Source organism: Chenopodium album, chromosome 3, assembly GCF_948465745.1.
Source record: "Chenopodium album chromosome 3, dcCheAlbu1.1, whole genome shotgun sequence".
NCBI classification, from domain to species: Eukaryota; Viridiplantae; Streptophyta; class Magnoliopsida; order Caryophyllales; family Amaranthaceae; genus Chenopodium; species Chenopodium album.
In genome coordinates, this window is record NC_137836.1 from 2,133,261 (window position 1) to 2,255,156 (window position 121,896).

Sequence of the window (121,896 nt, forward strand, 5' to 3'; positions counted from 1 at the left end):
TGGGCAAGGACAAAGGAAGCCCCTTCGAGCCACCCTTGTTCCCCGTACTCCCCAAATTCTAGACACCGACCCATCCCTGCTCTGTTAGTATGTTTATTACATGAACCATCAACCAGAATAACCGTTGGAACTAATGAATCCCCAGACCGTGGAACTCGTATCACATCCCGCAAAAATCGCGGTGGGATATCACTAACCATCTCAGGTGGGTGCAGTGCGCGAAGATCATCTCTCTTCTTGGCTACAAAAAGACCTGCTATTGGGAACCTTCCGAGATAATTACCACTGTTGACAAACCGACGGCAGCTAACGTGTTGAAAATCCGATATTACGTGCCACCCACACCCCTAGAGAGTTGCGATAAACAAGGTCGTCCTATGACCATCATAACCATCCTAACTTAGGAACAACTGGATCGGATATAGTACAGAATCCAATCACCGAAGGATTGGTCTGCATTAGCTTGTGAGTGGTTATGTAAGCACCACCCCTCCATTCATCCTGCACAGGCATGCAAAATCTCAATAAGTGTTGTAAATCTTCCACTTGTGTCCTGCATAGGTCACAATATATACTCACATCAAGCCCTCTTCTTCCCAAATTAGCCTTTGTAGTGATACCATTCTGCATGAGTTTCCACAAAAACAGTTCCAATTTGGGCATAATGTTAAGGGACCATAATATCTTATATATCCCCGAGATGTCTTCTGCGATGGTCCAGTTATTAGATTGTATGAGGAAGGCATGTATACCCCATCTTGACTGTATAATTACTAGTACATGTAGTCATCCGTGTCACCTCCTGGTTACTCCATGCTCGTAATTGATGATGCATTGGTATGTACAAAAGTAGAGTGAAGTCTGTCGAGGTTCCATTCACTTCCCAACGGGCAGATGAAGTGACTCGCTTTCCAAGTCTTAGCCTGCCGCAAAGTAACTAAGGAATTATATTTAGGTATTCTGCCAACCATCCATTTATCCCTCCTTACCACTATGGACCTCCCATTCCTTACCTTCCAACCACAACCCTTGATCAAGTTATTACCCGCCTTTATTAGGCCTCTCATCCCCCAAGAGTAATTCTTATTTTAAAGTCGAACCTCCATACCTGTGGCAACCGGGATCCAAAATCGTGCTACACAAACCTTCGCAAGTAATAGCTGAGGGTTATAGAATAAACGCCAAGCATGTTTCATAAGCAATGTCGAGTTAAAAGCACCAAACTTCTGACTCCTAAGCCACCCATACCTCTAGGTAGACACACACTTTGTCCTTACCTACCTAGTGCATTCCTTTATTATCTCTATTTGGCCAAAGGAAAGCCGCAAGAAGGGAGTCGACCTTATTTGAATTACTTGCTGGCCTCTCAAAACAACTGATTACATGAGAAGCAATTGCAATGAGTACTAAATTGATTAAAATCAATTTCTGTGGTTGAGAAAGATTAATCGCATTCCAGCCTGTAATTTTTTTCCTAATATTAACGACTATGTACTAAAAGGAGGAACCTTGTTACCTAGCAAATCAACAGGAACACCGAGGTGAGTCCCTAATTTGTCAACTTTGACCATGCCCAAGATACCTTTGAAGGTGTTTTGTAAAGCAACCGGAGTATTGGGGCTGACTTTGAAGTGCGATTTGGCGAGGTTCATTTGTTGTCCTGAAATATTACAGAATATGTGAACAACATCAGTAATGGCCTGGCTGCTGTGAACATTAGCTTTGTAGAACAACAGGGCATCATCTGCAAAAAAAAGAGATGAGAAATAGAAGGGCCTCTGAGTCCCAAATTTATACCGTTGAAAAGCCTCATATCACAGCCTTGCTGTAGCATCCTCGAAAGAACATCCATACAAAAGAGGAAGAGGTAAGGGGATAGAAGATCCCCCTGTCGTAACCCACAATTAGGTTTAAACCGGTCACTTGTCTCCCCATCCAGTAAGACTTTATACTAGACTGTCGAAATGAACTGTCCTATCATTTGCAACCAGGTTGGAGGGAAACCGTAACACTGCAGTACTCGATTCAAAAAGACCCAACTGACCCTTTCATATGCCTTACTCATGTCGATCATCACTGTTGCCAAATAGTCTTCCTCTGTAGTCCTTTTATTAATCTTATCCAACACCTCATGGCTCAGAAGAATATTATTTGTCATCTGTCTACCTGTAATAAAAGCATGCTGAGACATAGAAATGAGGTCTGGCAACGCTTTTTTCATATGATTGACCATACATTTGGATATGCACTTGTAAACCGTGTTACAGAGACTAATAGGCCGAAGGTGGGCAGTAGTCTCCGGAACTTCAATCTTCTGGATCATCACAAGGATATAGTGGTTCCACTCTTTTAGAAGGTAACCAGTAGCAAAGAAGCTCTGAATTGCTAAAACAACCTCACACCCCACCTTATCCCAATACTTAGTGAAGAAGGTCGATGTAAAACCATCAGGGCCAGGGCTTTTCTCACCATTGAGGCTAAACATAGTCCTTCTAACCTTTTCTGATGAAACCGATTTTGTTAATAAATCCACCTGTCGACCATCCTAAGTGGCTATATTCAGTTCCTTAACAGCTTTATAATATTATGGAGTATCAATTATTTCATTCATTATTTTGTAAATGAAAATGATCATATAAGAAGATTAATGAAATAACGGTACGTTTTGTGTGCGGCTGACCACACTATACGGGCGCTTGCAAAAGAATAAAATAACCTTAATAACACTAAGGTCACTAAAGTAACCCCACTAATACGTACTGACCATAAAACCCCTGTAACACTTATTAAGTATCCCTGATAACATTGGCGAATTAACCTCTTTTACATTGACCGAGTAATTCCTATAATGCTCACGAACGAAGTAACCCCAACAATGATTGATCACATGGTGTGTATAATAAAAATTAACGATTATTAGGTGTAGGTGTAGGGAATATTTCAAGCGTTAATCCCCTAGCTTGAACCCCACTGTGATCATACACTAAAGTACGGTGGCGTCCAAAGGGAAAGAAGATAGAGCAAAAGAGTCGCCAACAAGTTTGAGGAACTTGTAAACCGTTCACGAGGTGAAGGTTACACCCCTTAACGATCCAAGAGATCGTCAACTCCATAAGGTCTTGAACCAAATAAGGTTCGGGGATGAAGGTACAAATCCAACCTAAAAGAGATTGAACCTGCCCTAATAATAGGCCTCTACTTTATTCTGATCGTATTCATGTGCGCTTTTTGACTAACATGCAATCAATAGGTTTAACCCTAAACCTGTTTATCTATGTTGGTTGAATATTAATGCACAAATAAATCTATTATTGGCGATCACTTGAATTATAATCAAATTAACCCTAAACAAGATTATTAATATCTTATTAAGCGCGATTACAAGTACAAAATTCCCTTTAAACATGCATAAAAGGTGTGATCAAGAAATAACAATAAATATCAAGCAACATAATAATAATCATCATAAAATTATAACAATCGTCATAATCATAATAATAATAATTAAAATAATCATCATAAATTATAACAATTATAATCATACCTAAAATAATCATATCAACGTTAAAACATATTAATAGCAAGATCCTAGGCATGATACTAACAAGATTAATAACAAACCCTTGCATGTTACTAAGCATATAAAAATCATATATTTATCCCTAACATGATACTAACAAGATTAAATATTAGGAAGAATACAAAAGGCATCATAACAATCATACTTAATATTAAAGTTACCCTAGACATGATACTAGGAATATCATAATAACAACCTAAGCATGAACTCTATATCATAACATCAATAAAAACCATTAAAGTACTTACTTTGATGCCTCGTATCTCTTTCTAATAACAAAATAAACACGTTAGTAACTTCAAGGAAAATAATAAACAACAATTAAATTAAATAATTGAAAGAGAGATTTGGGACCAAACCCTCAGAAATTAAACCTTTCACATCTAGGACGAAGGCAACTTCGAATATGGCTAGGTGTTTCTAAATCTAATGAGTGCGGAATTTTGTATTTGAGAAAAGGATAATTTAGAAAAGAAAGAGAGAGAGTAATCAAGAAAATCTTGATGAGAGTTGGTGAATGAAAACGGAGTTTTTAGCACGTTATTTATAGAGAAAATCAGCCAAAAAGATAAAACATCAAAACAGAGTTCTGACGCAAAAAGCCAGATTAGCGCCAAACGCTGACCTTAGCGCCAGACGCTAAGACTAGCGCCAGGCGCCAAGCGTAGCGTCAGGCGCTACAACTAGCGTTTGGCGCTGACTCAGAAATTCACGCGTTTTCTTAAAATCAGATAAAAATTGCCGTATAGGAGGATAAAATCGCATTTTCCTCAAAAACGTTCTTTGATTCTGATTAAAAACTCTAAAAAGTCAACAAAAAGTCAATTTATCAATGCTAATTGAATTAGAAATGAAAAGAACCTTCTAGAAGAATCTAGAAGACTAAAACCATTCCTAATTGCATTAGGAATGATAAATCCATATTAGGCCATCCTCTAGATCATTGGGATGCATATAAGGCTCAAACCAGGCCCAGTTCAGTAATTTGGCCATAACTTCCTCAATATTCATCAGAATTGGGCTTATAATATATCGTTGGAAAGCTCTTTTCAAGCCCTATCCAACTACACTATTATTGGACCCATATCATGGACCAACTAAACTGGATTGACTGTTTTTTTAAAATAGGTTTTCAAAAACAGAGAGAAGAGAAAAGAAATTAAAACTATCCGCAACACTAAACTTTCCACACTTTCACTTCATTCGATTATGATTCGATGTGAAAGGTACTCATCACTGAGTTTGGTTTTGGGGAGACATAAATGGGTGTCTACAGTAGGGAAAAAATCCTTACACACACCTAATAACACGATGTGACCATCCACATATGAAACTTTGTGAAACAAAATATTATAATTTTATATTACGAATTTTATCTAAATATGAAAAATAAAATTAATAACTCATTTTATAATAAAAAAAATTGAAGTAGTAAGCAAGCGAATATTACAAAGTTTGTTAGGTAAATATATTATATTTAGTAAAATATTTCAATTGAAAAAATGCAAACAAACCGTCATCGCACGGGCTTTATCTAGTTTATTTTCTTATATTATCAAGTTGTTTCACGGGATAAGCTAACTTATAGTTTGGATTGAAGATTATTCCACTAATTTTTTTAATCTTTGAAATGATTATACGAAGTGATAAAACAACAACAACAACAATATACGTTGTAATATTATATTATTTTTGGAGAAATTGTCGGGAATTACTCGCTTAACAGGTGAATTATTTGTGAAAAAACTACTTGCTAAAATTTTTTATAACAGAAGCTACCCTAAATTTTTAAAGTTTGGGTAACACTACTCTTTTTCATTTTTAAGCAACTGATTCTGGCGAGTGGATCCCATTAGTTATTTTCTCTCCATAATAACGTCCTTAACCTTGTATATATTAACCAACCCTCCTCTAAACTTTTTAAATTTAAGTTATTTTTTTTTTAATAAATTTTTTAAGTGAGTAGTTGTTAACAAATTAACTTGTTAAGCAGTGATTCCTGATAATTTTTCCTTTATTTGTTGTTGGTATATAATTGATTTAAGTTGACATTTTATTTGAGTGTTTTTTTTTCTTTTCCTTTTTTGGTGTTATGATTAAAATAGCAACGACATTAGGTAAGCATTTGAGTTTAATACTCCTATTTTAGTTCGTGGAGCCGACTTAAATATTGTTTGGTTGATAGCCAGGATAGATAGGTAGTCTACTAGTATCCACGATTCTAGTAGTTGACCATATTCTTATTGGTTCAAATTGTTGGGAAATTCTTAGTGTGTAACTAAAATAAAGAGAGAAGAGTTTTGTTTAACAACCTAACTACATGAAAATAGTTTAGACTTAAATGAATTATTGATTTAAGTAAGTCACTTCTCATTTGATATGAATTAAACTTTGGACGTTACCTGTATGAATATTACATTCACATAAAGAGAATTAGTATCAACTTTTAGAATAGTTATATAACAATAAGACGTAATTTGTAAATGAATATCATTTGTATTTCATACTTGGTAATATTCAATTCTTTATTTTCATTTTTTTTTTTTGTTTCAAGATCGAGATGCTTATTATATTCTGTTGTAATGACAATAAATTGAAAGAGCAAACAAATGAAACTACGTACTCTTAAAAATGAGCAATACCCAGTCAATTTCCCAAATAAACAAAATTTGTTTATCTGGGGGTATAATTGTCTTTTCAAGTACTAGTAAAGGGGTATATGCGTCTTTTCATGTACTAGTTGAGGGGTACATGTGTAATTTCCTCACCAAATAGTAAAAGCAAAAAGCAAACAGTAACTGAACAACTCACCAAAAGTACTAAATAAATTACCCTGTTTTTTCAATATATTTACAAAAATGCCATCAGATTAACAAAAATTCGTTAATCTTTATCTGACAGATTAACTTGTATTTTCCCCTTAAAAATTATTTGTTGGCTCTTTCATTGTCATTACAGCAGAAAATAATTCGCATCAAACAAACGAGCCCTTTAATTTTAATCCCACTAGCTAATACACTGCTGTATAACCATGAGTGGTAAGCACCACCATGAATCAAGGAAGCTCCAATTGTAAAAACATATTCTTCTTCCAAATAAATCAGACAATAATTAATAATTAATTAAATTCAAAATTTGCTAGCTGTTTCATCACGTACACTCAATAATAAACTAAACACAATTTAATTATATAATTGGCGTACGTGTGGGTTAATCTTTACTACCTTGACCATCTAGGAAACTTCATTTAAAATAGTCAATAAATTTACAGAGACAAAAATTTCCATTTTCTAGGAAACTAAGTCAATGACATTTAAGATTCTAATGCAATATTTCAGATCACCCATCTTAGCACAGATCTTGAAACCTTCAATTATTATAATATAAAAACTTAACTCTAAAAAATAATCATAATGTATGCTCAAATATCATGATTCATGGTATGATATTCCTTCGGTTACTTATCATTTTGATTGACACATGTGACATTAGATAATTTTAACCTTTAGGATCCCTTTCATTTCATCTTATTTTTGCTTTACTGAAATTATTTTTATTGAATTGAAATTATTTTTGTTGAACTTAAATTATATTTATTAAACTGAAATTTTATTTTACTAGTATAGATTGAAATTATTTTGCTAAACTGAATTTATTTTTATTAATTTTCTTTTATATTTTTGTTTAAAGTTACTAAATTTTATTTTACTGAACTTAAATTACTTTTACATAATATTATTTTTTTAAAGTGAAGTGAACAGGGTCTTAATATACACAATTACATGTAATAAAAATAAAAAAAAAAAATTACGTTTTAGAAATATACATTGAAAATAATCCAATATTATATTAAACAGTAATATTTAATTTGTAACAGAATATGAAATCAAAGTTAATACATATGGAGTAAAAATGTAAAAGTCAAACTATTACAGGTATTCATTAGTGTGTATACTTTTTCACATATATGCATAGTCATATACTAGTATAGTAGTATATTATATATTTATATGGTCCTACCTCATATAAATTTGCTCCCTCCCACTCCTCTCTCTTTATATACCTCACTCCTATTCCAACAAGAAGCCTAACCAAATTCACAACAACAAAAATCAAATATTATTCACCCAAAAAATTAACAAAAATGCTCCCAATCAAAGAAGATGAAAAATTCTCAAAATTAGTAACAAAGGAAAGTTCGATCTCTAATCCATCATTTAGAGTGTATTACGGTGGTAATTCAGTAGCCGTGCCTTTTGTTTGGGAGGCTAAACCAGGTACACCTAAACATACTAAGCATGTTGATTATTCCAAAGAAGAAAATATTCCACCTCTTACTCCACCACCTTCTTATTACCTTAAGCAACCTAAAAAGTTGCCTTCTAACAATGGTAGTAAAAGGTTTTCTAGTAAGATTTTTCTAGGGTCATTGTTTCCTAAGAGTTTGCATAAGAGACAAGTCTCATCGGCATCATCTTCATCATCATCTACATTGTCTTGCCCCTCATCGTCGATGTTAGTATCAGACTCCTCGACGATGAGGAGCACTGAAGAGAGTCGGAGTCTGAGTCTGAGTCTGAGCCTGAGTCGAGGGAAGAGAAGAACATTGTCTAGCCCTGGATCTTTGTTTGATTTCCTTGTGAATGGTCAAGAAGAAGATGAACATGAAGATATGAGGAGTCCTAGATCAATTTTGTGTTTTGGGCTTGTTGGTAGTAGGAGGATCCGTAGTTGTTAGCAATAAAGGTGTGATTTATGTTATTACATGCAAATTTACACCCAAAAAAAAATATAGCCATGAAAAAAATAAATAAACATGGGATCTTTTTCTTTATTTTCTTACCTTTTTTTTTTTTTTTAAATTTTAAGAAAATGGTAAGATGGAACAAGTTGTAATGTACGTGATAAATGGTATGGTAGTGATCTCATCTACCTTTGTTAACTCTTAATAAATGTGTAGATGCAAAAGAAGATGAGTATATTAGTTTTCTTAATTCTTAATTTTTTGTTAGTTTGCATGGTACTTTTGTCTAAGCTACTTGCTTACTTATGTGGTTATACATGTGACATGAAAGAGCAATCTCAGTAATGTACATTGTAGTTTTTAACTTTATTAATTAGGTTCTTATAATATGTGTATAATCTTATACAAGTTCTGCCTTATTATAAGTAGATCTGAATCTTCTTGTCTGAATAATCTATAAATGTTTATAATAATTTATTTCAAGCCAGTTATATTAGCATACATTACAGTAAAGTATTATCTTGTATAGGAGCATATTATAATATTAAATAGTACTCTACGAATACAAAAGCTCCCCTAATTTGTAGACATTTTTTCTTAGTGTAAAAACCAAGTCATAAGATAGAGTTCAATTTGGGTCATATTTTAGTCATACTTGGTTATATTGTCAATTAGTTTATTTATTATAAAAAAATTATTAAGTAGTTACATAATATAAGGCAAATTAGTTTTAAAGGTTTGATTGGATGATTACATTTCCGTCGAGTTCATGTGATTTCAGATTCGGTTTGGGTTTGTAACTAATACGAAGTCATTCATTCATGCTACTTTTTTATATGAATGAATTAATGAGTTTTATTTGTCACATCAATATTTTTATTTCCAACCTTAAAAAAACATGTAATGTAAAAAGAAGGAAGTATAATTAATTTGTGAGGGAATGTTGGTAGGCCTTAATTTAGAATTAATGAAGATGTATCTTTAATTAATTAGACCTTGTTAATTTTTCTTGGAAAAAGATATATGCAGCCCTTAGGGCTGCATATAAGAAACTAAAAATGGAAAGGAAAGACAATAAATAACCATTTATTATACCGATTTACTCGTGAATTGTCGATAAATTCCCAACTTAATACTAAAAAAGGAAGTATATTAAATGCTTATATGCAGCCCTTAGGGCTGCATATAACATTACCCATTTTTCTTTTAGTAGGCTGGATGGTTGTTACAATGTCACTAACAATGCCAAGATAAACCTTTTATTTCTGACTTTATTAGTTATATTAATCTAAAAATTAGTTGCATTAATTATAAATTAATTAATTAGCTAATCTTGTTGCTTAGAGAAGGGCCATTGTGCCGTTTAACAAGCCAATCTCAACCGACAATAATTTGTTGAACATTAGCAACCAATAGTAATACAGTGAACCTGTTTATTGGTAGTGAGTAGGCCTTAGCTTCTAATGTTTGATGGCAACCTCATCTCAATCAATCAAGATTGTGTAATAGCAATAATTGTGAGAATAGAAAGTAAGCAACAATAGTACCAAATTTCAATTTCACGTGTAAAAAAATGGAAATCTTCTATGTACATACAATATTGATTAGTCCGCAAAGTTTAGTACTCCCTCATTTGCTTAGATCTATAGCAAAGTAATGTTGTGTTTGATAAAATTGTCACGGTTTTTAATATGATATAGAGTAATGGTCTGTGAGCGAAATTTAATTTCAGCGTCTTTATTCAATTTGTGGGGGACATGATGGATAATTACAACATTAGATGATATTTTTTTGAAATTTATTTTCTGATTGTGAGGGTTGGATAACACGATACCTTTTAATGAAGTGATTGTGAATGAGGGATCAACTTTCATTATTCATTAAGCACAAGAATAAGAATTGGGTTACATGCAATTCATGTACGTTGTATGCATACGTGTCACGTGTGTACCTAAAGTTATATAGTAAAATGTTAGATGTCTCATTTATTTACTAGTTATTCAAATGTACCCGAGTATATAAAAGACTTGTCAAGTATAACATAGGATCATTCCAAAGACTAGTAAAACAAGAGAAAGGAGGGAGCATTTCTTTTATCACCGGCCACTCTATTCAATGAGTAAACTAAGGTACACGTAGTACTCCGTAGTAACTATGAGGAGAGAGGTGTTTCTTTCGCCAAACTTGCTATAATATCTCATACAAAAGAATAAATGAAGGGACCATTAATTAGTTATGGTGATCATTAGTCACTATCTAATTGGTTAATCATAAATTTATCACTGCCATAAGTTATCAATGTCATAAATTCAATCTTAATTATTAGTGTACTATTTTTACTTTTTCATTTTTTTTTTATAATTTTTTTTTTATTATTATTTTTTTTTAAAGTTAACCTTATTGAGTTTGAATCTTACACAACTCAATCTAATTGAAAATAGCAGATAAGGCATATTCAGAAAATTAAAGGGAGAATGGTAAGGGTAAGGCCGTAAGGGTAAGAGATTTTAATCTCCCTCTCCTAAAAAGTCCCGTAATGAAATTTAATTCCACAAACGCATGATTGTGAATATCTTGTGACAAGCAAACCATACCGTTGTAGATGACCATATATACTTTGCTTGGTTATTAATCACTATCATTTGTTAATCATTATTATCTACAAAATACCCTCTATTTTTACTTCATCCGTTATAGTTGAAGCATATTGGAGCAATGTTATTGGAGTAGTTAGTTGTTTGCTTAGCTAATTGTGTTGCTTACACAAATCGTTTTTTTGTCACTTAAACAAGCTTCTCTCAACCGACAAGACACCAAAAAGTCATGGTACTTTCTGACTTTAGGACAATAATGGGATCAAACTAAAGTACAAAAATTTCTTTAGCTTAGTACTGTAACTTGAATGTATGAGATCATAATTTTCACAATTAAAGTAGTGTCATGCATGCATGTTTGAGCGCAAGATCAAGTTACTAATCTCAAATCATTGTTATTAATTAATCACTTTTATAATAAGTTCTTTATTTTTAGTTAACACATTTTAACTTTATCACTATTCGCATACACCCATTTAATCGTGTTTTATGCTTTATATGTAATAAAAAATATAGTCATGTTCCTGCTGAACCGACACCTCCTACAGGTTAAGTCAGCTCATCTATGCAGGTCAATGTTTAAGAGTAAAGGGGGGAAATAAGGGAATCCTCCTACTCCCAAGCAAATGTAATCGGTAAGGCTCGATCTTGTGAAATCAAAGTCACAAGGTGAGTTGTCCACTAACTCCACCAAGTTTTGCTTGGTATATTAAAAATCAATATGTACACTAGTAATTTATGAACTAAGCATAATACGAGTATAAGATTATTTACATAATCTATCAAGTATGTGACAAGAAACTGCATTCTCATTATGTTATAATCTTAAACAACCATTCCTTTCCGATCCACTATTAATTTGCCTATTTTGAAAATTATTCCAGATCCACAAATAAGACACAAATATAAACAAAATCAAACATTAATTTTTTGTATGAATAAGAAAAACATAAATGATATTATATTGTTGAAATTAATATTGCATTGTGGGTCGTCATGCACCAACTAATATGATGCAATATAAATAAGTACATAGTATTTACAAAATATATAGGAATTGCAATTTTAAGTTAAACAACAAAATATGTGGGGTATATAAATATATGATGTAGGTGTAAATGAAGGTAATGTCATGGTATATATATTGGTTTTGCCATACATGCTAGTACTAGTTTCTAGTCAGATTCATGGGTTCATTAATTGAAGAAGTAGGTGATTGTTGGAAGATAGGACCTTTATTTGCTCTATTGTATAATTATTTTATTTACAACAAAATAAAAATAATTTTCTATAAAATCTTTTCGATCAACATCAATGTCATGGGATGATGGGAAGCAATACCGCTCCTTCGCTCCTTAATGCACTATCACAAATTATTATACAAAAATTATATAGGTAGATTAAGGCTATTATAAACGAAATATATTAGAGCTATCATAATATCTATGGTATTGTCTACTTAAAAGGTGACAAACTAAAAGAAAATTATTTTTTTTTAATAAAAAATTACATAATACTTGGTATTAATTAATTATTAGACGTTATTTTCTGAATGAGCAAATCATCTTTTTCTCATTATAATATAGAACATAATTATTATAATATTACAAAGAATTAGCAAATTTAGATGTATACATAGCATTTGTGTTCAAAATTAAGATGCATTGACTTAGAGAGGATATTAAATTAAATATAAATAGTCAATGATTAAATAGCTATAAACTTAGCACAAATTTTTATATGCGGCTTGTTATTCCGTACGGCAGGGGTTACTTGAGTTTCTCGTTTAGGGGTTACTCGAGTTTATTGGTCAGGGGTTACTCGAGTCACAATTTTTTGTATGCGGCCTGACCGAGAAACTCAATTAACCCTTGATTGAGAAACTCGAGTAACCCCTAACTTAATAACCCTTAACTGGGTGAACCCCTTGAGTAACCCCTGTCCAAACCCCTCATGTAACTTCTGACCGTGTAATTCAAGTAATCCCCAATTGAAAAACTCAAGTAATCCCTAACAAAAAAACTCAGGTAATCTCTGCTGTATGGTGTGGCCTGCTGCACCAAAAAGTTACCTTAAACTTAGTTAGGTTGTAAAACAAAAAAAAAAAAATGTTATAAATGACTTAGAAGCGAATCAAATAACATCTCGCTCTATGTAAGTACATAACAAACGAATGATCAAATCGATTTAGATGATATTTTGTTAGCCAACCATGGCATTGCAAACATGTATGAAATCCAAAAGGGACCTTCCATTCAACGTGTGTCATTAATATAAATGCCCCTTGCATTATGCAAAATGGTAGCGAAGCAAAGCTAGCAAAGTTAGTTGTATTGTGAAAAGATCCAAATAAAAAGGCCCTACTTTATCTTATTAGTAAGTGCAAACTCTCATTGTGTCGGCTACAAACAGCCTGGCAGGTTCATAAAATCATAATACAAAGTATATATCAACAAATCTAAAATATATAAGTGCTTCAAAAACTCAAATAATGTCGTACCACTATTTTGTTACTTGTTTGATCACAATTTTTTTTGTCCCTAGATAATTTAGTCAACTCTAGGTTGAGGCCCAATGGTTTTAGCTTATGTCCTTATGTGATTGTCTCAACCCCCCGTTAGTTCCCATGCCGAAGCTTCTCTTTTATCCTTTGTTCGCTACATAAATATAATCTCGAAATAAAACAGATTTAAATCTTGTTAGATTCATCACAATTTATATATATAGTATATCAGAATGTAGATGATCGATAAGATGGCTAATTTTACATAAACAAACATGTCTAATTAAAGGGTATCGCATTCGTAGAGGGCATACATATTGATCAAGTCATATACAAGTATATGCTAACAAGAGCATATGGAAATACGCACTAGTAGTAACGCATGGGAAAAACTATAATTATAAAAATGTGAACAAAATAAGAGATCATGTAAAATAGTGGGTGGGTACAAGAAAAGGGTCGATAATAATAAAGTAGAAAAGGTGTAAGAAATAACGTGTAAGTAGTGTGGATCAAAGGGGTAGATAGTAATAAGGATTTTTTGAAGGAATCACTTGCAAAGTAACTCGAATTGTTTAAAATTGCTCTGAATGAAAAATGAGTTAAACTTTCGAAAATGAGGGAATAAACTAATAAAACAACTAAACAAGACTACATATAAAATGTCCCTTAAAGTAGCAATATAATTTGTTTGAATTAGTACAAATTAGGGTAGGAATTGTAAAGGATAATCAGATCATTATTAGTTATTGTGTATTTGTGATCCCTTGATTTTACTCTTTTGGTTGATAGTCAAAGATATCCTTAACTCTTATCTAATGTATCTAGACAAATATAGCTATTCATTTTTTATTATTTTCTCATGCACTATATATATATATATATATATATACTCTTGTATATTTAGTAATCTGATTCAATCTTTCCAACATTCTCTTTTTCATAACTCTATCTGGAACACACAAAATGAAAAATCCACTCATTTGAGCCCTTTAAGGCACTAGGATGTTGGATCGTGGTTCCATGGGCAGATTCAAGAGGGCTGGGGTAGGCCATGCCCCAACCACCCCCCCACCCCCCTCCCTGATTTAGTTAACAATTATAGCTTAGTATTAAAATTTTTATAAGTTGTGCATTGTATTTGTTAAATATACATTTTAGCTTAGTTGGTTTATCCCTAGGAAATTGAAGGGAATTTCTTCCATGAAACAAGAGTTCGACACTTGATGTACTATTTTTTACTTTAGGCTTTATATATGCTAGTGGGCTAAGTAGGCTTGCTCCATATTGGAATCTCTTAATATAACATGACCATAGTATTTTACAGTTTTTTTTTTTTTTTTTTTTTTCCCTAAGTTTTTCGTTTAAAAAATTATTATTTATTAAAATTGTAGGAATTATATGTGTTAGGATAAATTTATTCCATAAGGTTAATTATAGCTCAGTATTAAAACTTTTACAAGTTGTGCAATGAGATTTAAAAATTATTTCTAGTAGATTATAAATAAATACTTTGTATATTTGATCTTGGCTAGGGGCGCCTGTTCAGTTTTCGGTTTAAATTTAGTCCAAATTCGATCCAATCCGAAATGTAATTCGATTTTTAAGTTTTCAATCCGATCATAATTTCTCACCCAATCCAATCCAAATTAAAATTCGGTTATTTGGATCCGATCCGAAAAATCCGAATTATAATATCCCCTCCATGTTTTGATGTGTTAGTTGAGACGAACACTACAAGAAGGGGGGTAAATTGTAGGTGAGTTCCTATTACTACTTTTTTCGGAAATTAATTAAACTGTACAGGAACTTGCAAACACAAACAAATTTTACGAGGAAACCTTCCAGGGCCCAACTGGAAGTAAAACCTCGATCCTTCCTAAGGGATTTTCAAAACTAAGTTACTCCGATCCACTATAATAGGGCAATACCAAATTACAACCTATTACATACAAACAGACCTTTACTCACAAGTTCCACAATGAACTTGCTACACAGTAGGACCCTATCCTACGCAATCTAAGTCCCAAACTTAGATTCACTCGTACTCCCAAAGTACACTTACAGCCTCACACTATAAGCTAGCTCTCTGTATGCGAAGTATAAATTACACACTCACCCAAAAACCCAACCAATACAAAATATAAAACACCTAGAATATGTTAGGCAAGCAATGCACGAAACCCGAAACTAATATGACAAGATTATAAGCTTGGCAAACTTACACAAATTAAGCTATGAGATTTCTTCATGCATAAACTCACAAAAACTTATGAAATGAGATCTCTACTATTTATACAAGATTTACTTGTATAGCAAGTAGGGTTTTTCAAAAGATAAAGGAAAAATTGCTGGCAATAATCTGAACTTTGCCTCGTCCGCCCATATTAATCCCAACTTTCGTTTATTATGTATCACTCCTAACTTTAGGGGGTATTAATTTTCATTGCACCCATTTTACCTGAAACCGGTTTAGGAGGTTACCTTTAGGGAGTTGAGAAGTTTCCCTCCCTTATTACTGCCACGCTAGGTGTCCCTCCCAACTACTCTCTTTACTCTCTCTACAACTCCCTCCATTTCAATTACTTCTTCATTTACTACAACAGAGCATAAAAAAAAAATCCCTCAAATTGACGCCATTATTGAAGCTTCAACCAGAATTGTACTACACCATAACGTCACGATCTTCGATTTCTGACAAGAAGAATTACCACGCGTTCTTGGGAAAGTGACGAACTTCCATTGGTGGTAAGTTTTTTAACACTAAGTTTCGATTCAATTCCACTGAAATTGCGCATAAATTATGCAACTTTATCTCAAACTCTAATGAATTAAATTGGGAATTGATGAATTTGAGTATGAATATGATATGTATTTGTTAATTATGGGTTCAAATTGTTGTGGGTTGTAATTACTTTGTGTTTTGCTGTTGTTGTTTTGATTGTTTAACTTCGAACTGTACATGCTTTGATTTAGTGTAGTCTTGATTGTAATGTAGTTGTTGTTAATTTATGTATGGCTCCAACTAAATTTACCTTGAAAATGTGGCATGGAGGAGTGTTTCAGAATCTTGACAATGGTGAATTGGTTTATATAAATGGTAAAGGTAGAACCTTTAATGAAGACCCTGATCATTTGTGTGGTTTTTATCTGTTAGAGTTGGTTATGAAGTGTGGAAAGTATAAGGATAGAGTACAGGGGTTTATGTACTTAGTTCCAGGACTGAGTTTGAAAGGTGGGTTGAGGAGAGTTGATGATGATGACAGTATGAGGGAGTTGATAGATGTTTCAATTAATAATAGGGCTGTTGAGGTGTATGTTGTGCATGGTGATAATGACCCAGTATTGTCCTCTTCCCAAAAGAAAAGCAGCCAACCTCATCAAAAAAACCCAAAACTGTGACACCCAAAAACATTTCTGTAAAGAGGGGACCACCAGTGAGAACAAGTCCAAGGAACAAAAGTCAGCCTCCCTTGACTATTTCTGAACCTTCCCAAAATACCCTTGACAACTCATTAAATGCCAAAGTAGATGCTCCCACCCCTTTTGTTTCCATTCCACCCACCAGTAATTTAGCCACCCATAGTAGTATCAAAATTAAATATGTCATTAACCCTAAATCAACAGCCTCTCCCCTTCTTTCAGCTTCACAAACTAACTCTGAGCTTGTGAACACTTATGAGTGGGAAGATTCAAGACCTGATAGCCCTATTACTATAAATAAGCTAATCCCAACTGATAGTTCTGAGAGTGACAGAGATGATCCACCATACCAACCACCAGAACCAGAATTAGATTTAGACAAAGGGAAAGGGTCAGGTTCAAGCAAAGGGAAAGGGACAGCTTTAGAGAAAGGAAAAGAGGTAGCCACTTTTTTTTGGTGAAGTGTATTCAGATGTTGACAGTGATGCTGGTGAGGGTCTTGATGCTTGTGAGGGTAGAGCAGGGGAGGAACTAGATGATGGTGAGGGTCTTGAACAAGAACTTGAAAGAGGTGAAGAGGTACAAGGGTTGGATGATTTAGAGGTTGAAGAGAGGGAGGAAATATTGGATGAAGAGCTGCAGTTTGAATTAGAGACTGAGGATGAGGAGTACACTTTAGCTAGACAAAGGGTTGAAGATACCACATCTAAGTTACTTGACAATGCTAGGAAAAGCCAAAATGAGGCAGTTCAGTGTTTGACTTTAAACAAGGAGGGAGAAGAAAGGGTAGAAGTTGGTGAGGAGACAGGAACTGAGGTAGGTGAGGGTTCTGGTCCACAGAGTGACTATGAGCATAGTGATGAGGAGGTGCATACTCCACCTGATAGTGGTGAAGAGGAGCTGGAACCAAGGAGGAAAAGACAGTCCAGCAAATTAGTGTCATTTGCACACACTAATTTTGGGACTTTTCATTGGGAAGTAGGGAAGAGATTTGCAAACAGAGCTGAGTTTAGGAGTGCAGTAGCTAAGTATGGGATCTTGCAGGGCAGGGATGTGTATTTCAAAGTCAGTGACAGTGGAAGGTAACAAAGATTAGGTGTGTGCTGTTGTTGAAGGTTACCCATTTTATGTATATGCTTCATGGGACAGTAGGAGAGCTTGTATAGTGGTGAAGACTGTGAAAGGTGAACATTGGTGCCAAAGGAATATGAAAAGGAATAGGCAGATTAAGTCAAATTGGGTAGCTGGATAGTTCCTTGAGGTATTCAAGACAAGGCCTCATTGGTCTGCAAAGGAAATTCAAGAGTGTGTTAGAAAAGCTTTCAAGATGTTAGTGACTAGGGACTTTGCATACAAGATTAAGTATCAGGCTCATAGGATGTTACATGGTTCTATGCATGACCATTACAACAAGCTAGGTGGTTACATGGCTGCATTGGAGAGAAGCAGCCCTGGTACTAGGTTGGAGTTGGTAACTGATTGTGAGAAGGAGCCTCCTGCTTTTAAGAGGATGTTCATATGCTTTGAAGGGTTAAAAGTGGGGTGGCAGGAGGGTTGTAGGAAGGTGCTTGCAGTAGATGCTTGCTTCCTTAAGAATTTTTTGGGGGGTCAGCTTATGTCAGTTGTGGGAAGGGACAGCAATGATCAGATGTTCCCAGTATGTTGGGCCATTGTTGAAGGTGAGAACAATGACTCCTGGGAGTGTTTCTTCAAGAAAATGCAATCCACACTAGATCTGAAGGAAGGGGAAGGCATGGCAATCATTTCAGATGAACATCAGGTTTGAACCCACTCACTCTCATGCTGTTTTGCTTAGTTGCATTTGTTTGAAAATGAAGTTTACATGTTTAACTTGGCCTCATGGATAGAGTATCTTGCACGGAGTGTCAACTGTATTGCCAAATGTAGAGCACAGGCACTGTGCAAGACACATCTTTGCAAAATGGCACAAGACATACAGGGGAGATGAATTGAAGTTGCTTTTTTGGAGGATTGCTAAAGCTTACAGCATGACTGATTATGAGGAGAACCTTGAGAAGCTAGGAAAGGTGAATGTGGATGATATGAATGCTTTCAAAGCCCACAACCCCAAGCTATTTTGCAGGGCTTTCCTCAAACCTGACATCAAGACATATGCCATTACAAGTAACATTGTTGAGACATTCAATGGCTACATCATACAAGCTAGAACAAAGCATTTGCTGTACTGTCTAGAGGATATCAGAACAGCTTTGATGCTAAGGGTTGTGCTGAAGAGACAGACAATGATGAAAGCCACAACCATGCTTTGTCCAAGGATTCAAGCAAATTTGGAAATTGAGAAGCAAAAGGCAGCTGAATGTGAGGTTATGCCATCATTTGAAACCCTATTCAATGTCACTTATTACTTGGACCAGCTAGTGGTGAATTTAAACAAGGAGCTGCACTTGCAAGAAATGGGACATGCTTGGTATTCCATGTTGCCATGAAGTGGCTTCTATTTATTACATAAGACAAGAAGCTGAGCAGTATGTTGATCAATGCTACCATAAGGCAACCTACCTCAAAGCATATGCAGGTATAAAACTAACTACCTGAAAACTATTTACTTTATAACTTAGTCTTTTATTTTGTATTTATTGGATGTGTGTATGGTTTAGGATCTATTCCACCATGTGAAGGGGAAAGGCATTGGCCTAAGGTCTCCTTGCCAGTTGACCCACCTCCAATTAAAATTGGACCTGGGAGACCTAGGAAGAACAGGATCAAGGATCCTTTTGAAAATCCCAAAAAGGCAGGAACCATTACCAGGAATGGGGTTGAGATGACATGCTCTTTATGCCACACAAAGGGACATAATAAAAGAAAGTGTCCTGAGAAAGATACTAGGCAAGCCCCTCCTCCAGCCGCTAAGAAACCTAGAGGGAGGCCAAGGAAGGAGACTGTAGTTGCAGAAGCTACAACAACTTCTCAGGCTGCACCATCTACTGCCCACCACTCAATGACAGTACAACCTACTCATCTAGGTAGAGGTGGTAGGATGATTCACATGGGAAGGGGTTCAAGAGGTGGCAGGCAAGGCTCTAGCTTTGGTAGAGGAAGTGGTGATGCAAGTGGATCTAGTTCTGCAAGGGGTTCTGGTGCAGCTGGGGTTGTTGGTGCAACAAGGGGTGCTGGTGCAGCAAAGGGGTGCTACTGCAGCTGGGGTTGTTGGTGCAGCAAGGGGTGCTGGTGCTGCAAGGGGAGCTGGTGCAGCAAGGGGAGCTGGTGCTGCAAGGGGAAGGGGCAGAGGTAGAGGTAGGAACCAGGTTCTTGTTGGTGTAGGTGTCCTGGTTGCACCTGATGGGTCAGCAATAACTTCAGTAAGTTTATGACATTGTAACTTTTCTTCCTTTTTTTTTCTCAAAACCTAACACTAAAGCCCATGTTCTTATGTTTTTATGGTTTGTTCTATTAGCAGACATCGAGGCAGCTGAGATCAACAACAACAAGGTCAGGGCAAACTGGTGAAGCTGCAAGGCCAGGGCACAGATCAGCTATGGCTTGGTTCCAGATGATTCAGTCAAGCCAGAACTCAACCCTGCATCAGCCTACTAAGTAGTGGATGGATGTCTCACTTAGGCATAGTTATAAAACTCTGATTTAATCAATATTTTGGGTGACATTGTTGTGTTGTCTCATAATTTGCAAACAATGTTTATGTGTATTGTATTTTGCATGCAAACAATGATTATAACTTTGTAATATTTCGCACTAGCTAACTACTTATCAATTAAGAAATGCGAATGATATTCACAACAATGTTTATTTATTCATCACTTGAACATCATACATTAGATTGGTTAGGTGGCTAATAAACATTAACTGTCATAATCCCTAAATTAAGCCACCTAAACTACCTTCACCAGTACAAAATCAATTTTAAGTTTTCAAATAAACTAGAAACATTGCAAACAAAATCCAAGACACAAACAGTGCAAGTGACAAATTTTTTTCATTCCTAGTAGCCTTCATTAGTTCAATTCTAGTGTGGGATAGCTCCATTTTTGTATCATTCAAATCCTCTGTCTTCATGTCCAATTTCTTCTCCACAAACTTCAATTTCTCTTTCATGAACTCAACTTCCATCTCCTTCTCAACAATTGAAGTGTCTTTCTCAAATAGCTTAAATCGCAATTCGGCATCACCTCCATTAGACACATTAACCCACTGGAAAAACCCACAATCACCAACCTGCAACATTAAAACCCCCAATTTAATTGAAATTTAAAACCCTAGTTCATATAATTCCACACAATAATTGAATTTCATTGACAAATTGAACTCACATGCCAATTAGGGCACCCAAAGAACTTCAGCCCTGCGTTATCACCATTTTTTGCCTTTTGCACCACCGCAACAGCCCCACATTTGCACTTCAATCGTGACGAAATCAACCCAGCACCCCTTGAAGAAGAAGATCCACTTGACATTGAGCGAAATTGTATTTTTAATTGATTAAATACAAAAGGGTAGATGTAGAAAGGGGTTTGTTTGTTAAGGAGAGACAGAGGACAGAGATCAACCCTTCTAACATGAATTAAAAAAAAAAGATTCGTTGGAGATGCCACGTCAGCTATGAACATGCTACAACAGGTTGCTTAACTTGTAGGGTGCAATGAAAATTAATACCCCCTAAAGTTGGGAGTGAAACATAATAAACGAAAGTTGGGATTAATATGGGCGGACGAGGCAAAGTTCAGATTATTGCCAGCAATTTTTTCAAAGATAAATAAGTTAATTTAACTAAATCCCAAAACACGGTTTAATGTAAATCATTTAGAATAAAATCTTTTCGGAAAAATAAGATAAGGAAAGATTTAACAAAAAGAATAATATCTTTTTGTTAAACGGATTTTAAGAAATAAAATCAATTAGAAAATCTTTACTTAAAATCTATCTTTTATCTTTTTCGTTTTAATTAGATTTACCAAGCAACTTGTCACGCTTCTAATAGGTTTCGTGCAAACCCAACTTAACATATTTAACAACCAATCTAGAAGATAAAATCTTAACTAAATAAGTTGTTGTGCCGATTTATTCTGTACTCGAGGATTGCTTGGGCTTCACGCAGACCAGGACCAAGTTACTACTCTCTTCAAGTTCCTGTTAAGGAACTGGAATAGTTCTTGTTAGAGAAGTAAGTTCCCGTTAGGTATCTCTTCTTTTATCTTGATTAACCTTCTTAATGACTTCTTCTTCTTCTTCTTCTTCACGTTCTTCTTATTTAGATAAGGCTACTCTTCCACCACCAAGGTCTACTTTACCTGTTCTTAGTAAAACACTAAAAGAAACCTTTAGATCGAGATAAGTTTGCTTGAGTTTAAGTCTATCATCATCAAAACTTTAAACTTCAACATGATGAGTGTTACATTTTTCACAATTCACATAATAGTTTTGACTTGATTAATTCACTAATACTAGTATATAAAAAAATGATATTATATAATACATTGTTGGATTCGTTATAATGTATACTTTCATAAGATGAATTTTTCAATAATTTTATTAACATATGATTAGATAAATTAATGGTCAAAGTTGTGTCTCGACATGCGTGTTTGGTCAAACTATAATAACACTTATTAAAACACGAAGGGGATACATTATTTTAAAAATCTCAATCCAATCTGATATGTCATCCAATTTAAAATTCGGATCCGATCCGATTTGATAATTCGGTGTGGATTGGATTGGATTTCGGTTTTAATCCAAATTATGGACACCCCTAATCTTGGCCCCTTAATGTAAAATTTCTGGTTATGCCACTATATGATTCGTTGTGCTAAAAAAACTATAAATAGTGTAAAACTGAATATTATTGAAAAATATATGATGTTTGGACCGTTCGGGTTTGGTTAGTCTAGTTTAGATTTTTTTTCAGTAACTTCAAATTGGGTTTGGATCTAATTTTTGGGTCGGGTCAGGACTACCAGCCCTAAGAACAATGCTCACAAAAGATCCCATCAAACAGCAAGATGTAAGCATTGAACCCTTTAGGTGGATAAAGTTGGATTATTTAGGTAGAGTTTTATGTACTACTGTCTGTACAAGTAAGCCCACATACAACAGCACATATTTGTTATCTAGCTTGTGTTCTAATAAATTGCAATAGGTGATGGGCTGACGGCCCAAAGATTGTTAGGTTTGTTTAAAAAAATTCTTTTTTTTTTTTTTTTTTTTTTTTTTTGATGCTCAAATTCTTAATTTTTTTTTTTTTTTTTTTTAATTTAATGAAATTGAGATTTGAAGCGTGGTGTTTACACATTCGATAAGGTATTAATTGTGTTACTATATACATTAATGAAATTATTTAGCTTGTTTTTTTTTGGTAGCATAAATCCCTATATATAAGACATCTACATCAATTACGTTTGCCATTAGATATTGCATTTTAGGTTTAGTTGCTCACTAACTAGGTAGTTTCAAAGCAAAGATGGAAACATGGAGTGATGGAGACATATTTTGGTGTTTAGAGAGCCATAAAAGTGAGTAATGAGAATCAATCCCATGATCTCTCGGTATCAGGTAAGAAGATTTAACCACTAGAGCTATTCCCCACTTTCGTGATAGAGACATATTAACATGTCAAGATTATCTTTGGAAATGATTTTGGTATGTTTTCACATTCTCATTTCTATTATGAGTGCACGGTTTTATGTGGTTTACACATAAGAAAACTAATTATAAAGTCAATCATGAGAGTAACAAATCCGCTCATTCATACCATTTAGTCTTCGCTTAATGAATAAATATCTCATTTTCCCATTCCATTACTAGTATCAGTGTATTACTACTTATGATTCTATTTTAGGTCATTACTTCATAAATAACTACACTATTTTTTTCTAAAAATGTTACAAAATCATGACTATTTCCCTAAATGCCTCTATTATCATGATCATTCTTTAAATATGTATCTTATATTAATTTAGTAGTAGTAACTTTCATTTGTAGACCAAAAAAAAAAAAAAAATGGCATTCTTCTACTCTAATCACAAATTAATTATATTAATTCTACTAGTTTTTCTTCCCCCATTATTTTGCAACATTGATCATGAAATTGACCCGGATACACAAAATTTTATCCAAAACATATGTAACATAACCCAAAATCCAGACACTTGCAAGTCCATTTTCATACATAACATACCCAAACCCGAAACCGACCCCGAACAATTGACATGGGTAGCCATAGATCAATTGTTAGAAGCATTGTACGAAAATGTGGACTACATACAAAATGTGAAGAAGAAGATCATGCCGATAAAAATTATAAAAGAAGAGAGCATTAATTGGGGAATTGTTACAATTTGTGAGAGGAATTATTTTGAAATTAAGATGGGAGTTGAAGATGCAAGGAATAAGGTAATTAATCTTAGGAATATTTATAGTTTAGCCGATGTTAGTAAGATTTTTACTAATATTAAAAAATTAGCACTTTATGAGATTAAAAAATGTGAAATTAGTATGAAAAAAGGTGTTTGTAATGAGTTCTTGGATACAAATTTATTTCAAGAAATTAGTAAAAGAAATCAAAATGTTGGTTTTTTGGTTGAAATGGTTTTTAGTGTGGGTGAAAATCTTTTGAAGGTTATGGATATTGGAGCCGAAGAGAAGGAATTTAGTGGTGATTTTATGGAATTTTTATTCAATATTTTAGCTTGGTTAGTTGGTTTATTTGATCTTGATTTATTTTAATATTTGAACATTGTAAACATTTAGCGTTTGTGTGGTTGCTTATAGATAATAAGGGTGTAACGGAAGTATAAAACCACGCATGATGTGTATCGGTGAATATTTGCACACATTTGTAATAATTGACGAAGAAATAAGAATGTTATATTTTGTAATTGTATTGAAGTTTATTGAATTAGTTGGTCGTGTATGTATTGTATGATTTGTATCATATAATTTGCTTTTTGTTAGGTGCAATGTTACTATGATTTAATGTTTGTTTAATGTGTGACAACACTTCTACTCTCATATAGACTTGTTTACGGTGGTTAACACTGCAGTCAAGAAGTCACATGCGAACTGTCTATAATATACGAAGTAAGCAATTAAGTACAAATCACAACTCAACTCAACTTGGACTCTAATACCATGTAAAAAAGTATATACACGTTATGTACTCTATTGCCTTCTATTTCACTGGGTCAAACCTAATTACAAGAATGGGCTTAGAGTATTAGACATAAAAGGCTAACTACATTAATAGCAGCCCACATACAATAAGTAAGGCTAAATTAAAAACATACTTCCTCCGTTCTTTATTACTTGACCCGCTTTGACTTTTACACTATTCACCACCCCTCCTTTGACTGTCTTTTGTGAATAATATGTAAGGGAAAATATATTCATGTATGATCTTTTTGGATTCGTCTCAATAAGTACTATCATAATATATAACTTTTATGATTTTTACTTATGGAGAATTTAAGTTATTAATTGTTAAATTTTTGCATTGGCAAGCGTGATAAAAGAAATAGGTCAAGTAAAAAAGAACAGAGGAAGTAGTACATTTCTTATATACCTGGTTTGGGATTTACCAAAAAACCTTGAGTTCATGTAGGAGACTTGGAGATTGACATAATATGAAGCCAAATGTACAATTTTAGCAAGTTCCGTCTTTTGCCACAAATTATTGTTTTCATCAATTCCTATATTTTACGGAGTAATTAATAAAATAAAGTTTTAAACTGTCTAAAAATACCGTAGACTAAATTTGACTTTTTTGATAAAATGAGACATGAAATATAAATATAACTTAAAAATCATGCTTCAAATATAAGAATATCTCAAAGTAGATTAGGCTAACGAAGTGGAATGTTTAGTCATCTACAATCACGAGCTATTAATTTTTTTAGATGTTTAGAGAGCCACAAAGACAAGTGGTGAAAATCTATTGCAGCATTTCGGAAAAATTCTAACCACTTAAGCTATTCCTCGCTTTCAATCACGAGCTAAATTATTGTCAACGAAAATCTACAATCACGAGAATAGAAATGAGACAGCTTGCAGAATCAATTTGTCATTGGTACTTGCTTATTTTAAATAATTTTTTCTTTCAAATTTGCTGAAATTACTCGACATTTTCTAGCTTACTATGTTTTGCTGAATATTTTTATTTGCTTACTTCTTATTAACAACGTCTAAATTGATCCCTTACCTAATGACGTCTAATCAGCAATTTGGTGCAGAGTTTAGGGATGGCTAGCTAACTTCTTTTCATTTTTTTTTTTAAAATCTATATAATAAATGTTAAGAGTATATCAAAGGACAAATTTTCAGCCCATACTTCTTTTTTAGTTTATTATTTTTTCAACGTCCACGTTTAGTATGGTTTTGTTGAACAAAAATAGGATAGAACAAATGTAGTTGTTGTATAACATTTTTTAACATATAATCCATACTTCATATGCTTTTATATGTATACTAATTAAATCTAATTTATTCACCAAAATAAATAAATAAATAAATAAATTCAAATCTAGTTTATATTACTGATTAAATTGTTCTTTACTATTATAATCAAATTTAATTGACTCTTTTAATTAAAACAAATTGTCAATTTAAATAAATTAAACCACTTATGTGAACAAAACAAGGTCTAAGAAAATCTTCCTCTTCCATTTGTAACGCCTTATGACTCATTTGGACCTAGCAACAAAATGGTGTATTCATATTTCATACAACATATTATTGTCCACTTATTATTTATGCTTATACGATGACAAAAATAACTCCATTTATACTCTTTCTTTTTTTCATGACTTTTTTTTTTCTTTGATTTTTATCTCATTGAAAGCTAAGTTTAGAGTTGATGAAGAATTCGATTATAAATATAGTAAAGATAATTATCATTATTATTATATTTTATAAAGAGACGACAATTATATATTACTAACACGGTGATGTGATTGACCAATTCGGCAAGAATTATTCTCAATCAATCGCATTAATACAGCTCATTAACTTCCTAAGAATCATTATATTACATATTTCTTGATATTGATTTCTAACCTACAATTTGATGGATTATATAAATATGAATTAAAAATTTATACGATAAGTGTTGTCGGTTTTTTTCGTGGACATGGTAACAATTGAAGAAAATTATAATTCATGGACCTCTTCTACAGTTTTCAATTTGCAATAATATAATCGTAGTTTATGAGTTCAACAAAAATCATATAAATTTGAGTTCAAAGTATCTTATTGTTACAAGCTTTCCTAGCTAGCAAATGCTAATTACTTGTAATTTCATTCAAGTTAAGGCTATTTTAAACTACATGGCTCCATTTGCTAGTCTTTGCATGTTCTTGCTTCTCGTCTTATCCTTCACCACCACAACTCATGCTCAAAGTAGGTTGTCTACAAACTTTTACGATTCAAGATGCCCTAATTTTAATACTATCGTTCAATCAGTCATTAGAGATGCTATTGCCAATGATCAAAGAATGGGTGCTTTGTTGCTTCGCCTTCATTTCCATGATTGCTTTGTTGGTGTAAGTACCTAGCTAGATTATACACATTGTACAATCATCTAAATTCATGTTAGCACTAATACTTCCAATAATGTGAATACTCGTTATGAAAAGAAATTGTAACATGTTGTGACTTATGTTTAAATACAGGGATGTGATGCATCAGTATTAGTGGATATTCAAGGTGGTGAAAAACAATCCGTTCACAACGTTGGCTCTTTGCAAGGATTTGATGTGATAGACTCCATCAAACAACGAGTTGAGGCTACTTGTCCCGGTGTAGTATCTTGCTCAGATATTGTGGCACTTGCTGCTAAAGAGTCTGTTGTTGCGGTGAGCTACTAATTAAACACGCTCAATAAAATTGACAAAAATATAAAAAATAAAAAATAAATAAAATTAAATAAAAGGACTATTATATTTTTTTATACCTAAAATTGCTAAAGATATAATATGAGAAACAATGTATGTAACATAATATAAATGATACATAATTGAAATTAATAATATGATCTAACTAATTATGTTAACTAATATAGTAATTGATTGTTGGAATTTATAGCTTGGAGGTCCAAGCTGGAATCTTGAATTTGGAAGAAGAGACTCAACTTCAACACCAAGTGCTGGTGCAGCTGATACTAATCTTCCCTTCGGTTCTGATAACGTCCGTGACCTCGTCTCCTTGTTCTCTCGCAAAGGTTTTTCTGTCCGAGAAATCGTTGCTCTTTCAGGTTTTTATTCTTTAACCCTGTCAATTCTCTAATGATAATTTAATTTTTTTGGTGAAGATAAATAATTAGATTAAAGTAGCTGATACGTAACAACATTATATATATGATATTAAAAAATAATACTCAACGGTCCGATTTCTTGGATTATATCAAATTTCAACTCTAAAAACTTGAGAAAATTATTATAATCTTCAACAGTCTACTCTTAGCAATAGTCTTCCATTAGGAATGCGTGGTTATAATATAATTAACATTAGTAGTTCTTATCCTCAAAATCCTATCGCAACATTTTGTTTTATATAAACAAAAATTAGAAACTATGTAACACTTCCTACGTTGTCTTCTGAATGTAACAATTCTCAGATTATTTAATTTCATGCTAGTAACGCGTGATTTTAATTATTAATATATACTCCGTATATTTTATTAATCTGTAAAAATTATAAAATCAAATAAGTATAAATCGAGACGTATCTAGCTTTATATATCTATTTTCTCGTTGTTATCAAAACTAGTAAAAGTAGAGTATATGAATAGTATAAAAGTCAATATGTTGCATTAAAAAATGGTGATAATATATGTATTTCTTTATATATAAGAATTAAATATACTTCTTAAAATAGAACTAAATTGAGAATTCATGAAAAAATCACGAGTATATTGGTGTGATAAATGTTAATATATCCTCAAAATTTCCTTTTTATACTTCTTAAAATAGAACTAAATTGAGAATTCATGACAAAATCACGAGTATATTGGTGTGATAAATGTTAATATATCCTCAAAATTTCCTTTTTTAGTTTCTTAAATATAACCCTTAGGATTATGTTTAACATTTTAAAGTATAATATTTCCTCCGTCCCACAATACATGAGACGTTGGACTTTTTATTCACTATTCATGCACTGGCTAGGTTTGACCATAATTTTTTATTAACATAATAAAAATATTTTTTATAACAAAATATGTTGTTAGATATGTTTTAATATAAAGTTTCATAATATAATTTTAAAAATAATTTTCATTAATATTTAATTATTAAAAAAAAAATTCAAATTAGCTAAGTAAATTAACATGTGTGCAATGTTTAACCGTGTCATGTATATATTATGGGACAGAGAGTATATAATAGTGGAATACAATCCTATTATAAGTCTTTGCGTTAATTACTTTCAAATTAATCTATGTATAGTTGGCTAACACAAATTATGTTTATGTTTAGGTGCTCACACATTAGGGCAAGCTAGGTGCCTAAGGTTCCGAGATCGAGCCTACAACGAACGAAACATTCTTCCCGCTTACGCACAATTCTTGCAAAGTATATGCCCCCGAAATGGTGGTGACAACAACCTTGGTCCGTTGGATGTTCGTAGTCCGAACGCCTTTAACAACGAATACTTTGTGGGTTTAACCAATTTTGAAGGTCTACTTCACTCGGACCAAGTACTATTCACCGGTCGTGGAGGCCAAACTGATCGTGCGGTTCGACTCTATGCGAGTAATGAGGGAGCTTTCTTCAATGATTTTGCTGCTGCAATGTTGAAGATGAGTAGGCTTGGTGTTCAAACGGGCAATAGCGGAACAATCAAAAGTAACTGTAGGGCTCTACGTTAAGGACTCACTATTATTTAATCGTCAAGAAGTGTGATGAAAATAATATTATTTAATATATTTTAATTGTGTATGAAAATAATAAAGAAGTTTATATGCAAAAATTAATTTGCTGATTAGGTTATGAAATAAATGAGTGAAATTAAAAGTTTATTAAATTTATGGACGATAACAAACTTTTGATGGGTTAAGATGTAATAATATTGATTTTTGTTTTTGTTAGTTATTGAAATACATACACTACCTTCGTTCTTTTATATTCTACTCGTTTCCACGAATCTGCTGGGCCTTTCCCACAACCAAGAGACGAAGAGTCTACTCCTTACTTTACTAGTCCAAGGGCGTTCCAATCTAAAATCATATGGCGATTGGAGTACCCTCTTAGCCTTGTAAAGTGATTAATTATCTTTTCTTTTTTCATTATGCATGGGTCACTTTGGAAAGCTTATACTTCAAGTCTTCAACAGATATGAATTAGGGAAGGCATAAGTGGCAGATGAAAGATGGATAAATAACGGCTTGAGATAGGGCGTTAAATTTAATATCCAATGATTTGTATTTGATATTTAACTATTCATTAGTCTTATTTGAATCCTTCTACTAATTTGATACTAAAAGTATTAAGTTTATGGAATAAGTAGAATAGAATAAGTTGTTAATATTTGGACATTAAACGTAGAATCAAGCGCAGTACGTTAAGACTTAAGCTTCAATTTTTGAACAATTATTGATAACTTACTAGATCAAATCAAACCAGATAAATATAGTTAAAATTTAGAAGAGAAGACATAAACTTAAGACAAAACCTTGTTGCAACTACATTGATTATTAACTACGTGTCAACTTCCAGTTTCCCACACAAATAAGTAACCTCAACTTGTGAAATGAGGAAAAATTACAGTATTACGTATTGTTAACTTGCCACCCAAGTAACAAAAGTTAACCAATGTCTACTTGTTATATAACAATTGAAATCTTTTTAGTTTGATTAGCAGACTTTCAGCAATTAGAAATAGTCATTTATGTGATATCATCCTTTATTAGTTGCATGCTTACTTCAAGTTCTTTATACTTGTGGTCTTCATCATACACACGTACGCATGACTTTGTTTAATTTCACATAATGTAATAAAGTAATTATTTTGATGGCTTATAGCTAGCAACTAACTTATATATACAACCATAAATATTTAATGTTTTCAGTTCCTAATTTCCTTCTCTCATAAAAACTCAGTTCAATTCAGTTCAGCTTCAATCAGTTCATTTCAATAAATCAGAAAAAGCCCTAAGAGTTGATATCTAAAATACAATGTGCTGTGATGTAAAATACAACTTTGATATAAATTGATCATTTTATCTTTTTATAAACTATTAGTGACTAACTCACAATTTTTAATTTAAGTCTAAATTTTTTAATTAAGGTTTTTTATGATGGTGAATTTGAGATTTTTAAATGACAAAAATATAAATTAAAAGTCATTCATTAAAGAAGCTCATATATATCTAAATTTGTTCATGAAAAAAGCTCGCTGATTAACTTGGTTATTAAACGAGCCATTCACAAATTGTTTGAAAATATAGCAATATAAATTTTATCTACACCAATCTACGTGCCAGAAAGTAACTAGAATTTGCTTTTTGAATTGTGGATATTGTTGGAATATTTGCTTAAAATTATTATTAGTGATTTACAAATTTTTGTATGTGGCTGGCCACATGGTGCGGCAAGGGTTACTTGTAGGGTGTTACTGGTTTTGTTAGGTGTTACTTGTATTCTGAGGTTACTTGTATGGGTGTTACTGGTTTAAGTCAGGGTTACTTATAGGGTGTTACTGGTTACTTGTAGGTGTTACTTGTATTTTGGGGTTACTTGTATGGGTGTTACTGGTTTTGGTCGGGGTTACTTGTAGGGGGTTACTGGTTTTGTCAGGTTACTTGTAGGTGTTACTTGTATTCTAGGGTTATTTGTATGGGTGTTATTGGTTTTGATCAGGGGTTACTTGTAGGGTGTTACTGGTTTGGTATAAGATTTTGGTCTAGAGTTACTTGTAGGAGTTACTCAGAATACAAGTAACACTATTAAGGATATATTTTAGGGAATATTAGGATATATTTACTTAGCATATTTTGTGCTAAGATATCTTTTGATATTTATCTTTTTGGTAGTTTCCTAATCCCATGTTCATAGGGCTAGCTTGTATTATATATTCTTGCGTGAACATCAATGTGAATTCAAGCCTTGTGTTTTGATATTTAGCATGGTATAAGAGCAAGGTTATTTTTTTCTCACTTAAACACAGTCATGGCTGGCGGTGATACACCACCGCCACCACCACCAAAAATTGAAACCAACTCGCCTTTTTATTTAGGGGCGCATGACAGACCGAGTGATTTTATCACGCCGATTCGATTGAAACTAGACAACTTTGATGCTTGGGCGCATGCTGTTTATGTTGCTTTGTCTTCTCGTCGAAAATTTGGGTTTTTGGATGGAACCATCACCGATTTTGTGCCACCCGCAACCAAGGATGATTGGGTTGTGGTGCATTGTATGCTTGTTTCGTGGCTCATGAACACGATCGATCCGGAGGTAAAATCTATGCTTTCTAATTATGACAATGCTAAGCGTCTGTGGGATGATTTACATGAACGTTTTTGTGTAGTAAACGGTCCTCGTATTCAACAATTAAAGGCTCAAATTAATCGTTGTGAACAACCTAAAAATATGTCTGTTGCAATTTATTTCTGTAAATTAAAGGTTTTGTGGGATGAACTTGCTAAGCTTGAACCTTTAATTAATTGCAAATGTGGAAAGTGTGTTTGTGATATTGGCTGACAACATGAAAAACGCCGTGAAGATGATCGGCTGCAACAGTTTCTTCTTGGTCTTTGTTCTGAGTTTTATGCTCAAACAAGGTCCAATATTTTGGCTCAAGATCCCTTACCTACGTTGAATAAAGCCTATCATCAGGTTTCGCAAGAGGAACTAGTGCGTGGTTTTGATCGGGTTCGAGAGGACCCGCCTCCAGCCATGGGGTTTGCTGTCCGTACATGGGCTGCAAATCGTGGTCGCGAAGGGTCGGGTTCTGTTTGTGGCAAGTGTAAAAAGGTGGGTCACGAGACATCAAGTTGTTGGTCGGAAAAAGTGTGTAACCATTGCAAGAAAAGGGATCATATTGAGGCCAAGTGCTTTGATCTACACGACTATCCTTCTACCATGGGTGATGGTAGCCAGGGGGGGAAGTCCTCTAGTGGTCGCAGTCAAGGGTCGGCTCGTGCCAATGCTGTATCAGGTTCGAACACTTCCTCTCAAGGACAAGTGTTTTCTAGCGAACAATGGAAAGCAATTACGGGTTTGTTTGGTAATGCCAAAGTTTCTGAAAATCGCTTGAATGGTAAGTTTGATGTTTCTTCTTGGATTATTGACACAGGGGCTACACACCATGTTACAGGTGAAAAGGCTTGGTTGTTTGATACACAAAATTTTGAGTGTCCCGTTGGTTTACCTAACGGAGATACTGTGGTTGCTTCATTAATTGGATCGGTTCGATTATCCGACAAGATTACTCTAATCGGAGTTCTTTATGTTCCATACTTGAGTTGTAATTTGTTATCTGTATCACAACTGTCTGATGATCTTAATTGTATTGTCCAATTTAACCCTTATATGTGTGCTATACAGGACCAAACGAAGGAGCAGATTGGAACGGGAGCTAGGAGAGACGGACTATATTATTTTAGCACTTCGGATACGGTGAACCATGTCGGTGTTGAAGTACCTTCAAGCTTGGAATTGTGGCATCGTCGTATGGGTCATCCTTCCGAGAAAGTAGTTAATTTGCTTCCTCATGTTAGTAGTAATAAAGAGAGACTTGATAAGGGGTGTGAAGTGAGTATGCGTGCTAAACATCCTAGAGACAAATTTCCTTTAAGTGACAGTAGAGCTTCTCTGATCTTTGAGAAAATTCATTGTGATTTGTGCGGTCCATATCGACATGCTTCGTCGTGTGGAGCTCGTTATTTTTTTAACTATTGTGGATGATTATTCTAGGGCAGTTTGGATTTATTTGTTGGTTGATAAAACAGAAGTTTTTCGAATTTTTTGTCTTTTGTTGCAATGGTTGATAGACAATTTTCCCAAACTATTAAAATTGTGCAAAGTGATAATGGTACGGAGTTTAATTGCTTGCTTGATTATTTTCGTAGTACTGGAATTATTTTTCAAACCTCTTATGTGGGAACTCCACAACAAAACGGGAGGGTTGAGAGAAAACACAAACATATTCTTGAGGTCGGGAGAGCCTTAAGGTTTCAAGCTAGCTTGCCTATTTATTTTTGGGGGGAGTGTGTTTTAGCCGCAGCACACCTAATTAATCGAACACCCACTCCTTTGTTACAAAACAAAACTCCATTCGAAATCTTGTTCAATAAAACCCCGTCTTTTGATGCCATTCGTACCTTTGGATGTCTTTGTTTTGCTCACAATCAGAAAACCAAAGGGGACAAATTTGCAAGCCGGAGTAGAAAATGTGTTTTTTTGGGGTATCCTTTTGGGAATAAAGGGTGGCAATTGTACGATCTTGATTTGAAAGTTTTTTTTGTCTCTAGAGATGTCAAGTTTGTAGAGGGTATATTTCCGTTTGGTAGCCCGGAGGATGTGAATATAATGTCCACGGAATTTGGTCAAAATAATGCAATTCATGATGATTTTTTGGAATGTGAATCGTTGCATGAGAACGAGAATTACACAGGGGATGCAAATGTTGATTTGTTACTTCATGATCAAGGGGACACGGGTGATGACGCGCCTCACACAGACCTGGCCGCGACCAGGCTGCGGGACGGTGATCCCAGCCGCGACCAGGCTGCGAACCAGCTTGTCCAGCCGTGTACAGCCCAGTCCGCAACCAGGCTGCAGGAGACTGATCCCAGCCACAACCTGGTTGCGGAGCCCACTGCCCAGCACGGTACTGCAGGTGTGCAGCAGCTGGGCAGCACCGTGTCCCCGGTCGGGCAGCCTCACAGTGCTGCTATCGCTTCTCCGCCACCCACCGCCGAGCTTGAACATGGTATTGAGACCTTGAGAAAGGGGTTTCGCGAGAAAATTTCATCGGTCAAGCTTCGTGATTATGTGACTTATTCCGTATGTGCTAATAGTCCGTCTCCGTCCTCTCCATCTCCGACTCCTCCTTCAGGTACGCCATATCCTTTAGCACATTATATAAATTGTGACAAGTTTTTTGTAAATTATCGGAAGTTTATTGCAGCAGTTGTTCAGGGAAAGGATCCAAAATCATTCAAAGAGGCTATGCAGTCTGAGGGTTGGCGGAAGTCTATGAAAGAAGAGATACAGGCTTTAGAGGACAATGGTACTTGGTCTTTAGAGCATCTTCCCCCCGGCAAAAAAGCTCTAGGGAGTCAATGGGTGTATAAGACAAAGTATTTGTCTAATGGTGATGTTGAGAGGTTAAAATCTCGACTTGTTGTTTTTGGAAATCATCAGCGTGAAGGCATTGATTACAGTGAAACTTTTGCTCCGGTGGCAAAAATGACTACAGTTCGGGCATTTCTTGCAATTGCAGCATCCAAGAATTGGGAACTACATCAAATGGATGTTCATAATGCATTCTTACATGGTGATCTTGATGAGGAGGTGTACATGAAATTGCCTCCAGGTTTTGAGAGCTCGGATCCTTCGTTGGTATGTCGTTTGAGGAAGTCTTTGTACGGTTTGAAACAGGCTCTGAGGTGTTGGTATGCAAAGCTCACTACTACTTTGAAAGGGTATGGCTTTACACAATCTTATTCTGAGTATTCTCTTTTCACGTACTTTAATGGGGATGTTCAGATTAATGTTTTGGTTTATGTGGATGATCTTATTATTTCTGGGAACAATTCCGCTGCGTTAGTGGTATTCAAGGCTTATTTGTGTGATTGTTTTAAGATGAAGGACCTTGGTCCTTTGAAATATTTTTTAGGCATCGAGGTAGCTCGTAGTCCTTCTGGTTTGTTTTTGTGCCAAAGGAAGTACACCCTGGATATTATTTCTGAGGCTGGATTGTTGGGGGCTAAGCCGTGTGGGTTTCCTATGGAGCAAAATCACAAGCTCGGTCTTGCAACGGGCGAACTGATGGCTGATCCCGAGTCCTATCGTCGTCTTGTAGGACGATTAATTTATCTTTCGGTCACTTGACCGGATCTTGCCTACTCTGTGCACATCCTCTCACAGTTTATGCAACAACCTCGTAGTGAGCATTGGGAGGCGGCTCTGCGAGTCGTTCGATATTTGAAGGGTACCCCGGGTCAGGGAATTTTGTTGAGTGCTCACAGTGAACTGACTCTGCAGGGTTGGTGTGATTCTGATTGGGCGGCATGTCCAATTACTCGGAGGTCATTGACAGGGTGGCTTGTATTTTTGGGTCGTTCTCCTATTTCTTGGAAGACAAAGAAGCAAGCTATAGTTGCTACATCCTCATATGAGGCCGAGTACATGTCGATGTATTCTGCTACTTGCGAGTTAAAGTGGTTGAAGGCTCTATTATTGAGTCTAGGGGTGAATCACCCTAAGGCGATTCCATTATTTTGTGATAGTCAGTCGGCTCTACATATTGCTAAAAATCCAGTTTTTCATGAGCGCACGAAGCACATTGAGATCGACTGTCATTTTGTTCGTGATGCTATTATAGATGGTTTGATTTCTCCATCTTATGTTCCAACGACTACTCAATTAGCGGACATTTTCACCAAAGCTCTTGGGAAGACGCAGTTTGATTATCTCCTTTCCAAGTTGGGCACGTTTGATCCACATGCTCCAACTTGAGGGGGGTATTGAGGATATATTTTAGGGAATATTAGGATATATTTACTTAGCATATTTTGTGCTAAGATATCTTTTGATATTTATCTTTTTGGTAGTTTCCTAATCCCATGTTCATAGGGTTAGCTTGTATTATATATTCTTGCGTGAACATCAATGTGAATTCAAGCCTTGTGTTTTGATATTTAGCAAACACATACAAGTAACCCCACGATACAAGTAACCTCATAATATAAGTAACACCCTACAAGTAACCCATACAAGTAACTCCTGAATACAAGTAACCCTAAAATACAAGTAACCGTGCCGCATTGAAAAACCTCTGTTAGTGATTAGTTTACTCCTAATGTCTAGGAATTTACTCTCCTAAGTGACTAGTTTGTGTTAGTGGCTTAGAGTCATAATTTTTTTTTTTTTTTTTCCTTCTCTCAAAAGATAGAGTGGTAAACTCGGGTTCAAGAAAAATAATGTCTTATAAACGTATAGTAAATTAAATATAGCAACTGTTTATCATATTGGAATCAAGTATTTTATTAGAGATAGTAACTTGTGCACACCTTTTTCTATGATTTGAATTACAAACATACAATTGACCATCCTATAGTTAGTTCTTTTTTATATTTATTCCATACATCACACACGTTAATCTATAGCAAGTTTCAAAATTTTGGAGCATTAACCTTCCTACAATTAGTTCTAATCTCTCCTTTAGTGCCGGTAAGAACACCAGTTTGTCCAAACTTTGTTATTGCCGTAACATATTCCTTGAAAAAAATATCCTGATTTGAGCTATAATTCGCGACTATGGCATCTGTGATTCCTCCCTTTCCGGTGTATAGTTCTTGATCTATGCCAAGAAGACCTTTTTGTTGCAACAAGTTTTTAAAGTATGCATTGTCAAACACGTATGGTGTGGTGGAGTCGATTGGTATACGTTCGCTATTGTTTCCAACCTTGGGGCAATGTGCTTGCATCGCCTTCGCAAAGGCAGGATCTATGTTCTTATCGTCATAGATATGCTTTCGGAAGGTTAAGCATCTTGCCCTACCAATTGTGTGAGAACCTACTCAAGAAACAACATTAGTCAAAATTTACAATTTGTGGCTTTTCATATAATTTTAGGTCACATTTGTTAGTGGACCAATTCAACCAATAACTTAAGCTGATGGTTGAGGCCCAGGAGTATGTTTTATACCTGGTGCGAATTAATTCCACTTTGAAGGAGGGGCGGATGAGATTCGAACCCGTGACCTTTGTGTCACGCTGGCTCCGATACCATGTTAGTGGACCAATTCAACCAAAAGCTTAAGCTGATGGTTGAGGCCCAGGAATATGTTTTATACTCTATCAACATTGCGTCTACAAAATCATTACAACGTGTACTCTCTCTATATCATAATATAGGATCACTTATTATTTTTCACGGGAGCCAAGGTTTCTAATATGGTAGTGTATTATTTATACAAGGTATTTCTATATGGGAAAGTACAAAAATAAATAATTAAATTATAATAAAAAGTGACAAATAAGCTTTGCATGTATGGTAATTTAATATAAAAAAAAAAGGTAATTACAGGTTCTATAGTAAATGAATCGATCACTATATTATAGGATGGACGATACTAGATAAACAAATAACTTATCACATAAAACTAATTATGTTTATTATTAAAGAAATTGCCTCTTGTTAAAAAAAAAAAAATTAAAAAAAAATGCCTCCTTTGTGAATAATAGAAGGGAAATTACCTATCAAAGCCACAAATTCTTCTGTTGTATAGCCTTTTTGTTTAAAGGCCATAATTAGAGCTGGTAATTTCGCATTAAAAAGAAAACCTAAGGCATCAGTCAACATCTTATGTGGTTCAGTTGAATCTCTTCTTCCTAATGGTAATGGCCACGCTGGTCCACCAAGCTAGAAATTCATGATTAATAAGAAAGAAATGAATTAAAGGAATAAATTAACAAACAAATTAATGATTAAGGTGGAACATGAAAATAATACGATAATCATACCGTAACAACAGAGTCTCGAGCAGCTGATGCTAATATATCAGCACATGATACAACACCAGGACATGCTTTTTCTAGTCGAGCTTTGATTCTATCAATGACTTCGTATCCCCAAGTTGAATTTGCATTTATAAAGGAAGACTTCTCCCCGGATTTCTTTGGTGTGTCGTCGAGTAATATTGATCCATCACATCCCTAATTATAAATTAAATAAAAAAATTAAGCTACAATTGTTTTTTTTAAAGCTAATGATACAAAAATATATCTATATAATTTTTTTCTAAATTAAAAAGTAAATTATATGGGAAAATCATAGCCACCCCTATCTCTACCTATGTAATGATGGATAAACTTGATTGGCTCCTGTTTTCTTCCAAAGAAACAAATTTGTAAGAAGTAAATTTACCATTTATTTACTAATATGAAGATTTGATGAAAGGAAAAAAAAAAAGGATGATTTTACAGTAGTCGTTTGATAAATAACTACCATATTATTTTAATAGTATACAATATGATTGGTTTATTTTTTTCACCTTATAAAATGGTCACAATTAGTCTTATTATATCTACTATGCATACACATTTATTGAAAATTTTAATCCAATATATAATAATTTTTTTTCGAGAAACTATAAAATAAGAATAAAAATTACATAAATGTTGTTAAAAATTAAAAAAAATGTTGATAATACTATTTTATACCTAAAATTAAGTAAAATAATTAATTATTTGGAAAAAAAATATATCAATTATAAACTTTGTAATCATGAAAACATTATGGTAGTCATATTTTAAATGACTATTGTAAAATTTTCAAAAAAAAAAAAAAAAGAATTTAATTAAAGCTTACATTTATCAGATTGAAATTTCACAATATTACTTACATATCCCAAAACTTGACAAAAATGACCCTCCCTCTCATGTGTCCAGGGAGAAGAGAACATGGAAGATTATATAATTACATTCGAATGTATAATAGATACTATTTTAATTTATGGTTAGAATTCTAACTCTAATAAGAGTAATGAGGAGGATATTGACATGAATTAATATTGCATGAAAAAATTAATTAATTGCTGTTTTATTGTGATCCCTAAATTATTTATATTGTGCACATGTTATATATGTATGTATAAAAAATTTAAACACTTAGTCCTAAGATATTAGACTTACACCAATTCCACAATCACTGAAATGAAGATGAAGAAGAGATCCACCCATGCCAGGTTCTTTCTTTAACGTTTGCCTAATTTCATCTTCAATTATGCTTTTAACTTGGGGGCATGATTTTGCATAGTAATTCTCGGATAATTGAGAGAATGCCGATCCGAAAACTACAAAGATCAAGCACAATTGAAGCAACGAGGAGGAAGCCATGGATGATATTTAAATAGACTAGAGAATATGCATAAAAAATATGAGGAAATAAATTAAAATAAGTGTTAAGTTACTATCTCAAATTATTATGTTTTATGGATCTATTGTATTTTCTTTTATAGTGTTTGAAAATTATCTACACACTCTATTTTTGATGACCATGCTTGTAAAGTGCAATGCAAGTCCCTTATTTAGCATATCTAATTATGAAATTGTCAAATTTATTCAATATTATTTTAGCTTGGTTATTAATTAAATTAGTTGGTTTATTTGTTCTTGGTTTATTTCAATATTTGAACATTGTAAACATTTAGCGTTTGTGTGGTTGCTTATGCATTAGGGTGTAACGGAAGTATAAAACCACGCATGATGTGTGTTCTTGAATATTTGCACACATATGTAATAATCGGCTAAGAAATAAAAATGTTATATTTTGCAATTGCATGGAAGTTTAGTGAATTAGTTGGTCATGTTAGTCATGTAGTGTAATATAGTGTCATCTAATTTTCTCTTTGTTAGGTGCAATTTTACTATAATTTTCTATAAATTTAGAGTTAGCAAATAAAACTACTGAATATACATACCTCAACATTAAATAAATTCAAATTCTCCGATATCTTATATCTCTAACAATTACATTCAAATTTTCTATCGTTGTTTTTATTGTTAATTGGTTAAGCCTTAAAATAGTTTGTGGAAATTTGATATAAGGCATTTAGCCATTGTATATATAAAGTGTTTGAAAATACAATAATTTACATTAAAAAAAGGAATATAGGTATCACAATGAGTATAAATCATCGTACTCAACTCCACAATGTTAACGGTGCTGTGCTATACCCGTCATAAAAATTCACTTCACAAGTCCAAGAAGGTTTTACCTCAATAAGACAATGATGAAAGTTGCTCCCAGCATCTGCTACAAAAATCCACTTCACAAGTCCAAGAAGGTTTTAATTCAAAATCATAAGGCATTGTTGAAAGTTACCAATGTAATAATATCTTCTTTGGTCTTGAGTTTGTACAACACCTATTGCAATTATTACAAAATGAGTGATTATTTTTCAAAGATAGGATTAACCCTCTAGCCTTATAAAGTGGACAAGACTAGGGGTGAAAGTAATTCAATTTAAAACCGAACTGAGTAAGAAATATGTTTTATTATTTTTATTTTTTTAATAAATAAAGTGCGGTTTGATTTTGAAAAATGAAAAAAATGCAGTTTGCAATTTGATTTGGTTATAGGTAGGAAAACTGAAAACCAAACTTCAAACCAAAATTTAGGCCCAATTCATAATTGCCTAGAGCCCAACCAAGAGCAATCTTGCTCCATCCAAAAATTGGTTTTGAAAATTAAGCCAAAAAAGTTACTCTCTCCATTTTTTTAAGGTTACACTTTGCAAGAATTGTGAATAAGCAATTATGCAAATCCCCTTATTTAACATGTATCTTACATAAAGGTGTCAATTTGGTGGGTATTTGAGTCAGGTTCACTTGAATCGGGTTAGACCTAATCTATAATTCTATTTCATAGTTGAGTAATGCTAAATTAATACTTCGTGTCCTTACAAGTCAAAATATAAAATAGATCTTTTTCAGGTTGGATGGGATCAAGTTGCTAGTTAAGTTAGTAATTATCTCCGCCAATGAACTTAAAAGCTTTGGTAGGAATTTCAGCTGCAAACTGACTCTCCTTTAATTCTCGCTGTCAATGGCTCGACCTTAGCCTACTATTTTGCTCCATTCTTTGAAGAGATTTGATGGTAAGAGGTTAAACCTTCCTTTTCATCAACATGAGCGAGAGTATAATGAGAAAACCCACATGTGAGTGGTGTTTTTTCCCACATTAATTGAGTGCATAAGTGAAAGTTTGTATTGGGATGTGTATCCTACTATGTTGAACACAGAAGATAGTTATGTCCACTTTATAAGGCTAAGGGCCTACTCCCCTCATTGCCTTATAAGGTGGAACCTTCTTGGTCGACTAAAGTGGACACTTGTGGCGGGTGTGGCCCATACCCGTTTATTAGGAACAGTACCGTATCACTTGCTAGGTGTGTAATTTAACTAAATTGATAAATAAACTACTCGAGCTCAAGCTTGATTATTGAAGCTCGCATATGTTTGTTAATATAAATTAATAAATTACCTAAACTTGAACAACGAACTCGTCTTGAACAAATCATCTACTTATGTACATGAACTCTTTTTTTTTCTTCATAATATACTGACAGATTTTGTACAATTACAAAATCTGGAAGAATAGGACAATTTCTGGAAGAATATGTATGAACAATTACAAAGAAAAATTTAGAGAGAATCTTGGAAGAAAAGTAATAAGAATTTTATGTATTTGTGAATAAATGACTTTACACCATATTTGGGGTTATATACTACAGCTATTACATAGAACATTCTAGAGAAGTAAATACAGGAATAACAGAATTAGTTATAACTGATTTTAGAGTAACTAACTCTAACAACCTCAAGCTGACGTGGAAGCTATAACTCTAGTGTCCAATATCCCCCCTCAAGCTGGGACCTGGATGAACCTCAGGCAGTCCAAGCTTGGATAACAAATGGCGAAATTGAGCAGATGGCAAAGACTTGGTGAAGACATCTGCTAACTGATGCTGTGTAGGCAAGTATGTGAGCTGTATTAAACCCTCTAACACCTTATCTCTAGTAAAATGTCAGTCAATTTCAATGTGTTTGGTTCTCTCATGGAACAAAGGATTCTTGGCTATATAGAGAGCTGATTGACTGTCACAATGCAATGTTACAGGCTTCAAATTTGTAACACCCAAATCTTCAAGTAGCCATACAATCCACTGTACTTCTGAAGATGCAGCAACCATAGCCCTGTATTCAGATTCTGCTGAAGACTTAGAAGCTGTCCTTTGCTTCTTGGATTTCCAAGAAATAGAAGAACCACCCAACAAGAGAATATAACCTGAAACTGATCTCCTAGAATCAGGGCAAGCACCCCAATCTGAGTCAGAAAAGGCCTGTAAGCAGAACTGATCTGAAGCCTTCAATAAAATCCCCGGACCTTCTGTATGAGCCAAGTACCTCAATGTATGCACCAAAGCTTAAACATGAGTAGATCTAGGTGACTGTAAAAATTGACTTAGAACCTAAACTGAGTAAGACAGATCAGGCCTAGTATTAGTCAAAAAATTCAATTTACCAACTAAAGATCTGTATTTTTCAGCATTGGAGTAGAGAGCACCATCAAATGCTGAAAACTTCACATTCAAAGGCAAGGGTGTGACTGCTTTCTTACTGACATCAAAACCACAGTCACCTAAAAGATCCTTTGTAAACTTCTTCTGACTAAGGAGAATACCAGCATTTGTATATCCCACCTCAATGCCTAGAAAATAGTTTAGCCTGCCAAGATCTTTGATGCTGAACTCTATGTCAGAGTTTCCAATTTAGAGACATCTGTCCTTGTAAGGATCACATTACCAACATAAACTGCTGCTATGTTAATATGATGATCATGTTTGTGTATAAACAAACTATAATCATGTTTACACTGCTTGAACCCCTGGGATTCCAAGGCACCCATCAACTTCTCATGCCACTGCCTTGAAGCTTGTTTTAACCCATAGATAGACTTAATAAGTCTGCACACCTTCTTTTCTGGGTTGGGAACACCCTCAAGCACTCTCATACAGACCACTTCTTTCAAATTGCCATGTAAAAAGGCATTATTTACATCCAATTGAAACAAGGGCCACCCTTTACTAGCAGCAACAACAATCAAACATCTTATAGTACTCATTTTCACAACTGGACTAAAAGTTTCTTCATAGTCAATCCCATATTTTTGAGTGAACCTTTTTGCTACCAATCTTGCTTTACATCTTTCAAGAGTACCATCAGCTTTTAATTTCACCTTATAAACCCATTTACAACCTATAGCTTTCTTCCCAGCTTGTAAATCAACTAATTCCCATGTATTGTTCTGTTCTAGAGCCAAAATCTCCTTGTTCATAGCCTCAACCCAGAGTGGATCCAAAGAAGCTTCATTATAGCTCAGGGGTTCCTTAATATCACAAGAAGTAGACAGAAAGGCTTTGAAATCACTTGGAAAACTAGTATATGACACAAAATTGCACCAGTGTTTCTCACAATTTGTGTGAACATGAGAGGAATCAACATGATAGCAAAGATATTTGTCAAGATAGGATGGAGGTTTATGTGGTCTAGAAGATTGTCTAAGCTGATTAGTGGAGTCTGTATTTAAATCAGCAGGATCAGGATTTGAGAAAGGAACAGATATGATAGGAGGAATGATCTGATTGGGTGTATTGCTGTGAGTGGAAGAAATTGGTGAAGGATGAGAAGTTGTTGGAGAAGGAGGAGAGAATGAAAGAGAATCTGACTAAGAACTAGAATTAGAAGAAGGATTATCATGTGAAGGAAAATAGGTAAGATCAGAAAAATTATAATGAGTAGAAATAGGGAAAGCAACAGGAAGATAAATGGCATTGGAATAGTTTGAGGTAGGTGATAGTTTTTTATTATATAGATGAAATGGAAAGTGTCTTTCATGAAACTTAATATCCCTAGATACAAACATTTTGTTAGTATCCAGATCCAAAACCTTATAGCCTTTCTGAGAACTTGAATACCCTAGAAAAAAAACAGGATTTTGCTCTGCTGTCTAACTTTGTTCTGCCAACTTTGGAAGTGGACACATAACACAGGCATCCAAAAGTTCTCAAATGAGATAGATCAGCTTGCTTCTTATACAACCTAGAGTAAGGTGTTTCCAGATTTAACACTTTGAGAGGCATTTTGTTAATCAGGTAAGCAACACATAACACACTTTCACCCCAAAATCTATCAGGCACTCTTGATTGAATATAAAGACTTCTAGCAGTTTCTAAGAGATGTTTGTGTTTTCTCTCAACCACTCCATTTTGCTGTGGAGTATCACTGCAGCTAGTTTGACTTAAAACTCCATTGTCAAGAAACATTATTTTCATGTCATCCTCACAAAGTTCCCTAGCATTATCAGACCTTACACACTTCACAGAAACACCAAATTGATTGTGCACCATTTTCAGAAAATCTTTCATTACCAAAACAGAATCACTTTTATTCTTTAACATATGAATCCAAGTAAACCTACTATAGTCATCAACTATAGTTAAAAACTGATTACAACCAGTAGGAGTCTTAAAAGAATGAGGACCCCATACATCAATATGTAACAACTCAAAAGCAGAACTAGTTTGAATACTGCTAGTAGGAAAAGCTAACCTAGTCTGTTTTGCAAGAGGACAGACTTAACAAATTGTGTTCTGTAAACAATAAAACACATTACAATTTGGAAGAATGTGTTTTATTTGACTAAAAGGAAGATGACCTAGCCTCAAATGCCAAAGTTTTGCATCATCAACAGCAGACAGACAACTTGAATTGCAAACATGAGTATGTGACTCTCTTGAACTTGACTGTAATTGTTCTCCCACATTATACAATCCAGACATCACATTACCAAGAGGAATCAATGTCCCTTTCTGAGAACAAACAAAGCATTTGTCAAGAGTAAAATGCAGTTCACAACTCAAGTCCTTACACAATTTATGAACTAAAATCAGATTATACTGAAACTCAAGAACATGCAGCACATTGCTTAGAGTTATTGATTCATTTAACACAACAGTCCCTATGTATTTAACTGCAATTTTACTACCATCTGGTATGGTAATGTAATTATCACCACCTCCTACTGGATGAAACTTAGAGAATTAGACAAATCATAACAAAAATGATTTGAAGCACCACTATCTAGCAACCATTTATGATTAGACTGAGATAGTAAGCAAATGTTACCTGCCATCATGGCCAGGCTGTCCTGTTGTTCAGTTTTTGTGACCTGATAACTCTGATTCTGCTTTGCCAAATACTCCATGAACTGCTGATATTGCTCAATTGAAACAGGTCCTGTTGAGTAAGAATCATCATTACCAGAGTAATAAAAAACAGCTGCAACACAATTTCCTTTGAAACCAGGAGGATAGCCTTTAAGCTCAAAGAATCTGTCAACACTATGCCCTGGAATCTGACAATGAGTGCAGAAGTAATTAGCTCCAGGTTTAAATCCAGATTTCCTGTAAGTAGTTCCAGAATTAGAACCATTTCCTCCAGTATTTCCTGAGTAAGAATTAGTGTGAAACACTCTTTGCTGACTCTGATTATGAGGTCTGTAAGACTTATTTCAACCAAAATCAGAACTAAACTTCTTCTTTTCAGCAGCAAAAGCCAAAGACTCAGTGTGTTCAGCAGCCTGAGAAATTTCTTTATGCCTTTCTTCTTGAGCAAACAGTCGAAATGCTTTTGTTACCTTTGGTAAAGTCTGCATCATCAGTATATTTCCTCTGATAGTTGCATACTGCTCATTAAGCTTCATCATGAACTGTAACTCCATTTTTTCTTGTTGGCGCTGATAAATCTTCTTAGTCAAGTTACAAGTGCAATTGTTGCAAGTAAAGTATGGATGAGGATAAGCTTCCTCAATTGCATCCCAAATTGACTTAATATCAGTGAAAAACTAGAAATAGACTTATCACCTTGACTAATATCAACCAGTTTTTGCTCTAATGAGTAAATTTGTGCCATAGAAGCAAAACCAAACCTCTCCTCAAGGTCAGTCCAGATTTCTTCAGCAGATTTCAAGAACATTACACTTTTTGCAATTGTTTCATCCAAATTAAACAGAATCAATGAACATACCAGATCATTGCATCTCTCCCAAGCTTTACCTTCAACAGTTCAAGTAGTAGGCTTGGATATAGCTCCATTGACAAACCCTAGCTTGTTCTTTGCTGAAAGAGTAAGCAGCATCGAACGTTTCCAGCTAGTGAATCCCTCACCATTGAACTTATAGGATACAAGTTGAACAACATTTGCATCTGAAGGATGAATGTAATAGATGCTAGCTGGATCTTGATTAGGAGGAAGATTACTTGCTGCCATAACTTCAGATTTTCAGGAAATTGACTAAATCAGATGATGCAGAAACAATCAGATCCAAAGAAATTCTCCAGGTAAGCTGAGATTATCAAAAATCAGAAAAACTTTTGGAGATTAGAACAAAGAACTTGCAGGAATCAATCAAACAGTAATCAGATCAAGAATCAGGAACAATGATCACAAATCAATGCGGAAATCAATCAGGAAAAATCACAGGTCAGATCTTGAAGCTCTGATACCATGACAAATTTTGTACAATTACAAAATCTGGAAGAACAGGACAATTTCTGGAAGAATATGTATGAACAATTACAGAGAAAATTTTAGAGAGAATCTTGGAAGAAAAGTAATCAGAATTTTCTGTATTTGTGAATAAATGACTTTACACCATATTCGGGGTTATATACTACAACTATTACATAGAACATTCTAGAGAAGTAAAAACAAGAATAACAGAATTAGTTATAACTGATTTTAGAGTAACTAACTCTAACAACCTCAAGCTGACGTGGCAGCTATAACTCTAGTAAATAAGTGTGTTTTGTGGTCCTTCTGAACAACTTTTGTCTTAATTGGTCCTTCTGAACAAAAGAGTCACCTTCCTTGGTCCTTTTTAACAAATTTTCCTTTAATCAATGTATCTTTAGGATATATGCGTAAGATAGTATGTGTTTTAGAAGATTGTTCCCTACCTTGTGAACATAGGTTTTGTATACCTATTGGTTAATAAATATAAAGTCATACTATGAACTCTTTTACTCTTTACCTCTAATTTGTCATACCAGGCTTTTTTTTTTTTTTAATGGCAATTTTGAGATTTTTAAATGACAAAAATACAAATTAAAGCTCATTCAATTCATTGAAGAAGCTCATATAAATTCAAGTTCGCTCATAAAAAATGCTAGCTCATCAACTCGCTTCATAAACGAGTCATCATTCATGACTATTTGTGAATCGAGCAACAATATCTAGCTACAACTTGATCAACGTCCCAGAATGTAACTAGACTTTGCTTTTTGAATACGTGGATAGTATTTGAATATTTGCTTAAAATTATTAGTGATTAGTTTACTCCTAATATCTAGGAATTTGCTCTCCAAAGTGACTAGTTTGTGTTAGACTGTTAGTGGCTTGGTGTCATATAATAGTCGTGGGTCTAGTAAGTTAATGTAATCACACGGATCATGTTCCTTACTTTTAACTTAATTTTGCGCCATATAGATTGCTTCATAGTTTGTTGAATCGTTTTTCAATGGACGGATGCAATAGGCAGCCTTAAAAGGGTTCAAATAAATATTTGAGTTCTTCTAAGTTATGCCCTTTAAATAATCAAGTTTATAAGGCGGTAAAATACCCTTATTTGGGTAGCCGCCGGGTTTAAGAAAGATTATGTCTTCTAAATATATAGTAAATATAGCATGTATATAATGTAACTCGAATATATAGTATCATATTGTAAAACTTATTAGTCCATAACCATGTATTGGAATAAAGTATTTTATTAGAGATAGTAACTTGTATACACCTTTTTCCATGATTAAAATTACAATCATACGATTGATCTTACATATATTCTTTTTTATAGTTAGTCCATACATCACACATGTTCAAAGACTCGAATAAACTATCTACAAGAGCTTGAACATTCTTCTATAGCAAGCTTCAAGCTTTTGGAGCATTGACCTTCCTACAGTTAGTTCTAACCTCTCCTTTGTTACCAGTAAGAACACCAGTTTGTCCAAACTTTGTTATTGCTGTAACATATGTCTTGAAAAACAAATCCTGATTTGAACTATAATTCGCGACTATGGCATCTGTGAGTCCACCCTTTCCGGTGTATAGCTCTTGATCAATGCCTAGGAGACCTTTTTGTTGCAACAAGTTTTTGTAGTATGCATTGTCAAACACATATGGAGTGGTGGAGTCGATTGGTATGCGTTCGCTATCGTTTCCTACCTTAGGGCAATGAGCTTGCATCGCCTTTGCAAAGGCAGGATTTATGTTCTTATCGTCATAGATATGCTTTCGGAAGGTTAAGCATCTTGCCCTACCAATTGTGTGAGAACCTGTACTCAAGAAACAACTTTAGTCTTGCACCAAAAAAAAAGAAACAACTTTAGTCAAATTTCACAATCTATGACTTTAGTCAACTTTAGTCAAATTTCACAATCTCTCATCACCTGTATCATATCATTACAATGTTTATACTGTCTTCATCTCATTATATAGAATCACTTACCATTTTTCACAAGAGACATGTTTCGTAGTTTAAGAAGTGTATAATATTTTTACAAGGTTATTTTACATGGGAAATTTTAAAAAAAAATGTAAAAAGTTACATATAAACTTTTAAAATATGGTAATTTCTACAAGTAAATAAAAAAGGTATAATTAATAATGGTACTATAGTAAAATGAATAAATCACTATGCTTCCAAAACAAAAAGAAAAAGAAAAGAATAAATCACTATATCATAGGATGGACTGAATACTAGATAAGCAAATAAAATTGCCTCCTTTTTTTTGTGAATAAAAGAAGGGAATTTACCTGTCAAAGCCACAAATTCTTCCGTTGTATAGCCTTGTTGTTTAAAGGCCATAATTAGAGCTTGTAAATTCGCATTAAAGAGAGCACCTAAGGTGTCAGTCAACGCTTTATGTGGTTCAGTTGAATCTCTTCTTCCTAATGGTAATGGCCATGTTGGTCCACCAAGCTAGAAAATTCATCATATAGTAAATAATTCATATTATTTATCAATAAATTAACAAAAAAAAAATGAAGATCAAGGACTTAAGGTGCAACAAGTTATGATAATCATACCGTGACAATAGAGTCTTTAGCAGCTGCTGCTAAGATGTCAGCACATGATACAATACCAGGACATGCTTTTTCTAGTCGAGCTTTGATCCTATCAATGACTTCGTATCCCCAAGTTGAATTTACATTTATTAGTGAAGACTTTTCCCCGGGTGTCTTTGATGTGTCGTCGAGTAAAATCGATCCATCACATCCCTGATTATATATTAAACAAATATATTAAGCTGCAATATTTTTTTAAAAAAAACTAATGATACAAAATGCTATTTTTTTTTTCTTTGCTAAATAAACAAGTAAATTTACCATTCTTTTTAATAATAGGATGATTTGATGAAAGGAATTAAAGATTTTGAATCTAAGTACATACTTTGTATGTCACCTTGAAATTTCATAATATATCACATTCTCCTAAACTTGACAAAAATGACCCTTCTTATGTGTCGTGTATTAAAGAGAATGTGGAAGATTAAATAATTACATTCAAATGTATAATAGACATCACTTTAATTTATGGTTAGAATTCTAACTTTAATAAGAGTAATAACGAGGATATTGACATGAATCAATATTGCATGGAAAAATCAATTAATTTTTGTTCACATATTTTTTTCTCCTAGGACCAATTTTAGGATCCCTAGTAAATTAGCTTTATTGTGCACAATTTATATAACAAAAAATTGAACACTAACTTCTAAGATGATAGACTTACACCAACTCCACAATCATGGAAATGAAGATGAAGAAGAGATCCACCCATGCCAGGTTCTTTCTTTAAGGTTTTCCTAACCTCATCTTTTATTATGCATTTAGCTTGGGGGCATGATTTTGCATAGTAGTTCTCGGACAATTGAGCGAATGTCGATCCGAAAACTACAAAGATCAAGCATAATTGAAGCAACGAGTAGGAAGCCATGGAAAAAAAATATAAAAATAGACTAAAGAATATACATAAAAAAATATAAGGAAAATAATAATAATAATAATAATAATAATAATAATAATAAAAAAAAAAAAAAAAAAGTTAAGTTACTATCTCAAATAATAATGTTATATCGATCTAAACTTGTATTTTCTTTTATAGTGTTTAAAAATTATCTACATACTCTATATTTAATGACCAAGCTTGTAAAGTGCAATGCAAATCCCTTTATTTAGCATTAATCTAATTATGAACTTGTCAAATTTAACGTTTTTTGGGTTTTTGACTCAACAAAAAAAAAAAAAAAAGGTAATCTTTGATAAACAACTAATATGAGCAATGCATCTTAGCTAGCAAGTCTATCTTATCAATTAAGATATTAATGTAGTACATGTATCATGTACGTAATACGTAGTCTAATACTTCACAAAAGAAAGAACGAAAATAATATTTCATGAAAATGATAAACTGTTGACCCAAAACTTTCTAGAGGCAGAAATATAAGCTCCGAGTAGCTTAACTTGGAATTAGTTAAGAATTTTGACATAAATTCTATGAACACAACCATAGATATTAATGGGATCAACAACTTGTCAAGAACAACCGCCAAATAAAAGTGTATCTCAAAAAGAATATGCTCGTATTTTAAGTAGTTTATTGTACATCATCAATTGTACTGAACCTGATATAGCTTTTGTTGTTAACAAATTAGGTCGTTTATCCAAAAGAGATCACTAGGAAGCATTAAAAGTGTGAATTGGATTATCTAAAGCAAACACAAAACTTTTGTTTGCATTACACTAAATATCGTGTTGTACTCTTAAAGAATATAGTGATGCAAATTGGATAACGTACTGGCCCCAAGGATTCGAAATCTACCATTGGATATGTATTTACACTAGGTCGAGGGGCGATGTCTTGAAAGACATCTAAGCAAACTTGTATAATGGCTTGATTCACCATGGAGTTCGAATTTATTGCTTTAGATAAAGCTGGTTAAGAAGCTGATGAGTGGATTCGAAACTTTTTAGAAGATATTCCTAGTTGGCCAAAACCTAGATTTAATTTCATTTGTCAAGCAGATAAAGGAATTGAAGGGCAAGAAATGTCATGTACTCATGTATAACAGAAAGCCTAGACATATACGTCTTAGACATGATTCCATTAAAGAACTATTCTCATGGAAAATTATTACTACCTTTGTGTTTATTAGTTGACACGTTTTGACTTTAGCACTATTCACACACCTCCCTTTGATCATGTTTTGTGATTTATATGCATGGAAAAATACAGTCAAGTGGGATCTTGTTAGATTCGTCACAATGTATATTTTTATAATATCAACTTTTTATAATTTTTGCTTATCGATAATTAAATATATTAATGATTTAATATGTGCATTGTCAAACGTGATTAAAGAAACGTGTCAAATAAAAAGAAATGGAGGAAGTATGATGGAGAGGTAAAAAAGATAACATTGTGGAACCATTAACAAATTGTTGTGTGATTGATTCAAAATAGTTATGCCTATTTATTAGGAGTAGTAGTTACGTGTAATTGGTCATGCCTAAAGGCTTTAGGAGTATGTTAGTGGGTCAATTTGTTTATTAGTCAATTGCATGTTTATTGTTGAGAAATATTAGGAGATAGTGGGTTTGTTAGTGGAGTCATGCTCCTATTACTAATTATTAGTTGCCATATTTTTTAGCTTTGTTTTATACGTGATATTGGCCTATATAAGGCAAGGCAGTGATGTTTTGTTTAAGTAAGGGTCTGTTCTCTTACGTTGAAATTCCGTTCAGTTCAGCTCAGTTCAGTTCAGTTCAGCTCAGCTCAGCTCAGCTCAGTTCAGTTCAGTTCAGTTCAGTTGAGCTCAGCTCCTAATTTCCTTCTCTTATAAAATATTCAGTTCAGTTCAGTTCAGTTCAGTTCAGCTCAATTCATTTCAGTTCAGTTCAGTTCAGTTCAGCTGAGTTTAGTCAATGAGAACAGGCCCTAAGAATGCAATGAATGAATTATATACTCTTATCTTTCACTTTATATTAAAATTTCCAACACAAATGACTTATACAGTGCCCATTTAAGCATAATTCATCAAGGAGATGCGGTTAAGGCCTGTCAATAATTTAAATTCTAACCCATTCGGCCATTCCTAAGAGCTATACAGTGCCCATACAGAAAAAGGTTACATTTAAGCATAATTATTATTATACATATATTTGTCTTATATTTTTAATAAGTTCTTTTGAGAGGTTTAGAAGTGACCTATGTGATGAGTGTGAGGACAGGCCACTTCTATGAGAATACCCTAAGACACTTGCAGAATCAGGAGTGTCCTTGGCCAAAACGGGCATGAATGAACATGAGATCAAACTATTTTAAGGAAATATTTGTGAAATTTCTATTGTCCAAGCTTAAATTTAAAAGGAGGTTGTTAAAGTTGGAAAATACTACTGATTGACTGAGTAAGCTCCATAGACTTCACTAAGGGTAGTTCAAAGTCTTTGACTAATAATCTCAATGAACTTAGTTTTTCATTGAGTAACCTCTATTGCATAAAATATATCATGCATGATGTTTACATGATGCCTCTTTCTCATTATTGTGGGGATAATTTTTCGCTAGATTTCAATTTTTGTAAATGAGAAATTCTTCATTAATGTGGGGGATTATTGATGATTTAGGCCCTATTCTCTTCACCTTAATAGAAAATTATATTAAGTAAAAATAATTTCAGTTCAGTAAAAATAAGTTCAGTTCAGTAAAATTAATTTCAGTTCAGTAAAAATAAGTTCAGTTCAGTAAAATTCAGTTTTCTTAAAGAAGAATTATAATAGAAAATCAGTAAAAATAATTTCATTTCAGTAAAAATAATTTCAGTTCAGTAAAATTAAGTTCAGTTCAGTAAAAATAATTTCAGTTCAGCAAAATTAAGGTGAATCAAACAGGGCCTTATTCTTAAATAATATTTGTGTTAGTGAAGAATCGAAGAATGTATCTTTCAGATAAAAATATGTAGTTTTGTTGTATTGTCGTGTGATATGTATGATTAATTGGAATTTATATTTGGGTACTTTAGTTGTTATAATTGGAATTTATAACCTTTCATAAGTTATTTCCAATGGTTGTATTATTATTTCTCTATACTTGCAACTTTTCATGTAGTATTTCATTTTCTATACATAGTTGTTGTTCCTTTTTTTTTTTTTGGGTGTTCAGTTTGAATTACTCTCTCTTAAATACATACATATAGTAGCAACTAATCTAATCTAGTTTGTTTGCCGTTTCCTTATAATTAGAATACCATTTTATAAGAAACAAAATTCATTCTATATATCTTCTCAACAACCTTTGGTATTAGAGAGGAAGCAAGTTCAATTTTCTTAAGGACACAATTAATGTGATATATTGTAGGGCTCGGGTAATTATATACGATTACATTTCAAATCATTTATAAGGTATGTGCTATTTTTTCAAAGGAAAAATTGACAAGGATGATCCCAACTTTGCCTCATTCGCTCAAAATAATCCCAACTTTTGATTATTTTTTAATAACCCGAACTTTAATATCAATTTGCTTCCAATGGTCCCAAGTGGCCTTTAACCTGTTCAATAGGTAAATTTTTTTTTAAAAAAAAGTTTAATGTACATGTGTTATTATTTGATTGGTCAAAATGAGTTTAATTTTTAATTTAGTTGTTAATTAAATCTGAACTAATATTATTAACTACCAATTTAGAAAAATTTTTAAAAAATGAAAACCAACACCACCTACCAGCGGCTAGCACCAGCCACCTCCCCGACCCCTACCCACCGCTCAGCAACCCGTCACCCCACTACTCCCAGACCCATTCCCCTGCCCTGCCCCTGCCGTTGCCCTTCCCCCTGAACCACCATAGGCCCACCACGAAACCCCTTCCCTCCCTTTAAAATCCTTTAAAAAATCCTTCCCCACCACTTAAACTACCCATCGCCCCTCCCCTAACACTCGAAACCTCTTTTCGCTAGGTTTCCGAGAATGGGCGAGGTGGAAATTGGGGGTTTTTGCGGCCGGGGAGGTTTTTTCTCAGGGTTTTCGGGGGTTTTGGGGATTTCCAGGATTCGGGGGTTTTGGAGTGGTGGACGACGATAATGAGTAGAGGAAAGGGCGGCGACATTGTCGGACGGTGCGGGGTGGTGGATCTGGCCGTCGGTATTGCGGCGGGAGTGTGGTGCCGGAGGGTGGCTGGAGCTGCTGGAGGTGGTGGTGGTCTTTAGTTAATTAATTGAATTTTATTTTATTTTATAATTTTTTTAAAATTTCTTTTTTTTTGACCAATTACGTCTTTACACGTGTCATCTAACTTGTTATAAGAAGTTAAATAACCGGTTGGGACCATTGAAAGCAAATGGATATTAAAGTTCGGATTATTAAAAAATAATCAAAAGTTGGGATTATTTTGGGCTAATGAGGTAAAGTTGGAATTATTATTGTCAATTTTTCCTTTTTCATATATAAGATGTATAATATTTTGCTTTTTATATTCTTTGACGATTATAACCTATTTTTTAGACAGCTAAGTTTATTCTTATACAAACTTTGAAAACGAGCATAATTTGCTTATTCAAGGGGGAGGATTTATAAAAGATTAAAAGATACTTTGTATAACATCATTTAATGTATTGCATAAAGATTAAAAGATATAATGTCTTTTAATGTAATTGCATAAAGATTAAAAGATATACTACCTAATGTCTTTTAGGGGTCGTTTGGTTGGGGTTAATAATCAAAGGGAAAGGGACTGAACATGCATGCATCATTCCCTTTTTTGTTGTTTGTTTGTCATTTTTTTCATTCCCTTTACCCATTTTTATTTTTAAGTTTACCCCAAATCCTTCTATTTTGATTCCCCACCCCCTAGACTTTTCCATTCCCTTTCCTAAGCCACTAACTTACCCACTTACCCCCACCTCACAGCCACCTCGTCGGATCTCGCCGAAGCTCGCCCTGTCCTCACCAGCAGGTTCTGCACCTTCCCTTCGCACCTCCCTCAGAAGAATTCTCCCCTCGTCGGAAAAACGTAACTTGTCCACAAAAACCCAACCTCGTCCCCTTAAAACCGCCAGTCGTCGCTGCCCTTACCCTCAAAACCCTAGCAGCTAGGGTTTTGAGGGTAAGGAAAGCGACGCTCGGCGATTATAAGGGGATGAGGCTGGGTTTCAAGGGTTTTTCGTGGGCGGGGGAAGGTTTCTAGGGGTAATGGAGGGGCGGCGAGAGGTGGGGAGGGTGCGAAGACGGGCGGCGATGATGGGGGAGGTACTGCAACAAGCGATGAGGTGGTGGTTGGGCAGTTAAGTGGTTGGAGAAGTGGGAAAGAGTGGTGGTGCAATGGTGGTAGTGATTGCCTTTGATTTTTAAAAACAAACAACATAATATATGGAAAGGGTTTCATTCCATTCCCTTTGATTCCCTATGTTTATTCCATTCCGTTTACCCCGTGTGAACCAAACGACCCCTTAATGTATTGCATGTATTGCAAATGTCTTAATAGCTTAATTCACTTCTTGCATTAAAGTATGTATAAGTTGTATATGAGCAATTAACTCAACGTTAACAGTTTCGTAATAAAACATATTGAAATAAATTAAAGTACGAATCACTAAATATAGGTTTTTTTTTTTTTTTTTGAATAGAAATAGAGATAGTAACTTGTGTACACCTTTTCGATGATTGAAATTACAAATTTACAATCATACAAGTAATAATGATACATGTTTTCTTTTATATTTAACACGTGCATGGCACACGTTCAAAGGCTCGTATTAACTAAATACAAGAACTTGAACATTCTATAGCAAGCTTCAAGCTTTCGGAGCATTGACCTTCCTACAATTAATTCTAACCTCTCCATCGTTTCCGGTAAGAACACCTATTTGTCCGAACTTTAGTATTGCTGTGGTATATTCCTTGAAAAAGTTATCTTGATTTGCACTATAATTAGCAACAATGGCATCCGCGGGCCCACCCTTTCCGGTGTATAGCTCTTGATCAATGTCAAGAAGACCTTTTTGTTGCATCAAGTTTTTGAAGTATGCATTGTCAAACACGTATGGAGTGGTGCAATCGATTGGTATACGATCGCCATTGTTTCCTTGCCTAGGACAATGTACTTGCGTTGCCTTCGCAAAGCTAGGATCTATGTTTGTTTCCTCGTAGATACGTTTTCGAAAGGTTGTGCACCTTGCCCTACCAATTGTGTGAGAGCCTGTATTTGAGATAAACATTAGTCAAAACGTAACAGTTTATGTCTCTTTCGATATAGTTTTGTGTAAATATCTCACATCACGTCTACATTTTCATAAAAACACACTTTTACTAGTCTTTTTATACTTATAACACACCTTTTTATATTTCTTATAAGTATCGACTATCACATAAAAAATTGTATAAAGTTTGGTATGAACGGAATATTAGTTGATATAAGGAATTGCCCCCTTCTTGTGAATAAAAGGAAAAAAAATTACCTGTTAAAGCCACAAATTCTTCGGTTGAGAAGCCTTTTAGTTTAAAGGCAAAAATCAGTGTTTCTAAATTCCCAATAAAGAGAGCACCTAAGAGGTTAGTCATAAATCTATGTGGTTCAAGCGAATCTTTCCTTCCTAACGGTACTGTCCAAGTTGGTCCACCAAGCTGGAAAATTCATTATGAATTCAAAAAATTTACTGAATCAAGGAGAAAATTCAATAAAATAACTTAACTTTGGAAATAAAGAAGTTATAAGGTAACCATACCCCGACAATTGAGTCTCGAGCAGCCACAGTTAAGATATCAGCACATGATACAATACCTGGGCATTCTTTTTCTACCCGGGCCTTAATCTGGTCAATGGCTTCGTATCCCCATGTTGAATTTTGATTAAGTGCGGCAGATTTCTCCCCAGCCGCACTTGGTGTATCATCGAGCAAAATTGATGCATCACATCCCTAATTATTCAACAAGTTTACACTGCAATCATTTAGTTGACTAACAAAAATAATAACTTCAAAATTAAAGTAGTTTTATACTCTCTATAATGGTAACATTTGGTTTTGTATGGTTTCCTCAAAAAAAAAAAAAAAAAAAAAAAAAAAAAAAAAAGAAAAAAGAAAAAAAGGGACCGTTATATCACCTATTATTTCGTGAAAAATTCATGGTGTAAGAAATTAAAATTTCATATTCTATCACATTATTCTAAATCAGGTGTAATCGACTCTAAGTGGATCATTCAACTCGAAATACTTGATCTTGATTACATGACTTTAACACAATTTGAAATCACTTGACCCGTTCAATATTAACTGAACCTTAACAAAACCATATGTTTAATAATAACACTTTTATCAAATTTAGAACATTGTCAACTGAATATAAAGCGACCCAACCCAAAATAAAACCTGAATCAACCTAAACATGACCAAACTCGAATTAACAAGATCTGAACCCGGCCCTATACAAACGAGCAATGGATCGATCACCATTTCTACATTTTCCCTCCCTCGCATGTGTTTGTGGGGAGGAGAATGTGGAAGGATGTATAATTACATCTGAATGTATCATAGACATCATATCCTCATTGATTTTTTTATAAGAATAATGAGGATCTTGACATCATAAGCACACTAACTTATGCATGGAGAGATCAATTAAGTGTTCCTTGTTTAACCTAGAACCACTATTAAGATCCTTATATAAGACCTATTGTATGCACAAGCTACGTATATATATAACCAAATTAAAATCTTAGACTTACACTAACTCCGCAATCATGGAAATGAAGATGTACAAGAGATCCACCCATGCCAGGTTCTTTCCTTAAGATGTTTGTCATTTCATCTTTAATAATAGAGTTAACCTGTGGACATGTTAATGCATAGTAGTCTTCAGACAATTGTGCGAATGCCGACCCGAAAAGTACAAAGATCAAGCACCATTGAAGCAACGAGGAGGATGCCATGGAAGAAATTAAAGTAGACTAAAGGATAAACATAAAATATAAGGATATTAAAACAATATAAGGTCTTCAAGTTACTATCTCAAAAAAATAATAATGTAATAAGTTGTTCTATTTTTGCTTCTTCTTTTATAATGTTTGAAATATTATTTACACGTCCTAGTTTCAATGATTATGCTTGTAAAGTGCAATTCAAATGTCTTTTTTTAGCATATATCCGATTAAGAAAGGTATTTCCCTAATGAATTGCTTAGGATAATCTGGCTATTTTCCTTCTCCTTAACAATGGTTATCATTTAAATTCAAAATTAACCAATTTAAGATTTTCTTTACATATTATTCTAGATATATATGAATATGATAGTTAGTTAGGCCTGTTATTTCCTACTTTGTAGTAATCTGATCTCTTTCTTCCCTCATTTTAATTACTTCTACCCTAAAAAAAGCAATCTCTTCCTTAGTTTTAAGTTTCAGTTTGACGTTTACTTTTGCCATTGTTTACAAGAATTACTACAACCTTACTTTGACAAATTAATTATCATACTTCGTCAACTTTTACAATATATATACTTTATTTTTTTCTTTGACACAAATTAAACTTTTACAATATTATATACCCTGTCTTTGACAAAATATCTGGTGCCAAGTTTCATTTATGATATTTTTTGCTCCCGATAAATAAGTTTGTGTGTTATACTCCCTCCAGGTGTCAAGTTTCATTTATAATATTTTTTGCTTCCAATAAATAAGTTTGTGTTGTTATACTCCCTCCGTCGTCCCAGACTCCCAGAATACATGAGACGTTGGATATTTTTGCACTATTCATGTATTAGCTTTGACCATAATTTTTACTAACATAATAAATAAAAAAACATATTTTATCATAAAATATGTTGTTACATAGGAATTAATAAAAAAAAAGTTTCATAATATTAATAATTTTTATTAATATTTAATTATATAAAAATAAAGTCAAACTAGTGCATTGGCATGCATGTGTGCAATGTTGACTGTGTTACGTATTATGGGACGGAGGGAGTAGCTATTAGTCAAAGTTCATGCTACTACATGCGTCTTGTTAAAAGTTTGTACTATTGAGTTCAATTTTGCCATATATCTATGGACTTTTTTGTGAGAAACTATCTAATTAATAAAGCCTAAATTTTGTGAGAAACTATCTAATTAAAAAAAAGTTATAAGAAACTACCATAAAAGGTAAAATGTTGTAAGATTCTACTTTTGACCGAATTTCCATCGTCGACTTAATTTAACGACGTTAATCCACCCCGGAAACAACCGTGAAGGTTGGTTTTCAAGGTGGTAAGGTTGTTTTCGGGGCGGTTGGAGGATATTTCGAATTGGTAATTAAGGGTAAATTAGTGCTTCGGATGTTGGTTTTTGGGGTAGAGGTGGTCATTTTGGGGTTGAAGGGTGGTTTAGGACTGGTGGAGGCGATTTCAAGCAAGTTGTATTAGTTTTGGGAATGAAAGTGGTGGTTTCAAGAGTATCTTAAGGTCCGTCAATAGTGGAAATCTGGTATAGGTAGTATTTTACAATATTTTACCTTTTTAAAGGTAGTTTTTTTTTTTACAACGTTTTATCTTTATTAGGTAGTTTATTACAACATTTTTTATTAGGTAGTTTATCACAAAATATGGATTTTATTAGGTAAATTTTGACAAAATGTCCATCTATTATATAAGTTTAGAGGGGAAGTAAAAAGTATTGGTATTCTATTGAAGGTCTAAAATACCCTTCTTTGCCTTTTATTGGCAAAGTACAATTCATGCAATAAAAAATTAATACATGATAGATAAAACTTGATGATATTTTTATAAATTTAAACATTGGCAATTAGTTAATTGACTTGAAAAAACAATTTAGGTAAATACAAAAATTAATTTAGGACTCGACTTCGGAATTGGTTTGAACTTGCCTCTATTTTCATTCACTTAAGGCCTCCATGACCCTTTATGTGACTAACTAATAATTCTTACAATATTATATGATTTTGGGATCCATCCCTTATATACCAGTGAATTTTCATCATCAAATCTTGAAAACACTATAATGGCCATTTTCATTGATTATAGATTTTAGTTTGGTATATAAACTTTTCAAACCTGGAAAAAAAACACCAATTTGGGTTGCCTCCTATGCAAAACCCCTCAGGACACTTTGATTCGGGAGACCAATTAGATGGTTGCAACCTGCTTCGTCTTTAAATTATTTATTTAACCATTTAAAACTTACGCTATTTCATTAAATCAAGGCTACCATTGACTTTTATGTGACCGGCTAATAGTCATAAATTATTCCAAACAACATTAACTGTATCACCCTAAAGGTTTCGACATCACGTTAAGAAACCTATAAATTTATCTAATCTCACAGATCATTTAATATTGAAAAAAAAATTTAAATGTTTTAGACTCGAAAAGTAAATAGGTCGCGGTACTTTTTTTTTTTTAAGTGTTTTAGACTCGAAAAGTAAATAGGTGGTGGTACTTTAATTTGTTCCCATGAATCCTTATACACCTTGTTTGGACACATTAGGTGGTTGAAATCATCCACTTTATCATTATTTATATATATATGTATGTATATATGTATGTATATATATATGTATATGTATATATATGTATATATATAGTATATATATACATACAAATATAGTTAATTCCGAAATGCTAGCACTATACATGTATTAAAAATGCAATGTCATATATAAATTTGTGTCAAAAGTGCTAGCAAATAAATTAATTTTTTTTTGGGTGATATTATATCCCCCAATTAGAGCGCTTTTGTCCCGCAGAGACTTATCACTGATAATGCTATTGTAGCTTTTGAGATTTTTCATGCTATGAAACGTGGAGGGGAAGGGAAAGAGGGTAACATTGCTTTGAAACTGGATATGAGCAAGGCATATGATCGTGTTGAATGGGTTTTCTTGGAGCAAGTTATGGTTAAGATGGGGTTCTCGGCAAATTGGATTCACCGTGTTATGTGTTGCATTAACAGTGTTTCCTTTGCTTTCAAGATCAATGGCCGTATTGCTGGGTCTGTGGTTCTGTCGAGGGGGTTAAGGCAAGGTGATCCGATTTCTCCGTACTTGTTCCTGTTATCTGTGGATGCTTTTTCGACCTTGATCACCAAGGCGAAGAATGCTAGGCTTATCCATGGTGCTAGAATTTGCCAGAATGCTCCCCGGGTTTCCCATTTATTTTTTGCTGATGACAGTATACTTTTTGCGAGGGCTAGTTTGCAAGAATGCTCAACTATTGCTAATATTATTAGCAAATACGAGATAGCATCCTGACAGAATGTCAATCTGAGCAAAACGGAAGTCTTCTTTAGTAAAAAGGTATGTCGAAGTCGAAGGCAAGAAATTATTGATATTTTGGGTATTCGAGAAGTTGAACGTCATGAGAAGTATTTGGGTTTGCCTGCTATCATTGGGAGATCGAAGAAAGCTATTTTTGCAGGGTTGAAAGACTGATTATGGAAAACGTTGCAGGGGTGGAAAGAAAAATTAATTGTTGTCTAGACCGGGCAAGGAAGTCCTCATTAAAGCTGTTCCACAAGCCATTCCGACGTACATGATGAGTATCGTTAAGATCCCTGATGGCCTAATTGATGAAATTCATGCTATGCTTGCTCGATTTTGGTAGGGTTTGACTGAGACTGCGAGTAAGATGCATTGGCAAAAATGGGAGCTCCTTTGTCAACCAAAGGCCCTTGGTGGGATGGGGTTCCGAGACCTCAAATGCTTTAATAAAGACATATTAGCCAAACAAATGTGGAGGCTTCATCACAATCCGGGTACGTTTATCCATTCAATATTAAAAGCAAAATATTTCAAATATTGTTATGTTCTTGAGGCTAGTATCGGTTTTGATCCAAGTTACGCTTGGAGGAGTATGTGGGGTGCAAAGGAGTTGCTTCTTGAGGGCCTTAAATGGAGAGTAGGAAATGGCAGCAACATTAAGGTATGGAGCGATGCGTGGCTTCCTGATAAAGTGTGCTCTATATGCAATTATTTGGAGGAATCCATTATCCACGCCACTTTTTATTGCAATACTGCAAAAGAAATTTGGGCTGCTAGTCAGCATCTTACTCATATTCAACAAGCCCCTGATTCTAATTTTTTGGAGCGTTTTTTATGGTTGTCAAAGAACGTTTCAAGAAGTGAGTTGGTGTCAATTTCTACTCTTGCGTGGGCTTCTTGGCACTGTAGGAACATGACTATTTATGAGCAAAAATCCTTCAACGCGGTGGATGTTGCAAGGGACTGGGTTAATTTTGTTCGTGATAGCAATTAGTACGCTGTCAGAGTGCTGACAGGGCTGGTCCTACTGCAAGCTCCCCTGCTGATTCGTGAAGCTGCCCAAGTCAGGGTCGTGTTAAGGTAAACTGTGATGTACATCTTGGTTTTGTTACAGGGCTGGGCGTGGTTATCAGAGATGAGCATGGGAATATTTTGGTTGATGTGTGCCACGAGCATGCTGGGTGGGGTGTGGAGTTAGCAGAGGCAACAGCTTGTAGGTTTGCATTGGCACTTGCAAGAAGGTTGGGTTTTGACAGTGTGCAGCTTGAGAGTGACTCGATTAATGTGGTGCGAGCAAACAACAACAAGGCAGTGCATATTTGTTTTCCTCTCTTGTTCTCTTCTTTCTCAATCTCTTCCTCGCTCTCTTCTTTCTCTTTTTCTTTTTTCTTCTTTTCTTTTTGTTTCCTTTTCCTGCTCTAGTTTGGTTCCCTCATATCTCCAATAGTAAAATTTAATTCAGTTGCATTGATTCTTTTACGTAATTTTTTAAATTAATAATTTTAATATAATTTGTTTCATGTTGACTAAACCCATTAATAAAAAAAATGATAGATTTATTGTTGCATGTAATAGAATGTAGTTAGGAGCTGCATCATAAATACTTTTCCTCCGTATTTTTTTTATTCATTTAGAAATAATACAACATAATTATTTCCATTTGTTTTCTTCTCTAGATTTTTCTCTCTATTCAGATAAAATCAACATGGTATCAAAGCAAAAATAGCTCGAATCTTCCGCAAATTTCTTCCACTATTTTTGATTGCTGCTTTAATGGAGTTTTGATGTTATACTGTTGATTGATTCGATGTTTTTTTTTTCTGCATTTTCAGGTATGATTTTTTGGTTGTTCGTCATTTAATGCTTGATTGAGGTTGTAATTTTTGTTGCAATTGTTCTTGCATCTGTTCTTTGAGGTTGTTCACCTGATTTGTTTGAATATTTGTTTGATTGAGGTTGATATATTTTGTGGTTGAGGAATTTGATTCCTATGTTGTTTGTGATTTTGTCTAGATTGTTGTTATTAAGCTACTATTGATATTTTTATATTGATTCTGAGGTTGTGAATCTTGAGGCTTCTGTTGAGGATATTGAATTCTTGAGTGCATTCTTTATTTCTTTGTGGATTTTTTGGAGTAAGTTTTCTGATACAAGTATTGTTTGAGATTTGTGATATTTTTTAGGATAATTTTCTGTTAATCATGCCTCAGAATACACAACAGTTTGTTTTGGATCCTACTGTTGTACTTGGATGTGTGTATTATATTCATCCTTTTGATGTTTCGTTTGAAACATTAGTTTCTGATGTGTTTGATGGAAGTGGTTTTGGTGACTGGAAGAGGTCTATTGTCTTGAGTTTGTCCTCGAGAAACAAACTAAGATTCATTAATGGCAGTGTTGAGCAACCACCTACTACTGATCTAAACCATAAAGCTTGGTGTAGATGTAATGATCTGGTTCTAGGTTGGTTGTTGTTTGCCTTAGAGAAAAGTATAGCTAAGAGTGTGTGGTATTGCAAGTCTACTAATGATCTTTGGGATGATCTTGAGGAGAGGTTTGACCATACTTCCTTGATTGAGGTTGCAATTGTTGTTGCAATTGTTGTTGCATCTGTTCTTTGAGGTTGTTCAACTGATTTGTTTGATTGAGGTTGATATATTTTTTGGTTGAGGAATTTGATTCCTATGTTGTTTGTGATTTTGTCTAGATTGTTGTTATTGAGCTACTGTTGATATTTTTAGATTGATTCTGAGGTTGTGAATCTTGAGGCTTCTGTTGAGGATATTGAATTATTAAGTGCATTCTTTATTTCTTTGTGGATTTTTTGGAGTAAGTTTTCTGATATAAGTATTGTTTGAAATTTGTGAAATTTTTTTAGGATAATTTTCTGTTAATCATGCCTCAGAATACACAACAGTTTGTTTTGGATCCTACTGTTGTACTTCGATGTGTGTAATATATTCATCCTTTTGATGTTTCAATTGAAACCTTAGTTTCTGATGTGTTTGATGGAAGTGGTTTTGGTGACTGGAGGAGGTCTATTGTCTTGAGTTTGTCCTCGAGAAACAAACTAAGATTCATTGATGGCAGTGTTGAGCAACCACCTACTACTGATCTAAACCATAAAGCTTGGTGTAGATGTAATGATCTGGTTCTAGGTTGGTTGTTGTTTGCCTTAGAGAAAAGTATAGCTAAGAGTGTGTGGTATTTCAAGTCTACTAATGATCTTTGGGATGATCTTGAGGAAAGGTTTGGCCATACTTCCTTGATTGAGGTTGCAATTGTTGTTGCAATTGTTCTTGCATCTGTTCTTTGAGGTTGTTCAACCGATTTGTTTGATTGAGGTTGATATATTTTTTGGTTGAGGAATTTGATTCCTATGATGTTTGTGATTTTGTCTAGATTGTTGTTATTGAGCTACTGTTGATATTTTTAGATTGATTCTGAGGTTGTGAATCTTGAGGCTTCTGTTGAGGATATTGAATTATTGAGTGCATTCTTTATTTCTTTGTGGATTTTTTGGAGTAAGTTTTCTAATACAAGTATTGTTTGAGATTTGTGATATTTTTTATGATAATTTTCTGTTAATCATGCCTCAGAATACACAACAGTTTGTTTTGGATCCTACTGTTGTACTTGGATGTGTGTACTATATTCATCCTTTTGATACTTCGATTGAAACCTTAGTTTCTGATGTGTTTGATGGAAGTGGTTTTGGTGATGACTGGAAGAGGTCTATTGTCTTGAGTTTGTCCTCGAGAAACAAACTAGGATTCATTGATGGCAGTGTTGAGCAACCACTTGCTACTGATATAAACCATAAAGCTTGGTTTAGATGTAATGATCTGGTTCTAGGTTTGTTGTTGTTTGCCTTAGAGAAAAGTATAGCTAAGAGTGTGTGGTATTGCAAGTCTACTAAGGATCTTTGGGATGATTTTGAGGAGAGGTTTGGCCATACTTCTGCTACATAACAATATGCTTTGTATCAGCAGTTATTTGATTTACAAAGATTAAGTCAGTTTGGGATGAAATAGACAGTAATGAACCTCTTCCTATATGTTCTTGTGCTTCCTGTACTAGTCTTATTACTACGAAATAGTGAAAGCCCAACAGGATTAGAGATTGATGATGTTTCTAATGAAACTCAATGACAAGTATGCTATGGTCAAGACTAATATTCTGATGCAACCTCTACCTATTATCACCATTGCATATCGATTGTGTGTTCAAGAAGAGAAACACAAAGAAATGAGTGCAAGATCATCTACCTCTTTAGAACCTATGGCTTTTGCTGCTGGAAGGAAGTTCAATGACAGGCCATATGACATAAATTTCAAACAGAATTCTATAGAGTCTTATAATCAGCCTTAGAATCAGAATAGCATGATGACTGGTAATAAGAGGCAGTGGTTTTGTGACCATTGCAAGATAACAGGACATGACATTGATAGGTGTTTCAAACTACGTGGCTATCCACCTGGGTGGAATAATGTGTGGAACAATAGCAAAGATTCTAGTCAGCAAAACTTCAATAAAAACAAAAGAGTTGCTCATCTTGCTCAAGTTGGTGATTCAGACACCGAACAACCTCAAAAGCCTGTAAACAATTTTGATTACTTGTGGACTCCTCAAATGGCAGTAGAGCAATGCCGCAAGATCATGAATATTCTTGTCAAAAGCAGCAAGCACAAGATTACACTAAGAAGGCTCTAGGGATATGATACTCTTATGGTGGCAATGTCTTATTTGCAAGTAAACTTTGCCTTATGTCTTTTGTTCCTGCTCTATGGGTCATTGATATTTATGGACACTTAGTTTAGCCCCCTCCAAAATTGACCTAATTCCATGGATTATGAGCCTTTTAGCTTTGGATTATTTTCAATTTCCAAATTTGAAATCGAAATAAGTCAAGGAGATTCCTATGAACCCTATAACACTCTGATAGGTTGTCGTACACCTGTCAAAAATAAATTCCTAACAAACCAACTAACAATATAGTAGGGTAAGTAGGGTCGAATCCACAGAGAGATGGCTATTTAATATAGCTTTCAAGGTATGGAGAAACTAAACTATGTCACGAAATTGGGATAGAAAAATAGTCTAAATTAAAATAGAAATAAAACAATTAATAAAAAGACCTAGGGTTATGGTTCACCATGTTTATCGCTCTAAATCTATCAAATATCAATAAAAATTCAATCATTCAATTATCTAGAGCAATTGCTAAGCCTACGGTCGGGTCTTAACGCTCTCAATTCAACATATGCAGTACGGTCGCTAACATAATCAGAATTGCTAATTGTAGGGAAGCCTCTAAAAGTAAGATCTTTCGATTCAAACTCTTATTAACATGAATTAATCAAACAATTGATCAGGTTGCAAGATTAACAATAAAACACTATCAATGAGAGAAATTAATAATCAAAATATTAAAAACATCAATCAAGATTCATTGTATAAACATGGATTCCCAAACCTTAGAAATAAACTACTACTCTAGCATGAAATAAATAATAAAAACTAAATCTAATGAAGAAAGCATAATAAAAATAAAGAAATAAAATTACCTTTATAAATTAAAGTAAGAAATTCAAGAACAAATCCATGGAGGAATCCATGGAGTTGTCCATGAAAAACTAGGGCTAGGGAGAAAACGAACGTAAAATAAAAAGTATAAAAAGGCATAAGGGAAAAATAATATCCCTTGAGTATTTATATTATCCTAAACCTAAATAAAAATAGGAAAATAAAAATTACAAAAAGAAGTTTAATGATTGGTCGAATTTAAGAGTTGTAGTCCACATAGGACTCCTCGATCATCAAATGCGTGCACCACCCATCGGGCGATGGGTGGCTGATGGTTGGACGAGCTGCACAAGGGGGAGTTCGAACAGCGGCCGCTGGTTTTCCATCTCCCCAACCAGCAGCTCACGGCCGATCGCACAACACGTCCATCGCCCGATGGCTGGGCGATGGATTGGCAGCTTCGCAGGGTCAACTTCAAAGGCTTGTATCTCGAGATCAGGAATTGTATAGGGGCGTGCGACCTATCAATGGAAAGATCTTCAAGTCTAGTTTCTAATGCAATTTGAATTCATTCATTACAATCTGTAGAACTCAAGTTATGATCAAAAGAGTAACCAAAGGTCTGTTTTGCCACTTTGTAGACCATCGTTTTCCTTCGTTTCTAGCTTAAATTCATTTCCGAAAAGTGCATAACGACCCTTATGGATGCTATATTCATTCCTCATGCATATAAATCTCAAAATAATTTTGCACAAACATATATCCTTCATTGAACAACCTCAATTCATCGACTGTTCATCCTTTCATTATCCGATTCTTCCAAAACCACTTCGAAAGCGTCCAAATAGTTATAGAAACAACCTGAAACATTAAGAAAAACACAAACAAAGCGTATTAGAGCACAAAAAGGACAACTTATGTAATTGCGGCCTAAAAAGCGATAAAAGACTCAAAAAGGAACTATAAAACTAGCATAATTGTGCCTATAAACTTTATATAAATGTGATTTATCACACTTAAGGCATGGCCATTCACAAGTAGAATAAGGCAAATGGGAAGCGGTTCAAACCCCCTAAAGGGAAGCGGTTTTAAACCCCTTGCGCTTGGGGGGGCTTCCCATTAGCCTTTTAAATGGGAAGCGGTTTGAACCGCTTCCCATTTGTAGTGAAAGGGAAGCGGTTTTGGTGCGAAATCGCTTCCCATTATGCCTTTAAAATTTAATTTTTTTAGTTTGCTTTTTTCTCAGAAATTAATACACAACAACTAATCATATGTACAAAAATATATATTTCCATTGATAATTTGATGTCATATTACATTTTAATATTGTTTCCAAAAAAATTAAATTTTAATTAAAAAAAAATCTATTGACCATCAAAAAAAAAAATTCTACTGAAGCCACCAGCCCACCACCGCCGTGGTATTCTCCCACCACCGCCATGGTATTCTGCCACCACCGTCGTGCTGTTCTGCCGCCACCACCCTGCTATCACCACCGCAATCTAAAGCAAAAATGGACAAACAAAATAAAATAAAAAATCAAAATCAAAACACGAAAGACCAAAAAATTAGATAAAATAAAAATCAAACAATCTAATAAGGAAAGATCTAATTTAGATTAAAAAATATATTCAAAAACTTTTAGAACTCAAAAACTTCAAAAAACTCAAAAACTTCATATAGAAGATGAAATTTGAAGGGGAAAAAAAAACTAGATTGAAATTCTTACCATAAACTTAGATTTGAAAATCGGTGAGGGCTACTCGGCGGACTCGGTGTGGGCTGCTTAGGGTGCTAGGTGTGGGATGTTCGGTGGTGCTCGGCGTCAGTGGTTATTGTGGTCGGTGTGGGTGTGGGTGAAGGCTGCTCGGTGGTGCTTGGCGGTGCTCGGCGTCGTGGATGTTGTCGGTGATAAGAGGAGAGAGGAAAGGAGATGAGAAAGGAAAGAGGATGTGAGGGGAGAGGGGAGAGAGGAGATACAAGTGAGGCATGAGGGGGAAAACTGAGAAATGAGAGGAGAGAGAGCGCGCGGCGTGAGAAAGAGGGAAGAGAGGAGAGAGAGCGTGGGAAATAGGGGGTTTTAATTTTTAGGGTTTTTTAGCAAATGGAAAGCGGTTTAATGTTCAAACCGCTTCCAATTACAATATTTGGAAGCGGATAACCCAAAACCGCTTCCCTTTTCAAATCTTAGGTTGTTTTTTTTGGTGGGTTTTTGAAAGCGGAATTGAATAACCGCTTCCAATTTAGGGCTTCCCAATTAGATTTTCTACTAGTGATTTGGATTGTTGGAAGTGTCCACTTTGTCTTAAGTTATTAATTTAAAGACACTTCTTTCTAACACCTACCTCTTTTAATTTTCTCATTGCCGATGTGGGCTTTTATATGACCGACATTTGTTCTCTTTTTAATTCCTCTTTTATTTTCAAGCATTCAATTAATTTTTATACTCTAAATTTCTTCATTTTTTAAAAACAGTTTAAAGCATTAATAACATTGATATCTGAATAGATATAATTCAAGTAATTTTGTTTCATAGAAATATACGAAGTACACATATAAAAGTTGAAACAGTTTAAAGCATTAATAACATTGATATCTGAATAGATATAATTCAAGTAATTTTGTTTCATAGAAATATACGAAGTACACATATATAATAAAGTTGCCTTTCAAATATGTGTGTGTGTGTGGGGGGGGGGGGTTGAGATCCAATGAGAAGGATCTTAAAATGAGAAGAATGAGAAGAAATCTTGATTGTACAAATAAAACCCACGATTTGCATTCCACCTACGCGAAATGCACCTTTATAAAAAAAAAATTATGCATATTTAGTACAAAAATTATGCACATTTGATTCAAAATATATGTACAAATTTAACTTTCAATATCTCTTCACAATAATGAACTTTCTCTGCTCTCTCCATTCCAACTTATATAGTTAAGCTTTTTAATTTTTAGAGATGAAAAAGTAATTGCAGCTATGAGCAACGTGCAAATTCAATAATAAGTATATGAGAGAGTTTTGATCAATTATTGTTTGTTATAAAATTTAGTAATTGACTTCTAGTTTTATGCTATTGAACCAAAAATATAAAATTGATAACAATAAAATTTCATAGATAGAATTGAATAGTGTAAATTAATCTTAGTTTAATTTATTGAAATAGTTTAGCAAAAATATATATTAGCAAAATTTATAAAACATGTTGTCCGGCCTGTGGGATCGACCCATACTAGCCAGTTGTTTGCTAACAACAAACAACCGTGCATTGGTATCATATATCTACCTAATCAAACTTACATTTTGTTTGATGATAGCAATTACAATCATAGACGAATTTTTCGTTTATATAGTCTATGACCCACACACGTCGTCTAAAGGCTAAAATTTTTACGCACAAAGATGAAAATTTTATAACAGGCCTCATGCATTTAATTAGCACCATTAGGCTTCCGGCAATTTGTTCTGATTTCTCCGTTTTTGCCAGTAAGAACACCCAATTGACCGAATTTTACAATTGATGTGACAAAATCCTTGAAGAAGGTTTCCTTACTTGAACTATAATTTGCAACAATGGCGTCGGCCGGTCCACCCTTTCCGGTGTATAGTGCTTGATCTGAACTAAGAAGACCTCTTTGCTTCATCAAGTTGACAAAGTATTTATTGTCAAATTTAAATGGAGTTTCGTAGTCAATTGGTGCTGTGTTGTTATCCCCTCCTTGCTTAGGGCAATTTTTTCGCAACGAAGCCGCATAAGCGGGGTCGATGTTCGTGTCCTCGTAGATACGTTTTCTATAGGATACACATCTTGCCATGCCAACCGTGTGACCACCTATACGTAACAAAAGTATAATAGTCCACAATCAAGTGTTAATAACACAATTATTCTTGGGGGATGGGGATAGAAGTGTCAATTTGAATGTTTGGATCGGGTTTGATGGGGTCGAGTCGGATCAATTTTAAAGTTGAGTCGTGTGAAATTATTATGTCCATGCAAGTCGAAATCTGAATTGGATATTTTTTGGATCAATCGTGTCGAATTAGGTGTGGTTTTGACACCTCTAGATGGGGTCAAATGAGAAGTTCCTTAAAATAAGAAGGATTTTTGTGCATAATTTTGTACTAAATGTGCATATTTTTTGAACTAAATGTGCAAAAAAAAAAATTGATTCAAATTTGATGTGCATATTTTTTGAACAAATGTGCATAATTTTCGTTTTTCCAGAAAATTAATAATTTTATCAGTTTGAAACACAATTATGCACATTCAATATAAAAAAAAAAATTGCACATTTAATATAAAATATATGCACATTTATTTCTTCTCGTCATTCTCATTTTAAGTTCCTTCTCATTGGATCTCGACTCAATATATGTATATATATATATATATATATATAACTAATAAAAATCACACTCCTTTCGTTTTTAGATTAATAACAATAGTTAACTAATACAACTCATGCGTCAATGCACAATGTATTTATATATGCAATTTTATATTATATTAGTAAGAATTATTAAAATTAAATTTGATGTAATGAAAATATGCGTAAAAACTAATCAAAAAGCAAAAATTCAAGTGATGTGTTTAGTAATCTAAAGTGGAGGTAGTACATGATATCCATCATTTAAATATACATTTTGCGCTTTTATTTTTGTTTTTTTTTTTTTTATAATTATTTTGGAATATCAGGATACTTGCAATGGACAACATTAACTAGTTAACAAGCATTAAGTTAAGACCAACTTGGATTTATACGTCTAAACGACAAGCAATTTAAAAGATATAATACCTGTTAAAGCCACATATTCGTTCTTACCAACGCCTTTAGATTCAAAGGCAGCAAATTGTGCATCTAAACCAGAAAGAAAGAGAGGAACTAAGGCGTCGGCCATTGCTTTATGTGCTTCTTTCGAATCTCTTCTCCCTAACGGTACTTGGTAACGTGGTCCTCCTAGCTGTAAATTAAATTAACCAATATAGACGAGTACTTAAGTAATTTAGGTAAAAAGTGTAACAATTCATAGCAAAAATGAATTTGAGTAAAATAAATTGTAAATAACAAAAAGAAGATATAACTTTGATAAAACATGCATAAATCTCATTTTAGAACTAATGTAGTATGCAAGGGCGGAGCCACGGGGGGCTGGTGGAGGCCCGGCCTCCCGTGGCCCAACTGGTGATATATGTACTATATAGTATGACCCTCCTAGAATAACTAATAAATAGCTTATATTTGTCCTACATATCATTATGTTAGTGATAACCTAGTTGGTTTGCTGGAATTTTTCATGGTGACTTGGTGAGAGAGAGATCTTAGATTTGATTCCCAACTTTGAACATTTTATTTTTTTTTGGTTTTTTTTTTTTTTTTTTTTTTGGTATCTTTTATCGTTTCTTGGCCCCATAGATTTTTAATCCTGGCTTTGCCTCTAGTAGTATGTGATACTAGATTAGTCAAGGTGCAATTTATAGATAAATATATATAATACATTAACGGTGGAATATTATAGAAAACTTCTATTATAAACATACCCTAAAAACAGAGTCTCGAGCAACCAATGCTATGATATCAGCACAAGATACTACCCCAGGACATGCTTTTTCAATCCGAGCTTTGACCTTATCAATGACTTCAAATCCCCTTGCTGAATTAAGATTCATTAAGGCAGACTTCTCGCTTGGTGATGTTTTTGTGTCATCGAGCAAAAGTGATCCGTCACATCCCTAATTATTTATCATGTGGAACAAATTATTATCTAACTTACTAGCTATGCAACAAGGTAGTATATATTGTACTCTATTCAACATATAGTACAAATTTTTTATGGAGTATCTAACTTATTTTCTCAAACAAAGATGGGATTTGTTCTCTTCACCTGAAACAAGTAAATCTGGTCTGAATTTTTTAAGGTCTGATTTGAATTTTTCTGATCTTGTTTGGTTTGATCTGATTTAACAATTTGACTAAATTTTGACCGCATATTAATACTAATCTATAAAGAAAAACATCATCAAAATGGATCTTATTAGATTCGTCTCATCGTGAATTTTTTAAATATGTAATTTTTATAAAAAAAAATTTAGTACACAATTAACGATATTTAACGATAAGTAAATGATAATCAAAATTTATGATCTGGTCTGATCTGAAGTTTTCTGATGATCTGATATGAATTTGTCAAGGAATAAGTAATAAGTATCTGAAATAAGTTGAATAGAACAAGTCCATGATTTGAGTATGTCACCTAAATTTTTATTACAAAAAAAAAAAAAAAAAAAAAAAAAAAAAAAAAAGGGCAAATTTGAATGTTATTTCATGCATTCTCCCCTTCCTTACATATCAGTCTTTTGTGCTCATGAAGTCGCATAACATATATGTAGGAAAATTGTGGGAGAATATAAATACACCTAGATATACCATACCATATACGTGTAAAATTTAATATGAAGAAGATCAATCACTAATTAATACAAGAGCTTAATGCATGGAGATTAATTTTTTGTTGTTACTTTATTTTCCTAGGATAATTAGCCCGAAATTAGCCATGTTATATACACAAATTATGCACACAAGTTTTAAATACCATTCCTAATATCGTAAATTAGACTTACGCCAACACTACAGTCATGGAATTGAAGTCTTAGCAAAGATGCACCCATTCGAGGCTCTTTCTTTATCGCGTATTTAACCTTATGTCTAACTATGGAGAGCGCTTTTGGGCAAGAGGTTGAATAGAAGTTTTCGGACAATTGAGCTAGAGCCGATCCAAAGACTATACAGATCAAGAACCATTGAAGAAACGAAAAAGAAGCCATTGTAAAAGAAATCAAAGTAGGCTAAAGAAAAAGCACTAAAAAAAAAAAAAAAGCAAATTAAATTATTTTAGGTTTTAATCGTTACTAATATTGTCGAGTAATATAGTTCTAAACCTCTATGATCTTTTATACTCTTTTAAAACTATTTTCACGCAAATTTGTTACTTTTCCAATGATCATGCGTGCAAAGCATAGTACATATCTGCCTTATTTAGCTAATGTCTAAGAAAGGTCATACAAAAGTACATAAGATAATCTGTCTAAATCCTTACACATTAGCAATCTTTATCGATTAAATTCAAAGTTAACTAATTCAAGACATATAATTCTATGTCTTTATGCATATTCAAATTGATAGCTAAATAAGCTATTTGTGCCTTTTATTTCCATCTTTATAGCATTCTCTCTTATCGATTGGTCATTTGAAGTCGTACTCTTTTTTTTTTTTTACTTCTTTTTAGTCTTTTTAATTGTAACATTCGGACTTTCATATGAATATTATCAATGGAAGAAAATGTACAAGAAGACCTTGGGAATGGGCTTAAATTACCTTCTAGGAAAAATCTCTCTAAGCCTAAGAACTAAAGTCACAATTCACAAACAAATTAAAAACAAATGTTGTATGGATAACCGTTAATTTATACATCAGTTGTACAATACTGATAATCCCTGTAAGAGTAGAGTATAAGGTGAGAATTGAACCCCTCTATCTCATAAGGGTGGAAGTGGAAGGAAGGCCTCTAAGGCTCTAACCACTAGTTCAACCATGATTTCTCTCTGTAAAATAATGTTCTACTTCCTCGGTTTTTTAAGCCGTTTGACTTTTACACTATTCACAGTACACTACACGCTTTGACTCGCTTTTGTGGTTTAAAAATACGATAAAATGTATTCATGTGGGATCTTGTTTGAATTGTTTCAATGTATATTACTTTTTATAATTTACAATGTTAATAATTAGAGATATTAATCGTAAAAAACATGCGTTGCAAGCCTGATAATAGAAAGGTGTCAACTAAAAAAACAAAGGAAGTACTTCCTAAGTTCCCCAAATATTGCAACATGGGAATATGACACAAAATTAAGAAGGGGAGAGAAATAGAGAAGAATATATATAGAGATTCATGTGGGAAAAAAAAAAAAAGAGAGGCTAGAGAGAGAGAAAAAGAGAGGGAGAAAAAACATGTGCAAATATGATGAAGACGCTACAATAATTTGTGAATTGAAACTTCCTAAAATTAACAAATGTACAGTGCAATATTTGTGTAACGGACCGAAAAAGTAAATTTTACATGCATATGATATGATATGATAATACTATATTTGATATGATAATTATCAACAAATAAGGACTGAAAAGACACTAACAAAGTATTGGTATAGTTTCAACTATACAACCTTTCAACCTTGAAGTTAAGAGTTTAATTTCCACAAGTAGCACTTTGTCTATAGCCTAAATCATGTTATTTTTAGTCCATCCATAGCTTTTCATTTAATTTATTGAGATGTAAAATATTCAATTGTTTCTCTTCTATCATTCATCTTTATTAGTGTCATGTTTACTCATTCTTTGTAAAAAGATTTTAACCCATATTATTAGAAGTCGGTTTTTTATGTACTTATGTTAATATTATGTTGTGATGTTATATATCTTTGGTAAATATATGTTTAGGTTACCTTAGTTTGTACTAAATAGAGGTTTTCGAATTTTAATGCAAAATAAGCAGCTCTAATTCTTCTTGAGTTTAACATGGTATCAGAGCCTCTTTGAAATTTAGAAAGTTTATTTTACGATCCTTATTTTATTTTACAAATTCATTCTATTTTCCCGCAAGTGTATGATTAGGGCTTCATCGATCCAATTCAGTTTTTTTTTTTTTTTTATTTTTAATTAGTATTTTTTGGTTTTAATTATTTCATGTTCGTTTTTTAAGGCTAGGTTTTCGATTCTTGCTCTTGCTTATTTTCCTCTTCCGTGCTTGTGGAGGTGCCTGTTGTGCGGGTGTTTGGTATGTCGTGTTGCCCTATATACATATGATTTCGAGATGGAACTTCATTGGACTTGTGAAGTGGACTCTCTCTCTCTTGGTTGTGGGTACGGTCCAGACCTATATTTAACAAGATAAAATGAATGTCATACGAAGGTTTGTTATTAGTCTAGATGATGTATAGATCAAAATTTGATCAAATTAAAAAATTCATGAAAAATAATTTAAACTTATAATTTATATCAAAAAAAACAAAATTACAATCCAAAGCTCAATTCGTTGCACCATTGGCTCTCCTACAATTAGTCCTAACTTCTCCATGTGTACCCGTAAGAACTTCCATTTTACTAATTTTTACAACAGCTTTGGCATAATCATCGAAGAATGCTTGTTGATTCGAGCTATAATTTGCGACAATGGCATCGGTTGGTCCTCCTTTTCCGGTGTACAGTTGTTGATCGGAGTTAAGGAGACCTTTTTGCTTCATTAGGTTGACAAAGTATGCGTTATCAAACACAAATGGAGTTGTAGAGTCAATTGGTGCTGTGTTGTTATCCCCTCCTTCTTTAGGGCAATTTGCTTGTATGGATGCCGCATAGGTTGGATCTATGTTTTTAGCTTCATAGACACGTTTTCTATAAAATTGGCATCTTGCTAAGCCCACCGTGTGACTACCTATATATATTTGAGAGAAACAAAAAAAAATGACTTTAGGTTATCCGTCTAAAAAATAATTCATACAATACAAGTAAAAGTTGTTACGAACAAATGTTTAGATCAGCTGATAAAGGGAGTTGTACGTTTCAGCTAAACTAAGGTCCCTGTTTCGAGACTTGGAAATCCAACATAACTTGTTAGGAAGTGTTTTTCCAGTTATTCCCAAAAGTCTATCTTTATTTTGAAGTGGAGCATTGTGCCAATTAGCAATTGAAAAGTGGTAATTAAGTAAGGAAAATTATTGTTACCTGCTAAAGCCACAAATTCATTCTTATTGAAGCCTTTCATTGCGAAGGCTCCAATTTGTGTACTAACATCTCCAAGAAAGACAGGAACTAAGGTGTCAGCCAAATCTTTATGTGCTTCAGTTGAATCTCTTCTTCCTAATGGCGTTGTCCAACTTGGTCCACCAAGCTAGGAAAAAAAACCCAAAATAAAATCATAACAATTCAAGTACTTGGATAATAATCTATCTACATTACATATATTGGTGTTAATTAGTATTGGTCTAATTTGCATTTCATATCTATCTTTTTCTCAACGTGTGACAAGGGGCTTATACAGTTATACCCAATATTAGGTTATTGTATTCAAATACCAAAATAAATTGTTAAAATGCACTTGTAGAATTATTTGAAAGGACTTATATAACGTTAATTACTCATACCATGACAACAGAGTCTCGAGCAGCCACTGCTAAGATATCTGCACAAGATACCACTCCTGGACATGCTTTTTCTAGTTGAGCTTTGATCGCGTCAATGACTTCAAATCCTATTGTTGAATTGCCATTTACGAATGCAGTTCTTTCTCCGATTGCACTTTGAGTGTCATCGAGCAAAATAGAACCATCACAACCCTAATGTTTTTGCAAAGATATAGAACATATTACACAAAGTGCAAAATTTTGATGATCACATGCATTATCCCCCTAGCTACACCATATGCCCTGAAAAAAATGTGGAATAACATATGGATGTGCATAGACACTTTGACCTACATTTTTCTTCAATTTTAAGGATAATCCTTTACCTCATAAATTTTAGCTAGTAGAAGTAATTTGTTTTTTCAATTTTTTTTTCTAGGATCAATAATTAGGAGCCACCAAAAAGTTCATGATAGAAACAAGTTCATTATTGATATTATCATGCAACTCCTAAGATCAAAAATCTTACACCAATAAGGCAATCAATGAAATGAAGTCTCAACAATGCTGCACCCATACGAGCCTCCTTTGCAACCGCCGATTTAACTTGGGATTGTATTATGGTGTTTGCCTGAGGACATGATGTTACATAGAAGTTCTCAGACAATTGAGCGAACGCAGACCCGAAAAGGATAGAGATCAAGCAACATTGAAGAGACAAGGAGGAAGCCATGGTAAAGATCAAAGCAAGCTAAAGAAAAAACATAGAAAACAATTGAAGTAAATCACGTAAGATATTTAAAGTTCATAGTAATATACAGCTATGCTTTAGTAATAGGCATGGTTACAAATCTAAAATCTATTTTAAGGTGCTGTGTCATTGCCTATGGTAATGCATGCAAAGTGCAAGGCAAATCCCTTATTTAGACAAAGAGTAAATAAAGTTATCTTTGTTTTCTTGTGTTTACAAAACATCATTCATTTAAAATTATCTAATACCGTACGTATAAGAAATAATTAACCTAATTAATTCAGTATTATGTATAATATGTGCGTGGTATACTAAGTTAAGCTTGACCTAGTTATATTATAAGGAATATATATAGCTTTTAATTCAACTTTGATACTAGATAGCACTTCAATTTTCATACGTCTAAATTTCATCTCAAAATGTCTAGTCCACTAATTTAAGATTAATGTCTACAATTCATACAATTAACATTGTTAAAAACTATTGTATGTGTTGAAAAATTGATAAATCTCAGATTCTCATCCAATATCTTATGTTATCAATATATTATATAAAATGGTATTAATATATTGGTTTTTCTTAATAATCTATGGTAAACTTTAGTAATTTGACTCGTCAAAAAGCAAAAATTTCGAGTGATAGAGTAGTTAAACTCTCCAATATTTTCATTAAATCTTACATCCCATGATGTCACATCTTGACAAACTACAAAATTACCGGAAATTTTCAGTACTTTTTTTTTCTGGGGGTAAAATTTTCAGTACTTGAATGAAGTGTCACGACCAGATTCGGAGAATTATCAAGTAAATCGTGCTTTTATTGAGGGAATAACCCACGTGTTAGCCCATAAGTAAATTACCATGTTCCCTCAACATTGACAAAAAAAAAAAAAAAAAAGAGGGTGGTCCAAAAATCTAAAATGCTACTTTCACTCACTCTACTGTTTCGGATTAAAGACTTACGATATTTAATATTTATGATAGTCTCTAATAGTTCCTCCGTTTTTAATTACTTATATGAGTTGCATCACATTAACTAAGGGTTCGTTTGGCATTGTTGCGGTTTTCAGTTTTTTGTATTTTAAAAGTGTATGATATATGTAATGAAATGAATAAAAAATTAGTCAAACTTATTAAATCATGCTAATTTTGAAAACTGGCAACAGAAAAGTGAAAACACCTTTTTCTTGTTTCCTGTTTTTGGTTTTTTGTTTTTAAAAAAACTGAAAACTCAAAACAAAAAACAATGCCAAACAAGCCCTAATATATATATTTTGAGGCAAATGTTTGCTATAGTGGGCGTGTCTGATCGAGCCAAGCTATTCTCTAATTATGACATAATGGTTAAATATTACTCGTATTATTGGTTAGTAGCCCAACTTTTGAACCCAAAATCTGTCACTGAACACATTGCCCAAAACAAAACTTTAAAGTCATAATGTATTGAATAATGCATAAGATAAAGTGATCTGAATCTAGAGTAAAGGTTTAATATGTTAGCATTTCGTATTATTGAATTTATCAATAATAATTATATATATAAGAGATAATGTAATAGATCTCGGCTATTAGCTAGGAAACGAACAATCCTTACATCACTTTAAGACTTTTTATAAGATAATATTACGGAACTATTTTAAATGTGCTACATAGTATTAAGTAACTCATATTTATAATAATATATTAAAGTATTCTAAAGATATTACTTTTAAATCAATATGAAAAATATATGTTTAACTTAAAGCAAGAACAAAAAGAAACAATGCTACTATGAGAAATCTAACCTGGAGATGAACACACCCTATCTAATCTTTTGGTCCTCCTTTTCTAGAAGGAATACTCAAAGTCTCTAACAAATGTACTGACTTTTCGCAGGATTCATCTCTCATGAATTATTAGCTGGCTAAATTTCGTAAAATGTTGATTTTGGATTTGAATTTTAATTTGAAAACTGAAAAGTATTCATTCAAGTGGAAACATGCTCAATTTACAAATGCTTACTTTTGAAGATGTATATGTCCAATAAGGCAGCTTACATAACAGTTCCAAGTAGGAATTATATGACGATTGATTTGATGGATTCGGCTTACAATATTTGTTTTAGGTTAAATACAATACTTTAATTAATATATTTGTTAATATATAATTCTAATTGTTAATATTTATAATTATTTTTAGTAAAATTATGTAAATTGAATTTGTTGAAAATATACGTTAAAAAAAATCGAAAACATCTTATTCTTTAACGACATTTATTCTTATATGCTAGTTAATAAGGGTCTGTTCACATTTACTTAATTTCAGTTCAGTTTAGCTCTAATCAGTTCAATTCAGTTCAGCTCCAATTAGTTCAGTTCAGTTCATCTCATTTCAATAAATGTGAACATGCCCTAAGTATGAGCAAAATAAAACATACGAATATTGTAAAAGTCAAATTGCTGCATCTAAATAAAATAGAGATTATAGCTTAGCTAATTAAAGTCTTAGCATAGCTCAAAAGATATATTCCCATCCTATGTATTAATACAAGTAGTATTATATTTCTTGTTAGCTATTTCAAATTAAGACACACCTTAATGATATATTATAGGGCCTAAGTTTAAAGTTGAAATATAATTAAGAAAAAGAAAATCTAACTACTCCCTATTAATTAATGATTTTATCCATGACAGTACATTTCATTTTGTCCACTTCTACAAATATGTTCTGCTTGGAATTTGGGCCCAACCTAACATTCTTCTTAGAATATTTAATTTACTCAAATTGTTCACACTTTAATTTGGATTGGACTAGATGCTATGATGCTATCATGCTATAAATAAGTCCTTTGCTTTCCTTACAATCCTCCACCTCCCTCTTATTCAAAAACGGTGTCTAGGCTCATTAAGCCATAGCAGAAATGACTTCCTTTTTATCATCTAGTTCAAAGTTCTTCAATTCAAAACTACAATATTGCTTGTTTTGGCTATTAATTGGTGTAGCTTCAGCTCAATTATCACCAAATTTCTATTCAAGCTCGTGTCCAAATGCGCTTTCCACAATCCAATCTGCCGTTCAATCTGCTATAAATAATGAGACTCGCATGGGAGCATCCTTACTCCGGCTTCATTTTCATGATTGCTTTGTGAATGTAAGTCACACTTGAATGCTTCGATCATATTATTTTCTAGCATGTATGCTTGTAATATCCTTTAATAATGTTCTTGAATTAGTTGATCATTTCATGCAAGTTTAGTTAATTTAGAGGAATGTTCAACAAGTTTGCGTTTGCTCATCTTTGTCGGTCCAATTTCATCATGACCGATTTTGAGGTCAATGGTTTTATTAAAGATTTGAATTAGTTAAGGTATGTATTGGTTTATACCATTATTTTTAACGTTATTGATTGAAAAAGTTGAAAAATATCTACATATTCTATATGCTTATAGCAACCTAATCTACTTGTCGCATCGAATATGTTTAGATAGGTAGTAAAAACAAAAAAGAATTGTTGCATATGAAACGTAAAGTGGTCCTACTATAATCATTTTATACCTTTACCATATTACTTATAAATAGTCATCTCAATGCGCGTAACATGTCACCCCTAAATACAGCTATATATTTTAACATAGCATAGATTGTCACCCCCATACTATTTTCACCATTTTGTACTATATATATATATATATATATATATATATATATATATATATATATATATATATATATATATATATATATATATATATATATATATATATATATATATATAATTTATTAACTAATCGTATATTTGAAATATTTAAAAAAGTGTTTAGACATCTATATCTCTAAAATATTTATTTATATATTTTCTCTTTTTAATAATACTAACAACTAAATTTGTGTCAACACACCAAACTAAATAGTATTCTTGATATGATTAGCTATTGTTCGTGCATTAACCGTCCAAATTTTTATTTTTTAATTGAAAGAGAATTAATTATTATTAGTTTGGATTAAGCTTAATTGCATATATCAAACTATTTGACAAATTATACTTTATGTGGACGAACAGGGATGTGATGGTTCCATTTTACTCGATGACACGGCAAATTTTACTGGTGAGAAAACAGCGGTTCCAAATCTAAATTCAGTTAGGGGTTTTGAAGTGATTGATACCATTAAATCACAAGTTGAGAATGTATGCGCCGGTGTTGTATCTTGTGCTGATATATTAGCGGTTGCTGCTAGAGATTCCGTGGTTGCGGTAACAATGCTACTCCCTCCGTTTTTTTTAAATGCATCCACTTTGATTTTTTCACTATTCATATACCATGGTTGACTTGATTTTTTCAAGTCTATAAAATAAATGTTATTATATAATATATCATTAGATACGTCATATTTAGTTTCATAATATAATTTTGTAATAATTTTTACTAATTAACAATTAAAGATATTATTGGTGTACTTTTCAAGTCTTCTTGGATTAAATTAAATTTCCTTACTTTTCATATCAATCAATTAATATGACACATGAACCTATGGACATCCACCAAACTTGTCAAATCTCATGTATAGTACAGTAGTAAGATATAAAGTTAATAAGCACGAGAAGTCATCTATTCACATGGTTACACATTTTAAAGTAATTAATCATCTAATATAAAGTTTTTAAAATCTTATGGAGTAGGTGTTTATGAAGGAGACTTCATAATGGAAAAACACATGTAATTTCCGTGTGTTATTTTTTTTTATTTTAATTATTTTTGTGTTAAAAGAAGGGCAGAAGAGTAATGTTTAGTAATAGCTAAGGTGTGAATAGTAAAAACTAAGTTTACGTTAAAAGTAGTTCTCTTGAAGAGTACTCCGTATTATATAAAATGAAAGGAATACATTATATAGCTAAATAGTTGTAAAAAGATGGCTTAACCAGTAATATATTGACGTATCATTAAACAAACAACACTAAAAAGCTAGAACTCTGTTTATCTTGTGATAAAGTGATAAAAAAAAATAAAGCTAATGTAGTTAATTACTTCCCCCATAATATACTAATAATAATTTTAGCTTTTTTCAATTTGACCATATATACTCAAGCAATACTCCTCTTTAATACTCCACTTTAAACATACACTTTGATTTATATATTTCCTTAGCTACATTTTACCTGCAAATTGCAATAGTACATTTGATTTTCATGCATGTTTTTAATGATTTATAACTTTAACTATTATATACTTTAATTATGATTATATAAAAATAAAAATTAATAATAATCTAGTAAAATCTCACTTGTTTACAGTTTGAACTTAATAGTAATAAATGTTAAAGTGTTGTAAATAAAATAAAACGAAAAAAGTATATAGATTTGTATCGATAGAAGCAATATCAATTTTTAAATACCATAGTTGATGAAATTTAAGGTTTAGATTATGTTTTTGCTTTTTTACTTTTACTTTCTAAGACTTACATTAGAAGGAATGCATGTGTACTTACAATAATTTTTCAATTTTTTGTTCCATAATTTAGCTTGGTGGACAAAATTATACCGTGCTACTTGGAAGAAGAGATTCCACAACAGCAAATATGAGTGCAGCTAATTCCAATCTTCCTGCTCCTAGTTTCAATCTTAACCAACTTATTACTTTGTTTTCCAACCATGGCTTTAATGCCCAAGAGTTGGTTGCTTTGTCAGGTACGTACGTACTCAATAGTTTGTCTCGGCCACGGACATGTTAATAATAGTTTATTGTAAGATTAAAGTGACATTTAAAATCTCACAACGTTTAATAAACATATATATGGTACTGAAATAAACTTTTTATATGCATAGTGATATATTATTACGTACCATATATTCAGCTGTTGTCAAATAAAATAAATTAATAAACTTTTTATATGCATAGTGACATATTGTTACGTATGATATATTAAGACATTGTACATTCATGTATTGCAGGTGCACATACTATAGGGCAAGCAAGATGCACTACATTCCGATCACGTATCTATAACGATACTAACATAAATTCCACATTCGCCTCATCTCTACAATCAAATTGTCCTCGTACCGGAGGTGACAACAACACTTCACCACTCGATACCACCCCGAACACGTTCGACACAGCCTACTTCAACGACTTGTTAAGCCTAAAGGGTCTTCTTCACTCGGACCAAGAATTGTGGAGTGGTAATACTACCGGAACCACGGATAATCAAGTCTCGGCTTATAGTTCGAATTCGACGGCATTCTTTAGGGATTTCTCCAATGCTATGATAAAGATGGGTAACATGAGTGTTCTTACAGGTACAAGTGGAGAAATAAGAACAAATTGTAGGAAGCCAAACTCAGCTGGTTTGAACTTGATTGATACTAAGATTATTGATCTAATCACAACTATATTTAATATGTAAGGTATTGTATGCTAAGGAAAAATAAATGCATTGTGTGTTTTGTGATCTAGTATGTTCTTAATATTTTAATGAACTAAGGAATATATGAAAAATCTTGTAACGGTTTTGAGTTTTATATATGGATAACTTACTGTATACTTCCTTCGCTTTTTTAGTTAATATATTTTGACTATTGCACTATTTAGTGGCCATTTGGTTGGGGTTAATAATCAAAGGGAAAGGGAATGAATATGCCTCATTCCCTTTGTTGATGTTTGTTTGTCATTTTTTTCATTCGCTTTACCCATTTTTATTTTTGACTTTACCCAAAATCCTTCTATCTTGATTCCCCACCCCCCCTAGCCTTTTCCATTCCCTTTCCTAAGCCACCACTACACACACCAGCCACTACCTTACCCACCTACCCCCACCGCACAACCACCTCGCCGAAGCTCGCCTAGTCCTCGTCGGGTGTCGCCGGAGCTCGCCCAATCCTCGCCGGCAGGTGCCGCACCTTCCCATCTCCAAATCAGAACTCGTCGTACCTCCCTCTAAAGAATTCTCCCTTCCCGGAAAAACTTAACTCACCTACGAAAACCCATCCTCGTCCCCTTAAAACCGCCGGCCGTCACCTCCCTTACCCTCGAAACACTAGCCGTTAGGGTTTCGAGGGTAAGGGAGGTGACGGCCGACGGTTTTAAGGGGACGAGGATGGCCTGGGTTTCTAGGGTTTTCGTGGGCGGGGGGAAGGTTTTCGTGGGCGGAGGAAGGTGGTTTTTCGGGCGGCAAGAGGTGGGGAAGGTGTGGCGACGGGCGGCGATGGTGGAGGAGGTACGACAACGAGCGGTGAGGTGGTGGTTGGGCGGTTGAGTGGTTGGAGAAGTCACTACCACCAATGCACAACCCCTCATTCCCATGCCTTTGATTTTTAAAAACAAACAACATAGTATAAAGAAAGGGTTTCATTCCATTCTCTTTGATTCCCTTTGTTTATTCCATTCCGTTTACCCCGTGTGAACCAAACGACCCCTTAGTGTGTTTACAAACTATAGTTTGATTAGCTTTTGTGACGTCACACACATATATAAAAACTTTAACCAATAATAATATCTTTAACTATCAATAAGTATAATTTAAAATAATAGAAGATTAATAATCTACTCATTGAGATGATTCCAACAAGTATCTACATGATATTTTTTTTTCTTATGTATAATTCACAAACATTGGTCAAAGTAGGCTTAACGATAATAGTGCCAAAACTCCCAATGTGACACTTAAAAAAAAGGAGGGAGTATTGATCATATGGGATCATGTTTGAATCATTTCGATCTAATTAACTATTATTTGTACCCGCTTTTTATAATATACAATGTCGATAATTAGATGTACTAATTGTTAAAATTGTATGTTGGCAAATGTGATAATAGACAATATATAAGTTTTAAATGTCATCATTCTGTTGATCTGTTTGTCTTAAATATAGCTTATATACAACCTAATAACCTATATAGATCCAACAATGTGTAAACGTGTAACCAACGTAACTAATTAATCGTATACAAAATTAGTAAAAGAAAATGCATTATGCATAAGATCCAGAAGAACCTAATTTAAACTGAGTACAGATGATATAAAAATTTAATAATTTTAATATAAATGAAAAATAATTCACATATAAACCCGAGTTTATATTAAATTCTAAAACTAATGGTGCGACGCCATAAGTACAAGTTCATATATACTCCATATATACATAGATACTTTGTATTTTTGTAATGAGCAATACTCTTCTGATCTTGAACTATTGTAACTTTTGACTATAAGATTTTTTCAGCTATGTTCATTCTCTAACATTGACCATTTGTAATAAGAAAAAAAAACCCAATCTTATTCACTTGAATAATTAATATTTTGAAATGAATTGATGCTATATTGTTATATATGCACATCAAAATTTAATAAACAATGTATCTAAATTATTGTTTGGATGCCTTGATTAATTAACATAGTAGTATACAAAGTATCTAAGTGTCGTATGATTTGACCCGTGAATCTTGGGTACCTACCTAAATTTATAAAGCCCATCCTTAACAATAAACCACTTTGATGTAATATAATTCTATCATAACAATTTGAACCAGAGCAAACGTCTGAATGATTGAGCAAACTAACAAATCAGATATTTAAATAGGACAATCAATGAAAATACTCCAAATTGTACGTGCATCATCATATTGTGATTGAATTGTCCACATACCTTTTTTTTTTTTGACAAAAGAGCTATCAAAGAAAAACACACTGCAACAGAAAGAAACAAACTAAAACTACAAAAATGGCAATTGTCGTCGCCTAGCGCAACCAGGACCGAGGAACCTTACGAATTTGACACACCAAAAAAGATTTAACAACCGCACGCAATTCTAGAGTGAGCCACCAAACCGAAATGTCCATTGGACCTGAATCCGGAAGCAAAGAGAGAAGGGGTGCACAATCAGAATGAATCCGAATCTTTAAGAATCCTTTGCGAACCACAGCCTGAAGTCCCCATAAACAAGCTTGTAGCTTAGACTGTAATGCCGATCCAGATAAAAAAGTCCTACTACCTTCACCCAAAATCTCCGAAGAATAAAGGTCACGAATAACCCAACCTGCCCCAGCCCTACAAATGGAGCAATCCCAAGCTCCATCGACAATCAAACAAACCGTGGGGCATATGCCAGGTAAACCCCTCAAACACAACCAAGGATTACCTAAAAGCACAGGCGAACTAGACGAGCAGGACCCCAATACAGATTTCTTCCATTCCTAAGATTGGACACAACAGTGGAACCAATCCTCGGCCAGAACTTCAATTGTCCTAGGCGAGCAAACCGCATGTCTGGACCTTAACTGGTTCCGGGAAAGCCAAATAACCCAAAGAAGAGCAAATAAAGACATAATACCCTTCCAAAATTTATGAGAATAGAACTGAGAAACGGTGTCAGCCAGCCAATCCCCAAACTGAGGGAACTGCCAAAGATCCCAACAAACCCCCAATGCTCCCGACTACCATAAAGATCTCACAACAAGACAGTCTCTAAAAGTGTGCGACACCTCCTCCCATTCCTGATGGCAAAAGGCACATATCGGGTCAACCGGACAACCACGATAATGCAGAAGAGATGCCATCGGAAGAGCATCATGTAATAGTTTCCAGCCAAACACCTTCCACCGAGGAAGAATAGGAAGTCGCCAAAACCTCCGCCACCAAGTCGGTGTCAACCGACTTCCACAATTAGAGGTAATAGGGGACTGACAAAGAAAGGCATAAGCCGATTTCGTGGAGAAAACCCCATCCTTGGTGAACTTCCAGTATACAAAATCATCCATTAGCCAATCTTAGCAACCGTCGGAGAATCAAACAACCTATGAACAATCAAAGTATCCCACGCGTAAGAACGCGGATCAAGTAAAGAAGACATAAGAGTTGGCCTAACCGCCTCTGACGGAAGATCCTTGAACTGAACCTGTCCACCAGGAGCCCAAGAATCCTTTAAAATACGAACCCTAGAACCCGAACCAACCTTCCAAACCAAACCCTCAGACAAAACAGACACTCTTGAGAGAAGACCTCAACAACCCCAAGAAGGACAAGAAACCGAGGATGCAGTACCCCCTGCCAACGAAGGGTACTTAGCAAACAGAAGACGGGAAACTAACAGCTGCGGGGATTGAATGATACGCCAACTCTGTTTTGCTAATAAGGCGAAATTAAACGGTGCACATACTTGAAAAGGTTTTCTTGGTTTTTTATCAGCCAATTCTTCTCATGCTATTGATGTTGGCTAGAACTATTCATACTTTATACTTCTTTTGTCGTTTTTTCAAATATCGTTACACTTTTACCAAATATGTATATTGAATTGAGACACATCTTTTACCATTAATTTACCTAATTATTATATGCTAGTAAAAATATAAAAATCGATATTATGAAAATACACATTACCCAACAATACATTATATATATATATATATATATATATATATATATATATATATATATATATATATATATATATATATATATATATATATATATATATATATATATATATATATATATATATATATATATAGTACACACACACACACACAATTAAGGGCATGTTCACATTTACTAAATTGAGCTGAATTACACTGAACTGATTGGAGCTGAACTGAACTGAACTGAAAGTAATCTGAAGAGAACAGACCCTTAGAGCTGAACTGAACTGAACATAAATGAATATTTAATGATAGAAGGAAATTAGGAGTTGAATACAACTGAACCTATGATTGGAGCTAAACTGAACTAAACTGATGATTGGAGCTGAACTGAACTGAAATTAAGCTGAAGTGAACAAACCCTAATTCAAAACTATTATGTGAATATGAAAAAAATCAAAGTGTAACACTTAAAAACAAAACATGGAAGGAGTAGTAAGGGTGAGCACGAGGATTTCGGACCAGATATACGAAATTTGGGATATCTAATGTTTGAATCCATTTAGAAAAAATTTTGATCAGATATACCGAATATCATGTATCCGAAATATTATATAATAATTTTTAATTGAGAATTATTTTAAGGAAATTACATGTACAATAACGCCTAGATTTTTGGATCGGATATTCGTTATCCGAAATAAGGTTATTTAAATTGGATATCCGTTATCTGATGTCCTCAATTAAAAATATTGAGGATATTATCAAGATATCTGAAAATCCAAAAGTTGGTATCTAAATAGATGTCCAATATCCAAAAATTTAGGATCGGATATCAGATTTGAAATTAGTATATCCGATCTAATATCCCAAAATATCAAAATCGGATCTTCATATTTTTAGGGCTTGTTCACATTTACTGAACTGAGCTGAACTGAACTATTTGGAGCTGAATTGAACTGAAATGAACTTATTGGAGCTTAACTGAACTGAATTGAATTGAATATAGCTTAAATGAATATTTTATAAGAAGAAGGAAATTAGGAACTAAACTGAACTGAATTAAACTAATTGGAATTGAACTGAACAGAGCTTTTTGAAGCTGAACTGAACTGAAATGAAATTAAGCTGAAGCGAACAGGCCCTTAGATCTTTGGATAGTTTTTCTCAGACCTACTTTATACTCCACTTTGTATTTTCTATATATATTTAAGTACATGCTACCATCCACCCATCATTGTATTCAAGCAAACAATAATCAGTATTATTAATTTCTCCTAGTTCCAATATAATGGAGTTTTTCTTATCATCTTTTGGATCCAAGTTTTTCTGTTTTAAGCTTCAATATTACTTGTTTTTAGTACTAATTGGAGGAGCTTCAGCTCAATTAACACCAAATTTCTATTCAAACTCGTGCCAAAATTTACTATCCACAATCCAATCTGTTGTTCAATCTGCTGTGAGGAATGAGGCTCGCATGGGAGTGTAAGAATGTGTAATTCTCCTTGAGATGGAGATGATTCATTAACCTCAATATATAGGTGATTACAACCTAAGGTTACAATAATTACACAAAATAATAAAGAGAACCTTTACACATTCTCTATGAAGAGAACCTTTACATATTCTCTAACACACCCCCGCAGTCGTAGCGGGAGGTGGTCGAACGCTAAGACTGTCCCTAAAATCAAGAAACAACTGTCGAGGAAGGCCCTTGGTGAAAATATCTGCGTATTGGTAAGAGGAGGGAACATGGTGGACTCGAACATGACCCAAAGCAACCTTTTCCCGAACAAAATGTATATCCATCTCTATATGTTTTGTTCGTTGATATTGAACCGGATTGCTAGAAAGATAAACCTCAGACACATTATCACAATATACCAAGGTAGCCTTGCGAATAGGACAATGTAGCTCAAGAAGAAGATTTCGGAGCCAACAAGATTCGGCAACCACATTGGCAACACCACGATACTCAGCTTCGGCGCTGGAACGGGACAATGTGGCTTGCCTTTTAGCAAACCACGAAATGAGGTTAGCACCCAAGTAAACGCAGTACGCCGAGGTTGATCGCCTCGTATCAGGACAGCCGCCCCAATCTGCGTCTGTGTACGCAATGAGCTGAGTAGGAGCAGAGCGAAACAAGTGCAAACCAAGAGTGTGAGTGCCCTTCACATATCGGATGATGCGTTTGAGGGCATTAAAATGTGGCTCTCGCGGGTCATGCATAAAGAGGCAAATTTGCTGAACAACGTAAGAGATGTCCGGCCTCGTGAATGTAAGATATTGCAAAGCTCCTGCCAAACTTCTATACAAAGAGGGGTCAGTAACAGGGGCACCATCATCATCCCTCAATTTTGACTTCGAGTCGACGGGAGTAGCCACGGGTTTGTAGTTGGTCATTTGTGCTCTTTGAAGTATTTCATCAGCATACTTGCGTTGGCAGAGGAGCATGCTGTCACTAGTGCGAATGACGGATACCCCAAGGAAGTAACTCAATTTGCCCAAGTCTGTCATTGCAAATTCAGCCTTGAGGGACGCAATTATAGCAGATTTCAAATGCTCGGAGGATTTCGTGATGACTGTGTCATCAACATAGAGTAGGAGATAGGCCGTGTCATTCCCATGGTGCAAAATGAACAAAGAATTGTCGTTTTTACTACAAGTGAACCCAAGTCGGAGAATGTAGTTGGCAAACCGTTGATACCATGCCCTTGGGGCTTGTTTCAAACCATATAACGATTTACGGAGACGACAAACATAAGTAGGAGCCTTGGGGTTCACAAACCCGGGAGGTTGATGCATATATACGGTTTCCTCAAGATCGCCGTTCAAAAATGCATTTTTAACATCCAATTGATGAATAGGCCAATCCTTCCCCATAGCAATGCTTAAAATAGTACGTATAGTCGCCGGTTTGACCACGGGACTAAACGTTTCATCACAATCCACACCAATCTGCTGAGATTTCCCATTCACAACTAGTCAAGCCTTGTTCCTCTCCAAGTCACCATTTTCCCTGTATTTGTGTTTATACAACCAAATACATCGAATAATGTTCACCCCCTCCGGCCTAGGGACAAGATCCCAAGTGTGTTGGCTAGTAAGCGCATTATACTCCTCTATCATGGCGGCATTCCAATTTGGGTCAAGCATGGCAACTTTGGGATTTTTAGGCAAAGGGGAGATAGATTGGACTGAGAGTATGAAATCATCAAATTTCGGATTTGGCTTGAAAATCCCATTTTTGGCTCGTGTTTGCATGACATGTGAGGGAGTTTGTGGTGGCCGTGTTTGTGGAGTGATGGGAGTAGGGTGAGGGAGGGAGCCGAACTAGAGGGAAGGGGAAGATGTGGTGTCGGGGTAAGGATGCAGAGGGCTCCGCGGGGTGGTCACGGATGGCTGGGAAGAGCCACGGCCTGGCCGCGGAGTGTGCTGGTGAGACAGGGGAGAACGCTGCTCAACAGCGATAATAGGAGAAGAAGGAGGGGAGTGGGCTGGAGTAGTGTGGGCCGGCCCATTTGTTTGGGAAAGGGCTTGCAGCAAGTTTGGGGAAAAAGAAGAAGAGTCTAAGAACTCATAATCATCCATCCTAAATTTTTGTAAATTGGAGAAAGGAAAGATATCTTCAACAAAAGTCACATGTCTTGAGATTGTGATTTTGTTGGATGAGAGATCATAACATAAATATCCCCTATGAGTAGATGGGAAACCCAAGAACACGCACGGTTTGGAGCGTGGTGCAAGCTTGTGAGGTGCGGTGGAACTAAGGTTCGGGTAGCAAAGACAACCAAAGGTACGAAGATGATCATAAGTGGGGAAACGACAATATAAAATCTTCGTGGGTGTCTTATTGTTTATGGTGGTGGATGGAAGGATATTTAGAATGTAGGCTACCATATGAACGCTATAAACCCAAAAGGTAGGGGGGAGAGAGGCATGGAAAAGAATAGTGCGGGACATATTGTTAATTGTGCGGATTATTCTCTCGGCCTTTCCATTTTGAGAGGAAGTGTTGGGACAAGAAAGGCGGAAAACCATGCCATGAGTGGAACAAAAATCACGAAATGGAGTGTTATCAAACTCATGTCCATTATCGGATTGAAAACTCTTGATGTCCCTTTCAAATTGAGTTTTAACAAAAGTACGAAAATTAATAAGAATAATATAGACTTGGGATTTGTATTTGAGAGGAAACACCCATAAGAAATGAGAAAAATCATCAAGCAACACTAAATAATATTTGTGACCCAATTTGCTAGTAATAGGAGAAGTCCATAAGTCCATGTGAATTATATCAAAAGGAGAAAACGTTACAGAAGTAGATGGCTTAAAAGGAAGCCTTACATGTTTCCCTAATGGACAAGAGTAGCAAAAATGAGAAGAATTTCTCTTATTACAACTGATGAAATTTTTCTTCCTAAGGAAATTAAAAACAGGTTCGCCAGGGTGTCCAAGTCTATAATGCCAAGTTTAAGGAGAGATAGCAGCTAAAGAGAGATGATGGTTGTCAATTGAAGCGGAAGAGAAAGGATAGAGATCCCCCACACTATTGCACCTCGCTAGAATTGTCCTCGAGTGAAGGTCCTTCACAGAAAAACCAAGATAGTCAAACTCAACGGAAACATAATTATCAGAACAGAATTTTCTAACGGAAATTAAGTTTTTAATTATGTTAGGAACATAGAGGACATTTTTGAGGTGAAATGGTGGGTTTGGAGGGGGGGTGGTGAGTGTGACATAGACATGAATAGGAATACGATTGCCATTTCCAACCAAAATATATTGAGGAGTGCTCAAAGTAGATAATTTAGAGAAATTACCCGAGTCACGAGTGAGGTGAGAAGTGGCACCCGTATCCATATATCATCCATTGTCGGTTTGTTGGAAACCCATTGAGCTATAAGCCTGTCCGAACTCAGTTGGACTCATGAGAGGCCCAAAACCATTTGCAGCTGGTGTGGCATAGTAGGCTTGGTTGGTTTGTGGGCGTGGGCCCAAAAGGCCTGCTTGTTGTGACTGTGGGCCACGGTACTGCTGCTGGAAATTGGACGGTGCAGCAGGCCAGTTGGGTAAGGGCATGGTGGTGAGGCCCATTGCCCTTGCCAAAAAGGTGGGCTGCCCCACTGAGGGGCCTGATGGTGTTGTTGAGGCCCATAGCTTGGCCCAGCAGATTGTTGAGGGGATTGAGTTCTCCCACGACCACGACCCTTGGAGTTTTTCCCTCTCCCACTGCCACGGCCACCACGGCCACCCCCACGCTGCTGATCGGCGGGCTGAAGAGGCTGAGAAGACAGCGGCGCAGTGGTGGTGTTGTTGTGGGCCATGAGAGCATGTTGTTGTCCGTGTTCTTCCTGCTTAGTTTTCCGGGTTTCTTCCAAAAGGAACATTGACCGGGCCTTGTTGAAACTAGGAGTGAGCTCGGATTGAGATACAAGGGCTGCCACAGTATCATATTTCCCTTTGGTAAGACCAGCGATTAGTTGCATAACCATTTTACGGTCGGAAACCGGGCTATCAACATTAGCAAGTTGATCGGCAAGAAGTTTGATTTGTTTACAATAATCGGACATGTTGGAAAAATTCTCAAGTCTTGTATTTGTGAATTGCTCCTCTAAGTACACCGCACGGGTATGCTTATTATCATGAAAAACTTCAGCAAGTCGGGTCCATAATTCGAGGGCCGAGGCACCCGGTTTCATGATTGTGTGAACAAGGTCTTTGGAGATGGTTCCATATATCCATTGTTTCACTATAGCATCCAAACGCTTCCATGTAGCATCGTCAATGCCTGCAGGACGAGTAACATCAGCATCAATATGGTCAAGAACGTTAAAAGCACATGCTTGAATTTGGAATAGCTCAACCCAAGTTGCATATTGGCCCTCTTCTTGATCAAGAGTGATGCTCATTAGATTTTTGATGTTAGAGACGGCAAAGGCGGGGTGGAAGGGCGGGTTGGAGGGAGGAGGAGGGGGAGGAGGAAATTCATCATCACCGGCCATTGAGGGAGAAAAAACGGCTGAGGTACGGTGGTGGGCGGCTAAGCACAGGATCCTAGAGATCGACTAGGGTGTCTAGAAGAGGAAGAGGTGGGAAAGAAAAACCCTAGAAGGCTGTGATACCATGTAAGAATGTGTAATTCTCCTTGAGATGGAGATGATTCATTAACCTCAATATATAGGTGATTACAACCTAAGGTTACAATAATTACACAAAATAATAAAGAGAACCTTTACACATTCTCTATGAAGAGAACCTTTACATATTCTCTAACAGGGAGCATCCTTGCTTCGGCTTCACTTCCATGATTGCTTTGTTAATGTATTGCAACACTCGACAAATTGAACACTTTCTACAAATATAAACTTGCATTTAATACGATGTTATGTGATTTATAATGTTTTCACCATCTTCTTTAATTGATGGTTTATTATTACATGCAAGTTCTTTGTTTTTACGTCTAATAATACGTCAAATGATTTTGATATAAAGAATTGCACTCTATGTGGATGCAACAGGGTTGTGACGGTTCGATTTTACTCAATGACACTGCCAATTTTACTGGAGAACAAAGTGCAGCTCCAAATATTAATTCGGTGAGAGGCTTTGAGGTGATCGACAACATAAAAGCTCGGAGTATATGTGCTGGTGTTGTATCATGTGCTGATATTTTAGCAGTTGCTGCTAGAGACTCCGTTGTTGAGGTATAATTATTTTTATACTCATAGTAATACCTTTATACGTATTATACTCACTACTTGAGTAATACTCTCTCCGTTTTTAAATATTTGCTCTATTTTTCTTTTTCAGCTACTTGCTCTAGTTTCTTATTTGGAAAACTTTTACAATATTTAATTAATTTCGCCTACCAGGTGGACCCAATAATATTAATTCTATATTCTCTCTTCTTCAATCCTCTCCACTACTTTTGGTTTTTTACAATTTTTTATTCTTCCACCTACTATGCTACCTACATATTTTATTACTTTCTCCAATTTCTCCTAAAACTCCGCGCATGTAGAAACGGAGCTAGTATTTCTTAAAACTATATTATGTATTTAGGGTTGAGATCCAATAAGAAGTTTCTTAAAATTAGAAAAATGAGAATGATGAATTGTGCATAAGTTTTTCATTAAATATGCAAAATTGATTTTCAAATTAAAAAAAAAAAAAAAAAAAAATTCTGGAAAATCGAAAAATATGCACTGTTTAAAATTTATGCACATTGATTGGGGTCAAATTTCTTTTTTTTTTTTTTTTTTTTTTTGCTCATTCAGTTCAAAAATATATGCACATTCAGTACAAAAAATATACACATAAAATCCTTCTCATTTTAAGTAAACCATATTTTAATTTGACCCCAAATCTATATATCATCAATATTCCATCGCATCATTGATAGAAATTTTATACTACCTATATTTATAACGTATTAAAATTTTTACATAAAATTATAAATATTTATGAATGATTTAATCTAGTTAAATAAACTAAGGTAAACATAATTTAAGAGAAAATTGCCATGTATAGAGGACAAATAACATTTGAGTAAAGAGAAATTAAATTGTTAGAGAATTTTTCAACTATATAAAATGACTTTGATTTGGACATTTGATGAGATGAGTGGTATGAAACTACGTAGAAGCCTATCACTAACGAATCACTAATCAAGTACTCGTAGAAGTACATGGCTGTCATTTGCATATAATTATGGTGAAAGAAACTAGTGTTTCTTGATGTTTGTTGTTACTTACTCTGAATTTCGTATGAAAAAGTGTTATTAGAGTATTACGTAGGGTTCTACCCCCGCTTAAGGTTTTGCAAGTTGATAAATAAATTAAAAATCTACATTAAGTAACGGTTAAAATGAGAACATGTGAACAATAAAAAAAGTCAAATTATATGAGAATATTTTGTTATTACTCGTATTATTTTATTATTACTCGTATTAGTTATAATTACTTTGCTTCGTTATTATTCAGCTTGGTGGACCAAGTTGGACCGTGCTACTAGGAAGAAGAGATTCAACCACAGCAAATTTAACTGCAGCTAATGTCAATCTTCATGCTCCAACTATGAATATAAGCGAGCTCACTAAAATGTTCTCCGACAAAGGACTTAATCCACAAGATTTGGTTGCTTTATCAGGTTTATTGACTAATTCAATACCTCTTTTTTATTTAACACTTTTTCTACGTGTAAATTATCATATACGAGGTATATATATAAATATTAATTATCAAAGTTGTGCATTCATATTAATATAACATGAAATTCAATATAAAAATGAAGTGAGTAACTTCAATCGATAGATTAATCTTGTTTATTGATAATCTATTGTAGGAGCTCACACTATTGGTGTTGCAAAATGCTTGAATTTCCAAAATCGCCTCTCACAAGACTCCAACATAAACCCCACATTTGCTTCATCTTTACAAGGAACTTGCCCTAGTGATGGGTCAAGGGCTAACAACACCGTGCCACTCGACGCAACCCCAACAACGTTTGATAATGTCTACTTCAATAACTTGTTGAGTTCACAAGGTCTACTTCACTCCGACCAGGAATTGTTCAATGGTACTGGATCAACAGACTCTATAGTCTCGTCTTATAGTTCAAATTCTTCAACATTCTTTAGAGACTTTGCCAATGCAATGATAAAGATGGGAAACATTGATGTTCTTACGGGCACAAATGGAGAGATTAAAGAGAAGATTTTCGATATAATCACAACTCTCTTTGATGTTTAAGGATATATAATTAAGATTAGGAAAAATGGAATCTAAAAATCCAACCTTTGGCCGGTCTGACAATAAAAATCCAACCTTCGTTTAATCTCACAAAAATCCAACCTTTATACCCCACCTTCTTTGACAGATCCATTACCTGTTGATGACCGTTTTTTGTAAGTTATGTGCCACGTGTCAGGCGTTAATTGGTCAATTATTTTTTTAATCATTAAAAAATAAAAAAAAATAAAAAAAAACACCATCAGCCACCTTCCCTAGCCCCCGCACCACCCCAGCCACCTCCCCCACTCACCGGAAACCACCCCCACCCCAACCAGCCCCACCATCGGGGTCGTCAGATTCCGGCGATCTCCCCCCACCCCTTGCCGCAACCTCCCCAACCACCAAAACCCCCTTCGAATCTATACCTAACCACCACACCAAACACCCAATTCAACCAAACCCACCAAAAACCAGCCCCACCCTCCTTCCTAACCACCCTCCCCACCGCCCTCCGGCCACCACGCACCCTCAATTCGCCTAGCCCGTCTAGCCTACCACCCCACGCAACCTCAATTCGCCTAGCCCGTCTAGCCTACCACCCATCACCAACAACAATAATTCGCCCAATTGCCGCGGAAAGAGAAAGAAGAGGAGGCTGCCTTGGTTTGGGAGGAGAGAGAGTGAAGGAGGAAAAGGGTTTCGGGTTTGGGTAGGGTGGGTAAGTGGTGGCAAAGGTGGTGGACTGGTGGTGGTGTAGAGAGGAAAGAGAAAGAAGAGGAGTGAGAAGGAAGAGAACTAAAAAAAAAAAAAAAACCTGTTTAATAGGTTAAAGGTCAAATGGATCTGTCAAAGAAGGTGGGGTATAAAGGTTGGATTTTTGTGAGATTAAACGAAGGTTGAATTTTTATTGTCAGACCGGCCAAAGGTTGGATTTTTAGATTCCATTTTTCCTTAAGATTATACTTGTGCTTTTATGTATATAGTGTATTCTAGTAAACTAAGGAAAACCATGTATTCTAGTAATTTAAACTAAGATATATGAAATACTATATATGTATGTGTATGTGAAATAGCTAGCTACTAAGAAGTAGGAATAACCAATGGTATTATCCAAGATATCATCCGTATATACCAAGATGCATGGTATATAGTTTGTATTAAACACTTGGTAAGTACTCATTGTAAAACAATATAGTATTATCATAAATATTACCTCCGTTAAATATTAATTGCAACTTTGGAATATTTTATTATATGTCACAAATAATATCCTAAAGTTGCAACTTATATTTAATGTAGGTAGTATATGGACGAAGTATAATTTTATATATTAACGTTGTGCAATTTTTTTTCAATTCGAGGACCAATTAATTTTATAAATAGCTGAGTACAAGGCCTTTGATTATAAGACGATCTTGTATGTACGTGATCTTTAATAAAAAATGTAAATAGCTAAAGGAGACTATTACACTTAGGTGTTTGTCGTAATTTTGGAACAAATAATTGCGCCAAAAAAAAAAAGGAAAAGAAATCAATATCGTTCAAGATCACACTAATTAATATATTTCATTAATACATAGCAACAATTCACAATTCATTGAGACGAAAACAAAAGAAAAAAAAATAGGAAAAGAAACCAATATCACAATACATTTAAAAAAAAAAAAAAAAAAAAAAAAAAAAAAAAAAAAAAAAAAAAAAAAAAACCCTCTTTCTTACAATTCAAATGCAATAGTTGTAATAAGTACAAAAATATTTATAATGTCAACCATATATACGTAGTAAAATCAATTGGTTTTGCTGCAAATAGTTCTAATTTCTCCGTTTGTACCAGTAAGTACACTCAAGTTACCCATCTTCACCATTGCATCCGAGAAATCAGTGAGGAATGTTGAAGAACTCGAGCTATAAGACGAGACTTGAGAGTCCGTGGTTCCGGTACCATTTCCATTATACAATTGCTGGTCGGAGTGAAGAAGACCTTGTTGGCTCAATAAGTTGGTGTAGTAGGCATTGTCGAACGTTGTTGCACTTGTTTTGTCAAGGGGTGAAAGGTTGTTGTCTCCTCCACTTTGAGGGCAATTTGCTTGCAAAGACGTTGCAAATGTGGAGTTTATATTAGTTTCGTTATATATACGTGTTTTGAATGTGGTGCATCTTGCTTGCCCTATAGTATGAGCTCCTACAATGAAAAAAAAAAAAAAAAAAAAAAAAAAAACAACAACTTTAGTTGAAATGTAACATATAATGGTAGGATATAATGCATGCATGTCCATTATTGGCTCATTGCATGCATATTCTAATTCAATTCAATATTAAGTTCATGGATGCGTGTTCATGCATTCATGTACGTTTGTTTAAATTTTAATTATTTTGTACATTGTTTTTCCAGAGTTGACTCGTGTTCTTATTTATATTGTTTATTTACCAGATAAGGCCACCATTTCTTGGGTAGTAAAGCCTTTGTCTGAAAAAGACTTGATGAGCTCGTTTATATTCAAAGTTGGGGCTGGAATATCGGAATTGGCCGTGCTAAGGCTTGCTGTAGTTGAATCTCTTCTTCCTAACAATACTGTCCAACTTGGTCCACCAAGCTGAAAAATGAAAAATAAAAAATAAAAATTAGAAACTGGAGAGATATGAGATATCTCTAACAATATTAGAGTGTCACATAAAAACAACAATTGGAAATTTCATGTTAATAAGATTGATGATGAATATATAATTGTGATTCGAAAAAGAAATAAATTAAATCAAATTGCTAAATCAAACTAATTTTAACTTTTTAAGAGTTCTTTCTAATTGATGAAAACACTTGAAATAGATGCTTACCTCAACCACAGAGTCTCTAGCAGCAACCGCTACAATATCAGCACAAGATACAACCCCGGGACATAAATTCTCAACTTGAGATTTAACAGTGTCTATTACTTCATAACCCCTCACTGAACCAGCATTTGGTCTTGCTGTTTTTTCTCCGGTGAAGTTTGAAGTGTCGTTGAGCAAAATTGAACCATCACATCCCTGTCAATCACAGAGAGAAGATAAATCAAACTTCTTAACTTAGATTAACTAAAAAGTTAAGCTTGTATGAGGATATGGGCTCGCTTCCAACGTACTACTCTACTATATGTACATACATTTAAAATTTATAGTTGGATTGGACGATCTTTAATTAAGGGTGTATATATTGGAATGCAATTATGCAAGAAACTTACACGTTTCCATAAATAGGAAAGTTACTTTTCTTTACTCTTTGTCAAGTCTTGTTTAACTTGTGTCGCTAATTACGGCAACCAATCAAATTAAACACTTACTAAAAACATTCATGAGTATTACCCTAGCTTTTATGTATTACTAGGTTAAGTCCCGTGTCATGCACGGTTATAATTAAACTTTACAACAAAAATTGTAAAGAATGGTTTTTATTTATTTTTTATTTTTATTTTTGAGGGGAATAAAGCATGGTTGTTAATTTAACAATTTATCCAAAAAAAAAAATATTCGTGACAAAATAACTTGAATTTTAATTTATACCAAATGCGTAAAGGTTATTGTTTTGAATTTTATAAAAAATAATTTATTAATAGAAATTTAGATACTATTGGGTTTTATATAAGAAAACGAAAATATAGGCTTAGGTTAGTACCCGTATATGTCTTCAAAAAAAAAGGAAAAAAAAATAAAAGGTTAGTACCCGTATACGAACTCATATACATTCGTCCTTATATTTTTGTTGACACACTTTGACCGGCATTAAATGAAAATTTAGTTGATTTATATTACTTTAGGATAATTAGTATTCCATAATCAACTTTTTTAAAATGTATTTATAGTGAGTAGTAGCGGTTTTTATTTTAATTTTAATAATCACATTGCATAACGATTAATGTCAAATGATTAATCTTGGAGCTTGGAGGAAAAAATTGATACTCCTTAATATTTAATACCTTATTTTTAATCTATGTTTGTATACTTGTAATTAAAAGATTAATAGTATATATAGAATATATGTTAAAAAAAAATATTAATTGTGTATGATTGGATTAGATATGTTGTCAAAATAGAAATAAGTATTATTGTAGCTTATAAAATGGAAGTCATTAAAATTTGGAAAAAAAAAAAAAAAAAAAAGGAAAGTGCAAAAAGGAGGGAAAATTATTAATGACATCGTGACAAATGTCATCTTAGGTTCGCGTTTAGTATAGGTTAATTGATGCGAGTAGCGATTTGTGCCTTGTATCTTTTATCTTATTGTGTTACTTTATTTTTTAATTAGTTGCAACTTTTTTTTGCACTATATATTCACTAGATTGTAATCACGAAACCATCTTTAATGATTTATACTAAAGTGAAAACACAGTCAAATACAAGTATGTGGGATCTTGGTATATTTGTCTCAAATATTAACATTTTGTAAATTTTACTTATTGATAATTAAGTAAATTATCGATTGAAATTATTCATTGACAAAAGTGAAAGTCAAATCATTGCATAGAAGAAATAAATAAAAAGTATAAACACAGCACAATAGTGTTACTAAACCCAAGTAAATAATTATAACTACGGAGTATAATATAGTACGTGTGCATGTCAAAACCAATTAACAATTCCAAATTTTTTACAAATGTTACTGATACTCAAAACTTTAATTAATCATATAATTGTATAAGCTTAAAAAGAAGACATGCATGTAGATCTAATTATTTATTTTATTAAGAAAAGAGTTATTTCAAGCTCAAGAGTTGAACTAATCAAATAGTAGTATAAACTCAATTAGATGAAAGGAAATCTTATGCATGAACATCAACTATTGATCCTTGTAACACATAATTAAACTTTGCTACTTACATTAACAAAGCAGTCATGGAAATGAAGCCGAAGTAAGGATGCTCCCATGCGAGCCTCACTCCCCACAGCAGATTTAACTGCAGATTGGATTGTGGAGAGAGCATTTGGGCACGAGCTTGAATAGAAGTTAGATGATAATTGAGCCGTAACAGCTCCTATTAGTGTCAAAAGCAACCAAAATTGAAGCTTAAAGCCGGAAGGTTTTGATGTGGAAGACAACAGAGAATCCATTTGTGTTATGGATAATTATTAAGTGTATAAGAGAAAACAAGTGTATAGATTATGATTATGATTATTATTATTGTATGTAGGTTGGCTTGATTTCGAAGGAAGAATATAATGCGTACATATATAAGTGTGTGATAATACCAAGAGGAATTATTCAAGTCAACATTTCATCGCTCACTAAATTAGGTTTGTAATAAATACCATGCAAGTTGTGTTACAATAATAGTTCATGACAAACTCTTTCAAATCAAATTATATGTTTATATTCTTTTTAAATTGTTTATATATTAGACCATATTCTGTTCACTTAATCTTTCTGAATTGGAGTTATTTTTACTTAACATGATATCTCTATTTCATTTATTTTCCAATTTTTAGGCGTAAGATTATGATGCATAAAAGCTTGATCAATACCACAATTTTTTTTTTTTTAATACTTGTAACTAACAGAACCAAAAATTACGTGATATACAAAAAATATTACTGCAGTTATACTTTAATGAGTTAAAAGTTACTGTGCAATATTAAGCATAATTTTTTTTTTATAATTTACAATAAAGAATTCGCAAACAAACAATATGCAAACTAGGAATAGCTCAATGATTTACAATACTTAGGCGTTGTTTATCACCTTATTTTTACTTATTTCAGAGAAAATAAGTTCTTATCAGATAAAATAAGTTAAGATCATATCATCGTTATATGTACAATTTTTATCACTAAATATCTTTAATCTCGTAATGAAAAAAATTATGAAAATTACATATTAATGAAATACACATTATTACGAATCTAATAAGATCTCATTTGATATATTTTTACCTTACGGATTATCGTACAATTAAGGTCAAGGATTAGTCAAAACTGACACTAAAACTAGATCAGATCAGATTAGACCAGAACAGATCAGATCAAATCAAACCAAATCAGATTAGACCAGAACAGATCAGATAAAATCAAACCAAATCAGATTAGACCAGAACAGATTAGATCAAATCAAACCAGATCAGATCAGATCAAATAAGCAAAAATCAGGTGAACTAAACAATGCCTTACATCTAAGAGGATTTCATGAATGGACTTATTGTACACACGAAGCATTCTTTCTACTCATCAAAGAATTATACAGAGTATGTTGTTACAACAAAGTGAAGCACATCCTTTATGCAAGTGCACAAAATTAAAGATGAAAAGAGAAAGGGAAAATAAAAGGCAAAGTATAATTTTGAAATATTTGATTAGTTATCTATAGACCATTGTTTAAGTAGATTCTTTATCGTATAATTATTCTAAATAATTATATCGTCGCTCAGTTTTCAACTGTTATAAGTACTTTTTTTTCATTTTTTAGTCAACACAATCTCTCATAGTACGCAATCATCTTACCACTCATAAGTCATAATCTAGTGCTTGGTTCGCGGAGTCATATGTACAAAACATGGTACATACTTTTCATTAAAAAAAAATAATAATAATAATAAAATATATATATATATAGAGAGAGATGTGATGAACATAAAACTAGAGTACGTGAACATATTGTTAAATAATGGTTTTTATCTTCATGTTCTTTCATTGTTAGTGTGATGTACTTTTAATTTATGACATTATGTTCACTATTTATGGTGAAATTTTCTTTAAATTTTGTCTATACATTATGGTGGATGAATATAACTAATGGTCCTTAAATAATATGACTCCGTATCATATTTTTTTAATAATATTGTGGATGTTCTTTAAATATATAAATTAAAATAACATAAGTTGGATGTTCTTTATAAAACAACTATATATTCTTTACAAAACAAGTATAAGTTCTTTCTACTTTTTTTTTAAAAAAAAAAACAAAATACTCGTAAAAATAAAATAAAATAAAATAAATTGCTAAATGTACCATGCTTGGTACATTAGCTTCCACGAAGAAAATTTCACTCATAATCAACACAATCTTATACTACGCACTCATAATATACACAATCTTATACTACGCACTCATAATATACACAATCTCATAGTATGCACTCAAAATAGCTTATGAAATTACATTATGGAGTATATAATCCTTCATTCATATTGTTTGGCTGTTTGCTCTATTTTTCCGTGGTCTTTAAGATACGATTCAAAACATGATTACATGTACCAAAAAAAAAAAAAAACATTCTTAAAATAAATATTGTAACAATTTTAACAAAATTTCACATGACTATAAAATAAAAGGCAAAAGAGATAGAAAATTAGGAACAGATGAAGTACAAATTATGAGTGCACTATTGCACTCTATATATAGATGTATGAATGCATACATTTTCTTACCAAATTTGGCGATTAAGATTAACCGCATCGATTACAAAAAATGGTTAGGCAGGGAAAAAATCAGTGCTTTGATACTACGTCAAAACTCTTCCTATAATTAGCAATTGCATTGATTAATTACTAAAAGTAGTTAAACAAAAGAAAAATAAGTGCTTTCATTAGAGACTAAGTCACTAGTCTTCCTAAAATTGGAAATTTAGAATATTTAATTGATGTAGTAGGAGTAGATTTTTCAACAAATCAAACACATGTCATGTAGTCACTTGTGGTGTTCTTAGTTCTTACACGTACATGTTTTGACCAACTAAATTTCTTCATGCATTGGCCCCATACAATAATCTCCTTTGATTTATAGGCGTTGTTTTGAATTTTTAATTGCCATACTAGATATTTTGCATAATTAATCTCTAGATGATTTTAAAAAAAACTTTAAATTGGGAGAAAAATTCTAATCACTTGAGATATCCCCTCATATAAATATATTTTAATTTATATTATATTATATAATAAAATCTTACTCTGTATATTGTATGCATGTGCATTGTAATTGTAATCGATAAAAATACTCAACCTAAGCAACATATAGAATTATAGAAAAAGGGATGGAATAATAAAATCTAATTTGAACTTAGAATACTATACTAGTACAAAATTACATAATTTTTAAAATCTCTCATTAAGCAAGCATGAAACCATAAATTCTCACTCTAACACAAAGTATGAAATAGTTCCTCTATTTTCTTTTAAATGAAACTCTTCTTATTACACGCTAATCAATGTGTTTTTTTAATCATTTTTATTACAAACCTGTAAAATTATTAAAATATTAGTATTAATAAATTATAAATCGAGACGAATCTAACTAGATTCCATATAACTATAATTTTCCTAAAGTATAAATTAACAGAACTAGTCAAAATAGATCGAGTATATAAGTTATAGTGCTACTCCTTCCGTGTCGCAATAATCGCAACACTATGGGTTGCACAAAGTTTAGGAAAATTATAGAGTGAAGACCAAAGAGAGACCCCTCGAGTAACTTGAGTAACCCTCTGACTGAGTGACCCCTCGAGTAACCCCTGACCGAGCTCCTTAAATAACCCCTGACAGAGTAACTTGAGTAACCCCTAACCAAGTCTTTTGAATAATCTTGACCGAGTAACTTGCGTAACCCCTGACCGAGTAACTCGAGTAACCCCTGACTGAATAATTCGGAACAAAATAACTCGGGTAACCCTTGTCACAAGGTATGATCTGTTAAATCAAAAAGTTGCTAATAAAAATGACTTAAAAGAAAATTATTGTGATTACTCCATATTACGAAACAAAAGGAGTACATTTAAAAAAAGAATGGGGAGTATTAGTTAATTTCTACAAACTTTTTCAACTTTTGGAAACACTAAAGAGTATTGATTGGGCCTTTCATTATATAAAAAATATACACTTGGTTTTGCACTTGTAGTGTCCCAACTTTTCAAGATGATGCATGTAGCCTTTATCACTGAGCCCAATAAAATGGTGCTATAAATGGGCCTTTGTATGTAGTCAGCTACAATATTAACATACCAAACTAGTTGGACCACAATCAATTTATAATACCAAGAGTTAACATGCAAAATAATCTTTACAAAAATTAACCAATTTTTACTAAAATAAAGCTTGTCACTAATCACATTAAAATCATATCACACAATTCAGTAATCCATACAAAGACTGTAAATCTCCCCAATTTTTCTATTTTCTTTTTTAAAAAAAAAAAAAAAAAAAAAAAAAAAAAAAACCATATATATATCAAGCATAACATTAAAACTCTTAGCTCTTTGTTTACATTTTTTTTTTTTTTTTTTTTTTGAGCTTAATCTTAAATTTTAAATCAGTTAGTCTTCCTACAATTAGTTCTAATTTCTCCACTTGTGCCCGTAAGAACACTCATGTTACCCATCTTCACCATTGCATTGGCGAAATCCGTGAAGAATGTCGAAGAACTCGAACTATAAGATGAGACTTGAGAGTCAGTTGTTCCACCGTTCCCACTAAACAATTGTTGGTCGGAGTGAAGAAGACCTTGTTGGGTCAACAAGAGGGTGAAGTATGCATTGTCGAATGTTGTAGGGCTTGTTGTATCGAGAGGTGATAGGTTGTTGTCACCTCCATTGCTAGGGCAATTTGCTTGTAGAGATGTTGCAAGTGTGGAGTTTATGTTAGTCTCGTTATAGATTCGTGTTCGGAAACTAGTGCATCTTGCTTGCCCTAGAGTGTGAGCACCTACAATACGATGCAAAAATAAAACACATTAGTCCAACAAAAAAAAAAAAAAAAAAAAAAAAACTTAGGGCTTGTTCTCATTGGTTGAACTCAGCTGAACTGAACTGAATATTTTATAAGAGAAGGAAATTAGGAGCTGAACTGAACTGAACTGAACTGAACTGAGCTGAACTGAACTGAACTGAATTGAATTTCAACGTATGAGAACAAGCCCTATTGACATAGGTTATACATTAAGAAGTAATATTATTACACTCATTACCCACGCATGTTGGATAGATAAGATTAATACCATAGAGTTGCACGCGTGTTAGTATTATAAGGCACGCAAAGAAACTTCCTAATATAAATTTTTACTTACATACTATTATAATAGTGTGACGGTCTACTATTTATGCCTTAACCTTTAGCATTTTATTAAATTACTTTGTAATAAGTACAGTTGTATAGGTTATGTGTTCATGCAAAAATATTATTTATAAAAAAGAATCTAAAATATGTGTCTAATATATATTGTACTAGACCAATTACAAAGAATGTAAGAAAGTAATGTGTTATAAAATGAATAAATACCGGATAAAGCCACTAATTCTTGGGTGGTAAAGCCTTTGTTGGAGAAGAATGTAATGAGTTGGGAAAGATTCAAAGTTGGGGCTGGAACATTTGCATTTGCTGCACTTTGACTTGCTGTTGTCGAATCTCTTCTTCCTAATTGTACAGTCCAACTTTGTCCACCTAGCTGAAATTAGGGAACAAAAGTTGAAAATATAATTAGATCAAGTATGTCATCACTTTCCTTTTTAACATACATTTATAAAAGTCTTACCGCAACCACGGAGTCTCTAGCGGCCACAGCTAATATATCAGCACAAGATACAACACCGGCACATACACTCTCAACTTGTGATTTTATTGTGTCAATTACTTCATAACCTCTTACTGAGTTTGCATTTGGCCCGGCTGTTTTTTCTCCGGTAAAATTAGCAGTATCATCGAGTAGAATTGATGCATCACATCCCTATTGTTCGTACACAAGTTGAAAAAGTTAACATATATTTTGTTTCAAAAAAAGATGGCCGTCAAATTAAAGAGGAAGTATAATTCTCTTCTAATGAACATTATCCTACCACACATGCATGTATATAAAACACTTAAATAAACAATTAATCGTGTAATATTACTATATTTGTTATCCATCACTATTCACTACGTAAGTCTTAAATGACAACTTATTAACTATTTAAAAATATGTAAGTATAGACTGAATTGAGGAAATAGAGTAACAAAAAACAAAAAAAAGGGTGAAATTCTTGATTCTTTTAACATTTTGTGGGATAAATTGGCTAACAATAATTAATTCTTCAGTCATAGTTTTTCCAATAATTCATTTCAAGGTGTCATGCACAAACAATATACTTTAACCATATATGTCTTAATCAAATTTAATAACTTCTTTATTGTAATACTGAATTTGTATTAAGTATGTAATCTAGTAGTATATAAACCATTTATGCAATGTCTTAATCAATCTTAATACTTCTTCGAAGTACTGAATTTTAATAATAATGATGCTTTGAATTATTGTATTTATATAATAATGATATGACTGTATCATCACACCAAAAGGAAAATTTAGCGTTTAGAATTGCATGAAAAATGATCATTGATCAACTATAGACTTAATTAGAAGAATGAAATTAATATTGCATGTACCAAAAAATAAAAAACAAAAAAAAATGGTGTAAATGGAATAAGTGTTGAATATCGACTTACGTTAACAAAGCAATCATGGAAATGAAGTCGAAGCAAGGATGCTCCCATACGAGACTCATTCTTCACAGCAGCTTGAACCGCGGATTGGATTGTGGAGAGCGCATTTGGGCACGAGCTTGAATAAAAATTTGATGATAATTGAGCCGTAGCTGCACCAATTAGTACTAAAAACATGGAACACCGAAGCTTAAAACTAGAAATTTTTGATGTGGAAGCCATTTTTATTATGTTAAAAGGTGGTATATAAACTTTGTAATACGAAACAAGAAAGCTAGCTTAAGAAATTTTAATTTGCTTGCTTTCTTAAGTGATTTTGATAACAGTGGTTGGTTTGAGGCGTGTATATATATACATATTTATTTTGTTTTTATTTGAACAATAATTATTAATACATATTTATATAAAGGTGACAACATAAAGATGTGAACAACTCTAGTCAACAAAAGACGAAATTATTCGGTTGGCTAAATAATAAGCAACTTTGTTAGCTTATATAGTTATAGTCTTAGAGAAGAGGACTTACGGACTGACTATAGCCCAATTTAGACCAAAATTGATACATAGGGAGTAATTCGTGGTCGTATACTTCGTATATATTTGTCGTGTACGATTGGATTAATAAAAAAAATTATCATATATTGAAAGATTGGATAGAATGTGACTTAGCTTGCGTTTAAGCCATTAACTAAGTGTCTCAAAGATATACAGAATAATATTTGAACCAAATACTAAGTCAATAGATGTCATCTGAACTTAGGGTGTGTTCATAGTTACTGGACTCAGCTGAACTGAACTGATAGTAGCTAAACTGAACTAAAATGATTAAAGCTGAACTGAACTAAAATGATTAGAGCTGAACTGAACTAAACTAAACCGAGCTGAAATGAATATTTTATGAGAGAAGGAAATTAGGAGCTAAACTGAATTGAATTAAACTAAAATGAAATAAAGCTGAATTGAACAGACCCTTAATATATTATACATCGATAAATGTAGTTTTTATACCCATATATGATTTAATTTGAGATTGAGAGCTAGCTCATGTACTGTCAAAAACTTTTTCATGACGGAGAGTATTAAGGAGATAGATTGAATTGCAATTCTACTTTGCCTATCTAATTGTATACCTTTGGAAGTGTATATATTGGTAACAAAAATTTATTTATTTAACGAGTAGTTAGATTAACCATTAATAATAACAGAAGAAGAGATTTATGTTGATTAAATTTAAAGAACTCAACAACATGCAAATTCTTTTTAACTAATCTTCATGAGATAAAAGTTGCAAAAGATATTATATTTTTGCTTCCTATCAAAGCCATTGATTCTTTATTCCCCTGCCGCCTGCCAGAACTCATACACGTACGCACACCAATGATTTTTTTTTTTTTTTGAAACAAATACGCACAGCAATGATTTAATGAAGAATGTAAAAAGACAAAAAGTTTTTTTTTTTTATTTTTTATTTTTTTTTTTAACATATCAAAAATAAAATATTCATTGTTAACAACCGTTTAAGTCGTTATCAAAATCATAATTACGTGGGTGCGTGGTCGGTCCACTGTCCACTATATAACTCTAAGCAATTTTCAAGGTTTTTCTCCAATAAACAAGCTCCAACGTCTAAACTAATTTTATTTAACCAAAATAATTGTATAAAATAAAGATAAACTTCGTATGTATAAGATTAGGGTTACCCAATTACAATAAGAAACCATAATTTCAGGGGAGTAGTCTATATTTCTATATCATTCATGTTGTTATTTGACTTATTTCCCCATGCCCTTCTTTAATTAATAAAATGATATTGTTAAAATAACTATGCTTTTGTTTTTTTTGAAAAAAAAAACTATGATTTTTAAATCTAAACAATTGATGTATTATATAAATTAACATGCCCCACTTGTTTTATTATACACTCCATCACACATATTTGATTATTAATTTAATAAATTCGATAATGTATTCTAGGACGTTACGTGGTTTAAGATATATTTAAAGAGTTGATGAGCTTTGATATTGATAAGTAAAATAGAATACCTAGTTTGAAATGGAGGGAGTGCCTATTTTTATCGAGCTTGAGCGAAATCTCTATCATATTTAATGATATGATGCCATGATGGAGGCAAAAACAATTGTACATCAACTCATCAATTAGAAATGTGGGTTTTACAAATTATTAGTATCAAATTCTGAAGATGAGATAATATATTACAAAGTAATTATATAAATAAAGCATATGGAAATTGGAAAATCTATACTAACATGAAAATTAAGGGTAAATACAAGTTAATCTCAGGGATAAACAAAATTTGTTAATCACATGACAATTTTGTAAATAAATCAGCTACTTTATCAATAAAAGTGGATCCTACCGTGATGATAAATGGATAAAGTTGTTGATTTATTTACCAAAATGGCATGTGATAAACAAGTTTTGTATATCCCAGAGATTAAATGGGGCTCCCTCGAAAATTAATATGGATATTAATGATAAATAATGTGAAATAGAGACCATGCAAAACCCTAAACAACAAACAAAAAATGGACTAGCCGAAGGATTATATTTAGAACGTAAACTAATACGTAAAATTATACTCGAAATCAATTATTTAAGACTCATTAATATTTAGGGGGCATAAGAAAACTTTTACATTTTCTAATTGATTAGTGATATATTTAATTATCGGTTTTAATTAATAGACCTATAGCTAGCATTTCATTAAAAAGTTAGTTAGCTACACGTATCAATTTGTGAGAAAAAGAATGTGGCCAAAGAATCCTACTCGTTGTAACTTAGCTGTATTTGTACCGTCTCCAAGCAAAACAACTTTGCTAAAGGATAGTGACAATTGACATACGAATATAGTACGAGTATAATAATATGGAGTTGTCTTTCGTTTCTTTAGACATGTTTGTCAATGAATAGTTTTAAACATAAGTATCTTTATTCGTTAATAAAAATTTATATAGGCACATTATTTTAAGACACTTAAAATAGAATATGAGCATCATGTGAGGGGAGTGATGATAGAGTATAAAATATATTCCTACGCCTCAACCATCAGCTTAAACTTGATGGTTGAAACGGTCCACTAACAGAAACAGATGGAGTATAGATATCGATATGAAATGAATCTTACGAACATGTAATTGCTAAAATGAAACAGGAAAAATAATGTTACATATTTAGGAAAATGGATTAATGAAAGCTTAACCGCGTCAGATTACTGTAAATAATTGAGCATGCAGAAAGAAATAAAGTCAATGACTTTAACTAGAGACTAAGTACACTTTCTAAGAAAAGAAAGACCGAAAGAAAGGGTAGTTGAGACATTTTATTAATGAAGTATCCCTACAAAATATGATATAAGATGATAATTACTTAATTAGTGTAATAGGAGATTGCTTTATCTAAGGCAACATGTAATCCTAGTCACTTGGTGGGGTACTTAAGCATGTGTATTGCCACCTTAATAATCTTGATCTTAATCATTGGACCTTTCTTAATTATCTCCTTAATCTACGTACGCGTTATTTTGTTCCATAACTTGCTCGGATTATGCCAAAGATTAAAGTTTGATGTTACATTATTAGCGTGTGGCTGATTGGAGAAAGAAAGCTATAACTTTAGGCACTAAATAAAATCAAATATATATCTGAAGTGAACTGAAACTGTACCTGGCTAATAATAACCAGAACCTAGTTAAACCGATAAAAATGTTATTGACCCAACCTAATAAATTTTGGTCTAAACATGACGTTTGTCTTATCAAACTCGACTTGAACTTAAAGGTCAACTGATTTAGATTAGACCCATCCATAGGAATTGTCTGATCTAAACTTGACCAATATTCGAGAATTATACAATATGAATTTGACATAGACCCGCAGTAATTTGGTCAAAAGTTCATCCAAACCCGATATATATTATACAAACTCGTTCCAATCCAATATTAGCTCACAAGACATACCATGAGTAACCAGTACCAAAATTGAATAAACTTATAACTTTTATTTAACCAATTTCACCCAAATTTGAAGTGACCCAAACCAAGCTATTTTGAACCAAATGAAAATTCTGGCCAAACATTATCCAAAAAAAAAAACCCAACTCGTCCATAAGACCATAACGTATTTGAACCTTGGACTGGGTTATTATAGTTCCAAGACTTCCAACATAATCTTCTGAAATTGGGCAATACTTTTAAATCTAATACGCTGGATATTATGGCCCGTTACAAATGACCCAAATTCATGTGTGGCTTTTAAGTTGGGCTCCATAACATTTTTATCCAACTTGGATTTGTCTGCTTATGAAGAAATTACCACTTTTTTTTTTTTTTTTTTTTTTTTTTTTTTTTTTTTTTTTTTTATACAGAGTACTCCCTTCGTTTTATAATTAGAAGTTTGTTTTCCTATTTTGGGTTGTAATACCCTAAAATTTTCTATTTTAAGTTTCGAGGACGAAACTTGTTTTAAGGAGGGTAGAGTGTAATACCCGAATATTTTATGATTTTATATATTATATTTTATACAAAAAAAAAAAAAAATAGTTATTTTTATTTATTATATAACTTTCCTAATCTCATATGTTTATTTTAGAGTTCGGAAAGATTTAAAACTCTATTTTGTTTATATATAACTCTACAATCATAAACTAGTTTAAACCCTATTAATATTCTAAAACCTTAAAAGATATTATATATATATATATATATATATATATATATATATATATATATATATATATATATATATATATATATATATATATATATATATATATATATATATATATATATATATATATATATATATATATATATATAATAAGAAAAAAAAAAAAAAAAGAGTCGTGGTTTCCTTTGCTGTGCGTGAAAGGAACCAAAACTAATTTTTTTTTTCTTTTGTTTTCCTTAATATGATGATGATGACCACTTACATCATTACATGGCTGCGCATATTGCAATAATTCCATTGTACATTGTCGAACGTAATTACACTTTATCAATTTGGAGATGTTTGATTGTGTTATTTATTATGTGTAATCACACTATATTTTTGAGATGTTTGTATTTTCGTAATGTTATGTGTGATATGATTTATTATTTGTACTTTTTGTATATATGATTAATTATTATGGTATTATATGATTTGATTAGATTTGAGTATCGTATTATTTATTTTTGTTGTATATATTGATTGTACAATTATTGCTTGGGTTTTAATGTTGTTGTTATAGGGAGTATCGTTTTATCAAGGTTTTATGGTTGTTATTGCAGAGTAATGTTTTTGGGTTGAGATTTGATTAACTTTGGGTGCTAGTATTAGTTCTATAAGAGTTGAGATATTTTATGAACTGAACATGATGTCATATATGAATTGGGAACCTGTGCCAATATTGAGATATTATTTATTATCATGTCAATGATTATTTGATCGATGTATGAGATCAAAAAGGTTGAGATTATTATTTTGTTCTTGGTTTGAGGCTCAGCGTTATAGACCTAGTCCTTGGTATGTTGGTAATGAGATAATGATCATGAGTTAAGAATGAGGTACAATCTTTATTTATTTTTCTATGGTCCCCTATAGTGGGAATTGGCCCGTATGTGGTCTGGTTCAAGGTGTTTTCTAATTATTGGGAGTATTCAAGTTTTTATACTTGTTGGTTTTATTCGAATTAACCATTTTCACCCAAATTTGAAGTGACCCAAACCGAGCTATTTTGAACCAAATGAAAATTCTGGCCAAACAATATCCAAAAAAAAAAACCCCAACTCGTCCATAAGACCATAACGTATTTGAACCTTGGACCTACACCCCTCCCTAAACTCATCGTTTAACACCCCTTCCCCCAAATACTTATAGTAACTACATAGTAATAATTGTACTGTTTCCCCCACCCCATATATTTATAATAAAAAAAACAGCCATTATTATTTCACTTTCTCTCTCCTCACCCATTTTCTACATTTTCTCTTTTTAAATCTATTTTTTGTATTTTCAAATCTGAAAATTTCTATGAATTTATGACAAATTATCAAAAAAATTGTTCAGTTACTACAACTAATCAAGGTCGAAATTCAAAGGAGTAAGTGATGATTTTGTTCATATTCAGTTCGAAAAAGAGTATAAACCCTAGTTTTAGTAATTTTTTGTTGCAATTGTGTTACAGGATCATCATTGAAGTATAAAACATAGAAAAAGAGTATGAACTATAGCATTTTAGTAATTTTTACTAATTTTCGTTTAAAAACTAGTAATTTGAACAAGTACCTATTGATTTTTGGGTATGAACTATGTAATATTCCTTTTTTTTTTTTTTTTTTTTTTTGCAGTTGAAGGAAATAGTTTCAAAGAAGAACATCAAAGAATCTGGAGAAAAGTAAGCATTAATTAAATTAGTTCGTAGTGTTTCTTTTTTATTGAATGTTCATTTCCTTTTTAATAAATGTTCATTTATATATTAGTATACAATCATTCACATTTTAATAGACGATTAATATAAATATATTACTACATTTTATATAATACTACATAGTCATTGTATTAGTGTTCATTCTTTTTCATAGTTTGGAGTGAGAAATTATTACTACATAGTCATTGTATATATAAATGTTCATTCTTTTTCATATTTTGGAGTGAAAAGTTATTTTGGATGAATATTCATTCGTATTTTGGTAGATGTTTAATCGTATAAAAGTATATGGTTTTCACATATTAATATACGATTACTAGAATTTTAATAAATATTTATATTTTGGTCATCTTCTTCAAATATTTCATGCTCGGTTAAATTTTGAGTTTCAATATATGTCTTTTTTTCAGATGCATGTATGATAAATCACATATTGATAGCTTCAAGAATCATTCACGTATATATTTCATGTTTATTGATTGATATCTTTCATAGGCATTTTTAAACTAATGCATGTTCATTTATATATTAATAGATGTACATTTTCATATTCAATTATGTAAATATGTTCATTATTGTATTAATAGTTGTTCATTCCATATTAATAGATGATCATTTCTACACATATATATGTTCATTTCCATATCGATCATTTCAATTGTTATATTTTCATATTCATATGAAAATTGGTTCATTTCAACACTTATTCTTGCTCAAATATAACTAAAAATTCTTGTTTTTGTCTATTAGTTAAACAAAGAATCATGGATATAGTGAGATACACCACCCGATAGCAAGGAAAAAAAAGGAAGACGACAAAAATAAGGACATCAAGAATGCATGGATTCACGCAACATCAACCAATAACACTAGCTTGAATTTTTCGATTTTGGATTGAGAATTCATTGTGTATAATAATATGTGTAGAATTGAGTTGTATATTTAATATTCAATATTTTAATTTTTGGTGATATACATGATTTTAATAAGAAGGAAATAAACTTTTTTGTTTCCCAAAGTATTATTACAAATCACATCCTTCAAAAGCAAACATTTAAATAGTATATATATATAATACTAATATTTTTTTGACGACTTTGAACCATCATTCACTAACTACATTAGAATATTTGACACTATATGTTCATAAACACATATTGTACAAAAGTTAAACATTCGGTTCTTGTATCAAGTCTCTCATAGGACCTAATATTTCTACATTTATTATCTTTATAACCCTTATTAGAACAAATAAATCCTTTCATAAAAAATGAGTCATCCCTTCGCCTCTTACTCCTCCCAACTCTGATCCCAAAACCTTTCATAAAAGCATACTCATTATATATTTCATAAGCATCATCTTCAGAAGGAAATTGTTTCCCTTAAAAATCAAAGTGACTTGCTTCTTTAAAAATAACAACATCCTCTGTCCCACTGCAATAATTAAACATGTAATAAATGAACAAATACAGTAGCAATAATGGTCAATTACAATAATGCATTTGATCAATTACAGTAAAATTATCATATATAAAAATTTAAATGATCATCTATAGTTACATAACTGAACATTATTAATAAAACTACAAAACAATGATAATCATTAAAAGTTACATGTAAAACTTATAATTCCATAAACACAAGTGTATATATAAATGAACATTTATAATTGCATAATTGAACATTATTACAACAAAACAGAATAACAAATGTTAAACTATTTTTTTTTTTTAGGGAACAAATATTAATATATGTTCACTAGTTAAAATTTATATGAGCGTCTTTAAAAGAATGAAAACCATTGAAATTCACATGTACAACATATATTTTCGTATATGACTACAATAAACCTATAGTTTACTACAGAAACATACATCAAACATAATTGAACATTTACTATTACACAAGTGATCATTTTTTTTAACTAAGATTATTTTTAAACGACACATCAAGGTGATAAAAATAATCGGTTTAGCAAAATTATAACAACTATAGATGTTCATATTGGACGCACAAAATTGGAAAGGCAACAATCAAATAATAAGATTATAATCAAAATTACAAAATAAAAACAATTACACAAATAAGATTCAAATTAGAAGAATAATACAACCAAAACTATGGATCAACTACTAATAACAATAGTCTTCAAAAAAAAAAAAAAAAAAAAAAAAAACACTACTAATAACAATAACAATACCAAAACCAGAGCATTATTATCAAAATTAAAATCAGTAGAACAAAAACTATGAAATCAAAACATTATAATCGTACAATTACAATCGAAAAACATAGCATTATCAAAATCGATTATTGATTATCATTTAAAATACGAATTACTTACATTGATGTTTAAACGAAACAAGTAATCTAACTCCAATAGGGAAAATTGACTCACAATCATGATCAAATGCAATTGAGTTTGAGATCTCCATGGAAGAAGAGAGAGAAAATAAAATCAGTGAAAAATAGGAGAGAGAAAATTAAAAATTAGATCTATAAAATATATATTTGGTTTTCTTGAATGGAAAGTTAAAAAAAAAAAAAAAAAAAAAAAAAAAAAAAAAAAAAAAAAAAAAAGAAAAAGATGGCATTTAGACGTAGTTAGTGGGGAGGGGGTGTAGGGGAAGCTACCTACCGTAGAGTGTAGTGAAAAATTTATATTGAAATTGGGCAATACTTTTAAATCTAATACGCTGGATATTATGGCCCGTTACAAATGACCCAAATTCATGTGTAGCTTTTAAGTTGGGCTCCATAACATTTTTATCCAACTTGGATTTGTCTGCTTATGAAGAAATTACCATTTTTTTTTCTATTCCCTCGATTCTTATGCAAAGTACTCCCTTCGTTTTATAATTAGAAGTTTGTTTTCCTATTTTGGGTGTTCAAAAGAAGTCTATTTCTATTTATAGATAATACTTTTTACAACCATACCCTATCTTTTATTATTTGACATTTTTTTTCTTTTTCTTTCTTGTACTTTTGACATTAATTCTCAACATTTTCTCTCTCCATCTCTTCAATAGTTCTCAACCACTTTTCTTTCTCTCTATCTCTCTCTAACCCCACATGCATATTTGTACTCTCAACCAACTTCCTTAATTTCCATGAAAAATGGAAAATAGGCTTCTAATTATGAAACGGGGGGAGTTTTATTTAATGCATCATTTGATTTATTCGGCCTAAACAAAATTAATGCACCGCATAAAATTACGCCGATGCGCCAAACCCGCAAAGCAATGAGCCTGAGCAACCATAGACCTGGAAACCTTTTTAACATGACACACAACAAAAGACCCAATAAATTCTAGAAGCTCCTGTTGAATCCAAAGGACATAAATATCCTTGGGATGCTGAAACCGTAGCAAATCCACAATCGAAATACAATCAGTAAGAATCTAAAAAGAGGAATACCCACGCTGCCTGGCATGGCATAAGACAAATAGACAAGCCATCAGTTCAGACTAGAACGTAGAATTAGAGCTATAGGACTACGCCCCACCCTTGAGCTGAACACCAGAAGACAGATCCAAGAAAACCCATCCTGTACCCGCACTACGACTACCGGAACTCCACGCTCCATCAAAAAGTAAGACTGACGTTACAAACAACCGAAGCATCCCCTTGAAGAACTGCAGAAGACATAGTACAAGAAAATCCGGGAGGAGACAAAGAACGACTAACCTCATATCTGAACAACCTAGCCTCAGAACATCGTTCCACCGAACTAGAAGCTAGATCCATAATACATGGAGGAGAATAAACAGCAAAACAAAATCTTAGAGAATTCCGAGTGTCCATCATTTGGATTAAAACCAAAATCCAAACGAATTATTAATCCGGATTGGATCCGAACTTTAAATTATATTTGACCGGATTGAAATTTTTTGATAATAAAGGATTTTCGGACGGATCAAATTAACCTTGTTTGGATCCAAAAAAACCAAAAACTCTGAAATATAAAATCATGTTTTTACAAACAAGGATTGTTAGTATTAATTATATGTTAAACTATATTCATAATTACATTAATATTAATCATATAAAATTATGTTAAACTATATTCATACATACATTAATATTATTCATAATTACATTAATACTTGTATTAATCATGTAACAAGTATTTATTTTTATAATTGGACCAGGATTAAAAAAATTTGCAACGTATTCTAATTTTGATTTTTGGATCCAAATAAACGAATTTTAGTTTGGATTTGATTAGATTAGATTTGGTAAGGAATTCGGATTGGATTGGATAGTGAAAATCAAATTTTATTTAGGATCAGATTGGATTTGGCCCAAATCCAAACTAAAAATTGAATGGACACCCCAGATCTAGTAACAACCAATCCTTATCATGAAGATATCTAGAAAGAACCTCAGGAAACCAATCATCAAAAGGTTGATCCTAGGACACGTCCAAAGACGACCCACAAGTCCGGTCTTCCCATAAACTCCAACTAAAAGGACAATCTCTAAACAAATGGGAAAAAATCCACATTTGGAATCCACAGACAAACCCTTCCTAGCAAGCAATAATGCAGGAGGCAAAGCATTATGAATAATCTTCCAAGCAAACTTTTTCCAGTTTAGAACTAAAGGCGAAGCCTAGAAATGCCTCCACCAACATGAATCAAGAACCAAAGGAGACCACTGATCGCCATTCTCACAACCCAAGGAGCACACATACACAATTTTCGTGGAAAACATCCCATCCATCCCTTGTAAATTTCCAGTAAACAATATCATCCATCTGTTCCTCTAGCCGTTCAAGACCTAGAACGCCTAAGATAAGATAGTTTCAGACAAATCAGTTGAACAACATTTTTCAAAATTGCGTTCACGACACGACCCACTCCTCGATCATTGTGTCGTGCCACGAGATGGACTCGTGCTAGGCCGTGCCATGCTCGTGTCGCCGGCGGGCCAGCACTGTCCATGCCTATCTTTAGTCAAACGATGTTAATTAACTAAAATAAAAATGGAAGAAGTATAAATATCATTCATTCATTCTTTAATACCTCTAGTCAAATGGTACTAATCAAAATAAAAACGGAGGAAGTATAAATATCATTCATACATTCTATAATATAAGGTTGATATTACATCATCACTTCAAGCTCATCAATTGACTCGACATCTTGAGCACTATTAATTAGGAGGTAGAAGACCTTCAAATACATCATTATACACTAATAGTAAACCATTATCATTATAATTATTGCTAGAACTATCAATAACACCAAAGTTCATCATATTGCTAGTACAATTTATAATACTATTATAATAGTATTATAAATTGTACTAGCTTTGCCATGGTCAACATATGCCGTGGCCTTGGCCAACACCTCCGTCACCACCACCACCACCACCAATGCCCACTCCTTCATGAGGGTAAAAATAGGGATCCGCCATGACAGGTGGCGGGACTATCGCGACACCGGGCCTAACAGCGATAGGCCTAAACAACCTCATTCTTAGGGCTTGGATAAAATCATCCGTACCCTCCACCTCGCGGTACCTATTCAAGTAAGTCAAGAGGGGCTCGGCGTAGTGGCCAAGTTTTAGCCTAGACATGGCTGCTACTAAGTCATTAGCCGAGATCACCTTACGTTGTTCCACCTTACGTATCTCGTCGGCCTCCTTCGATACGTAGTTAATAAACTTGGAGATACACTCTTGAATGTTTTCTTTGGCTTCATCGGTTATTTGGCCATTTGAGGGGAGGACTTGTCGCATCACACGAATCACGTTCGCGATAGATATGTATTCTTGTTCACGATGGTGTGAGGCTGCCGCCACCTTTTCCATTGATGATGGATGACGCGGCGGACGACCAGCTCTCCTCCTAGGAGGAGGAGGAGGGTTGTTTGTAGTAGATGGTGGTGGTACGTTACTTCCAATGGTGCTTGATGATGCTGAAAACATAACATTAAAGAGATCATGTAATCATAAAATTAACTAAAAATGCATAGATCCATATCCATGTATATACACTATAATTACGAGTAACAAGTGCGGTTACTAATGAGATCTTGGTCTATTGATAAATATTAAAATGTCGTATACAATCAATAAGTTACAGATTTAAATCCCCCATTTGAGATATGTAATTTTTTGTAATGAAGTTTTCCCGTTCAATTACGTATAACAAAAAGTGTCAAAAGAATCTTAATTAATTAAATATTATGAAGTATATGTCACAATGTCACATGCATCTCATTTCTTATTAATTACGTTAATTTGGATTTATTCTGTTTGTTACATCCCTCTTTTAATGTAACGCTATATTTGGACTTGAGAGACATGCAATATGTTGCTTATTTGAGAGACATGCAATACGTTGCTTAATCTACAGATATTTAATGTTGGACACAAAATGAAGCAAAAGAAAGGAAATCTAGAGAAATAGAATTGAACGAGGTATTGTATATAATTGTTTTTAACACAAAAAAATTAAGTGCTATAACTTTTATGCTTGATTTTGAAATTTTAATCCTTAACCTTTATTATGTCCGGATAATAAATTATGCTAAAATTATTTTTACATTACAGAAAATTAAAAGATACATGTAGCTAAAATTTTATGTTTGATT

General features: G+C 33.4%; 10 protein-coding genes across 10 annotated transcripts; 5 read left to right on the forward strand and 5 right to left on the reverse strand.

Annotated features, from left to right (window-relative positions):
* The first annotated feature begins 26,988 nt into the window (after nt 1-26,988).
* On the forward strand, nt 26,989-29,745 carry LOC145610252 (cationic peroxidase 1-like). Its single transcript, XM_081665561.1, has 4 exons — nt 26,989-27,373; nt 27,503-27,685; nt 27,915-28,083; nt 29,306-29,745. The coding sequence occupies exons 1-4, from the start codon at nt 27,110-27,112 to the stop codon at nt 29,695-29,697; spliced, it is 1,008 nt and encodes a 335-aa protein (XP_081521687.1). The 5' UTR covers nt 26,989-27,109; the 3' UTR covers nt 29,698-29,745.
* A 2,251-nt stretch (nt 29,746-31,996) lies between these two features.
* On the forward strand, nt 31,997-33,736 carry LOC145622355 (uncharacterized). The gene is made up of 2 exons (XM_081676393.1): nt 31,997-32,508; nt 32,611-33,736. The coding sequence occupies exons 1-2, from the start codon at nt 31,997-31,999 to the stop codon at nt 33,734-33,736; spliced, it is 1,638 nt and encodes a 545-aa protein (XP_081532519.1).
* A 3,434-nt stretch (nt 33,737-37,170) lies between these two features.
* On the reverse strand, nt 37,171-39,898 carry LOC145622378 (cationic peroxidase 1-like). Its single transcript, XM_081676403.1, has 4 exons — nt 39,695-39,898; nt 38,525-38,716; nt 38,258-38,423; nt 37,171-37,574 (listed from the first exon to the last, which is right to left on the reverse strand). The coding sequence occupies exons 1-4, from the start codon at nt 39,896-39,898 to the stop codon at nt 37,171-37,173; spliced, it is 966 nt and encodes a 321-aa protein (XP_081532529.1).
* Nucleotides 39,899-48,553: 8,655 nt separating this feature from the next.
* Nucleotides 48,554-50,824, reverse strand: LOC145622409 (cationic peroxidase 1-like). Its single transcript, XM_081676404.1, has 4 exons — nt 50,418-50,824; nt 49,712-49,903; nt 49,439-49,604; nt 48,554-48,957 (listed from the first exon to the last, which is right to left on the reverse strand). Exons 1-4 carry the CDS (start codon nt 50,619-50,621, stop codon nt 48,554-48,556), a joined length of 966 nt encoding a protein of 321 aa, XP_081532530.1. The 5' UTR covers nt 50,622-50,824.
* A 5,644-nt stretch (nt 50,825-56,468) lies between these two features.
* On the reverse strand, nt 56,469-58,600 carry LOC145622425 (cationic peroxidase 1-like). The gene is made up of 4 exons (XM_081676405.1): nt 58,397-58,600; nt 57,399-57,590; nt 57,132-57,297; nt 56,469-56,872 (listed from the first exon to the last, which is right to left on the reverse strand). The coding sequence occupies exons 1-4, from the start codon at nt 58,598-58,600 to the stop codon at nt 56,469-56,471; spliced, it is 966 nt and encodes a 321-aa protein (XP_081532531.1).
* Nucleotides 58,601-61,460: 2,860 nt separating this feature from the next.
* On the forward strand, nt 61,461-61,916 carry LOC145622441 (secreted RxLR effector protein 78-like). Its single transcript, XM_081676407.1, has one exon. It carries the CDS (start codon nt 61,461-61,463, stop codon nt 61,914-61,916), a length of 456 nt encoding a protein of 151 aa, XP_081532533.1.
* An 8,967-nt stretch (nt 61,917-70,883) lies between these two features.
* Nucleotides 70,884-102,522, reverse strand: LOC145622457 (cationic peroxidase 1-like). The gene is made up of 5 exons (XM_081676408.1): nt 102,292-102,522; nt 100,380-100,464; nt 77,648-77,754; nt 72,249-72,414; nt 70,884-71,284 (listed from the first exon to the last, which is right to left on the reverse strand). Exons 1-5 carry the CDS (start codon nt 102,520-102,522, stop codon nt 70,884-70,886), a joined length of 990 nt encoding a protein of 329 aa, XP_081532534.1.
* Nucleotides 81,241-84,892, forward strand: LOC145623695 (cationic peroxidase 1-like). The gene is made up of 4 exons (XM_081676551.1): nt 81,241-81,506; nt 82,416-82,607; nt 83,873-84,038; nt 84,303-84,892. The coding sequence occupies exons 1-4, from the start codon at nt 81,276-81,278 to the stop codon at nt 84,755-84,757; spliced, it is 1,044 nt and encodes a 347-aa protein (XP_081532677.1). The 5' UTR covers nt 81,241-81,275; the 3' UTR covers nt 84,758-84,892.
* On the forward strand, nt 89,997-97,458 carry LOC145625562 (cationic peroxidase 1-like). The gene is made up of 5 exons (XM_081678569.1): nt 89,997-90,188; nt 94,985-95,029; nt 95,227-95,412; nt 96,691-96,856; nt 97,052-97,458. Exons 1-5 carry the CDS (start codon nt 89,997-89,999, stop codon nt 97,456-97,458), a joined length of 996 nt encoding a protein of 331 aa, XP_081534695.1.
* A 4,125-nt stretch (nt 102,523-106,647) lies between the features above and the next one.
* LOC145610256 (cationic peroxidase 1-like) lies at nt 106,648-109,197 on the reverse strand. The gene is made up of 4 exons (XM_081665566.1): nt 108,871-109,197; nt 107,924-108,115; nt 107,671-107,836; nt 106,648-107,097 (listed from the first exon to the last, which is right to left on the reverse strand). Exons 1-4 carry the CDS (start codon nt 109,087-109,089, stop codon nt 106,706-106,708), a joined length of 969 nt encoding a protein of 322 aa, XP_081521692.1. The 5' UTR covers nt 109,090-109,197; the 3' UTR covers nt 106,648-106,705.
* Nucleotides 109,198-121,896: the final 12,699 nt, after the last annotated feature.

Coding starts and splice junctions, on each gene's coding strand:
- LOC145622425 (XM_081676405.1), bottom strand. CDS start 58,600: ATGGCATCCTCCTCGTTGCTTCAATGGTGCTTGATCTTTGTACTTTTC. Junction 57,298..57,398: donor CTCGAGACTCAATTGTCGGG/GTATGGTTACCT, acceptor TGAATTTTCCAG/CTTGGTGGACCAACTTGGAC. Junction 56,873..57,131: donor AGAATTTGTGGCTTTAACAG/GTAATTTTTTTT, acceptor TCTCAAATACAG/GCTCTCACACAATTGGTAGG.
- LOC145622355 (XM_081676393.1), top strand. CDS start 31,997: ATGGCTGGCGGTGATACACCACCGCCACCACCACCAAAAATTGAAACC. Junction 32,509..32,610: donor ATTAATTGCAAATGTGGAAA/GTGTGTTTGTGA, acceptor TGCTCAAACAAG/GTCCAATATTTTGGCTCAAG.
- LOC145622457 (XM_081676408.1), bottom strand. CDS start 102,522: ATGGATTCTCTGTTGTCTTCCACATCAAAACCTTCCGGCTTTAAGCTT. Junction 77,755..100,379: donor AAATGCTGGTTCAGTGAGGG/GTTATGAAGTAA, acceptor ATTCAACAATAG/GATTTGAAGTCATTGACGCG. Junction 71,285..72,248: donor CGAATATGTGGCTTTAACAG/GTATTATATCTT, acceptor TGTTACGTATAG/GTGGTCACACGGTTGGCATG.
- LOC145625562 (XM_081678569.1), top strand. CDS start 89,997: ATGGAGTTTTTCTTATCATCTTTTGGATCCAAGTTTTTCTGTTTTAAG. Junction 95,030..95,226: donor TCCATGATTGCTTTGTTAAT/GTATTGCAACAC, acceptor TGGATGCAACAG/GGTTGTGACGGTTCGATTTT. Junction 96,857..97,051: donor AGATTTGGTTGCTTTATCAG/GTTTATTGACTA, acceptor AATCTATTGTAG/GAGCTCACACTATTGGTGTT.
- LOC145622441 (XM_081676407.1), top strand. CDS start 61,461: ATGAAACGTGGAGGGGAAGGGAAAGAGGGTAACATTGCTTTGAAACTG.
- LOC145622409 (XM_081676404.1), bottom strand. CDS start 50,621: ATGGCTTCCTACTCGTTGCTTCAATTATGCTTGATCTTTGTAGTTTTC. Junction 49,904..50,417: donor TCCATGATTGTGGAGTTGGT/GTAAGTCTATCA, acceptor ATATATAATCAG/GGATGTGATGGATCGATTTT. Junction 48,958..49,438: donor AGAATTTGTGGCTTTGACAG/GTAAATTCCCTT, acceptor TCTTGAGTACAG/GTTCTCACACAATTGGTAGG.
- LOC145622378 (XM_081676403.1), bottom strand. CDS start 39,898: ATGGCTTCCTCCTCGTTGCTTCAATTGTGCTTGATCTTTGTAGTTTTC. Junction 38,424..38,524: donor CTCGAGACTCTGTTGTTACG/GTATGATTATCG, acceptor ATGAATTTCTAG/CTTGGTGGACCAGCGTGGCC. Junction 37,575..38,257: donor AGAATTTGTGGCTTTGATAG/GTAATTTCCCTT, acceptor TTTCTTGAGTAG/GTTCTCACACAATTGGTAGG.
- LOC145610256 (XM_081665566.1), bottom strand. CDS start 109,089: ATGGCTTCCACATCAAAAATTTCTAGTTTTAAGCTTCGGTGTTCCATG. Junction 108,116..108,870: donor TCCATGATTGCTTTGTTAAC/GTAAGTCGATAT, acceptor TACGAACAATAG/GGATGTGATGCATCAATTCT. Junction 107,837..107,923: donor CTAGAGACTCCGTGGTTGCG/GTAAGACTTTTA, acceptor CCCTAATTTCAG/CTAGGTGGACAAAGTTGGAC.
- LOC145623695 (XM_081676551.1), top strand. CDS start 81,276: ATGACTTCCTTTTTATCATCTAGTTCAAAGTTCTTCAATTCAAAACTA. Junction 81,507..82,415: donor TTCATGATTGCTTTGTGAAT/GTAAGTCACACT, acceptor GTGGACGAACAG/GGATGTGATGGTTCCATTTT. Junction 84,039..84,302: donor AGAGTTGGTTGCTTTGTCAG/GTACGTACGTAC, acceptor CATGTATTGCAG/GTGCACATACTATAGGGCAA.
- LOC145610252 (XM_081665561.1), top strand. CDS start 27,110: ATGCTAATTACTTGTAATTTCATTCAAGTTAAGGCTATTTTAAACTAC. Junction 27,686..27,914: donor CTAAAGAGTCTGTTGTTGCG/GTGAGCTACTAA, acceptor TGGAATTTATAG/CTTGGAGGTCCAAGCTGGAA. Junction 28,084..29,305: donor AGAAATCGTTGCTCTTTCAG/GTTTTTATTCTT, acceptor GTTTATGTTTAG/GTGCTCACACATTAGGGCAA.